This window comes from Trifolium pratense, linkage group LG2 (genome assembly GCF_020283565.1).
Source record: "Trifolium pratense cultivar HEN17-A07 linkage group LG2, ARS_RC_1.1, whole genome shotgun sequence".
Taxonomy (NCBI): domain Eukaryota; kingdom Viridiplantae; phylum Streptophyta; class Magnoliopsida; order Fabales; family Fabaceae; genus Trifolium; species Trifolium pratense.
The window spans coordinates 20,607,485-20,721,381 of record NC_060060.1 but is presented as its reverse complement, the minus strand read 5'-3'; the positions used below and the strand labels follow the sequence as shown (position 1 = coordinate 20,721,381).

The 113,897-nt window shown below is 34.2% G+C and overlaps 10 protein-coding genes, 6 long non-coding RNA genes and 2 pseudogenes across 51 annotated transcripts; 9 read left to right on the top strand and 9 right to left on the bottom strand.

The window, feature by feature from the left end:
* Positions 1-7,150: 7,150 nt before the first annotated feature.
* Positions 7,151-8,629, bottom strand: LOC123904358. Its single transcript, XM_045954034.1, has one exon. The coding sequence runs from the start codon at positions 8,627-8,629 to the stop codon at positions 7,151-7,153; it is 1,479 nt and encodes a 492-aa protein (XP_045809990.1).
* Positions 8,630-16,581: 7,952 nt separating this feature from the next.
* On the top strand, positions 16,582-17,059 carry LOC123906737. Its single transcript, XR_006809009.1, has 3 exons — positions 16,582-16,643; positions 16,704-16,760; positions 16,915-17,059. It is a non-coding gene; the product is annotated as an uncharacterized LOC123906737 (long non-coding RNA).
* Positions 17,060-17,707: 648 nt separating this feature from the next.
* LOC123906726 lies at positions 17,708-22,725 on the bottom strand. 6 transcript variants are annotated; one of them, XR_006808980.1, is made up of 9 exons: positions 22,265-22,725; positions 22,117-22,175; positions 21,915-21,977; positions 21,693-21,764; positions 21,485-21,535; positions 21,334-21,402; positions 21,110-21,160; positions 18,244-20,084; positions 17,708-17,940 (listed from the first exon to the last, which is right to left on the bottom strand). XR_006808980.1 is itself a non-coding variant. In XM_045956702.1 (9 exons), exons 1-8 carry the CDS (start codon positions 22,608-22,610, stop codon positions 20,040-20,042), a joined length of 738 nt encoding a protein of 245 aa, XP_045812658.1. In that variant the 5' UTR covers positions 22,611-22,725; the 3' UTR covers positions 17,708-17,940; positions 20,024-20,039. The 6 variants fall into 6 exon arrangements, 4 of the variants coding, with proteins under 4 accessions (XP_045812658.1, XP_045812655.1, XP_045812659.1 ...); XR_006808981.1 differs by having other exon boundaries at positions 21,334-21,399; positions 22,265-22,723; XM_045956702.1 differs by having other exon boundaries at positions 20,024-20,084; positions 22,135-22,175.
* LOC123906732 lies at positions 18,562-19,491 on the top strand. The gene is made up of 2 exons (XM_045956714.1): positions 18,562-19,169; positions 19,358-19,491. Exon 1 carries the CDS (start codon positions 18,562-18,564, stop codon positions 19,030-19,032), a length of 471 nt encoding a protein of 156 aa, XP_045812670.1. The 3' UTR covers positions 19,033-19,169; positions 19,358-19,491.
* Positions 22,726-24,617: 1,892 nt separating the features above from the next.
* On the bottom strand, positions 24,618-26,081 carry LOC123906740. Of its 3 annotated transcripts, XR_006809014.1 has the most exons (4): positions 25,980-26,081; positions 25,268-25,376; positions 25,082-25,179; positions 24,618-24,981 (listed from the first exon to the last, which is right to left on the bottom strand). It is a non-coding gene; the product is annotated as an uncharacterized LOC123906740 (long non-coding RNA). The 3 variants fall into 3 exon arrangements; XR_006809013.1 differs by having other exon boundaries at positions 25,082-25,376; XR_006809015.1 differs by having other exon boundaries at positions 25,082-25,357.
* A 532-nt stretch (positions 26,082-26,613) lies between these two features.
* Positions 26,614-29,505, top strand: LOC123906721 (protein MAIN-LIKE 1-like). Of its 2 annotated transcripts, XM_045956690.1 has the most exons (4): positions 26,614-26,782; positions 27,165-27,652; positions 27,743-28,462; positions 28,553-29,504. In XM_045956690.1, exons 2-4 carry the CDS (start codon positions 27,167-27,169, stop codon positions 29,303-29,305), a joined length of 1,959 nt encoding a protein of 652 aa, XP_045812646.1. In that variant the 5' UTR covers positions 26,614-26,782; positions 27,165-27,166; the 3' UTR covers positions 29,306-29,504. The 2 variants fall into 2 exon arrangements, with proteins under 2 accessions (XP_045812646.1, XP_045812645.1); XM_045956689.1 differs by lacking the exon at positions 26,614-26,782 and having other exon boundaries at positions 26,860-27,652; positions 28,553-29,505.
* Positions 29,506-30,448: 943 nt separating this feature from the next.
* Positions 30,449-32,936, top strand: LOC123904357 (protein MAIN-LIKE 1-like). Its single transcript, XM_045954033.1, has 3 exons — positions 30,449-30,979; positions 31,058-31,780; positions 31,877-32,936. The coding sequence occupies exons 1-3, from the start codon at positions 30,449-30,451 to the stop codon at positions 32,663-32,665; spliced, it is 2,043 nt and encodes a 680-aa protein (XP_045809989.1). The 3' UTR covers positions 32,666-32,936.
* A 336-nt stretch (positions 32,937-33,272) lies between these two features.
* Positions 33,273-33,665, bottom strand: LOC123904356. The gene has a single exon (XM_045954032.1). It carries the CDS (start codon positions 33,663-33,665, stop codon positions 33,273-33,275), a length of 393 nt encoding a protein of 130 aa, XP_045809988.1.
* Positions 33,666-34,948: 1,283 nt separating this feature from the next.
* Positions 34,949-38,889, bottom strand: LOC123906718 (PKS-NRPS hybrid synthetase cheA-like). Its single transcript, XM_045956688.1, has 3 exons — positions 38,561-38,889; positions 36,413-38,232; positions 34,949-36,310 (listed from the first exon to the last, which is right to left on the bottom strand). The coding sequence occupies exons 1-3, from the start codon at positions 38,592-38,594 to the stop codon at positions 35,276-35,278; spliced, it is 2,889 nt and encodes a 962-aa protein (XP_045812644.1). The 5' UTR covers positions 38,595-38,889; the 3' UTR covers positions 34,949-35,275.
* An 887-nt stretch (positions 38,890-39,776) lies between these two features.
* LOC123906728 lies at positions 39,777-44,870 on the bottom strand. Of its 7 annotated transcripts, XR_006808984.1 has the most exons (9): positions 44,430-44,869; positions 44,285-44,343; positions 44,083-44,148; positions 43,844-43,912; positions 43,634-43,672; positions 43,483-43,548; positions 43,288-43,329; positions 42,205-42,265; positions 39,840-40,108 (listed from the first exon to the last, which is right to left on the bottom strand). XR_006808984.1 is itself a non-coding variant. In XM_045956706.1 (8 exons), the coding sequence occupies exons 1-7, from the start codon at positions 44,773-44,775 to the stop codon at positions 42,221-42,223; spliced, it is 690 nt and encodes a 229-aa protein (XP_045812662.1). In that variant the 5' UTR covers positions 44,776-44,870; the 3' UTR covers positions 39,849-40,108; positions 42,205-42,220. The 7 variants fall into 7 exon arrangements, 5 of the variants coding, with proteins under 5 accessions (XP_045812662.1, XP_045812664.1, XP_045812667.1 ...); XR_006808983.1 differs by having other exon boundaries at positions 39,777-40,108; positions 42,205-43,329; XM_045956706.1 differs by lacking the exon at positions 43,288-43,329 and having other exon boundaries at positions 39,849-40,108; positions 44,430-44,870.
* A 6,798-nt stretch (positions 44,871-51,668) lies between these two features.
* Positions 51,669-55,371, top strand: LOC123906734. Of its 20 annotated transcripts, none has more exons than XR_006808999.1 (9): positions 51,669-52,020; positions 52,102-52,150; positions 52,619-52,710; positions 52,858-52,916; positions 53,143-53,160; positions 53,578-53,724; positions 53,922-54,168; positions 54,257-54,341; positions 55,123-55,371. It is a non-coding gene; the product is annotated as an uncharacterized LOC123906734 (long non-coding RNA). The 20 variants fall into 20 exon arrangements; XR_006808996.1 differs by having other exon boundaries at positions 52,619-52,719; positions 53,578-53,690; XR_006808992.1 differs by having other exon boundaries at positions 52,619-52,719; positions 53,922-54,154.
* A 2,158-nt stretch (positions 55,372-57,529) lies between these two features.
* LOC123906722 (mitochondrial Rho GTPase 1-like) lies at positions 57,530-62,622 on the top strand. The gene is made up of 14 exons (XM_045956691.1): positions 57,530-57,802; positions 57,980-58,112; positions 58,468-58,617; positions 58,751-58,927; positions 59,094-59,342; positions 59,465-59,533; positions 59,657-59,712; positions 59,908-59,989; positions 60,226-60,437; positions 60,528-60,597; positions 60,763-60,875; positions 61,602-61,752; positions 61,897-62,083; positions 62,318-62,622. The coding sequence occupies exons 1-14, from the start codon at positions 57,591-57,593 to the stop codon at positions 62,404-62,406; spliced, it is 1,950 nt and encodes a 649-aa protein (XP_045812647.1). The 5' UTR covers positions 57,530-57,590; the 3' UTR covers positions 62,407-62,622.
* Positions 62,623-64,542: 1,920 nt separating this feature from the next.
* On the bottom strand, positions 64,543-68,130 carry LOC123906725. 2 transcript variants are annotated; one of them, XM_045956697.1, is made up of 9 exons: positions 67,607-68,128; positions 67,451-67,518; positions 67,271-67,333; positions 67,100-67,168; positions 66,885-66,935; positions 66,734-66,799; positions 66,505-66,555; positions 65,420-65,531; positions 64,543-64,766 (listed from the first exon to the last, which is right to left on the bottom strand). In XM_045956697.1, exons 1-8 carry the CDS (start codon positions 67,974-67,976, stop codon positions 65,430-65,432), a joined length of 840 nt encoding a protein of 279 aa, XP_045812653.1. In that variant the 5' UTR covers positions 67,977-68,128; the 3' UTR covers positions 64,543-64,766; positions 65,420-65,429. The 2 variants fall into 2 exon arrangements, with proteins under 2 accessions (XP_045812653.1, XP_045812654.1); XM_045956698.1 differs by lacking the exon at positions 65,420-65,531 and having other exon boundaries at positions 67,607-68,130.
* A 5,698-nt stretch (positions 68,131-73,828) lies between these two features.
* Positions 73,829-81,156, top strand: LOC123906733. The gene is made up of 3 exons (XR_006808987.1): positions 73,829-75,517; positions 75,623-76,023; positions 76,108-81,156. It is a non-coding gene; the product is annotated as an uncharacterized LOC123906733 (long non-coding RNA).
* Positions 81,157-95,430: 14,274 nt separating this feature from the next.
* LOC123906739 lies at positions 95,431-97,499 on the top strand. 2 transcript variants are annotated; one of them, XR_006809012.1, is made up of 3 exons: positions 95,431-95,466; positions 95,888-96,123; positions 96,709-97,499. It is a non-coding gene; the product is annotated as an uncharacterized LOC123906739 (long non-coding RNA). The 2 variants fall into 2 exon arrangements; XR_006809011.1 differs by lacking the exon at positions 95,431-95,466 and adding an exon at positions 95,475-95,659.
* A 691-nt stretch (positions 97,500-98,190) lies between these two features.
* LOC123906738 lies at positions 98,191-100,420 on the bottom strand. Its single transcript, XR_006809010.1, has 4 exons — positions 100,184-100,420; positions 99,998-100,054; positions 99,540-99,600; positions 98,191-98,297 (listed from the first exon to the last, which is right to left on the bottom strand). It is a non-coding gene; the product is annotated as an uncharacterized LOC123906738 (long non-coding RNA).
* Positions 100,421-101,254: 834 nt separating this feature from the next.
* Positions 101,255-106,918, top strand: LOC123904355 (annotated as a pseudogene).
* Positions 106,919-108,194: 1,276 nt separating this feature from the next.
* On the bottom strand, positions 108,195-111,784 carry LOC123906719 (annotated as a pseudogene).
* Between the last annotated feature and the right edge of the window lie 2,113 nt (positions 111,785-113,897).

Here is a 113,897-nt window from a genome sequence, read left to right as displayed (position 1 = left end):
TTGGAACTCAGATTATGATACAAAAGAGTGACTTAAAAAGGACTTTGAGCTAAAGAGATTGAATGGGATTTATATCACTTGAATTGCTTGAAAACTCTTGCTCTTTCCCTTGGACTTGATTGCCTTTTATAGATGCTTGCTTGAGATTGAAGCTTGGCCTTCAAGTATATCAATTAGAGAGTAAAATAGAGCTGTTACTCAGTGCTCTATATGCAGCAGACAACTTCTGCATAATGTGCAGATTCTCTGTTCAGTCTTGGAACAGTCTTGATTTCCTTTTGGCTTTGATCCATAAGATCCAAATAAGTATGAGCTGTTGCCAAGTGTATATGAGTTGTTTCTTACATCCTTCCACTGTCATGTATCAGATATAGCCGTTTGGATGCTCAGAAAAGGACTCATGACAGTTGGAGATGGTTTTGAAAAACTGTGTGCAGGATCAGTCTTGCATTGGTCTTGAAACAGTCTTGACTGCACCAGCAAATAAGATGAACCTTCATCCTTCCTTCCTTGTGGTGTGCAGCTGTTAGATAGCTCAAAGGACTGATCAGTAGTAGCCTTAGCAAGAGAATAAAACCAGCTGGAATAGTACAATAGCATATGAGACAAAATTGTACTTCTATGACAAGCCATGGAAGAATGTTCCATTTGTGTACTTTGCATAAGTACAATACAACTCATAGTTAAAATCTGGTTGTTCCTTTGTGATTGGTCCATGATATTATATCAGATGTATTCATTGGTTGGCCAATACCACAATTGATCAAGCTCATGGTTTTCTTCATGATATGTGACTAGGAAAGCATATACTTAAATTCCATCACATGTTGTTGATCCCAAAAGAGATTATCTCCTGTAGTGATTTGGTCCATAAATCCATTGTAAAGTGCTTATTTGTTTTGTTCTTAGTTGACTTGAAAAACCAGAAAGCACTTATTCCAAAACGTGCTTATTTGTCAAAACTGCAGTCTGTCTGCTGAGAATGTTCTTAGAATGGTCTTGAAACAGCTTTGCAGGATTTTTACTTTGCAAGTGGTTTGTTAGAATCTATTTAATCTTATGCCACTCAAAAGCACTTGTTAGATAACAAAATGATCAGAATCATTTAAAATATAATTAAAGATGTTTGTAATCTTTAAAACATCAAAAGTGGATTTTGCCTCAACAATCTCCCCCTTTTTGATGATGACAAACTTCTTTAATTTAAAAATGATTTCTGATTTAATCAAATGATAAATGTACTAGTATTTTTATCAAAAAACTCCCCCTCAATTTATGCATTCAATTTCAAATTATCAAGATAAAATTGAGCAAGATAAAAGAAGTCTGAATCATAACATATTCTTAATCATTCATACTTCAAGTAAGCATTACAAACCATGTGTTTAACAAGATTAAGATCAAAAGATGATTCAGGACATTTAAAGACAGATGCTTAAGACTTAGATTACATAATGCTAGAAGTTCTATATCAAAAGTTTTAAATTTTAAACACAGTACACAAAGCAAACACAATACATAAGCAGCAGAAATCTTAAAATCCTAGCATTCTTGAAACAAGCTTCTTCTTCTTTTTCTCCCCCTTTTGTCATCACAAAAAGTGGAGGGACTGCAAAGGTTTTTAAGGAGACACAGTAGGGCTGGAAGCATCAGATGATGGATCATTCTCTGGCTGAGGGAATTCAGGAATGTGTGGAGGAGGATGAGCTGGAGGATGAGGGATATTGAGAAGAGGACAAACATGATCACAGAGCCAGGTGCGATAGTTTTGTTGTTCAAGCATGATATGCATAAGCAGATTGTTCTGCTGCATCATAGCTTCCAAAATCTTGGTGGTTTCTCTCTTGGTTTTGGAAACATCCTTTTCCATTTTGGTTCTCTTAGGTCTGGTGCTAGGACCAGCAGCAGCAGGATTATCAGCAGGTGGAGCAGCATCTTCAATGTTTTGACCAGAGGAGCAAAAGGATTTCAATGAACCAAACAGAGGTGGAAAGGAAGGTAAGGAACCATCAGCAGAGTACAATGGAATTGGAAGTTGTGAGGGTTCTGGACTTGGAATTTTGAGCAAACTCTTAAGAAATTCAGAGCTGGATTGAGAATCATAAAATGGTGGAGAAAATAGGGCTTTGTTGGTAAACCTTGGATTCGTGGACAATCCTTCAAGGACATGTGCAGCATTTTGAGAAAGAGTGGGTTGGAGGTTTAATCCAAAGCTGGAATCAAAACCAAGTGAGACATCAAGATTAACAAATGGAACAGAGATTGTTGGAGTAGGTTCCAAGCTAGAATTTTCTGGTGGAGCAATGTTGAGAACGTTCTCAGACTGTTCTGCAGTACCAGTTGCAGATAAAAGTCTGTCAGCTTCAAAAACTTCTCTTTTCCTCTTCTCTCCTACAGTAGGTGCATCAGCAGCTTTCTTCATATGAGATAAGTTTTTCAGATCAAAAACTTTAGAGTTGTTAAAACTCTTTTCCTTTCTCAGCTCTACATTGCATTCTCTAAACACCTTGGTCAGATGCATTCCATAAGGTAGGGTAATTTTCTTAGAACCAGAAGATGCAGCTTCAATCATGTTATGGATGATGACATAGGGTAAATTCAGCTTTTTCCCAGTTCCCAGATGATGCATAACCATTAAATCCCCATCATAAACTTTCTCTCTAGTTCCTATCCTTGGAAAGATGTGGTTTTGAACCATATTGAACAACACTTTGTATTCAGTTTTGAGGTAGGAGGCAGGGGGTTGAGGTAGTTTTGCTCCTTCAGCAACAAACATTTCTTGGATTAAATCCTTCTTGTTAACTTGAGCTGCAGAGTACCAAGTATCTCCATTCAACTTGGCTCCATCCGTGGGTAAATTGAGATAATTTCCTAAAATCTCAGGGGTTAGAATGATCTCAACATTTCTGAGGGTTGACTTAATTTGATCATTCTCAGGATCAACTTTGGCATTGAAATAGAAGGCTTGAACTACTCTAGGGTATACAGTTTCTCTCATTCTAAACAGGTGAGTCCAACCCTGTGATTCAGTAAGCTTCATCACATCAATACCCCCACTAGCTAGGTTTGCAAAGTCATAATACCTACAGCTAGGAACAGGTTTCCCATTCCAGAATAAATCAAAGTCTTCTCTTTCAGAGTAGTGAATGAGAGGAATTACCATGTTCTTGGGCAGCAGTTGAGTCAAAGTTGGTTCTTCAATTTCTGGAGATTTCCCTTTTTCTCCATTATCATCTGAGTTTTTCTCAGCTTCTTCTTCTTCAGAGCTTGAAGTTTTTCCTTTTTCAGCAACATACTTTTCCAAATGATCAAGGAAAGCTTTGCTTGGAGTTCTTGTTTTGACAGGAGCAGATTTGGTGGTTTGAGTTGATTTGGACGGTTCAATAATTTGGGATAAGGGTTTGGTGTGACGAGTGAGAGAGGTGGTTTCCAATTCTTCAGAGTCACTATCATTTACTTCATAAATGGTGTTGTCTATGACAGGTTTCTTAGTTCCACCACTAGATAACAATCTAGCTGATCTTCTTACTTGAGGGATTTTGGTTGATTTGGATTTGGATTTTGTGTAAACAATGAAGGGTTTTGGAACAGTATTAGAGGGTTGAGGGTTTGATTTTGACACATCTTCCTGAGACAGTTTCATGATTGTTTCAGCAATAATCTTCTCAGCATTTCCTAATTCCACTGAGGAATTTGTTGGATTTTGTTGGTTAATTTCCGTATCAGAGTTAGGAGCGGTTGTGAATCGTTCAGAGATGGTTTCAGAGATGGGAGAAGGAGGTGGAACAGGCGGTTGTGATGGTGATTCAGTTTCAGTGGTTGGAGGAGGAATGGGAGCAGGGACACGACCGGTGTTCTTGGTTCTAGCCATTGCGAAATTTTTGAAGGAGATGGATGAGTGAAGAAGTAACGGTTACAAAGTGATTTTAAGGAGAGAAGATAAGAGAAACTGTCTTGAGAATGCTAAGAGTGGAGTAGGTGTACTTGAGTACACTATTTGTCTTGGGACTCTAAGAAAACCTAACTAGTTCTTACACTAATTGTACTTGTCTATTAATTTATACAGTAATTTAAAAAGTGTAGGGAGAACTACCGGTTTTCATAAATTTATTACCTTCACATACTTAAAAAAAAAAATTAATTAAAGGTGAGCAAGTGTTTTTAGACCTAAAACAAAGAACGTTCTAAGACTGTTCTTCAGATAGGACATTTCGTAATTTTTAATTTTTCTTTAATGAAATTGAAACGTTCTTCAACCAATGGTTTAGTAAAAATGTCAGCTAACTGGTTTTCAGTATCAACAAAGGTTAATTCAACTTCCTTTTTATTAACATGATCTCTAATGAAATGGTGTTTAATTTCAATATGTTTTGATCTTGAATGCTGAATAGGGTTTTTTGATAAATTGATAGCACTAGTATTATCACATAAAATTTTAATATTTGTGTACCTTAATGAGAAGTCTTCAAGTTGGTTTTTGATCCAAATCACTTGAGAGCAACAATTTGCAGCAGACACATATTCTGCTTCAGTTGTTGAAAGTGCTATGGTATTTTGTTTTCTGCAACACCAACTTACAAGTGCTTCTCCAAGAAATTGACATGCTCCACTTGTGCTTTTTCTTTCCAATTTATCCCCAGCATAGTCAGCATCACAATATGCTATAAGATCAAAATGTGAACCCTTTTTGTACCATAGACCAGTATCTGGTGTTCCCACCAAGTATCTAAAAATTCTTTTGACAGCAGTGAGATGTGATTCTTTTGGAGATGATTGAAACCTTGCACATAACCCTACTGAGAAGACAATGTCTGGTCTACTTGCAGTTAAATAAAGGAGTGATCCAATCATTCCTCTATATTCCTTTTCAGATACATCCTTTCCTTTTTCATCTTTGTCTAGACTTGTTGATGGATGCATTGGTGTAGGCATAATTTTAGCCTCATTCATCTTAAACTTTTTGAGGAGATCTTTGACATATTTTTCTTGACTTATAAAGATTCCTTCTTCAAGTTGTTTGATTTGAAGACCCAAAAAGAATCTAAGTTCTCCCATCATACTCATCTCAAATTCACTTTGCATGAGGGTTGAGAATTCTTCACACATTGTTTCATTTGTAGCTCCAAAGATGATATCATCAACATAAACTTGAACTACTAAAAGATCATTTTGGTTTTCCTTTCTAAAAAGTGTGGTATCTATTTTTCCTCTAGAAAAACCATTGTTTAAAAGGAAAGTGCTTAATCTTTCATACCATGCTCTTGGAGCTTGCTTAAGCCCATAAAGAGCTTTAGTTAGCTTAAAAACATGATCTGGTCTATGTTGATCAATAAAACCAGGTGGTTGATGAACATAGACTTCTTCATTTAAAAATCCATTTAGAAAAGCACTTTTGACATCCATTTGAAAAAGTTTTAAACATTTATGAGATGCATATGCAAGTAGTATTCTAATTGCCTCTAACCTGGCCACTGGTGCAAATGTTTCATCATAATCAATGCCTTCTTGTTGATTATATCCTTGAGCCACAAGTCTTGCCTTGTTCCTTATAACTTTTCCTTCTTCATCAAGTTTATTCCTAAAGACCCATTTAGTACCAATGATTGAATTTTCTTGAGGTTTAGGTACTAGCTTCCAAACTTCATTTCTTTCAAATTGCAGAAGCTCTTCCTTCATAGCTTCAATCCATGATTCATCTATAATTGCTTCATCTATGGATTTTGGTTCTATTTGAGAAATCATAGCTAGATTGTTTTCTTTATTCTGAGTAGCTCTTCTTGTTCTTACACCATCTGCTGTACTTCCAATGATTTGTTCTTGTGGATGATAATTTACCATTTTCCATGTCCTTGGAGGAGCTTGTGGGGATTCTTCTATTTCATTAGTTTTCCTTTTCTGATTTGTAGTTTCCTCTTCCTCATCAGCAGTTATGGTTGTTTGTTCCTCAAACTCATCAAACTTTACATGCATGCTTTCTTCCATAGCTTGAGTTCTTAGGTTATAAATTCTATATGCTTTTGAAGTTAAAGAATATCCTAAGAATATTCCTTTGTCTGATTTTGAGTCAAACTTACCCAGATTATCTCTAATATTAAGAATGTAGCAGTAGCAGCCAAAAATATGAAAATATGATATGTTAGGTTTTTTATCCTTCCAGATTTCATAAGGTGTTTTCTTTAAAACTTTTCTAATAGTTACTCTGTTCAAGATATAGCAAGCAGTGTTTATGGCTTCAGCCCAAAAATACTTTTCCACATTTGATTCATTTATCATAGTTCTTGCCATTTCTTGTAGAGTTCTATTTTTTCTCTCTACAACTCCATTTTGTTGTGGAGTTCTAGGACAAGAAAAATTATGAGAAATACCATTTTCATTAAAAAAGGTTTCAAACAGAGAGTTTTCAAATTCACCTCCATGATCACTTCTAATGGAGATAATTTTTGTTTCTTTTTCATTTTGAACTTTTAAGCAAAAGTTTTTGAAAGCTTCAAAAGAGTCATCTTTTTGTTTTAAAAACAACACCCAAGTAAATCTGGAATAATCATCTACAATAACAAAACCATAATTCTTACCTCCAAGGCTTGTGGTTCTGACTGGTCCAAACAAGTCTATGTGAAGTAGTTCAAGAGGTCTTTTGGTTGAAATAAATTCCTTTATTTTAAAACTACTTTTTACCTGTTTTCCTCTTGCACATGATTCACATAACTTATCATTATCAAAGCTTATCTTTGGTAATCCTCTTACTAGATCAAGTTTAGAAAGTTTTGAAATGGTTTTCATACTTATATGTCCTGCCCTTTTGTGCCAAATCCACTTGTCTCTTTCAAGAGACACAAAACATGATTCATCAGGGAGTTCATCTAAGTATATGATATAAACATTTTTCTTTCTTGATCCATTGAAAAGAATTTTGTCAGAAGATGAGTGTTTGATTTCACATGTATCAGGTTTAAATATAACCTCAAAACCATTGTCACATAATTGACTAATGCTTATTAAGTTATGTTTAAGACCTTCTACATAATGGACATTTTCAATTTTAGCAGAGTTTATCTTACCAATTGTACCTTTACCTTTGATAGTAGCTGTCTCATTATTACCAAAAGTAACTGATCCTCCTTCTTTCTTTTCAAAGGAAAGAAAGCTTTGTCTATCTCCAGTCATATGTCTGGAGCAGCCACTGTCCAAGTACCATGGCTTTTTCTTGACTGTGAGAAGACATTCCTGCATTTGTTTTTAGCATGCTTTTAGGTACCCATATCTTTCTGGGTCCTTGATGGTTAGTGTTATAATGACTCTTCTTAAGTTGATAAGAAGAGTTTCTAGTCTGTTTTTTAAGAATGTTCTGAGATCGTTCTGAAAAGTATTTCCTATGATAATTTTGTTGTCTAGATTTTTTATAACAAAAAGGTTCAAGATGTCCTTCCTTATGACAGTAAGAGCATTTGTATATGGGTTTATTTGGAACAAAAAGTTTCTTGTATAATTTTTGATTGTTGTAATTTTCAAAACCTAGGCCTGTTTTGCTAGAACTGCATTTTTGGGATCCTAGAATATTTTCAAAGGTTTTAGTAGACTTTACAAATTTGTTTATGTCATTTTCAAGCTTTGAAATATTTTCCTTTAGTTTTCTATTTTCTATTTGTATGTTAGGTTTGATTTGTTCCTTATGATTTTCTCTAAGTTCTTCTAATTTTCTATTATGAGCAATTTCCATGTTTTTGATTATTTCTTTTAATGTCTCATTTTCAGTTTTATATTCATCCTTTTCTTTGGAAATTTTGGTTACTTCTTCCTGAAGCTGATCATATTTTTTATTTAGAGTTAAACTATCATAAAATAAGTTATCAAACAAATGTTCAGTTTTTTGACAAGAAGAACAAGTTTCAGCATTTACCTCGTGTGTTTCTGATCTTGTCATAAGGCATACATTTGCTTCTTGTTCCTCTTCTTCTTCTGGGAGTTCATCTAATTCATCCCAGGTTGCCATCATTGATTTCTTTGCAAAAGGTTTTTTGAGTTTTGGACAATCACTTTTGTAGTGTCCAAATTGATTGCATTCATAGCATTGAATTTTGCTCATGTCAACTTCAGATTTTGCACTACTTCTTTTATTTGGAAATGTTCTTCTCATTTGATTTCTTCTCATCATGAGTCTTTGAATTCTCCTTGAGAGTAGAGCAAATTCTTCTTCATTATCTTCATCAAGCAAGTCTTTGCTGAAAAGAATTTCTTTCTGCTGAAGACACTCTTTTGTTTGAGAGTCCAGAGCAATCATCTTTTTCTTTGGAGATTTATCCTCTTGAAGTATTGCTTCATGAGCTTTAAGAGAACCAATTAAGTCCTCCATTTTAACTTCAGAGAGAGTTTTTGACTCTGTGATGGCTGTTACTATATGCCTCCATTCTTTAGGTAGACATCTTAGTATCTTTCTTACTCTTTCATGTGTGGTGTATGTTTTTCCAAGAGAGTTGAGTTCATTTATGATGATAGTGAATCTTCCATACATCTGATCAATGGATTCATCTTCCTTCATCTCAAATAACTCAAACTTTCTTACACCAATATCAATTCTTGTTTCTTTGACACGACTGGTTCCTTCATGATGAGTTTTGAGAGTATCCCACATTTCTTTAGCATTTTTGCATTGCATGATCCTGTCATATTCTTCCCTGCACAAAGCACTTTTAATAAATAATTGAGCTTTAGTATTTAAAAGTACCCTGTCTGCTTCAGTGGTTGTCCATTCAGCTTGAGGCTTTGGAGTGGTAGAATCTTTTGCCAATGGTGTGTATTCTCCATTTTCAATCACTGACCACATGTAGTTATCTTGTGATCTTAGGAATAGCTCCATTTTATCTTTCCAGTAGTAGTAGTCATTTCCTTCAAATAGTGGTGGCCTAGTTGATGATCCACCTTCTGAAATAAACTTTGCAGGTTTTGACATACTTCCTTCCTGAATCTTTTCCTCTAAGCACTTGTTAGATGCTCAACCTTTAGAGGCAGAGCTCTGATGCCAATTGAAGTAGCAAAGTTTTTCACAAGAAAGGGGGGGTTTGAATTGTGACCCTTTTAAAATTTAAACTCAAGTCACAAAATAAATAGTTAGTGATAAAATTATTTGTGCTCAGTGAGATCGTTCTAAGAATGATCTGTGCTGTGTAAAAATAGTTGCAGAAAATAAAAGTTTAAGGGAAAGAAGATAAACACAAAGAGTTATCCTGGTTCACCCCTAATCTTTGGGTTACGTCCAGTCCCCACCTCCTGTGAGTTTGTCCACTAGAATCACTTAAAAGTTACAGATCCAATACTTACAAATTCACCTTGATCTTGACCTAAGATCAACAACTTACCAAAGCTCCTAGAGCTTTGAACTTTCCTAGTCAACTTGACCAATCAACACTCAATCAATAGTCACGTATTGACTTGAGCAATTACAATATAGATGATTTGTTTCTAAGCTTAATTTCAGACTCACTATAAAAGAGAAGCTTAGATGAAAGCACTCTAAAGAGATTGGAACTCAGATTATGATACAAAAGAGTGACTTAAAAAGGACTTTGAGCTAAAGAGATTGAATGGGATTTATATCACTTGAATTGCTTGAAAACTCTTGCTCTTTCCCTTGGACTTGATTGCCTTTTATAGATGCTTGCTTGAGATTGAAGCTTGGCCTTCAAGTATATCAATTAGAGAGTAAAATAGAGCTGTTACTCAGTGCTCTATATGCAGCAGACAACTTCTGCATAATGTGCAGATTCTCTGTTCAGTCTTGGAACAGTCTTGATTTCCTTTTGGCTTTGATCCATAAGATCCAAATAAGTATGAGCTGTTGCCAAGTGTATATGAGTTGTTTCTTACATCCTTCCACTGTCATGTATCAGATATAGCCGTTTGGATGCTCAGAAAAGGACTCATGACAGTTGGAGATGGTTTTGAAAAACTGTGTGCAGGATCAGTCTTGCATTGGTCTTGAAACAGTCTTGACTGCACCAGCAAATAAGATGAACCTTCATCCTTCCTTCCTTGTGGTGTGCAGCTGTTAGATAGCTCAAAGGACTGATCAGTAGTAGCCTTAGCAAGAGAATAAAACCAGCTGGAATAGTACAATAGCATATGAGACAAAATTGTACTTCTATGACAAGCCATGGAAGAATGTTCCATTTGTGTACTTTGCATAAGTACAATACAACTCATAGTTAAAATCTGGTTGTTCCTTTGTGATTGGTCCATGATATTATATCAGATGTATTCATTGGTTGGCCAATACCACAATTGATCAAGCTCATGGTTTTCTTCATGATATGTGACTAGGAAAGCATATACTTAAATTCCATCACATGTTGTTGATCCCAAAAGAGATTATCTCCTGTAGTGATTTGGTCCATAAATCCATTGTAAAGTGCTTATTTGTTTTGTTCTTAGTTGACTTGAAAAACCAGAAAGCACTTATTCCAAAACGTGCTTATTTGTCAAAACTGCAGTCTGTCTGCTGAGAATGTTCTTAGAATGGTCTTGAAACAGCTTTGCAGGATTTTTACTTTGCAAGTGGTTTGTTAGAATCTATTTAATCTTATGCCACTCAAAAGCACTTGTTAGATAACAAAATGATCAGAATCATTTAAAATATAATTAAAGATGTTTGTAATCTTTAAAACATCAAAAGTGGATTTTGCCTCAACAGTTTCATTTTATCAATCGTTAGTTGGTTAAGTGGTAATTGATGCTGAACTTGGTAGGAAGAGGGGCTGAAACTACTTGATGTTAGAACTGATCCCGAACCAGATTCAACTGATGGTGAAAAACAAAAAAAATCATGTATCATTTTTTATACCTAATAATAAATATAATTTTGACATGACATTTTTGTAACATATGTACTTGAAAATTTGACATAATAAATGGAAGTCAAAATGGACACATTTTGAACATTAAAAAAAAAAATCACATTGACAATAGTTTGGACAAAAGTTTGTTATACCATCTTCAATGGTAGTGCTTATTTTCAATAAGAAATATTCGTTCTAGTCTCATATATAAGCAATTTTTCACTTTTTAGATTCATCTAATAATTGATGTATCTGGACCAAAAAATGACCGGATACATCAATTATTCAATTCATCTAAAAAATAAAAAGTTGCTTATATATGAGACTAGAGGGAGTAGTATCTATTAGGTAATATCATCGGAGCAAAACACATTTTAGTACCTAATATGTACCACTTCTTAAATAAGCATTTTAATTTTGTGGGATTCATTTATAAAGATGTAGAGTTATTTATGAGATGTAGAGTTATTCATATGACACATTTAGATTTTTTTTAAGATGTGCTAGATTATGAGACCCGTACCTAAAATTGAGTTTGACGCATTTCCAATTCATGAGGATCAGACAGTGGAATTAAATGTCATTTTGAAATGGATTTAAGTTCATTCCTTAGACAAGTGTTGATACCATTATAATTTAAACAAGGGTTGATACCATGATGATTTTGTTTATAACTTGTTGATCATTGTTTGTTTAATTATGGTGATTGCTAATCATTTAAAAAGTTAGAACAAATTATATTTGATATTCCTCATATGACATATAATGAAGAACTACATAATGAATAATCTTTGGCACACTTGCTCTATTTCTAAATATAGTCGTTTGTCTATAATGTTGTCTCCACTAACTTATCTGCCAATTTATGTTATTTATGCTAAAATTGTCTCATATGGGAAAGTCTTCTATGAGACAAGACAAGTGCCCTAATCTAAAATGCCATAAGGCAGAAAAAGGTATAGCAAAAGTAGCATTAACATGGCTACTATTACAAGTCAAATTGACAGTTTTATTTGAAAACAAAGAATGTAAACAAGGCATAGCAGGATGAGTTCCATTGACCATCAATCTAAAGAGACCATCTGCTTGATCACCCAAACCAATCGTCTTCTTGGAGGTCACTTCCTGTATAACATAGTTATGAGGGGGAAATTGAACAAAACAAGAAAGGTTAGTGCATAACTTGGAAACAGAAATTAGATTAAGTCTAAAGTCCGAGGAATAGAAGACATTAGTGAGATATAATTGAGATGAGAAATGAACATTGCCAGCATATTTAACAACCGAGTTACCATTTGGCAAATTAACATGTATAGGTTTGATTTATAAAAGGAACTAAACCAATTTAGTGAAGAACATATATGATCATTAGCTCCAGAATCTATGTGCCAAAATCTAGAATTGAATTGAATTGAACAAGAAACAATGCTATGAATATATGACATAGATGTAATGAGGGGATTAAGACCTGTTTCAAGCATAGGTGTGGTGTGAATGTGATTTGAGCTAGGGCCAATGGTAGGGGAAGCTGAGGAATTCAAATTAGTTTGTTGGAGCAAGGATACAAGTTGATCTTACTTCTCTTGAGAATAATTTCACATCTTTTGTACTACAGTTGGTGCTACAATCTAAAGTGTTGGTGATAAATTTGGTTAATAATTGATTTGTAGATTAATGGCTCAATTTTAGGAGGAACATTTGCACTGTAATCATTGATTTGTAGACATGCAAATGTGAATATGCTTCCAAATCATTAACCAGCTGAGGAACACATCTCTAGTTATAGGCTTAAACTTCCCAGTCCTGAGCTGAAAAGGGCCTTAGAAAGAAATTCAGCTTTGAAAAATCTTTTTTCATTGCTGGTTCTATTGGGAACTTCCATGATCATTGGTGATGGCATTCTAACACCAGCAATATCAGGTATTTCAATAACAACATTTTGAGATGAAATCTTGTTGACAAGCACAGGTGAATGTTTCAAAGGCCATGTGTTCAGCATTGAGCAGGTCTGTTTGGACTGACGAACTTGAGTTTATCTAGTGACATAAACATTTATGAGACTGTTTGGAAGAGTTTGTGGAAATAACTTATGATATGTCCAAAAGTTGTTTTCAACTTATTTCCATAGCTCTCTAAGATAGAGCATATATGAAAATATTTTGACTTTATTTTATCTTTTGTTATAGAAATAACTTATATGATAAGATAAGCGTTTAAATAAGTTGTTTATCCAAGCTTATGTTTTGTTTGGATTGACTTATTTGAGCTTATCTACTAGTAGTATAAACATTCTTGAGACACTTTGAGATAGCTTATCAAAACAACTTAAAAACAACTTATTTCCATAAACTCTCTAGGACAGCTTATGAAACAATCTTCAAGCTTATATAAAAACAATTTGACTTTACTTTATCTTTTTTTTTTATAGATATAACTTATAGATAAGAACTTATATGACAAACACATTTGCTATATAAGCTCTTATTTTTATGTGTTTCTGTTGTGGAATTTGAGTGTATATAATCATAATGCTTCTATGTTGCAGTAGTCTCTGCCATAAGTGGACTGCAAGGTGAAGTAAACAGTATTGATCAAAGTGAGTATACTTTTTATAAATTTTCTCAAGAATACTTTTTTATTTTTCTTGTGGAAACCATGAAAATGAACAAGTTGGAATTTTGTAATACATATTTTTAATTTTCTTTCATATTTTGTTGTTTGCAGATACAGTAATTACTGTTTCAATAATAGTCCTAGTGACTTTGTTCAGCATACAAAAGTTTGGTACCAGTAAAATGGGATTCATGTTTTCTCCTATACTTGCTTTATGGTTCATTGCTCTTTTATGTACCATGAACATGAACATGAACATGACATTTGTTTCTTCACTCATCTGATTAGTCTGTTTGTAATACTGTCATATTTCGTCTTCATTTGTTTCTTAGGATTGCTCTTAAGTTTAGAGTTGTGAATTTGTGATGCAGTACATGAGATCATTTGTTAAATGGTTTATTCTTTGTTTTGAGAGTTCCACATTTGATGAGATATAACATGAAAATGAGTTTATAAAGTGGGAGATAATCCAAACCCTAGGTGTTCATATCACATCTATGAGGATAAGTAATTATGTAAAACTTAATTAAATCATTGGATTCTTGTTATATGAAGCATCAAATTCATGTTTGTCCATATAAATATAAATGAGAAATTTGTGATGCATGGAATTAACCTTTAGTACAATAATCAGTACATTACATATCCATGTTCATTTCTTCTGCAGGTTCAGAAGCAATGTTTGCTGATCTTGGTCACTTTTCAGTAAGAGCAATACAGGTTTGTGAAACCTCGGATTCTTTTCTTTTTGAAGAAGGAACCACTAAGTTTCTTTGCCATGCCTTTTCTGTAATTATTTGAATTTGCTTTAAATTTCTTTATGAATTTGTTTATACAGATTGCATTCACTTGCATGGTATTTCCTTGTCTCCTCCTAGCTTATATGGGCCAAGCTGCTTGTTTGCTTAAGAACCCTACTTCTTATTCAAATATATTCTATGATTCCGTTCCAGGTAATATTTTTTAATGTTATGCTTATTAATGTGCATACTAGTCACTGTCCTTAAAACTTTAATTCAATGTTGTCAAAACCAAACCGAAGATCGAAACAATGAGACTTCTAGATCATGGTTCAATTGGATGAACCCAGTTCTATCCAGTTCTATAGAACTGTGAACTGACTGTGGTTGAACCAACTGCCATACTGGCCAGTTCTCAGTTCAATTAGTTGAACTTGAACCATTCGGCCTAGTTCAGTCCGGTTTTCATAACACTAGTCAAATGATGAGATATCTGTGCTTTGTGTGAAACAGGAAGTCTTTTCTGGCCAGTGTTTGTGATTGCCACACTTGCTGCTATGATTGCTAGCCAAGAAATGATATCTGCTACATTTTCATGCATAAAGCAATATATGGCTTTAGGGTGCTTTCCTAGGCTCAAGATAATTCACACGTCAACAAAGTTCACAGGCCAAATTTACATTCCTGTAATAATCTGGTTTCTTATGATCATGTGCATACTTATTGTTTACATCTTCCGAAGCACTACCGATATTGCAAATGCATATGGTAATGTTCCTCTCATCTCCATATTCCATGTAGTACTATTATTTTCTTTACTCTTTTTTAACAGTATTAGGTTCACTATAAGCTGTTTGCATAAGCTATCCTAGAGAGTTTGTGGATATAAGTTGTTTCTGTAAACTATAAGCTGTTTTCATAAACTATAAGCTGTTTTTATATAGACTATATAACTAGTGAACATGTCATAAGTTGTTGTAAGCTATCTCCCAAAATATTTATGCTAGAAGTCAATTCTAACATGAAATGTTTGACTATATGACGATTTGAAACCAATTTTATATTCTGGATTTGTAATATATGTTTCATGATGTTCATGACTCCAATTTGACTATGTGTAGTGAAAATTTATGTAAAAACATCAATCAAACAGTAGAATCACAAACTGTAATAACTTGTTTCTTGCTTGATGGACTGAATCACAAACTGTTGATTTACAACAGAAAACTACTAGCACTGACACTTCGGATTAAAAACTTGTTAGGTGTACGATATATATCGATCACTTTCATTTTCTTGAGCACCGACACGTGAGATTAGAATTGTGTTCAGTATCAGTGTATGTGTTGATGCTTCAAAGACAGCAAGAAAGAGGCCAAATAATATTGGAAGCTTGCCATTATACTGATACAATTTATGATTTTTAATTAATTGTAGTCCCTGGATTGAAAATCCATACAAAGATGCTGTAGAAAGGAATGCATTTGGAGGACACTATCACTTGCTGCATTTTTGTCAGAGGTGCACAAGTCTCTAATCCCCTCTTCCTTCTGTTTTGTTTACTATGGATAGTTTTATCACTGAATTTGAAAAGTATTTTGAGAAACAAGGTTGCATCAGTTTTACATGATGTATGTCTGATCTGTGTATCTTTTCAGTGCATATAGCATTTAATTTGCATCACCATTAATTTTTTATATTATATATTTTATCTTTTCCGGACAGTGGGCACTCATGAGTCATGACACTTATAAACCCAACCTTTAGTGTGGAGAACTCGATATACATGGGTCATCCTGGTGATCCATCATCTGCTATCCGTGTGACTAGGAGGATGCGACACATGCATCACAAAAAACGATGTTCAGAACGACAATGTATCCGAAGATGAGTTCGGTCGAGTACGAGTTATCTCGCCTATCCGAAGACGAGTTCGGTCGTCTCGTGAGGCCAAAATTTCTCACTTCTTACCTATTTTTAAAGGCGTCGTTCAAGCCTTGACATTTGAGATTTTCACCCCTCGTAAACCCAAACCCAATGAGGACGAACGGACATCTCATCCGATGACTTGGGACCGGCTAATTTATTTGAGTTTGTACTTTTTCCCTATCTCATTCTCTTTTTCTTCATCACATTTCTTTCTTTCTTTAGTTGTCTCCGGGGTTGTTAACTTCATATTCTTAGAAAGATTTGTACAAGGTTTCTGCCTGGTATTCAAATTCCAACCCTTTCATTTTTTTATTTTATTTTTTCCTCTTTATCAATCAAGAATATTCATATTCATATTCATAGTCATAATTTGACTATTATTGTTGTTGTTATTATTATTGTCACTCGATTATGCATTATTATTGATTTAGTGATAGTATTTATTTTCTGAACTAGTTTTGTTATTTTCTTTGTTTTGATCTAGTGGGAGCGCACAAGACGTGATGTTGCTGTCACCACCATTGCTCCTCAGGTAACAAACAAACAAATTGGTTGTTGTGTATCATCAGATGTCATTAATAAATATATTCAGCCGGAGCGAAATGGACCCATTTTTCTCTCCAAATATTCAAGATCTGCAGATGTGCAGGTATTGTATTGTTCTATCTCGGATAACATCTGACAATTGCCTATCATCATTCATATGTTAGTATGGAGTTTAAGACGATATTTATATCTACATGCTACTGTAATTTGAAATTTTACAAATATCGTATGCTAATTCACACTGTTTTCAACTTCAGGGTTTTAAAGCCATTAAGTACCATCGAAAAGCCAAAACAGTTTTTTGACATTTCGAGTTGAAGATCAATATAGTTTGTTCTTCTAAATCATTCAACTACGCTTTTTTCTCTTCCAAAATCCAGCACTTTACTTTATGTTAGAGTGTTATTAGTAGTTTTTTTCTTTCTCGTTTTTTTTTTTTTGCTGTCATATAGAAGTGTTATTTGTAGTTTTTCATTACTTGTAAAACTTTCTAGCCATTGAGTATGAAAAATTATTTATTGGGCAAGGTAAACTTTTCAAGTGTATGGTTTTGCAGTCAGAAAAATTGATTTTGGCAGAATTAATTCCGATCAAAATTGAGTTGAAGATAAAGTTATTTATGTTGCCTTAAATACTCAAAAAAAAAATTACATAAACAAATTTAAACTCATTTCATTCAATAAAATAGTTTCAATATACTTTCAAAAAAAAAAAATTCAATATAAAATATAATATAAAATGAGCAACATTACTTATCCTAAAATTTTATAGAAATTGTGGAAAAGGTTTGCAAAATATAAATAGGAGTAATTTTTACATTGAAAAGAGCATTTTTTATACTTATAAAAAGTAGATTACACAATTTCCAATACATTCATACCTTATTTAGCTCATTAACCCCGATGGGAACTAGTTAGCATTTTCCATATAAATAATAGCTCCAAAGTGAGGAATGATTAGTCAGCATGCAAATACTAGTCTCTACGCCATGTCATCAAATAAATTTGTTGAGGGACCAACCAAAATTATTGAAATAAAAAATTTACAGGATTAAAATCAAACCTTATATATAGGGACCTTTTGCACATAGTACCGTATAAGACATTCAAGCTAAGTACCACACAATGTTTTGTTTACAAAATAACCCGATCGTAAAATTCAACTCATGCAATCAACGTTGTGAAAATGACAAACTTTCTGCTTCAAAAAAAAAAAAATACAACCTTCATGAATCTTTCCTTTTGGAACAAACTTCTCTTAAGCTAATCTGATTTTCTCTTTGCCTGCATCATGGGAGGAAAACGCTTATAAAACCTTTGTAATGTAAAGAATAGAAACAGCTAATGACTAAAAATTATTGCAGTGATGAACCACTTTTCATACTAATGTAACACAATTATGAGCAAGGTCAAAGTAGCATACACAAAAATTAGGGAACATTCTATTAGAGTAATGCATAGTATCAGCTAGCTTAGTTTTGTATTAGCCAAACAAGGCCTTAAGCAATAACTAATCTGTAACTAACTGTGCTGAGTCAGCACAAATGAGCAGTGGTATATAAACAAGGCCTTAGTTTTCTATCTTACCTCGTGTTGTTCGCTGTGTTCATGCAAACCAAGTGGGGATGAAATTCACCAGTACTTTCACGCTCAGATCAGTGCGAAATTGAGGCAGTTACGATCGGAACTCAAATCCATCTCTAAAGGTGAGAAATCTGTTACGGAATATCTTGCTAGCATTCAACTCATCACCGACATTCTTGCCTCCATTGGAGATCCGACCAACCATCGCGATCAACTTGAAGCTATTCTTGATGGACTTCCTGATGAGTATAATGCTCTTAGTGTGATTATTTAGTATCGCTCTGATCTGTGTCCTATACTCCTATTGTCGAAGCTGAAGCGATGCTTCTTGCTCGTGAAGCTAAGCTGGAGAAATTGAAGAAAGCGGTACTCTCTGAACCTCTCCCGGTCAATGTAGCTCAGGTTCCACCAATTTCACCTGTTGATTCTACTGGATCTAGTTCTGCTGCACCTCATCTGTTAGGTGGAGACTTCCATGGTGGTCGTGGTGGCCGGAGTGGTGGCCGTAGAGGCCGTGGTGGTGGTAGAAGTGGTGGAAGATCCAATGTTCAGCGTCAGATCTGTGAGAAATTTGGTCATGATGCGCGTATCTGTTACCATCGCAACTCTGCCGTTGTTCAACCACCATGGCAGGTGGCTCCGGCTCGTCCTCCAAGTGGGAATCAGTGGCTCAATCCTTGGCACAGTGCTCAACCACATCCATCTGCTTATCCACCACCTGGTTTTCTCCCTTCCGCTCGTCCTGTTTCTTCAGGAGCTAGGCAAACCTCAAGCCTATCTCACTGGATCTGATGCACAAACCTCACAAGCTTCTCAGCTATGGTACCCTGACTCTGGCGCTACACACCATGTCACCAACAACTCTGAGAATCTTCTGGACAGTATCTCTCTTTCAGGATCAGATCAAGTTCTATTAGGCAACGGCCAAGGTTTGTCTATCACATCTGTAGGCTCAGCTAAATTTCATTCACCTTACAAACCACACACTAGACTTTCACTCAACAACTTACTCTTAGTTCCTGCCATTACCAAAAACCTCATTTCAGTGAGTCGGTTTGCCCGAGATAATGCTGTTTATTTTGAATTTCACCCTGATTTGTGTCTTGTCAAATCTCAGGCCAATTCTGAAGTGCTTTTGCAAGGAAAGCTGGGCAAGGATGGCCTCTATGTCTTGGATTCTAGCATCTCTACTGCACCACAAGTCAACTCTATAGCTATAAGTCCTAATACTTCTTTTAATTCTACTGCAAATAATACTATGTCTAGCCTAGGTCCATCTGTTTACACCATGTGGCATAATAGGCTAGGTCATGCTCATCATGAGGCTCTTAAAGCTACTTTAGCTATCTGCAATGTTTCTTTACCTCATAAATCAAATTTGGATTTTTGTAGTTCCTGTTGTTTAGGCAAAGTGCATCGTTTACCCACTCTCTGTTCACTATTGTAGTTATGATTCATTTCATCAATACAATATAATAGATTTCTCTCTTCTTCTCTATGATACTCTCAGTTTCTGTTACATTCATTAAAAATTGATTCCATACCAAAAATTTATGATTGACATCTATGTGAAAGCTAAAAAATATTCCCAGCTTGAACTTTGAAATCCGAAAATTGTCTCAATCCAGCACTAACTTTAGGTACCCAACAAAGAATAAAACATATAGAGCAATGTTTCTACTAAGTGCAACAATATAACAAAAATTTCATATAATAACAAAAGGCAAAAGAGATAAACCATGCAGATAGAAGCAAATCAATTAAAATCAGGATGTGCATATACCAGTAGATCTACTGCTTCAAACAACAACTCTATATGTGCCTTCCTGATGCTGCTCTACTTTCTGCAGATGGCAGATCCAATGGACAAAACAAAATTCAAAGGGTTACTAACTAAGTACACCATTGAATGACAAAGTGAAGGTTAATTTGTATAATTGGCACAGATCCAATGGACAAAACAAGATCCAATCAATTTTAGCTAAAAGTGTTGCAGTGGAGGAAGCTGTTGATACTGGAGTATTGCTTTCCCTTCTCTCCCTGACCATGCAATTATAAAGATTTTTTTTTTTTGCAGAGACAGTAAATTATTTTTTTCTGTGTTGACATTAACAACAATAACTCTATTCTATATTTTAAAGTTGACCCTTGTCTTCTCTTGTATATCTGTCTTTAAAATTTAAAATAATTCAAGACCTAAAAAAATACAGATATGCGGATGTGAAAATCTTATTGCTTATGCCACAATGAAACGAGAGGTGTCTACGGGAGAAACCTGCGATGGCTCCTGCGAGAATAGGATGACGAAAAAATACGACTACAGGGAAGTTAGAACAGGGTGACAGGGACGAGGGGGAGAACACCACTGCAACGAGAGCCGACACAATGGACTAAACCACGACTACTACAATTACAATGGTGACAACGGTGTTTGAGGACAACGGAAGTTCGACGGCTGATTTGTGACTGTACTTGGTTGATGATGTTTCTTAGGAGATTTGAAAGAAACCCTTATTGAGTAAGTAAATGGGGAAGGAAGTTGCATTTAGATGTTTGTGAGCGTGAGAATGAGGTAAAGTGCTATTTATTTAGTTTCATATATCTTTGATAGCTTGCTCTTATAGCGCTTGATGTCATAAATGTTGTATAAGGTGTTTAGGGATATTAAAAGTGTTGTACAAATACCGTTATTAAAACTTATTTTTGGCATAGTAGACGCATGTAAAGATATTTCAAGGTTTTTCTAAAATCCCGCTATTCAAAACACTTACTCAAAGAACCAAAATTGAGCCAATTCAAACCTCAGCAACAGCTTTGGTTTTGGTCAAGTTTAACATTAGCATTTGATATGATAGAATCTGAAGCTGACCTGTCTAAAAACTGTTTTGGCCTTTCGATGGTACCTAATGCCTTTAAGACCCTGAAGAGTTGGAAACAGTGTCATTTAGCATACAATATTTGTTAAATTTCAAATAACTAGTTAGGAAAGCAGGATACAGTAGCATATAGAGATAAATAATGTCTTAAACTCCATACTAACATATGAATGATGACAGCCAAACTTGTTAGATGTTATCTAGGATAGAACAACACCTGCACAAATGCTCCTCTTGAATATTTAGAGGAAAAAATGGGTCTACTTGAAGGTATCAGTCGCTCCTGCTAAAATATGTTTATTAACGAACATAAGAGGTTTTGCTCAAGTTTATCATTAGAATTTGATATGATAGAATCTGACGCTGACCTGTCTAAAGACTGTTTTGGCTTTTCGAAGGTATAAAATGTCTTTAAAACCCTGAAGAGTTGAAAACAGTGTCATTTAGCATGAATATTTGTTAAATTTGAAATAACTAATTAGGAAAGCAGGATACAGTAGCATATAGCATATAGAGATAAATACTAGCATATGAATAATGACAGCCAGATGTTATCCGGGATAGAACAGTACCTACCTGGACACCTTCTTGTGGTATTGAATATTTAGAGAAAACAATGGGTCTATTTGAAGTTATCAGTCCCCCTGGCTGAAATATATTTATTTATTAATGAACAGGAAAATACACGCCAACAACAGAATGTAGCCGGCCGGCACAGTAAATCTGACAATCCTATCCTATATTTTGGAAAGAAAAACATGGAGACATGTAATCCACAACAACCAGTTTGTTCGTTACCTGAAGAGCAATGGTAGTAACAACGAAATCACCTTTAAAATATTGCAATCTTGTGTTCAACCACTAGGACCAAAACAAAGAAAATAGTAACACAATTAGAAAATCCCTTAATCAATTGTTGTATTAATAAGGAGTACACAAATCTTTACAATACAACAAAATCCCTTAAATATTCAAACAAAATACATTCTAAGGGATTAACCTGGCAGAAATTGCGTACCAATCTTGTTGTGACTACGAAGATAGAAACTGAGGCGACAACTAAAGAAAGAAAGAAAAGAAATGCGATGATGAGTAATAAGATAAAATTGCGATGAAGAAAAAGAGAATGATAAGGAAAAAGTACAAACTCAAAACAACTATCCCGTCCAAAGTAATTTGTTCTTCCTCTTTGGGTTTGGCTTCGACTTTACGGTAAATCTGAGATAAAATGGCTCGATCGACGATAAGTAAGAAGGGGGAAATCTCGGTCGCCAAGAAACGACAGAACTCGTCGTAGGGTAGGCGAGATAACTCGTACACGACGTGGCGAGTTAACTCTTCATCGGAGAGGAGGTATATCTGGGTTTCGGAGAGGGAAGTGAGCTTGCCTGTGAGATGGCGAAGGATATTTTTCTCGCGGTCGGAGATGGGAGCGAACTTGACATTGCGAAAACGAGAGCCGCCGTCAAGTTCGTATTGAGGAGGAGGAGGCATTGTCACCGTCGTGTATGCTGCAGCTTGCTTGCTTGCTTTGCTTGATGTAAATACATAATAATCACATGTAGTAACTGTTTAGGTTTAGGATTTATTTTTCCTTTTAAATTATTTTAGGAGGATAAAGTGTTAATTGATTCTTGGTTTGGAGGAACAAGGTAATTGTGTAATTACTTTTTTAAATTCCCTACTTTAGATTAGATTAGATCAGCATTATCCTTTCATCCTAAATTTTGTTTTATAAAATAAAATGTTAATAGATTATTTAAAATAAAATTAAATAAATTTTCCTTCTTTTAATTTAATAAAAAAGAGTTTTTCTCCCTTTTCACCACTAATATCCGGTCGATTGGACCTCATAATCTCGTTCGGTCGATTAGATGTGAAATTATTTTTCGTCTTTTAAAATATAACAAATTTTAATCCTTAAAAATATAAACAAATCTTTATTTTATTTTTTTTGGATTAATAAGGGTATAAAAACGAATATTTTCTTCTTTCAAAATCATGTTTCATTTTATTAATCGTTAGTTGGTTTAGTGGTGATTGGCGTTGAACTTGGTAGGGAGGGTCGCGGTTCGATCCCCCGCAACTGCGATCGGAAGGGGGCTGGAACTACTTGATGTCAGAACTGACCCCGAACCAGATTCAACTGGTGGTGAAAAAAAAACCCATTTTTCGTTTTTTATACCTAATAAATATAATTTTGACATGACATTTTTTTAACATATGGACTTGAAAAGATTTGACATAATAAATGGAAGTCAAAATGGACACATTTCTACTTCTCTTCGATGGTAGTGCTTATTTTCAATAAGAAATACTCCCTCAGTTTCATATATATAACCAATTTTTCACTTTTTAGATTCATTCAATAATTGATGTATCTGGACCAAAAAATGACCGAATACATCAATTATTCAATTAATCTAAAAAGTAAAAAGATGCTTATATATGAGACTAGAGGGAGTAGTATCTATTATGTAATATCATCGGAGCAAAACATATTTTAGTAGTTAATATGTACCACTTCTTAAATAAGCACCTCTCTCTTCATTAAAATATAATTTTGTGGGATTCATTTATAAAGATGTAGAGTTATTCATATGACACATTTAGTTTTTTTTAAGAGGTGCTAGATTGAAGGAATTTAATGTTTATTAAGTACTATTATTAAAAAATTATAAATAAGTATGTGTACATGTGAGGCCATTTAAGTAGGGATGGTAAAAAAACCCAAACCCGAGAGACCCACCCGAACCCAAACCCAAGTCAACGGGCGAAACCCGATTTGACTGGGTTTGGGTTTGGGTTTGGGTGACACCCGATAAAATGGGTGTGGGTTTGGTATCAGTCAAACCCACACCCGAAACTCATACACTCACCCGAAATATTTTATAATTACCTAATTACCCCATAGTCTCTCTCAATTTCCTTGGAAGACTTTAAATTTTAGTTGTAATTTAATTTCTTGAAAGTCTATGTTGTAATTTCTTGAAAGTCTATGTTTGAATTTCCTTGGAAGACCTTAATTTTAGTTGTAATTTAATTCAAAGTCTATGTTGGAATTTAATTTCTTAAATTTACATATTATTTTCAAATGTGATGCGGGTTTGGGTGGAAAAAACCCGAACCCAATGGGTGTGGGCGTGGGTGTAGTTTTGTCACCCAAACAACCTTTGGGTTTGGGTGATGATTTCGGGTGTGGGTTTGGTAAGTGTCAAACCCACACCAATGGGCGCCCGTTGTCATCCCTACATTTAAGTACCTAAAATTGAGTTTGACGCATTTCCAATTCATGAGGATTAGACAGTGGAATTAAATGTCATTTTGAAATGGAGTTAAGTTTCATTCCTTAGACATGTGTTGATACCATTATAATTTAAACAAGGGTTGATACCATGATGATTTTGTTTATATCTTGTTGATCATTGTTTGTTTAATTATGGTGATTGCTAATCATTTAAAAAGTTAGAACAAATTATATTTGATATTCCTCATATGACATATAATGAAGAACTACATAATGAATAATCTTTGGCACACTTGCTCTATTTCTAAATATAGTCGTTTGTCTATAATGTTGTCTCCACTAACTTATCTGCCAATTTATGTTATTTATGCTAAAATTGTCTCATATGGGAAAGTCTTCTATGAGACAAGACAAGTGCCCTAATCTAAAATGCCATAAGGCATAAAAAGGTATAGCAAAAGTAGCATTAACATGGCTACTATTACAAGTCAAATTGACAGTTTTATTTGAAAACAAAGAATGTAGACAAGGCATAGCAGGATGAGTTCCATTGACCATCAGTCTAAAGAGACCATCTGCTTGATCACCCAAACCAATCGTCTTCTTGGAGGTCACTTCCTGTATAAGACCTTTGTTAAAAACAAGTTGCAGACATATATAGGCTATTACAAAAGAAATGAACATAAGAATAGACATGAAAGGACAATAAGTTGCAGACCTTTGTTTCATATCTCTTTGTTAATATTACCTTAGCTCCTAAGTCTCTTCCATTCACTTGACTACTTAAATAATGGATATTTGCTTCAAATATGTATCCTTGTGAAACAGATTGTGAATAACATTTCAAGGCAATGAAATCAAACCCTAATTTCTAGGAGAAAACTAAAAATTCAAATATACTTACCACAATTCTTGTATTATAGCCTGGATGGTGTGGAATATGTGGATGTCACATTAATGAACACAATGTCTTGACAGTAGCTTGTCCTAAATCCTAGTACACAAATTATCAACTGCAAAGCATCACATATATATCAGGAACACTTAAAATAATAAATAGACTATAAAGACTCAATTCATTGATTCATAAAACAAATTAGGAAAATCTGATTGAACTCGGTAGCAATAGTCGTAGCCATTTTTTTCAAAAGTTTTTAGCAAGTTTATAGCCTGAATGATGAAGAAGACACCATTTTTATAAATACCTGAAAGTTGGTGATATAAAAGCTAACAAATTATCAGTATTCACTAATTCTTTCACTAATTGCATACAAATGATGGTTTAGAAAAACACAGAAAATAAAACCACAAAGCCATCAATTTTTCATAGAGGCGTTTTCTCAAACACTTTGAGTGCTCACTTTCACAATCAAATGAGAGTTTTCAAATGCAATCAAAGCTATGTACCTCACCAACTCTCACTATAGTAAGGAATTCAAAGAATGACAATAATTATTTCTATCTAAATCAAACTAAATGTAAGTATGAAATTATAAGTGATCTACTTATACGGTGACAGAGGCATCACAAAATTGAAGAGAAAAATGAAATATGGAAATGAACATTGAAGAAATTGCAAAAATATAGTAATATAGTAAATAGCCAAGAAAATATACCTTCAAACTCCATTTCTCTTAACAGCAACAACGAAAAAATGCAAAAATCAGAAATAAAAATTGAAATTGAAAATAAATAAATTAAGTAAAAATATAAAATAGTGTGAAAAGAGGTGGAGATTGATTTTTGATTTGAGACCTGTAGACAGAAGCTTCAAAAGAGAGAGTGAGAGATTGAAGGGCAAATAGAAAGAATCAGAATGAAGAGGGAGGGGGGAAAGAGTTTTTGAGAGATTTTTGAAATTTGAATTTGGAAAAGCATTGGTCAAAGCTTGTATATGGGATTGTAAAGTAACAGCTTTTGATTTTTCACCAAAATGGGATGCTGAAGATGGAGAAAGAAAAGAAGGAAAGCAACGTGGGAATGAAAACAGAGTGAAAGCGACGCGACACTGTGTGTTCAACTTCTTATTGTCTGGTTTGGGCTGAGAAAACAAATGGATGGGAAGTTTTCTCTCCCGACCCCCCCCATTTCTTTTATACCCCCCGAATTTCCGTTTTTACCCTTGGGGGTACTGCGGTTTATAAAAACCGAAGTCTTTTGACATCTTGAAACATTTCGGTAAATGCGAACCGAACGTGGTGTTGACATCGTTCGGTATCCACGAACCGAATGTAGGGTTGCTTCGGTGGATATTAACCGAAGTTTTGATTCGGTTGATATTAACCGAAGTTGTCTTACATATGAACAATTTCAGTAAGTTCGTTTTATTTTGAAAAACAAACCACAAAACTCCTCTCTTCCTTTCTTCTACACATTTGCGGCCAACTTCAACATCCAACTTCAAATCACATTTCATCAAGTAAGTTTCTTTCCTTTATTTGTCATTCTATGCATTCCTCATTACCATGACATTTCAAATTCATTTTTTGTTCTTCCGTATAAAAATTCCAAAATTTCAATATCTGATTATTGAGTTAAATTGTTGATTATGTTGTTTGAATCGTTGATTATTGGTTAGTTGTTAGATTGGTTACATACTAGCATGAATGAATGTTGCTAATTGAGTTAAATGTGAATATGAAGCTAATTGAGTTATAGTGTACTCTAAGTGTTTGTCAAAATGTACGAGTGAATATGAATGCATGTTTCCATTTGAATTATGTTTCCATTGTTGCAAGAATCATGTGTTCGATTGAATTATAAGTATTGTATTGACTGTGAATTTATTTATCTATGTATAGATATGGAAGAAAATCTACCTAGGGGTAGGCATGGAAAGGCAATCAATGCACATGCTTCCGCTCGTAGAGAGCTTGCTGCAAATCATCCGTCCAAACGAGGTCGTCGCAAAGGACCAACTCCGGGGCAAGGTACACATGATGCCGAGGCGGGTGGGTCGCATACACGTGGACGGACACGTCTAGGACAATCATTGGTGGTGCAAGATGAATTTGATGCCGACCAATTTTTAAATGCGTGTTTTGATTATGATGATCTTGGATCACCACAAGTCTCACCGCAACACTCACCGCAAGATGAACCGCAAGACCCACCGCAACAACCACCTCGACAACAACGGCGCAAACCAGTACGCCGAAAACCACCAAAGTGTTCACGTAATGATGATGAAGTAGGTTTTGGAGGAGGACCGACGGATTTGTCCTTGTTAACGGAGTACGATAAGCATATGGCTATTCCGATATGGTATGCAGACCCAAATGACAAAGAGGTAAACCAATTTAAAATACGACGATTATTTTATTAAAAATGTTGTGATTACGTTAGCTCGATAATTTTTTGTGTTATTTGAATTTTTCAGATTTTAGCGGTAAATTTACGTTGCATCGCCAGCGGAAAAAAAGTTATTAATATACAAAAACCGTCCCGCCGCACGGACAGATGGTTTTGGGATGTGGTTGAAGCATCGGGTTTGGAGCCGCTTACCCGGACTAATTTTAGCGTGCTTGACTACGGGCTCCTCTGGGCATTTGTTGAAAGATGGCATACGGAGACGAGTTCATTCCACATTCCATTGGGTGAGCTGGCCATCACATTGGACGATGTCCAGTGTCTGTTGCATATTCCGATCGAGGGAAAGTTTCTGAACCATGGCAAAATGTCAAGGGATGAAGCGGCTGACATGGTTAATTCATTTCTAGGAGTTGATCGGAATGTTGTTATGGGTCATTTTGCCAAAATGAACGGGCTCCATCTGAAGCATTCTGACGTGGAGGATATCTATAGTGTTAACCACGGATTAGCTGATAAAGCTGTTGCTGAAGGTAAGTCGGCGCATGAGATTAAGCTGTATAGGGACAGGTCCATACGGGCTTTCTTGCTATTTTTGGTCTGTTGTACCATATTTAGCAACAAAAGCAGTTACTACGTGGACGTAGTATACCTGCAGTATTTTCAGGATTTGTCGGCTGTCCGTGAATGGAATTGGGGTGCTGCTGCTCTGGTTCATTTGCAACATTATCTGGATGATGCGTGTTTGGTGACAGTGAATCAGATGGCTGGGTACATGTCTTTGCTTCAGGTAACATAAACGTGCGCTTACGAAAATTATTCAACATGTATGATATGTAATGTCCGTCAATATAATGAAACTTGTTTGTCATGCTTTCAGGGCTGGATAATTTCTCATTTTCCGGGACTTAGCGTGTGGGCGCAGGATCCTATCTATTCTGAGGGCATGCCTCGAAATGCAAAGTTTGTTCCCGGAGCTGGACATAGGGAACCAAGTAGCTATAGAAACAGTTTGGATAATATTCAGACGTACGACTGCGTATTCAGTCCATATGATGATCACCGACACGTCCGCCCTTTGATAAATTCATGCTGGTTTTCTGGATGGTTGAGATGTGGTAATTTGAAAGCAAAGCATTTGCCTGAACGCGTGCTTAGACAATTTAAACATGTCCAAGGCATTCCTAGAAAACCGGATTTGTCTGCGACTCCGGGGATGAGCCTATGTGAGATTGATCGTGTTTTTATGGAGGAGTTGGATTTGAGGATGATTGCTGAAGAGATGAGGGGTCAGGCTGTGGTTAGCGCATGGGACCATGAACCTGGATACATGACATGGTTTTACAAAGTGTCGCATCCAGTTATGCGACCCGTACAAGCTCCGGCGTCACCACCAAGGCCACCTAACTTAGAGGTGTTGATAGAGGCCGCGGAAGCAAGGAATGACCCTAACATGCTTCAGGTATGCCGTGGTGTTAGGGATGAGGTGGAGAGGTCACTTCGCGAAGGTGAGGCGGTGGAAGGAACTCCTGTTCATGGTACTTTGCGGAGGATTTTGAATTTGCTTAACCCTGTTTTGACGTGTCGGCGACTTAAGCGGGGTAGAGGGAGACGGTACAACACTCGAGAGTAGGCTTAGCTAATATTGTAACTCAGTTGTTGTTTAATGTAATTTTATTATTTGAATTTGTCGAATTTGGATGTAGTCTGATTCAAACAATTTGGTGTATTTGACTACGTTTAATTACCCGTTACCTTTTTTAAATTTCCGTTAACGTGATGTGTCTAATACTCAGCTATGTTATGATAGTTTATGATGTTACATAAACGTGCAAGACCCAAAAAAAAAAAAAAGATAATTTTGCAATTCATTTCGGTATCCAGTTACCGATATCTGGGTATATTTCGGTATATGGTAACCGAATATCATTTCGGTAGATGTATGCCGAAACAACCTAATTCCAGTGAACCGAAGAAAATTTCGGTATCCAGGTACCGATATATGGTAACCTTTCGGTACCTGATAACCGAATATACATTTCGGTAAATGTATGCCGATTAGATCATATTCAAATGAACGAAACAAAATTTCGGTATCCACGTACCGATATCTGGGTACATTTCGGTACCTTGTAACCGAAATAACTTTCGGTTTATTTATGCCGAATACGTCCTGTCCAGTGAACCAATGAAAATTCCGGGGACTAATTACCGAAATCTGGGTGAGATTCGGTACACAACTGCCGAAAACGCTATAGTTCGGTTCGCATGTACCGAAATTAACTAATATATTTACAAAAACTTTAAACGTTCACCATTTGCGCCAAAACGGTTTGCAACAGAGGCTAGGGCGATTTTGGAGGTTTCAATCGCAAATTTAAGGTTTCACCAGTAGAACGACAATTTCTCTCTTCTAAACATTCAATTTCTCCCTGATAATCACCAAGCTCATCTCTACAAGTAAGTTTTCAAACTCAACTCTCTCATTTTCTTGCTTTTTTTTTTATTTTTTTATTTTGATTTGTTAATGCTCGTGATTATTGTTTTGATTCCACTAAATTTGGGGTTGTATTTTAATTTAGGGTATATGATTGGACTTGTATAGGGTAATTTATTTTAGGGCATATGAATTGGATTTGTATTCTTGTTTATGTGCACCAAGTGTTTGACAAAATGCTTGTATGAGTATTGATTTATGTATAAAAATTGTTTGAATGAGTAACCGATGAATATTGATTTCGTAGATACTTATGGTGACTGTTTTCTTGTAGGAATCATGACGGACGACAAAGTTGGCCGAACAAGACGTGGCGGTGCAAGCAAAGCACATAGCTCTGCACGTAGACAGGCTGCGGTCAATGTAGATAAAATTCCAAGTCGAGCTAAAGGGAAAGCAGTTTCAACCACGATGGATGAGCCTCGACCGGAGGATGCAGAATCGCAAGACGAGAATGAAGACGTGGAAGAAAATATTTCTGAAGAAGGGGAAGAGGAAGGGGAGGAAGGGGAGGAAGGAGTGGATGACGAAGCGGAGGAAGCGGATGAGGAAGCGGATGAAGAGGGGGATGATGATGGGGAAGAAGAAGTTGATGAGGAAGCGGAAGAGGAAATGGAGGAGGAAGAGGAGGCTGAACAACCACCACCAGAACCTAAAAAACCACGGAAAAAGGTTACGCGAGTAACACAAGGAAGGAACCCACCACGAGTAAAACCACCACCAGTTACATGTTATGATGGTGGTCCGTCTGACTTGTCTTTGTTGCCGGGATTTGGAAAACATGTTGTTGTACCGTTGTGGAAAGGAGAGGTAAGTTACGATTCATATAACACTATTTATTTTCGATGTCGATTGTTATGAAGTGTAATGAAGTGTAATGTTTTGCAGCTCCAATCCCGGTATTTGAGGGTAATGAACAACGGGAAAAAAATCAACAATTTCAAGATATGTCCGAAAGAGTACTCGTGGTTTTGGAATGTCGTTAATGCGTCCGGACTCGAAACTCTGCGGCGGACAAATTACAATCACACCGATTGGGGTCTGTTGACGGCATTTGCAGAGCGATGGCATCCTGAGACCGGAACTTTCCATCTTCCTATTGGTGAGATGACTATAACCTTGGACGACGTGTCCTCATTGCTTCATATTCCGATTACCGGAAAAATGCTCGACCACAACGGAACGTCATGTACAAAGGAAGATGGTGAAGAGATGTGCGTAGAGTATCTGAACTTCCCTATTAGTAAGTGCAAGAAAGAGTTTCAAAAAATGAAAGGAGCACATATAGGGTTTAAGGCGTTGAAGGATTTGTATCTCGATAATTTGAAGGATGCCTTGAAAGCTGAAAGGTTAAAGAAGCCTGCTGAAGATGTGGAATTCCTCAGGGAATGCACCATTAGATGCTATTTGCTCTACTTGATCGGTGCAACCATTTTCACCAACAAAAGTATGCAGTACGTGGACGTCATTTTTCTTACCTACTTGCGAGACCTCAGTTTAGTTAACACGTGGAATTGGGGTGCTTCTGGGCTGGCATATCTGTACAACTACTTGGATGCTGCAAGCCGCCCGAGATGTGGAAATCATGGTGGTTATAACTGTCTATTTCAGGTATACATACAAACTCAAAATGCGTTTTGCCTTTTAACTGAATGTCGGTTGTTATAATTAAATATTTTGCTTACCCATATCATGTGTTTTCAATAGGCCTGGATTATGGCGCATTTCAAAACTTTTGGTGGACGTTTTGTTGATGAGAGATACACCCACGACAATCCCTATGCGGCAAGATTTTTGCCTTTAAAAGGACCAAAATTTCCAGGGCAGCATAGGTCCGCATTGGATACAATGCGCATGGATGAAGTGGTGTTTTGCCCATATGAGGAGCACCGGCAAACCAGACCCTTTCAAGATATCAGTTGGTACACTGGTTGGATTATGTGTGGAAGTGCTATTATCAATCCACACTTGCCAGAACGTGTCCTCCGACAATTTGGACATGTCCAGTCTATCCCTAGGCACCCTGATGTATCTGCAAAGGCTGGTATGAATCGGTTTACGATTGCTGATGCATTTGCTTCCTACCTGACTGCCAACTATGTGACAGAGGAGATGCGAGGACCAAAAGTTGTGCGTGCATTTGATACCGTACCCGGATACATTCCATGGTTATACCGTGTTTCTCATCCGAAGATATTGCCACCGGTTGAAGCGGATCCACCAACACATGCTAGCCTTGAGGAGGACAACGTGAGTGGTGAATGCGACGTGTCTGAAGTGACTAAGAAGGTTCGAGCGGATTTGAGGAAAGCGCTCGATGGTCAACTCAATTTGGCCGATGCTTTGGTGGTTATTGAAAAAGCCTACACTGATTTGGAGCCTGTAGATGCATATTTGGTGCGACGGAAGAGGAAAAGAGACTCGGGTGAAGGAACAAAGAAGAGGAAGAAGAAGAAGAAGACAACAACGGAAGATGCCGGAACAAGCAGCTTGTAGTTTTTTATTTTTTGTTTTCGCTATGTTTTATTTTTTTTTAAATCCTGCCGTGTACAATGGAACAACTTGTCCGTATAATTTCGTTTTGCTTGGGATGTATGAACATGGATTTATATTGAATGCGGTTTCCATTTAATTTGTTTTTTTATTGGATTTGGATTGGATTGTATGAATTTCATTTGAAATACGATTATATCCGAACAGGTGATTTCGCGTGGATATGATCCCACGGGTGATACATAGTTTAAAGTCATTTGTTGGGAAAAGATATATTTCGGTAAAACTTTGCCGAAACATACTAAAACAGTGAACCAGAGAAAAATTCGGGAGGATATTACCGAAATCTGGGTAATATTCGGGTTTCAGTTACCGAAATTACTAGTTCGGTAAACTTTTGCCGAAATTACCTATTTCCAGTGACCGAGTCAAAATTCCGGTACCTAAATACCGAAATCTGGGAACACTTTGGTATGCTTTTACCGAAATAGTATTAATTATAACTTCAAGAAAATGAAACACACTTAGGCAAACTAAAAATCACAACAAAGATGAAAAGGAAAACACACTTAGGCAAATTAAATAACAAAACGATAACAACACGGTCGCATCACTTAGTTTGCCTATTTGGGTCTTCCGGCCCAACAAGACAAGCAAGGATGGCTTCAACTGATCTTGTCAGTGTCGCATCTAGCTCGATAGGTCCCGTGGAGGAGTACTGCTCGAAGATTGAAAACATAGTTTCAACATCATCGTTGTTTTCAACAGCCATACGAGTGAAAGCAACGCGTCCGTCAGAACCAATTGATGGCTTTCGATACAGGAGATTTGATACCGTTCTATTGTCGTTCGGGTTGTTGACGGTGCGATTCAGTTGGTACAGCTGCTGTTTCAGACCTTCGAACGTTTCACCGTCATTGATTCGAAACAAATGCGGTTTTCCATCGCCGAAGTAAACTGCCGCAAGAGTAGATCTCATTCGTTGTGTGAGTGAGACATCCATTTTCCCGTTATTTTTTTTCTGTCGAGTGTTGAATTCAACAAAACACGTGAATTTAAAGATGGGTTTGGTGCACATTATGGCGGTAGGTGAGCGTTAATGAGGTGGATTGGTAGTTAGCGGAGTTAGGTGGGCTTAAATGCGGTAGGTGGGTGTTGATTCGTTTGGGCGAGCGTTTAGAAAATTTAGATGGAGCATAAAAAACGTGCAACATAAAAGCATTCATTAATTAAAAGGTCAACATCAACATAACTGAAAAATCAGCGATAACGTAAACGAAAATGCAACGACAACATAACTGAGAATTCAACATGAGTAACCAAATTTCAGTTTGTAACTACTAAGGTAGCATACAAACGTGGATACTTCGGATCAACTTCTACCCCATTGAACATGTCGTTCACATCGTCATCATTTTTCAACTCCTTCCACTCGTATTTTCGCGGTTGCTCATCATATCCACCGACATTATCACTGGCCAGGTCGATTGTCGATTCGTAATACGCAATTTTTTCTATTTTGATTTGTCTGCCGTATTTGAAGCGATACATGACTTCGATCTGGCGTTTAAGAGCTTGAATAGTCGTCAAATTGTTCGACAGGTCAACGCAGAACAACTCGTCGTTACCGCGAAACTTAACTGAAAATGCATGAGATGTCGCCCTATTGTTATTAACAGACCGATTTGAAGCACTCATTTTGCGAAATTGTTCAAACGTGTTTTTCACAACTATACACATACGGCGGTTTTATACTACATTCAATCTAATTACGGCCACATAATTTCGTCGGTGTAGTTTTAACCACAACTAAATGTCGGTGTAATCTTGACCACAAAAAAAAAAAAAAATAAAAAAATAAAAATTGTCGATCCAATCTCGACCACAAAAAGTGTCGGTGTAATCTCGACCACATATTTATATGATTTTTAACAAGTTTTCAGGCATATGCTTACATCTTTTCTACCCCCCAGTTTTCTTTTATACCCCCAGTAAACAGTTGTAAATTTAAACACATTTCGGTTCGCATTCCCCGAAGTTTATGAGTTCGGTTAATATTAACCGAAGTCTACTGTCATACCCCCTTATTTCGGTACCAATCTACCGAAAATTTCAGTGGGTCACTGGAATTTGTACGGTTCGGCAGATGTTTACCGAAAGTTTAGTTCGGTAACTATTTGCCGGAATAACAACATACTTCGGTACCAATCTACCGAAAATTTCGTTTGTTCACTGTAAATAGGCGGGTTCGGCAGATATTTACCGAAATCTGGGTATATTCCGGTACCTAGTTACCGAAATATATTTTCATGACAACCAATGATATTGTAACTCACGACCTTCCATGGAATGACATCCACGCGAAATCCACTGTTAATGCTGTTCATCCAGACACATTCATATTGGAAAAATTATTCATACAATTACACAACATCAAAATTACTTCAACCAATATCATTATATTGACACAAACAATTACACAACACCAAATCACTTCAATATATTTCATTACAAAATGGATGTCATTACATCTCGATTCATATCATTACAAAATGGATGTTCTTTACATCAAAATATATAACAACGTAAAATACATTAAAATAGGCCAAATGATCAGTCAATCACCAATGGAGTTTCTCTACTGCCTGCACCAACTATTTGGATGGGGACAACGTTCTCGGTGCTCATCATCTCCTCGAACCTATGTTGCGCAGCTATGAATGAATCTTCCCAACCCAAACTTTGTTTAGCACAATATTGCTTCCACGACTTGTTTGATTTGGGTATCGGACACCCAAGTTTAAGCTTTACCAAAACATAGTGATCCGGTAACGCGCCAAGGCAAATAACCCTTGAAGACGGGTTTGGTGACGGAATGGAACGCAATGGGAAAAAAGTTTCACAAGGGCCGTTTTGAAGTATGGAGAGCTGAACAACTACTCTATCCAATATGGTGGCCACGATATGTCCCATATCCGGCAACGTGAACCATTTATCCATCGGTGCAACACTATTCCTAATACTAGTACGTTGTCTCGTCCTCGGGGGTGGGAGTAGTGCATCACAGATATATTGGTAACGCTCCTCGCAACCAAATATAGCAACATACATATCCTTATTCAATCGCAACTCCCTGCTCATGTTGCACCGTATCAGTTCAAAATCATCTTCGTTGCCTCTCTGAGCCAATGCAACGGCACGGTAACCACAATAGCCGTCGCCGTCCACGTTGATGATATCTTCAATGAAGGGATGCATGAATTTTGGCATGTGGTTAATTCCAAAAATTTGAGATGATGAGGTTAGTGGCAATGGGTTGGACACAGTGAGCGGAGCTTCAGACACCGTAGGCATAGGGTTTGATGCGGTAGGTTGTGATGATGATGGCCTTGAGTGGGATGGAATTGACGGAGACGGCTTTGACGATTGCGACGCTTGTGTCTCCGTGAAATATTCTTCAACATGCTCCCATCGAGACTTATCTCTGCTGGTGGATCTTGTTCCACGGACCACCTTTTTCTTTTTAGCCCCTTTTGATTTTACATTTGTGTTCGGAGGCTCCACATCGGTGGTTGTAGGATACGCAATCTTGCGGAGTTGATCTCGGATCTCATTTTTCATGCTTACATCAGCTGTCCTCAATCGTTCCTAAAACAAACAAAAAAAAATATGCCATTAAAAATTAAAAACCAACGCATAATGATCGTAAAATCGTAAAATAAGTGTATTATGCCTTTAATAAACACGCACCTGAATTGCTTGCCACTCTGCCGTGCACGCATAATCGTCCTCGACGTCACCACCAACTTCTTCATCTTGGAAACAAATTATCTTCCAATGTTTGTAAACCTCATCGAGTCTAATAGGCCTATTGTGGTGCAGTTTCTTGGCAATCAAACACGCACATGGCAGCCCGTAGTTAGTCCTCATCAGACAACCACACTTCATGCTATCCATACCAGTAAACTCGACTCTTTTTGATTCAGTGTGGATGTATCTCATTGCACGTCTAGAGATTTTAAACATCAAAGTCGAGTAAAGTGTTTTCTTCCGGTATGTGTGTCCATACACAGACATGTTCTGGCCAAATTCAGTTTGCACTTGGGTGAATTGATTGCCTAACATTCTGTGGATCGATTCCCAACCCTTCACCAAATCACCGAGACCGTCGGTCAAGTAACTTTTCAAAACACCGTGTGCGCTTTCGGCTCTATTTGTCGTATGGTTGCCCATGTGCATATGCTTGTCCACCCATGCACTCACGAGCTTCTCTTTGTCGGTGTCCAAAATTGTCTCTTCAACGTATCGAACAAATTTTGGCCACCTCTCACATAACTTCCTAAAAGCCATAACATTTTCAGTATACTCGGCCTCAGTAGACGAATCTAACACATCCTCGAACGCCAAACAGACTCTTTCCCTCATGTCCGCCGCCTTGACCTTTTCCCCATCCCTCACCTTGACCAGCTCGACTGCCTTGGTCCTCACATTCTTCTTAACATGGAACCGACAAACCAACGCCGCCGCTTCTGGAAACACAGCCGGAATAGCATTCATCAAAGCTAAATCTCGATCCGTCAAGATAACCTTCGGCAAATTTGTCTCACGCCTTAACAAACAACGTAGTTGTTGCAGAGCCCATATAAAGTTGTCTTCCTTTTCGTTACTGAGCCAGGCAAAAGCAACGTTGAATGTCTTCTCGGTCGAAGTGAATCCGACTATCTCAAACAGCGGCATTTTGTACTTGCTGGTTTTGTATGTGGAGTCCATCATCAGCACAGTATGAAAAGAGTTGAATAAAGTTATGGACCTCGGATGTGCAAAGAATATATCTTGAAGATGTTCTACTCCATTTTCAACAACCGTCCGATACTTGTAGTAGTACTTGTTATCATCAAGCTTCTTGCATAAGTGTTGCATCTCAGTCATGGACGCCCTCATTTTAACTCTGTACCTATGACGAGCGTTGTACACTTGCTTTGCAGAGGTCTTGTTTTCCGGATCTCTCTCCTTTAATGTGGACAATATGTTTTTTGGAGCGACCGCATTCCTTGTCATCTCGTCCATAAATTCCTTCTCTTGCGGTTTCAAACGCCCCGCCACGAGATGCCCTTCAAGCCCTTTGTCCAACTCGTGGTTATGCATACCGTTGACAACAGTCAAACGCCATAGTTTTGTTGCCTTGTTGTAATACCCACGGAGTCGGAAAGGACATTCGCATTTTCTTGTTCCGGAGGTATCGGATTTCAACTTCTTCTTGGCTGGAACATACTTCCCACTACGTTCACACTCTAACACCAATTGAGCCTTTCTCTTCTCGCCCGAATCGGATCGCCTAACTATAATTGCGAACCTTAAACTTTGCGACACGCTTCGAGCCCATTTGATCAACTCATCTCTGTCGTTCTCTTCCCTATCAGTCGCAAAATGAGACGATGTGTCAATTTCTATCGGCTGCGGCACATTAGGAGGACTTCTTGGTTGACCAGCTGGAACAATGCCCGTTGCAAAAAGGCCAAGCACAACAGGTCGCCTAACTTCGACAACTTCGTTAATTTCGCCTTCCGTAACTACAGCATACGCAAATGAAAAAACAATCAATCAACCACACATAATATTTACAATCCTATTACAACACTAATTAAACACATAGGACACTATGAAGTCAATATGAAGCCAAAATAAAGCCAAGTCAATATGAAGTACAGTTTATAAGTCAATATAAAGTCAAGTCAAGCCAAGCCTAAGTCTAACGCAGAGGATCAACATTTCGGTTCGTATAAACCGAAGGTCACATAACCTGACTTCGGTTTATATTCCCCGAAGGATTACTGTCAGAAACCTTGCGAGAACAGAGTCTATGATAGCAAGAAAAAACGAATTTAAATCGGTGGTTACCTGAGTTTTGTGCTTTGGTGCGTGTTGAATCCATTAGATGATGCTTCAATCTCGATTTCAAGCCTCAAATGCGTCAAAAGTTGATCTTCTTTCCGTAAGCTTTTCAAATTCTCGTTTTGTGAATAATAAGAACTGACAGCAGAGTATTTATATATAGAAACACTTCGGTTAACATTAACCGAAGTAATTCAGCGAGTGGTTTATATAAACCGAAGTCCATGGCCTGCGGTTCGTAAAAACCGAAGTCTATGGCCTGCGGTTCGTAAAAACCGAAGTCTCTTGACAAAATTTTTTTATACCGCAAAGGGCAAAATGGGATTTTCGGGGGGTATAAAAGAAATGGGGGGGGTCGGGAGAGAAAACTTCAATGGATGGAAACAACTTCTTATTGGCCCAGCTTATCAAAAAAAAAAAAAAAAAACTTCTTATTGGCCCAAGTTTGCATGTTCAGCCAAAAGAAGAGGGAAAATTCAAAAGTTTGAATTTTCATCCAACTCATGCATCCAACATGGCAACATAACTAAATAGGGAATGGAAATAATATTTTTTTAACGATGATTTGGCAAGAATGTGGTTAGAGGTGGACAAATAAGCAAAATTTCCCTAGCAAAATTTCAACATTGCGGTGAGGCTGAGACGGTTCAACACTTGTTCCTTTCGTGCAGTACTTTTGGTGCCCTTTGGTCTCTTATCAGCTCATGGATTGACTCTTCTTTGGTGACTGCTCAGATTCTTGCAGATCATTTTGTTCAGTTTACAGCTTCAGCAGGTGGTCTTCAAGCACGACGTTCTTTTATGCAGCTCATATGGCTTGCTTGTGTGTGGGTTGTGTGGACCGAAAGAAACCACAGATTATTCAGAGGCTCAACATGTTCGGTGCATCATATGTTGGACAAAATCAAGACTTTTGCTTATAGGTGGTTGAAAGCGACGAGTAGTACGCAAGCTTTGAACTGCCATAGTTGGTGGTCTAGTCCTATGACTTGTTTGGGCCTTGTTTAGTTTCTTTTGATTCTTGTGTTTTGACTCTATTGTAACATTTCTTAGTCTCGTGGCACGTCTTGTGCTGTGTAGACTATTTGCTTTAGTATATATATATATTTCATTTTGGCTTGTTCAAAAAAAAATAAAAAAAAATGAGCAACAGTACTTATCCTAAAATTTTATAGAAATTGTGGAAAAGGTTTGCAAATATAAATAATAGCTCCAAAGTGAGGAATGATTAGTCAGCATGCAAATACTAGTCTCTACGCCACATCATCAAATAAATTTGTTGAGGGACCAACCAAAATTATTGAAATAAAAAATTTACAGGATTAAAATCAAACCTTATATATAGGGACCTTTTGCGAATAGTACCGTATAAGACATTCAAGCTAAGTACCACACAATGTTTTATTTACAAAATAACCCGATCGTAAAATTCAACTCATGCAATCAACGTTGTGAAAATGACAACCTTTCTGCATAAAAAAAAAAAAATACAACCTTCATGAATCTTTCCTTTTGGAACAAACTTCTCTTAAGCTAATCTGATTTTCTTTTTGCCTGCATCATGGGAGGAAAACGCTTATAAAACCTTTGTAATGTAAAGAATAGAAACAGCTAATGACTAAAAATTATTGCAGTGATGAACCACTTTTCATACTAATGTATAACACAATTATGAGCAAGGTCAAAGTAGCATACACAAAAATTAGGGAACATTCTATTAGAGTAATGCATAGTATTAGCTAGCTTAGTTTTGTATTAGCCAAACAAGGCTTTAAGCAATAACTAATCTGTAACTAACTGTGCTGAGTCCGCACAAATGAGCAGTGGTATATAAACAAGGCCTTAGTTTTCTATCTTACCTCGTGTTGTTCGCTGTGTTCATGCAAACCAAGTGGGGATGAAATTCACCAGTACTTTCACGCTCAGATCAGTGCGAAATTGAGGCAGTTACGATCGGAACTCAAATCCATCTCTAAAGGTGAGAAATCTGTTACGGAATATCTTGCTAGCATTCAACTCATCACCGACATTCTTGCCTCCATTGGAGATCCGATCAACCATCGCGATCAACTTGAAGCTATTCTTGATGGACTTCCTGATGAGTCTAATGCTCTTAGTGTGATTATTTAGTATCGCTCTGATCTGTGTCCTATACTCCTATTGTCGAAGCTGAAGCGATGCTTCTTGCTCGTGAAGCTAAGCTGGAGAAATTGAAGAAAGCGGTACTCTCTGAACCTCTCCCGGTCAATGCAGCTCAGGTTCCACCAATTTCACCTGTTGATTCTACTGGATCTAGTTCTGCTGCACCTCATCTGTTAGGTGGAGACTTCCATGGTGGTCGTGGTGGCCGGAGTGGTGGCCGTAGAGGCCGTGGTGGTGGTAGAAGTGGTGGAAGATCCAATGTTCAGCGTCAGATCTGTGAGAAATTTGGTCATGATGCGCGTATCTGTTACCATCGCAACTTTGCCGTTGTTCAACCACCGTGGCAGGTGGCTCCGGCTCGTCCTCCAAGTGGGAATCAGTGGCTCAATCCTTGGCACAGTGCTCAACCACATCCATCTGCTTATCCACCACCAGGTTTTCTCCCTTCCGCTCGTCCTGTTTCTTCAGGAGCTAGGCAAACCTCAAGCCTATCTCACTGGATCTGATGCACAAACCTCACAAGCTTCTCAGCTATGGTACCCTGACTCTGGCGCTACACACCATGTCACCAACACCAACAACTCTGAGAATCTTCTGGACAGTATCTCTCTTTCAGGATCAGATCAAGTTCTATTAGGCAACGGCCAAGGTTTGTCTATCACATCTGTAGGCTCAGCTAAATTTCATTCACCTTACAAACCACACACTAGACTTTCACTCAACAACTTACTCTTAGTTCCTGCCATTACCAAAAACCTCATTTTAGTGAGTCGGTTTGCCCGAGATAATGCTGTTTATTTTGAATTTCACCCTGATTTGTGTCTTGTCAAATCTCAGGCCAATTCTGAAGTGCTTTTGCAAGGAAAGCTGGGCAAGGATGGCCTCTATGTCTTGGATTCTAGCATCTCTACTGCACCACAAGTCAACTCTATAGCTATAAGTCCTAATACTTCTTTTAATTCTACTGCAAATAATCCTATGTCTAGCCTAGGTCCATCTGTTTACACCATGTGGCATAATAGGCTAGGTCATGCTCATCATGAGGCTCTTAAAGCTACTTTAGCTATCTGCAATGTTTCTTTACCTCATAAATCAAATTTGGATTTTTGTAGTTCCTCTTGTTCAGGCAAAGTGCATCGTTTACCCACTCTTTGTTCACTATTGTAGTTATGATTCATTTCATCAATACAATATAATAGATTCCTCTCTTCTTCTCTATGATACTCTCAGTTTCTGTTACATTCATTAAAAATTGATTCCATACCAAAAATTTATGATTGACATCTATGTGAAAGCTAAAAAATATTCCCAGCTTGAACTTTGAAATCAGAAGATTGTCTCAATCCAGCACTAACTTTAGCCCAACAAGAATAAAACATATAGAGCAATGTTTCTACTAAGTGCAACAATATAACAAAATTTTCATATAATAACAAAAGGCAAAAGACATAAACCCTGCAAATCATGCAGATAGAAGCAAATCAATTAAAATCAGGATGTGCATATACCAGTAGATCTACTGCTTCAAACAACAACTCTATATGTGCCTTCCTGATGCTGCTCAACTTTCTGCAGATGGTAGATGCAATGGACAAAACAAAATTCAAAGGGTTACTAAGTACACCATTGAATGACAAAGTGAAGGTTAATTTGTATAATTGGCACAGATCCAATGGACAAAACAAAATCCAATCAATTTTAGCTAAAAGTGTTGCAGTGGAGGAAGCTGTTGATACTGGAGTATTGCTTTCCCTTCTCTCCCTGACCATGCAATTATAAAGATTTTTTTTTTTGCAGAGACAGTAAATTATTTTTTTCTGTGCTGACATTAACAACAATAACTATTCTATATTTTAAAGTTGACCCTTGTCTTCTCTTGTATATCTGTCTTTAAAATTTAAAATAATTCAAGACCTAAAAAAATACAGATATGCGCTTGTGAAAATCTTATTGCTTATGCCACAATGAAACGAGAGGTGTCTAAGGGAGAAACCTGCGATGGCTGCTGCGAGAATAGGATGACGAAAAAATACGACTACAGGGAAGTTAGAACAGGGTGACAGGAACGAGGGGGAGAACACCACTGCAACGAGAGAGAGCCGACACAATGGACTAAACCACGACTACTACAATTACAATGGTGACAACGGTGTTTGAGGACAACGGAAGTTCGACGGCTGATTTGTGACTGTGCTTGGTTGCTGATGTTTCTTAGGAGATTTGAAAGAAACCCTTATTGAGTAAGTAAATGGGGAAGGAAGTTGCATTTAGATGTTTGCGAGCTTGAGAATGAGGTAAAGTGCTATTTATTTAGTTTCATATATGTTTGATAGCTTGCTCTTATAGCGCTTGATGTCATAAATGTTGTATAAGGTGTTTAGGGATATTAAAAGTGTTGTACAAATACCGTTATTAAAACTTATTTTTGGCATAGTAGACACATGTAAAGATATTTCAAGGTTTTTCTAAAATCCCGCTATTCAAAACACTTACTCAAAGAACCAAAATTGAGCCAATTCAAACCTCAGCAACAGCTTTGGTTTTGGTCAAGTTTAACATTAGCATTTGATATGATAGAATCTGAAGCTGACCTGTCAAAAAACTGTTTTGCCTTTTTGAATGACTTTATAACCCTGAAGTTGAAAACAGTGTCATTTAGCATTAAATTACTAATTAGGAAAGCAGGATACAGTAGCATGTAGAGATAAATAATGTCTTAAACTCCATACTAACATATGAATGATGACAGCCAAACTTGTTAGATGTTATCTGGTATAGAACAATACCTGCACATCTGCACTTCTTGAATATTTGGAGGAAACGATGGGTCTATTTGAAGGTATCAGTCGCTCCTGGTGAAAAGTATTTATTAACGAACATAAGAGATTTTGCTCAAGTTTATCATTAGCATTTAATATGATACAATCTGAAAAGGACCTGTCTTGCTTTTCGAAGGTATATAATGTCTTTAAAACCCTGAAGTTGAAAAAAGTGTCATTTAGCATCAATATTTGTTAAAATTTCAAATTACTAATCGGGAAAGCATGATACAGTAGCATATAGATATAAATAATGTCTTAAACTCCATACTAGCATATGAATAATGACAGCCAAACTTGTTAGATGTTATCCGGGATAGAACAATACCTGGAGACCTTCAGGTTCAGGTATTGAATATTTAGAGAAAAAAATGGGACTATTTGAAGGTTTCTCCGGCTGAAATACATTTATTAATGAACATCAGACCATTATCTAAACAGGAAAATACAAGCCAACGACAGAATGTAGCGATCCATCACAGACCGGCACGGTAATTCTGACACTCCTACATTTTGGAAACAAAAACATGGAGACATCTAATCCACAACAACCAGTTTGTTCGTTACCTTAAGAGAAATGGTAGTAGTAACAACGAAATCACCTTTAGAATATTGCAATCTTGTGTTCAACCACTAGGACCAAAACAAAGAAAATAGTAACACAATTAGAAAATCCCTTAATCAATTGTATTAATAAGGAGTACACAAATCCTTACAATACAACAAAATCCCTTAAATATTCAAACAAAATACATTCTAAGGGATTAACCTGGCAGAAATTGCGCACCAATCTTGTTGTGACTACGAAGATAGAAACTGAGGCGACAACTAAAGAAAGAAAGAAAAGAAATGCGATGAGTAATAAGATAAAATTGCCATGAAGAAAAAGAGAATGATAAGGAAAAAGTACAAACTCAAAACAACTATCCCCGTTTGTTCTTCCTCTTTGGGTTTGGCTTCGACTTTACGGTAAATCTGAGATAACAGATATAAATATGCTCGATCGATGATAGGTAAGAAGGGGGAAATCTCGGCCGCCAAGAAACGACAGAACTCGTCGTAGGGTAGGTGAGATAACTCGTACACGACGTGGCGAGTTAACTCTTCATCGGAGAGGAGGTATATCTGGGTTTCGGAGAGGGAAGTGAGCTTGCCTGTGAGATGGCGAAGGATATTTTTCTCGCGGTCGGAGATGGGAGCGAACTTGACATTGCGAAAACGAGAGCCGCCGTCAAGTTCGTATTGAGGAGGAGGAGGCATTGTCACCGTCGTGTATGCTGCAGCTTGCTTGCTTGCTTTGCTTGATGTAAATACATAATAATCACATGTAGTAACTGTTTAGGTTTAGGATTTATTTTTCCTTTTAAATTATTTTAAGAGGATAAAGTGTTAATTGATTCTTGGTTTGGAGGAACAAGGTAATTGTGTAATTACTTTTTTAAACTCCCTACTTTAGATTAGATTAGAGCATCAGCATTATCCTTTCATCCTAAATTTTGTCTTATAAAAATAAATGTTAATAGATTATTTAAAATAAATTTAAATAAATTTTCCTTCTTTTAATTTAATAAAAAAAAAATTTCTCCTTTTTCACCACTAATATCCGGTCCATTGGACCTCATAATCTCGTTCGGTTGATTAGATGTGAAATTATTTTTCGTCTTTTAAAATATAACAAATTTTAATCCTTAAAAATATAAACGGATCTTTATTTTATTTTTTTGGATTAATAAGGGCATAAAAACAGATATTTTCTTCTTTTAAAATCATGTTTCATTTTATCAATCGTTAGTTGGTTAAGTGGTAATTGATGCTGAACTTGGTAGGAAGAGGGGCTGAAACTACTTGATGTTAGAACTGATCCCGAACCAGATTCAACTGATGGTGAAAAACAAAAAAAAATCATGTATCATTTTTTATACCTAATAAATATAATTTTGACATGACATTTTTGTAACATATGTACTTGAAAATTTGACATAATAAATGGAAGTCAAAATGGACACATTTTGAACATTAAAAAAAAAAATCACATTGACAATAGTTTGGACAAAAGTTTGTTATACCATCTTCAATGGTAGTGCTTATTTTCAATAAGAAATATTCGTTCTAGTCTCATATATAAGCAATTTTTCACTTTTTAGATTCATCTAATAATTGATGTATCTGGACCAAAAAATGACCGGATACATCAATTATTCAATTAATCTAAAAAATAAAAAGTTGCTTATATATGAGACTAGAGGGAGTAGTATCTATTAAGTAATATCATCGGAGCAAAACACATTTTAGTACGTAATATGTACCACTTCTTAAATAAGCACCTCTCTTCATTAAAATATAATTTTGTGGGATTCATTTATAAAGATGTAGAGTTATTTATGAGATGTAGAGTTATTGATATGACACATTTAGATTTTTTTTAAGAGGTGCTAGATTATGAGACCCGTACCTAAAATTGAGTTTGAAGCATTTCCATTTCATGAGTATCAGACAGTGGAATTAAATGTCATTTTGAAATGGAGTTAAGTTCATTCCTTAGACAAGTTTTGATACCATTATAATTTAAACAAGGGTTGATACCATGATGATTTTGTTTATATCTTGTTGATCATTGTTTGTTTAATTATGGTGATTGCTAATCATTTAAAAAGTTAGAACAAATTATATTTGATATTCCTCATATGACATATAATGAAGAACTACATAATGAATAATCTTTGGCACACTTGCTCTATTTCTAAATATAGTCGTTTGTCTATAATGTTGTCTCCACTAACTTATCTGCCAATTTATGTTATTTATGCTAAAATTGAAAATGTCTATAATACCATGAGAGGCATCAAAGGAATTGAGTAAGAACTCAGGTCCATTATCACTTCTAATGACTTTAGGGGTTATCTGATGTTGGGTTTGAATGTATGTAATAAAATTTTGAACATGAATAGAAACTTCAGCTTTGGATTTTAACAAGATTATCCAAGTATATCTACTAAAGTCATCGACTATAGTTAAGAAATATCTATATGGTTGTGAACAGATGCAATGGACAATGGACCCCATATATCAAAGTGTAACATATCAAAAATTGTATTGGAATTAGATGTACTAATGGGAAAATAAGGCTTCTTTTGTTTTGCATAGCTAGCTTCTTTTATTATCAACAGTAATGTTAGGATACAATTGTCTCATATGGGAAAGTCTTCTATGAGACAAGTGCCCTAATCTAAAATGCCATAAGGCAGAAAAAGGTATAGCAAAAGTAGCATTAACATGGCTACTATTACAAGTCAAATTGACAGTTTTGTTTGAAAACAAAGAATGTAAACAAGGCATAGCAGGATGAGTTCCATTGACCATCAATCTAAAGAGACCATCTGCTTGATCACCCAAACCAATCGTCTTCTTGGAGGTCGCTTCCTGTATAACATAGTTATGGGGGGAAATTGAACAAAACAAGAAAGGTTAGGGCATAACTTGGAAACAGAAATTAGACTAAGTCTAAAGTCCGTGGAATAGAGGACATTAGTGAGATACAATTGAGATGAAAACTGAACATTGCCACCATATTTAACAACAGAGTTACCATTTGGCAAATTAACATGTATAGGTTTGATTTTATAAAAGGAACTAAACCAATTTAGTGAAGAACATATATGATCATTAGCTCCAGAATCTATGTGCCAAAATCTAGAATTGAATTGAATTGAACAAGAAACAATGCTATGAATATATGACATAGATGTAATGAGGGGATTAAGACCTGTTTCAAGCATAGGTGTGGTGTGAATGTGATTTGAGCTAGGGCCAGTGGTAGGGGAAGCTGAGGAATTCAAATTAGCTTGTTGGAGCAAGGATACAAGTTGATCATACTTCTCTTGAGAATAATTTCACATCTTTTGTACTACAGTTGGTGCTACAATCTAAAGTGTTGGTGATAAAATTGGTTAATAATACTAACTTTTGTACATTAATGGCTCAATTTTAGGAGGAACATTTGCACTGTAATCATTGATTTGTAGACATGCAAATGTGAATATTGCTTCCAAATCATCAACCAGCTGAGGTATCTCTAGTTATAGGCTTAAACTTCCCAGTCCTGAGCTGAAAAGGGCCTTAGAAAGAAATTCAGCTTTGAAAAATCTTTTTTCATTGCTGGTTCTATTGGGAACTTCCATGATCATTGGCGATGGCATTCTAACACCAGCAATATCAGGTGTTTCAATAACAACATTTTGAGATGAAATCTTGTTGACAAGCACAGGTGAATGTTTCAAAGGCATTGAGCAGGCCTGTTTGGACTGACGAACTTGAGTTTATCTAGTGACATAAACATTTATGAGACTGTTTGGAAGAGTTTGTGGAATAATCAGTACATTACATATCCATGTTCATTTCTTCTGCAGGTTCAGAAGCAATATTTGCTGATCTTGGTCATTTTTCAGTAAGAGCAATACAGGTTTGTGAAACCTCGGATTCTTTTCTTTTTGAAGAAGGAACCACTAAGTTTCTTTGCCATGCCTTTTCTGTAATTATTTGAATTTGCTTTAAATTTCTTTATGAATTTGTTTATACAGATTGCATTCACTTGCATGGTATTTCCTTGTCTCCTCCTAGCTTATATGGGCCAAGCTGCTTGTTTGCTTAAGAACCCTACTTCTTATTCAAATATATTCTATGATTCCGTTCCAGGTAATATTTTTTAATGTTATGCTTATTAATGTGCATACTAGTCACTGTCCTTAAAACTTTAATTCAATGTTGTCAAAACCAGACCGAAGATTGAAACAATGAGACTTCTAGATCATGGTTCAATTGGATGGACCCAGTTCTATCCAGTTCTATAGAACTGTGAACCGACTGTGGTTGAACCAACTGCCATACTGGCCAGTTCTCAGTTCAATTAGTTGAACTTGAACCATTCAGCTTAGTTCAGTCCGGTTTTCATAACACTGGTCAAATTATGAGATATCTGTGCTTTGTGTGAAACAGGAAGTGTTTTCTGGCCAGTGTTTGTGATTGCCACACTTGCTGCTATGATTGCAAGCCAAGAAATGATATCTGCTACATTTTCATGCATAAAACAATATATGGCTTTAGGGTGCTTTCCTTGGCTCAAGATAATTCACACGTCAACAAAGTTCACAGGCCAAATTTACATTCCTGTAATAATCTGGTTTCTTATGATCATGTGCATACTTATGGTTTACATCTTCCGAAGCACTACCGATATTGCAAATGCATATGGTAAGGTTCCTCTCATCTCCATATTCCATGTAGTACTATTATTTTCTTTACTCTTTTTTAACAGTATTAGGTTCACTATAAGCTGTTTTCATAAGCTATCCTAGAGAGTTTGTGGATATAAGTTGTTTCTGTTAACTATAAGCTGTTTTTATATAGACTATCTCCCAAAATATTTATGCTAGAAGTCAATTCTAACATGTATAACATGAAATGTTTGACTATATGATGATTTCAAACCAATTTTATATTCTGGATTTGTAAAATATGTTTCATGATGTTCATGACTCCAATTTGACTATGTGTAGTGAAAATTTATGTAAAAACATCAATCAAACAGTAGAATCACAAACTGTAATAACTTGTTTCTTGCTTGATGGACTGAATCACAAACTGTTGATTTACAACAGAAAACTACGAGCACTGACACTTCGGATTAAAAACTTGTTAGGTGTACAATATATATCGATCACTTTCATTTTCTTGAGCACCGACACCTGAGATTAGAATTGTGTTCAGTATCAGTGTTTGTGTTGGTGCTTCAAAGACAGCAAGAAAGAGGCCAAATAATATTGGAAGCTTGCCATTATACTGATACAATTTATGATTTTTAATTAATTGTAGTCCCTGGATTGAAAATCCATACAAAGATGCTGTAGAAAGGAATGCATTTGGAGGACACTATCACTTGCTGCATTTTTGTCAGAGGTGCACAAGTCTCTAATCCCCTCTTCCTTCTGTTTTGTTTACTATGGATAGTTTTATCACTGAATTTGAAAAGTATTTTGAGAAACAAGGTTGCATCAGTTTTACATGATGTATGTCTGATCTGTGTATCTTTTCAGTGCCTATAGCATTTAATTTGCATCACCATTAATTTTTTATATTATATATTTTATGTTTTCCGGACAGTGGGCACTCATGACACTTATAAACCCAACCTTTAGTGTGGAGAACTTGATATACATGGGTCATCCAGGTGATCCATCATCTGCTATCCGTGTGACTAGGAGGATGCGACACATGGATCACAAAAAACGACGTTCAGAACGAAATGTATTGCAGTGCTTCATTTTTGGGCCTATAAAGGCTGGAAAATCTGCATTATTGCATTCTTTCATTGGGAGGTAGTTTAGTTGATACATTGAGGTTCCTGGTAACACAACTTTAATTATTGAGCATTGTCTTATTGTTGTTGAAATTCATAATGCAGGTCACAACTTTAAGATGAAGAAGAATGTCACAAAGATGGATAGTAAATTTGGAGCTTCCTCACTTTTGAACCAAGACAAAGAATTTGTTGCTGTAATAAGAGTTATATTTCTTGGTCATAGCAATGAACATGTCTATCTTTCAATCCATTTTATCTTTTTTGGTCGGATCTGCATCAAAGTCAAAGGCACCCAGATGGTTGAAAGTGGCAAAGTTGATTCATAAGAAGGTAGTCTGCGACGAGACATTTCATTTATTTCACCTTTTCTCGCACCAAAGTCTTGATTTGATGTATTCATTTTGTACATATTGGCATTTATATCTTCATATTCTTGGTTTATCATTTTGTTTGCAGGAGAACAAAAAATATCTTGTGCTGAGAGAAATTTCTGAAGATGGAGTCATAAAGTTGTTGGTCAACAAGAAGTCATTGGCTTCTTGTGACATTGCAGTTTTTTTTCATGACAGGTGACAGCTTGTCTTCAAATGATTTCTTGACATGCCGATGTGTTTTGTAGGTTAGTCGGGACATGGAAGTAGAGGCTCACATGCCAATCAATGTGAAGTTAGGGGATTTTGCGACAATATATTCCGCCGAATTGTAACTGCTGCTGAGCACCCTCATTTTCAGTGGTTCTTGTGTTCTCTCTTTTGGTTTTATAGCTCAATTTGATTTTCCAATGATCTGTCACTTATAACCTTGAGTTGTTATCACATATTGCAGTTGTACTTGGAGTGGTCGTGATGGTTGGGGTTGCAAGGAAGAATGCGTCATGATTCATACTTTGATCAAGATGCAGCCTGCTAAACACGATTGTAGGGAAATTAAGTTGCCAACCTAGTTGGGATTTCTTGATTCTTTTATGATGCCTTTGCATTCTCTCCTTTTATTGGCATTGTCGAAAAAACATAGACAGCACAAGTAGCCAACAGTAGCAGACATAGCTGAAGTAACACTAGTGAGTGATCTTCCTTCTTTTGCCACTTCATCACTTTGAATTCTTATGTAAGCTACTGTTGAAAATGAATGACGAGTCAACTTGCAAATAGCCTAAGTAAGGGATAAGATTCATCAAGATTATCATTTCCAACAATAGCGTGCGCACAGAAGAAATCACATTGAGGAAGTGGCAAAAGAAGGAAGATCACTCGCAAGTGTTACTTAGGATAGAAAATGGTTTGATTGAACTGATTCAACATCACAATATCCACTTGTCTAATCTTTTCATGAATTGGCAAGGCTTTCTTCAAACACATTCTTTACTCTTAGTCATGTTGATGTTTCCCATATTCTCTCAACATACGATGATATATATTCACTACAAATATGTACCAATTTTGAACCTTTTATTATTCATGACAAATATGTATCAACAAGAAGCAAGATACATACAGAAGCTTCATAGCATCAAACTTATTTATTTTCATCTTCAGGCATCATTCTAACTACACACATTCAACACAGCTTTAGGGTAAGTTTTGCCATGTGTCAATCACACAATGCAGCAGAAGAAATCTTAGCTGGACAAAATGACAAAAACTTTGCTTCTTCTGGCCATCATTTTGAATTTCTTTTCCCTCCCTTTCATCTCATTTCTTGCTGGGCCAAAAAACACCGGTCCATCCTATTCGGTCCAGTCCAACAAACCCAAACAAAAGAGAAAAAACAAATCGCTATCTGGCAAAATTTACTTCTTCTCGCATAACCTTTCTCCCTCCACGCGTTGTACACAGCAAAACCTAGCTCCATTTATGCAAATCCCCTGAACAGCACTGCACGTTTCAGAGAGTTCAGACAATGAAAGCAACATCACGTTCCTCTCTCTTTGGTTTCAAATTTCAAATTCTCCTTTAGTTTCATCTTCCACACACTCTGTCACTCTATCTCTCACTATCTATCTATCTATCTATCGAAATTTCCTTCCAATTCCATTTCTAAAAACACCAAAACCTATGGTAGGAGGAAGAAGATGACCGAGATTCAAGAATTTGGAGGAAATAAAGCTACTTATTGAAGAACTGAAGAAGATTTTGGTTATACTCATAAAGGTAACACTGTGATATAAAATATTTTGGTTTTTGTTTGTTCATTTAGATTGACATAAATAGATCTTTTGTGTATGTTTTTAGGTGTTTTTTGAAAAAAATAACCTATGAGTGGCCATGAAGTTGTTCTCGAGTAAGTTTTAAACTTTCTGCAGCTTTATTTATTTATTTATGTTTTTCATTTTTTGTTTGTTTCACTCCTCTGCTTAATGATTGATTGTTCGCTGCTATTGAAATTTGTTTCAATTGATTGTTCTCTATTTTATTGAAACAAGATGATTCATATGTTGACATCTATATCAGTACAATTGAACTGGACTTTGTAAGCATTCACATCCACCACTTAATCTTTGCAAATCTCTTGGTAAATTTATTCTTTATTGTGTTCCTTTATTTTATTTTTTTGTTTAGTGCAACTAAGTTGAACTTTATTAATTGATTTGTTTTTTGTTTGTTTTGGTATATAAGTTTGCATTGTTGGAAAACTTGAGTTCCTAATATTTCTCAAGTTACTCATATTGATAGCAACTGCTTTTAAATTTTGATTTCAAATTAACAACTAATTTAATTTATTCTATCAATTGGTTTTTGGATGAAGTAGGTTTTTGGATTTCTATGTAATAGTTACAACAAGGAAGTTGAGAAAGTCAATATAATTTCCAAGAAGATTAGAGCATGAATTTCATGTCACAAGTAAATGGAGTAATGATTCAATCTCACTTAATTAGGCTAACCTCATATTATTGTGTTACAATATTAATTGATACTGATTCTATTGATTTCAATAGTTACTGGCTTTTTTTAATAAAAATGTTAATATCCGGTTTTGTTTGGCCACAGGTTTTATGCATCAGCCATCAAGTTTACAGAAATCCAAGAAGATTGATGAACTTTCTTGAGTATGTTGCTCATTCTCAATGTTTGAATCTATGATCTTTCTTTACTTTGTTGGATGGTAAATTGATTTTGCTTGATTTTGAATCTATTTTGTTGATTTTGATTGCTGACAACTGTTTGGAAAACCTGCAGTCTTTTCTATATACCTATAATTACATAACATTATTAGTCTTTTATTTATTTTTTAATTGCAATCAGGTTAAAAAAATTCTGATTTTTTTTTTGCAGCCACACAATAATGAAGAGGTTTGGTTTCTTTCCCTTTGCCACATGTGGATAGACATCAGCCATTAATTAGGAATAATGACTGTTAGTTTGATTTAATCTATTAGATATGCCTTATTAGTAGGAAATTTTAGTTAGTGCTTCATTTGCATGAACAAACCTTCCTATTATTTTTTAACCATAAACACATAAGTTGATAATTTCAAAATTAGCCTTTGTTGATATATAACACCTTATTGAAAAGGAACTAATATGCATCAGCTCTATTTTGGAGGTTGTGGTTTAATTTCATGCCTTGAGTGATCATAACATGATTTATTATTGAGAGTACTTTGTCAGTTAAAATGATTTATATATATGGAATGATTTGCACCAGTGTATCTTATAATAAGATTTGAATCATGTCTTTCATAAACTTGATTACGGTTCCTTTTACAGGTTCTACTAACCGAAATTAATTCAAGGTTTTTCATTTTACTTGAGAAGAGACTTTTGGTTTGGAAAAAGGTTTTGCTACACCGCTGCTACAAATATCAGCTACAACTGCAGAAGTGAGATATGATGGAGTTTGAATGGTCACATTTAGTTCAATTGAACTTTTTTTTGGCTTTGTGAGTTTATGTTAACCTCAAACAGTCACAAAGATGAGCATTTGAATTCACATGGTTCAAGAAAACTCATTGATTGAAATGCTATATTGTTTTTTATATGTTGAATTAGAATTTTTTATAATATGATTTTCTTGCTTTTTATAATATATTTGTTCTGTTATGCTCCAATAGGAACAAACTACAAGATGAATTACTTTTGTCACATGTTGTCTCGGAGGGCTACTGTCATGACTTTTACAATGGAGATTAACATTTGAATGGTTTCTGTCATGGAATTTTAATATTGCCATCATAAATAGTTGAAGGGGAGATTAATTGAAGAGGATGAAGGGCGCATAACTCAAACTATGAGTGCATAATGTAATTGGTCCTATCAAGTTTCAATGAAGAATTGGAAGTAGAAGGTTATGATTAAATGGTGACGATCATTGTGAGGTCATTTACTTTCTTTCTTTTATTATTGTCATTGATATTCACTTTATTTTCTCCTGGTTGTTTTTCGACAGAGGATATCCTTCCTCCACATGGGGTAATAATAGCTTTGGAGATGCATGCATAAGCAAAACAATTTAAGAAGTACAAGCTCTAAAGGTTAGTAATCACTTTGGTTCCACATGGGATAATATTTTGCCTCTTATTGATTTGCTTTTATTAATTTAGCATGCTGAAGTAGTAGGGATGAAATAAAGTGAGAAATAGTCAAAGAGATATAATGTTTAACCTTTGGAATTGGTTAATCTTAAGGCCTATAACTTTCACACAAGGCCAAACTTTTGGCTTACATGTAGGTTTCTTTTTGTTACATGAAACTGGTTTGAATTTGATTTACATAAAACTCGAAATTCCGGTTCCTCTTTGCAGAGGAATTTAAGGTGATTTATTATTAATCACTGTTAATTGCTAACTATATTGGTCTTTACTATTGAAGTGTCATCCTTAACTAATTATGATATGGATCAATATGTCATGTCTTTACTGTCAGATTTTTTATCAAGTTTTGAAGGATATACTAGACTAATTATGTATCCCTTCACAAATTGCCCTGTTTAGAATCTTTCATGACTAATTATGTATGCTCTTCATCAGAGTGTGCACAACACCTTTATGAAAATGCACACTGGATTAGAATGGAAACTTGAAAATGGATACACAATGACTTATTGGTTCAAATCTACTAGAGTCCTCCAAATAAAATGTAGTATAAACATGGTGTAGGTTGATTGACCAAAGTTGTTCATTCCAATACCTGTTTTTCTGCTCTTTTTTCCCACATGGGAAGCTAATTGCTTCTGTAGGTTAACTGATTCTAATCTCATTGTCTTCTGTTATAATTTTGTCATCAACTATTGACATGGGTGTGGAATGGTTGCAGGAAAGAGGTAAGATGAAGGGAGGTTAGAAAGGGAGATAACACCAACACAAATTGTTACAGAACAATGAGATCATTTTGAGGACTATATATAGTTTTATAGTGTGTATTATTTGTTTGTTGTATAACATAGGGATTATTAAATTAATGAATCTATTTCAATTAGAAATGTAAGTTAAGAACTATTGTTTGAATTGTAGTGTAAACTCTAAATTGTCTAGAATATGAAGAATAAATCACTTTCTTTTCTGATTTTTGTCCCTAATTTTTTAATGATTCGTTGCTAAGGTATTGGTTATTACACATATACAGTAGTTGTAGTATCTGAATATCTTGATATTGGCTGTATGTTGAAAATACATCCTCTTCTTGGTAGTTTTTATTTCCTTATTGGATTTCTCATTTACTATAACGATATCAATCAAATTGGTTGATGGTTCCAAATTGGTTTTGTCATTTTCCCTGCTGATTTATTTTCTTATTATCATGTCTGATCTGATGATTAACCATTTGTGAACATTTTTAAGATTTAATTTCTTCGTACACGACATCAAAATGGTACCATGATGTAATCTGCTAAGGGAAGTTATAATCTTTTGCATTAGAGGAGCTAGAGAAGAAGATAAAGAAGTTATTATAACTATATGACAAAGAGCATAATAATTGCTTATGACCAAGTTAATTATGTGGTGGCTTATGTGATATTTCAAATAGGATATATCTTCTCTTTAAATTCATATGTCATATTCTATAGTTAATAGTTAAATTTTTTTGTCACTTTTTATTGTTCAATTCTTATAACACGGGAAATTATAGTATAGACTATTGTTGAACTTTTGTCACTCTTTATTGTTTAACTCTTATAACACGGGAGACTATAGTATAGACTATTGATATTATATATAAATAAATCATATAATCAAGTAATTTGTTCTTCTATTCCGTGTCATTTTTATTGTATAGTTAATAGTTAAAAATTTTGTCACTCTTTATTGTTCAATTCTTATAACAGAGGAGGCTATAATATAGTTTGTTCAATTTTTGTCACTATTTAATATTTATTGTTCAATTTTTCTAACACAGTAGACTATAATATATACTATTGATATTATATATAAATAAATCCTATAATTAAGTAATTTATTTCTCGATTCTGTGCCATTTTATATAGTTAATAGTTAAATTTTTTATCATTCTTTATTGTTCAGTTCTTATAACACGGGAGGCTATAGTATATACTATTGATATTATATATAAATAAATAATATAAGTATAATTATGTTTGATGTGTTGTAGTTTATTATGTTTTTCAGTTCGAAATCTATCTACATTTATTATCTGAATGATACTCTTAAGTTATTGTTTGTTTGTTGGTTTAGGTTTTAACTATAACAACAATTATATTATTATACGTCTTTATTATATGGTTGTGTTATGTTAGCAACCAATTGTCTAAGTATTATATTTAATGAGATAATACAATCGCCATCGCACGTGCGTTGCACGGGTTCCTAACTAGTTGTGCTACATTTGAACTACTCATTAAATAAATAAAAAGCTCCAATTTCCTTTTTTTTTTATTTGTGCAAACCCCAATTTCCTATTTTATTCAAAATACTCATTAACCAATTTGGACATTTCAATGCCAATTTATACAAGCATGCATCACTCGGTTGTATTATGACTCTCGATCAGATTAAACTGATGGTGGAAAAAAAAAGAAAATGGACAAATATTTGACACTGATAAAATAGACGATAGACTACTTTTTTATTGGTAAATTTAGCTATCATGATTATGTTTAGTAAATTTAATATAATTTAGTTTTTGGAAAAAAAAAATATTAGTACCACCAATAATTTATGTGTTTTATTTTTTATTTTAAAGTACCAATAATTTATGTTTGGGTCAGCTCCTACATGCGTATACTCTTAGAAACTTTTTACGTAAAATTATATATTTTAAAGATATTAAATACTAGTGCGGAGTATTTAGGGTTACCACTTTTTCTCTTCTTTTTGTCGTCACAACTTTTTCTCTTCTTTTTGATTTACTAGAGAGAGGTGATTTAGGGTCAATTTAGGCCTAAAATCACCCCTCCAAATCGTTTTTCTTTCTATTTTAATCAAAATAAATGTGATTTTCATATATATTTAGTATTTCCTTTGTTTGTTTTTGTGATTTCATCATCTTTGTTTGGATTTTCCCGTCTTAGTGCGGAATATTGTTATCCCATCTTAGTGCGAAGTAGTGTTGTCTCGTCTTGATATGGTGTTCATTTGTTTCATATTGAATGATTAAGGTTGATTCGGTGCACATTATTTATGCATGTATAAAAAAACTTTATTAAACTTATTTTTCTAACCAAAAAAGTAATACTATAATAATAAAATTAGTAATTTGAAATACTAGTACTACTATAATATAATTTAGGTTAGTTCAAGTTGCCGTGTCAGCGTGTCTGTGTATCAATGGCGGGAGTGAACGCTTCATCATCTAAGTCCATCCAACGACGTCGTCCTCACATAGTTCGTACTGTTGTCGCCGGAGACAGTCGAACCGGTAAATCCAGCCTCATTCATGCCGCGGCAGGCTATACAGTTGGAACAAAGGTCTTCGAGAATCCTGTATTGCCACCGTATTTTGATGCTACCCCAATCACACTCATCGACACTTCTTCCCGGTAACATTCCTCCGTTCTTATCTATGCTAACATTGAGTTGTAATTTATTCGAATTCGTTTTTAAGTGTTACTTCCTTCCTTTGTAATTTATGATTCTTATTTCTCTGTGTTTTTATCTATTATTGTTTACCCTAATCTATCTGAATATTCTATTCACATTGTGCTTGTTTGTTGCAGTATTGAGGACACTGGTAAAGTTGATAAACAACTAAAGCAGGCTGACTCAGTTGTCCTCACTTATGCATGTGATCGCCCTTGCACATTTCAAAATCTAACCACGGTTTGGCTCCCTCGTCTTCGCCGATTACAGGTTCAAATCTCTCCTTTTTGTCTAATGGAAGGAACCACTGTTGTATGTATGCTTGACATAGATATTGTAACGGGTAAATAGATTCTAGGGACGAACCGGTAGAATCAAGTCTCAAAGTAGGAATTCCAATGGTTTGAATAGAATTCGGTACAAATTAGAAAGATTATGCAAGCATAATATTAAATGAAAGATTTTGAGGGAAGAAGATAATTTGTTGAATATTGATTTATTTTCAAAATGACACACAATGCCTTTAAACACGGTTATAAAGGATAAAAATGTAAAATGACATAAAATAAACTATTAAGCTATACTGAATTCCTGTCACAGATAGATATTTTAACTTCATTAACAGGTCAAAGTTCCAGTTATAGTGGTTGGGTGTAAGCTTGATCTGCAAGATGAAAATCAGCAAGTGAGCCTAGGACAGATGATATCACAACTAATGCAGCAGTTCTGTGAGATTGAAGCATGCATTCAGTGTTCAGCATATAGTAGTATCCAGGTATCTTTTATTTATACATACATACTATTGCAATCAAATTCCTCTGTTTTTTGAAATCTTATTTTAAAGCTCATTGCTACAATTATATTTGGATCTTGTTTCATACAATTGTAATTAAATTTCCTTGTTGAAGGTCTCTGATGTTTTCTTCTTAGCACAAAAGGCTACTCTTTATCCCACCGCTCCTTTATTTGACAAAGAGACACAAACTCTAAAACTTCAATGTGCGCGGGCTTTGAAGCGGATTTTTATCCTTTGTGACCGAGACAGAGATGGTGCTCTTAGCGATGCTGAACTGAATGATTTACAGGTTTTTAATTTTTCTTCTCATATTAAATGTCAAAATGTTGGCTTGTTTATTACCCAATTATAATAGTCTGACACCTTGTAGCTTGGATATAAGCTTGTTCACATCATGTTATTGTAGGTTAACTTGTGTATAAGATTTGTGAAAATTCTAACAAAACTTTTTACAGGTTAAATGCTTCAATGCTCCTTTGGAACCACAAGATATTTTGGATGTAAAGATGCTCGTGCAAAACAAATCATCTGAAGGTGTTAATGAACGAGGACTTACTTTGACAGGATTTCTATTACTTCACGCCCTTTTCATAGAAGAAGGGCCTATTCAGACAACATGGACAACGCTCAGGAGGTTTGGATATAATGATGATATGAAGCTTGATGATGATTTCATTCCACGTCTGAAACGTGCACCTGATCAGGTGTTTCTTTTGAGATGAATTGTGGCCTCATATATTATGTTCTATATATACCTGTTTGTATTCAATTTGTTGACAATAGGGAACTTATTTTATTCTATTCTCATTGAATTTAATGTCTACAGAGTGTTGAATTGACAAATCAAGCTCTTGATTTCTTGGTGAAAATCTTTGATGAATTTGATGGCGATTCGGTATGTTATTTGTGCAAATGACCCTGAATAATTTCACTTTTTCATAATCATATTTGGGCATTTTCTCAACTGTCGTTATCATTATACAATTTTTAAATTAACCATATATTTTCCTTCCTCCAGGATAAGGTGCTACAACCACGTGAACTTGAAGACTTGTTTTCTACTGCAATGGAAAGGTATATTACTTGTAATCTTTCTTATGTTGTGTAATTATTTAAAATGTACATACATGCTTTAAGGATGCGGTTGTGACATTGTTTTTACGAAAGTCCAGCTCTAACATTTTTTATATGTATGCCTTTCCCGAATCTGAATGTCAATTAGGACTCTTGGCAATATTATTTATAATATTTTATGATTTTTAATTGTAGTCACTGGATTGAAAACCCGTACAAGGATGCTGTAGAAAAGAATGCACATGGAGGACTATCACTTGATGCATTTTTGTCAGAGGTGCACAAGTCTTTTATTTGTATCTCTAGTCCGTTTTCCTTATACTTTGTTCAACAATGTTTGTAGAAAAGTGGTAGGCTTCTATGGATAGTTTTATCACTCAATTTGAAAAGCATTTTGAGAATCAAGGATGCTTCAGTTTTACATGATGTATGTCTGGTCCGTGTATCTTTTCTGTGCATATAGCATTTAATTTGCATCACCATTGATTTTCATATTATATGGTTTCCGGACAGTGGGCACTCATGACACTTCTAAACCCAACCTTCAGTGTGGAGAACTTAAAATACATGGGTTATCCTGGTGATCCATCATCTGCTATCCGTGTGACTAGGAGGCGACACGTGGATCGCAAAAAACAACATTCAGAACGAAATGTATTGCAGTGCTTTATTTTTGGGCCTATGAAGGCTGGAAAATCTGCTTTATTGAATTCTTTTATTGGAAGGTATTTTAGTTGTTACCTTGAGGTTCCTGGTAGGTAACACAACTTTTATTATTGAGCATCATCTTATTGTTGTTGAAATTCATAATGCAGGCCATATTCTGAAGTGTACAATCCAACCAGCGAGGATCGTTATGCAGTAAATGTTGTTGATATCTCTAGGGTAATTGATACTTGATTGACGTTAGACAATAGCTTCTTACTGTGACAGAGAAAGACATTTCATTACTTTCACCTTTTCTTGCACCAATGTCTTCATTTGACGTATTCATTTTCTACATATTGGCATTTATATCTTCCAATTCATGGAATATCTCTTTGTTTGCAGGAAAACAAAAAATATCTTGTGCTGAGAGAGATTTCTGAAGATGGAGTCACAAAGCTGCTGGCCAACAGGGAGTCTTTAGCTTCATGTGACATTGCAGTTTTTGTTCATGACAGGTGAGGTGACCCCTTATATTAAAGTTGATTATTCCAGCACATATGATAGAAATTATGGATTACCTTTTTATCTGTTATTATAAGGACAGGTTTCAATTTCACTATTAAATTCTTACTTGGTGCATTTGGTGTATATAAACTAAAAAATTATAACTAGTTTACGTGTTTTTTTAGCTGATAAGCAACTTTTCAACATCTGAAATCAAAAGTTTTAGAAACTCCATTGTGCATTTGAGTGAACTTCCTAAAACAACTCATAGGATAGAAACCACAAATTAGGTGTTGACTAATTATTATTTTACTTAATGTTATAAAAAGAAGTAATTGTATTATTTCTTACATTGCCCTTCATGGGAACATGTTCCATGAGAACAAAAAGGTTTTTTCAAAATAAAAACTATATTAATTAGGGATGACATTTTTTGTTTGGGGTGAACGTAATTAAATTTACCTATATTTTAGAGCACTAAACGCTTTTATTTGTTTATAATTGAAACCAGAACTCGGGAGGAGTACAAACATAAGCTTCAAACAACTTTAAAATAATATTTATAAGCTATTATTTGTTTTCATGGTATTCAATATGTTCAAATTTACGACTCATTTATGGGCTTCTAAGTTAACTATAATTTCATGTTCATGTGGTCTGGTTTGTGGGCTACTTCTACCAAGTACCTGGAAAAATGTTGGTTGTATAGAGCTCAGCTGACTAAATATTCATTTTAGGTCTGATGAGTCTTCAAGGAGGGCATCATCTGAACTCTTGTTAAAAATCGCTGCTCATGGAGAAAACACTGGCTTTCAGGTGCCCTGTCTCATAGTTGCAGCCAAAGATGATCAGGATTCATTTACAATGGCTATACAAGAGGCAAATATGGTATTTTTCATTATTGTATTCATTTGCATGGTCATATACATAATTGAACATGCATATTGCTGTACATAAAATTGTTGGATGGGTTAGATAAATAGATATTTAATGTGGTGAATATGTTTTCTTGATGCTGAATATGTTTTGTAGGTTAGTCAGGACACGGGAGTAGAGGCTCCTATGCCAATAAGTGTGAAGTTGGGGGATTCCAACAATATATTTCACCGAATTGTACCTGCTACCGAGAACCCTCATTTAAACATTCCAAAAACGGATGATGGAAAACCCCGCAAGCAGTACCAGGGACTCATAGATCGATCTCTTGTGGTTGTTTCGGGTATAACGTTTTTTGGGTTTACTTGTTAGTTGTTCATTAAGCTCCTTTTGACTTTGTATATTAAAGTTGTTTTGTTTCACCTTGTTGTTTTGTTTCACTTTCTTTTGATTTCTTCTCTGGTAGACGGTTCTTTGGAGTTCTGAGAAATATTAATTTAAATCACAAGAAATTATAAGTGTGACTTTTATTTTATTTTATTTTGTTTAATGATTTTATTATCACGTCATATTGCAGTTGGAGTTGCAGCAGTCATGGCGGTTGGGGTCGTGTTGTATGGAAGAATGCGTCCGGTTAAAAACAAAGGTTTTGACAATAGGCCATGATCATTCCTTACCTTTATTAAGCTACATTGCCTGTAATGTTTTACGCCATCTATTGTAGAGTTTGCAATCCTTTTTAGGATTATATATCAAACCTTTATTTCTATTTTTGTCAAGGTTAAATTAGGCCAACACAAATTTTAATCAATGTAGTGGTTGTACATATAGGATTGGTGAGTATGGGATGCCAGTTGAATATATTTTATTCCTTTGTGATGCCTTTGCATTCTCTTTTTATTTTATCCAAAAATAACATTTGATTTAGTGTTCAAACATAAAATGACTCGATTGTAGGAAAAGGGAAGGGTGCCACTAAATAAAGTGTAAGTGATAACCTCCTACTACGTATACATGTTGAAAGACTGTGTTATAGGGCTGGTGTGCGTGTTTGGAGTATCAATGCGGGGTAAATTTCACTCGGATTTTAGAATTTGAAGTATATTTTTAGTTGTTCGAATTCTAGAATCTAAACTGGGAGAATACATAGATTCATCGGCGGGAGAATATGTAGATTTTTAGTTGCCTCGCCCGAGTCTATAAATATTGTCCTTCATTCTTATATCCTTTCTTCTCTCAACAATCCTCCAGTCGGTTTTTTCCATTTTAAATGGTCTTGGGTAAACGACTGCGTAGTAGTCCGTTGTTGATCAATCATAAGATTCTCATCGTTGTCCTTTGTGATGAAGTGAGAATATTATGTTGGTCAACGAGGAATGTTAAATCATGATGATTAAAAATGTTATGCTTGATCAAACAAAAGTTCTTTAGTTGCTTTAAAACCACAACACAAATGAGACTTTTCCTGTGGTCAGGGGGTGATTTCAACACAATTTAAATTACATTTATAATATAACTTGAATTTTTTTCATGAAGGAAAAATTGGAAACTGGCTAGAAATGTAGTTGTCCTTGATAGGGTGTGAACAACTTCATTGACTTATCTTCAAATAAATTTAACATAAGAGTTTCTAAAATATGTAGTATCAGTACGTCTACAATCTTAATAATCGCACCTAAATTAGAGACGTCGTAACCTTTACTTATGAACCTTAGCCACCATGTGCTCATTTTAAAGCAAAAAGGAGACCCGAAGCTTCTCCTATATATCAATTGTAGAGAAAGAAGCATCAATATTTCACTTATATCTATTTATATGAGGCTTTACCCACTGTGCCGAAGTTTGATCATTTACAATAGCAGCTCATTCATGGTGCATCCTTTGACATTGTTTACAAAAAATATTACAAAATAGTTTGCTATAATTTTAACTGAATGGAAAGTGTACTTCTCACCTGAATGTGAACTCTTACAGGTAACATGTAAAAGATTTTGAATCCACAAATGGTTATGCAAGCTACTCGACCTGAATCATCGTGTAATTGCCATCAGAAGAAGGCCGTGATTCAATCATGGAGTTTGATCATCTACGCTGCTCGACATAATAAGTCTTTGACTAACATCAATTGGAATTCAAGCTAATTGTGCAGACATAAAAAGAAGAACAACGAGTTTTTCAATTTGGCATTTGAGTTCTAAACATTCTTTTTAGAATGATGTGCTTCCTTCTTCATATGATATGCTTATTGGTAAAATCAAACCCGATAGGGACCTTTAACCTTTTGCACAATACCTTATAAGACATTCAAACTAAGTAGTGTTGGAATGTACCAAAAAAAAAACTAAGTAGTGTTGGAAATAATATGACATATATAGTATGTTTCTCTTCTATCTGTTTATGCATTACGATTTTTCTTATATAGACGAAGAAGTAGTAGCTCAAGCAACCAGCATTAAAATAATTAAGATTAAGATAGTTCAATGGTAGTGGACCAAATAAAGTGGAACGGCTATATTAACTTCGTAAGAACTTAAAACTGTCCGCACACAATTATAAGAAAATTTGACTTTTTTGGTACATTGAAAAATGGATGTATGTAAGGGTTTGTCTAACGTGCAATATTGCACATGTTAAAGCAACTAAAAATAATAACTTTTTATTGAAAAATAATAATTATTTATTAAAAAATTATTTATTTAATATAAACTACACAAATTTCAATACAAATTTACCATTTTAAACTTTTTAACATGAGCAAATTTGCACATGATGGAAAAATCCATAAAAAGAGTGACACTAGCATTCCTCTAATAATAATACTTTAAAATAAATTATTATAATAAAAATTATAACAAGTAGTACCACACAATGTTTTATTTACAAAATAAAACGATAGTAAAATTCAACTTATCCAATCAACCTTATGAAAATGACAACCTTCCTGCTTCAAAAAAATAAAAATACAACCTTCATGAATCTTTCCTTTTGGAACATACTTCTCTTCAGCTAGTCTGTTTTCTCTTTGCCTGCATCATGGGAGTATATAATTTTATGCTCATACTCATGCAAATCATGACTAAAAAATTTATTGCAGTAATGAACCACTTTTCATACTAGTAGTAGTATACTAATGTAACACAATTATGAGCAAGGTCAAAGTAGCATACACAAAAAATAGGGAACATTCATTAAAAATTGATTCAGTACAAAAAATTCATGATCGACATTTATGTGAAAACTAAAAAATATTCACAGCTTGAAATTTGAAAACTACTACTACCTTCGTCCCCTTTTATAAGACCTAGTTTGACAAAACACGAGTATTAAGAAAGTTGATTTTAGTATTAAATTGATTGACAAATTATATTGATTTTCCATGTTTACCCTTACAATTAATTGAAATGCTTTGCATCAAACAAAAATGAATTTAATGCTATTCAAAAAACTATGTAAAGTAAATAAGGGTAAGTTTGGAAAAAAAATAATTAATTTCATTGACAATTACAAAAGGATCTTATAAAAAGGGACGAGGGAGTATCTTAACCTTGCGGCATGGTCAGCCTCTGGTTTATATTAAGCAGTCACCATATTTCTATTACCTTTCAATTATCGTTGGCTATTTTAGTTCTAAAATCTTAATTCAACAAGCAAATCAATCAAAATGAGGATGTGCATATACCAGTAGGTCTTCAAACAACAGCTCTAGATGTGCCTTCTTTGTTCTTTCTCCCCCAATGTGGGTAGAGTAACTTTCTACTCTTGGTTTTGTTTATAATACAAATTTTCCTTTGCTGCTTAAAAAAAAAATGGGTTACTAAGTACACCATTAAATGACAAAGTGAAGGTTAATTTGTATAATTGGCACAGATCCAATGGACAAAACAAGATCCAAGCAATTTTAGTTAAAAAAGTGTTGCAGTGGAGAAAGCTGTTGATACTGGAGTATTGCTTTCCCTTCTCTCCCTGACCATGCAATTATGAAGTTTTTTTTCTTTTTCAGACACAGTGAATTAATTTTTTCTGTGTTGACATTGGCAACAATAATTCTATTCTATATTTTAAAGTTGAATATTGTCTTCTCTTGTATTTCTGCCTTTAAAATAGTGCAATCTTCTTGCTTAAGCCACAATGAAAACGAGAGGTGTCTAAGGGAGAAACCTGTGATGGCTGCTCCGAGAATAGGATGGCGAATAAATACGACTACAGGGAAGTTAGAACAGGGTAACAGGGACAAGGGGGACAACACCACTGCAACGAGAGAGAGAGAGCTGACACAATGGACTAAACCACGACTACTACAATTACAATGGTGACGACGGTGTTTGAGGACAACGGAAGTTCGACGGCTGATTTGTGACCGTACTTGGTTGATGATGTTTTTTGGTAGATTTGAAAGAAACCATTATTAAGTAAGTAAATGGGGAAGGAAGTTGCATTTAGATGTTTGTGAGCGTGAGAATGAGGTAAAGTGCTTTTTTTATTTAGTTTTCTATATCTTTGATGACTTGCTCTTAATAGCGCTTGATATCATAAAAGGTTGTATAAGGTGTTTAGGGATATTAAAAGTGTTGTACAAATACCATTATTAAAACTTATTTTTGGCATAGTAGATGCATGTAAAGATATTTCAAGGTTTTTCTAAAATCCCGCTATTCAAAACACTTACTCAAAGAACCAAAATTGAGCCAATTCAAACCTCAGCAACAGCTTTGGTTTTGGTCAAGTTTAACATTAGCATTTGATATGATAGAATCTGAAGCTGACCTGTCTAAAAACTGTTTTGGCTTTTCGATGGTACCTAATGCCTTTAAGACCCTGAAGAGTTGAAAACAGTGTCATTTAGCATACAATATTTGTTAAATTTCAAATAACTAATTAGGAAAGCAGGATACAGTAGCATAGCATATAGAGATAAATAATGTCTTAAACTCCATACTAACATATGAATGATGACAGCCAAACTTGTTAGATGTTATCTAGGATAGAATAATACCTGCACATCTGCACTTGTTGAATATTTTGAGGAAAAAATGGGTCTATTTGAAGGTATCAGTTGCTCCTGGTGAAAAATATTTATTAACGAACATAAGAGATTTTGCTCAAGTTTATCATTAGCATTTGATATGATAGAATCTGAAACTGACCTGTCTAAAGACTGTTTTTGCTTTTCGAAGGTACCTAATGCCTTTAAGACCCTGAAGAGTTGAAAACAGTGTCATTTAGCATGAATATTTGTTAAATTTGAAATAACTAATTAGGAAAGCAGGATACAGTAGCATAGCATATAGAGATAAATACTAGCATATGAATAATGACAGCCAAACTTGTTAGATGGTATCCGGGATAGAACAGCACCTACCTGGACACCTTCTGGTATTGAATATTTAGAGAAAAAAATGGGGCTATTTGAAGGTATCAGTCCCCCCGGCTGAAATATATTCATTAATGAACATCATCAGACCATTACAGTAAAAATCAGACAATCCTACCTTTTGAAAAGAAAAAAAAAAACAACCAATTTGTTGGTTACCTGAAGAGCAATGGTAGTAACAGCAACATCACCTTTAAGCGTTTGCATTATTGTGTCCAACCACTAGGACCAAAACAAAGATAATAAAGAAAATAACACAATTATTAGTTCAGACAATGACATATTGTGAAACCCTAACAATAATTATTATAATAAGTAAAAGGAGTGGAATTTGAATACCTGGCAGAAATCGCGTACCAAACTTGGTGTGAGTCTTGTGACTATGAAGGTAGAAAGTGAGGCGAAAACTAAAGAAAGAAAGAAAGGAATGCGATGATGAGCAATAAGATAAAATTGCAATGAAGAAAAAGAGAATGATAGGAAAAAAGTACAAACTGAAAAAATGTATCCTGTCGAAAGTGGTGACCGGACGAGTTGTCTGCTGTTGTTCCTTATGTTGTTTGGCTTTACGGGCAAAATGATATATCAGAGAGAAAAAGGCTTGAAGGACGATAGGTAAGAAGGGGAAAATCTCGGCCTCCATTAAACGATAGAACTCGTCGTCGGTTAGGCGAGATAACTCGTACTCGACAAGGCTAGTTAACTCCTCATAGGAGAGGAAGTATATCTTTATTTTGGAAAGGGAAGTGAGCTTGCCTGCGAGATGGCGAAGGAAAGGGATAGTATTCTCGGGTTCGGAAAGGGGCCGAGGGAACTTGAAAGGGCGATAAATAGAGCGGCCGTCGAGTTCGGATTGAGGAGGCATCGTGCTTGATCTTGATCTTTGCCAATTATCCGATTAACGGATCCAGGTAGGTACCTATTGAGGGAGGAGTAAAGATGAAATTGGATCCTCGCCAGCGTATCTCTCTGCCTCAAACTCTGCTGCAAAATCTAGAGCTGGGTATGTGGGCTCCGCATAAACTCGCATATTAAACGGACAAATAAATCCATCAACGAATATAAACGAATTATAATATTAAGTCCGAGTCTAATCCGCATAAGTCTACAGGTTAAGCGGTTAAACTAAATATCCGCGGACTATTACCAAAAAAAATAAAAAATCACTTTTTCAAAATATAAACTAAATTAGTAAAATATTGATATAATGAAAGCTTAAAAAAATATATTATTAATAATTTTATGTTATAACATATAAATTGTAACCGACAAATAAAAATAAATAAAGTTTGTGATATCGTTGAGTTTATTTATCTTCTCTTTGTAAGTAATGCAACTAAAATCAAATTCAACTGATTTTTATCGTCTATGTCAAAAAAAAAAAAAAAAACTGATTTTTATCGTCATTTTTGTACCGTCCATTTTAGTAAGAAAAACTTTCTACATGTACCCAAAAAAACATAAAAAGATTAACAAATTCAACTTAACTAATTCACGTCAAGGTAACTAAATTATTCAAAACATAATGGCAGAAAATACCCCCAAGAAAAATAACTATTCATTTAAACATGTATCTTTTAAATACTAGCAAACGTATATACAGCTAAGACAAAGTAAAAGATAGTGAAAAAGAACAAAAGATTATAAGTAGAAGAACATGTCTGAATCCTTATGTTTTGTGTTGTTGTCTACTTGATTAAAATTGGAGTGTGTTGTTGCTTTTTATAATTAGGGTTTAGACTAAGTTTTTTTTTTTATGTGGTTAAAAAAGTTGAATTTGGACATGAACCAATTTATTTATATCTGATAAATTTTGTAATTATTTATATTAAAAAAAAAAGAAGGTGGGCCACCAGCCACGGGCTAACCCGCGAACCCGCAGATTTAATCCGTATAACCCGCGGTTTTAACGATCCAACCCACACGGGCAAAAATGTAAACGGGGCAAAAAGATTTGGTATTAAGTCCGTGCGGGCTGCGGGTTAAACTGGTCGGCCCGCGAACCTTGGTCCGTATATCCGGCTCTAGCAAAATCCAAGCCCTTCATAAAACAACGGTCAACAATATACACGTGGCATTTATTATTGAAATTTTAATAAATTATATCCAAAATTACACCCAACTCATTTATCTTATTTATTTATAACACATTGGTCATTTATTTTTTTTGTAACATTTTGATCATATATCTTTATAAATAGTAATAAATTAGTCCTTTATTTAATTTTTTATTAAAAAAATGATGATATGGCAAACCACATGGGATAAATTTATTTATGTTAATATATTTTAATTAAAATACAAAAAATTCGAATTCATCAACACCAAAATCTTTAGAACCAAAAAAAAAAAAACAACTTAAAAGAACTCATCATCAACATCAAAACTCATATCTAGGATCTTTAAAATTCAGAACTATAATCTTTAAAACTTATAACTAGAGAGAGACAGATCGAAATAATGAGACAAATTACTATAGTACCCATCCCCATACCCGCGGATTGAAAAAATACTCGTACCCATACCCGCGTGGGTAACAACTTTTGCCCCCGTCCCCATACCTAGATATCCATACCCGTACTTGTTACCCGCATTTTTACTAAAAATAAATTGATCAATTATAAAATATCATATAATTTTAATAGAATTAAAAAATTTTCAAAGATTTTAATATTGACTAATGAAAATTATAAACAAAATTATTACTAACGTTATGTTAAAGTTCATATTTATATTAAATATTCACGTTATTTTTATATTATGTTATAAATAAACATTTTTATTAAAAATATGTAATGGGTTAGTAGAGTTGTATTGTTTTAAATTGATTTACATATATTATAATATAATAATATAAATAAAAAAAATAAATATATATTATGCAGGGGGCGGGGTGGGTACTAAGGTACCTGTACCCGCACCCATACCCGTTCATTTTTGCGGGTAATTACCCGTATCTGTGCCCGTACCCAAAATGCGGGTTTTTACCCTACCCGTTGTGGGTAATTTTTGCGGGTACCCTCTGGGTATAGGTCAAATTGTCATCCCTAGAGACAATCAGAGAGAACCAAAAGCGAAAACCATGGTTACAATATCGAATTGTAGTGTCTATGTTAACTTTTTCTGGATTTCATATGATGACTTTGGTGGGTGTTGATCAATTCTTGGTTTTGGATTGTTAATTTTGGGTTGGTAAATGTTTTTTAAATTAATTTTGTTTTTTTAAAAAATAATCAGTTTTTTTATTTGAAGATGGTGATGAACATCATTGATGATAGTCAATTATATGATGTTTTTAGTATTAGATTAATATAGTTTTTATAGTAATTGAAGCCTAAAAGCAATCAAATATCGGGAAAAGTGAAGTTACAAGGACTAGAAGCAAAAAAAATAGAAAAAGCAGCAAAAAAGTGCAAAAATATAATAAAGCAGCGCACCATCGTACCCACGATAAGGTTCAACGTGGCGCGATGAGGAGACGATTAAAATTGAAGAAAATCTGCTAAATTTTTTTCCATCGTGGCACGATGACGACTTGAAAAATACGCAGAAAATCCTGATCAAATCTTCCATCGCACCACAATAGGATCCATCGTGGCCACGATGACGCAAAAATACACGCCATCATGGCCACGATGGATGCGCAGAAAAAGCTCAAATACAACTGTAAAACTATAAATAGAGCTCTCCTCCTTCACAATTATTCATTCCAAAATATTCACAGACATTGAATATTCACTCTAGAGTTAGGGGAACTCTAAGGAGGGGGCAAGAAGGCCAAGGAACTCCAAGGCCAACACGGTTTTTTTCTTTCTGCTTCTGTAATTTATTTTTTCATAGGTTGGGTGAAGTCGAGAAACTCCCTTACGAATGCTTGGTTGTATTATTTATAATATTTATAAATTCCAGTTATTTCTATTTCAAACTCTTTTATTGTCTGATTTTAGTTATTTTAATATTTATCACATTAGAATAAAATCTAAGGACCTAGTGGATATCGCATAGGAAACGAAGATAGTAATCCCGAACGAAGGACGGCATGCTAGGGCCAACATGAGACCATTAAATTTAGTACCCGAGGTCTCAATATAGGATTGAAAAGTACGATAATTTCTACCTTGCAGAGTATGTCTGTGGGTAGATGACTAGTTTTAGGCACACGTGATAACTTATAATTTATGGGTCACCAGGGTGATGAGACCAAAGTTTAAACGAAAAAATGGAGCTCTGGATAATGGTGTCTAAATAATGTCAGGGTAACCTTTAACTAGGCTTTGTAAAGCTTGTAATACAAATAGGCACAAATAATAAATACATCGCACCTATTTTCCATAGTCTAAATCCTAATCGAGGGAAATAATTGAGCAACCAAGTTTGAGTAAGGGGGGATCCGACCACACTTAACCACTCCGTGTGGTCACACACACCGTTTATTTTCTGTTATTTAATTTCAGCAAATTATTTCTGCATTTTACTAAAGTACCCGCAAATATACTTTCTTAAACAAACAAAGCGAAGACAACTACCTATTCTTAAGCGAAACTAGTAACCTTGACACAATCCCTGTGGAGAACGATAAACTTACTACTTTATTATTTGATAGTGATTCTGTGCACTTGCAGAACCACCGTCAATCATGAAGAACATGATAAAGATGATGAATGCTCATCATGATTTCTGAAAAATTTTGTATTTCAATTAAAAAATATTAAAATAAATTTGCCACATCAACATTTTTTAATAAAAATAAAAAAAAAGATTAATTTGTTCCTGTTTATGAAGATAAAAGATCAAAATGTTACAAATAAAAAATAAATGATCAATGTGTTACAAATAAATAAGATATAGAACCTTCAATATAATTTTGCCTAAATTATATTAAAAACATTTTTATTATTTATAAAATAATAAAAATCTAATATTAATATCTCATAAGTGTAGCTCAAACATTTTTATTATTTCTACCAGGGACATTATTGGAGTGACTGACTTTCGAACCTCGAATTATACATTTCTCCATATTTAAATGTGGAAGAGTCAAGCCACTAGGCTACTTGACAAAAAATATCTAATATTAATTTTTCAATACCTAATTCATTCATATTTTCCAACACCTCTCTCTACTCATAAACTGTTTATAACAAGAACAACCAAAGATATTGTAGACAAGGTTTTAAATAAACGTCCGTTATCACGAAAAAGACCGCAACAAAAAGATTTAGGCGCCTATTGTTATCATTTTTCACCGTTTTTATATGTGAAAAAAGTAGATATAGTTAATACCTTGCCTAATTCTATTGTAGCACACATCATGGAATTATTGGTAACCAAAGAAGTTGTACATACCTGCATTTTGTCCAAGAGATGGAAGCACTTAGGAAATCGCTCGCTATTTTGGTACTCCTGTGTTACATGATATAAGAATTTATTCACCATTGCACGTATACTAATACATATTTTGATTACAAATATCTTTAATTGTCTATTAGTAAAATTTATAAAAATTTGATATTTTGAAAATATTCATCGAAACAAATCAAACGAGATCTTATATGATAATACGATCAAAACAAGACATATGAATAGTACATTCAGTCAAAATAAGTCTTATAAAATGGGACGGATGAAGTAATAACGGTGATCACTTTGAAAAGGCTGAATTTTTCAAGACATTTGTGCTCAAGGTTTTGCAACACCGTGACTACTCTAGTGCCTTGCGTGAAATTGTAGTCAAGCATAACAGGCATATTCACTTTCATATTTTGGCCAAAATAATCATTTTTTAAAGAAATTATTTTTCTATTATTTAAAATATTATAATAAATAAATACTATTTATCAAAATTGTAAAAAAAATAAAATTTTATAAGTATTTTTTTTTTGAATTTTTATCACTCATAATAGTTAATATTTAATTTATTTTATGAAAAAATGTAAAAAATTAGTATAATGCTTATAAAACATTGAAATTGTGTTTTTCTTATGAAATTATTATTATGAAATACAATAATAAAAAATAATTATTTTTTTACTTTATAAAATAATCATTAATTTATTAATTAATCTATCGTGTATCAATACATAGAAATTTTTTATAGGTATAGTAGAAGCTCCCGTTTATTATTCATTGAATTGTAAAATTAAGTTTATACTACTACCAATAACTTTAAAATAAAATTTTTTCTATTTTTATTGATAGATAAAATGACAAAGTCATTGAAAATTGACACACACAAAGTGAAGTGACCGAAATTCGAATCCCGATTCTGATGTCCGAAACTAGCTATTTCGATATTTCTGTCAATTGAGCTAAAATTTGTGGACAAAATAAAATAAAATTTTTACTACTAATATAATATGGGTCATGTTAACTTGTGCCCTAAGGGCACATGTTAAGCTACCTAAAAATAGAAATATAGCATTTAATGATACAAAGAATTTAATGTTTAGATAATTGAATACACCACAAGTTCAATAAATTTTTTCCACATTTATCTTCTTAACATGTGCCCTTAAGGGCACAAGTTAACATTCTCCATATAATATAAAGAAATAAATAAACAGTAATTGGTTCTCATAAAATAAATAAATAGAAATTGGTGATCAACCGACGTGGACTTATGGATTATAGGAAATCTAGCGTGGTGATCCAACGGACGTGAGGGAGAAGTACGCTGACATTGAGTTCTGTTATCTCGTGATTGTGTTGAGTCAGAGAAAAGGTGAACCCTAAAAAAAGTAAAGTTCGAGTTCTGTTCTCTCTCTCGTGTGCGTACTATTGTGTTTTTTATTTTCCTCTTTCATGTTAGATCTGTAAATTCTTCTTCTTCTTCTTCTCGTTTTTATTAAAACACAAATTAGATGAACAACTAAAGGTTATGTCCTCTCTCTCTCTCTCTCTCTGATCTGAGAAAATAAAAAGCTTATATTTTAAAGCTTGAGATTTTTGTTATTCATTTTGTTCTTATTATTATACAACAGAATGGTCAGATTGAAAAACATTTTTTTTTCTTCTCGTTTTTATAGAACACAAATTTAGATGAACTACTAAAGGTTGTGTCTGTTTTTTTTTCCTCTCTCACTTTTAGATCTGAGAAAATAAACGCTTAGATATTTTAGATTTTTATTATTCGTTTTGTTCTTATTATTATTATACAACAGAATGGTTAGATTGAAAGCTAAGGTTGTTTTCAGTCAGAGAGAAGAGGCCCTAAGGGTTTACTTTCAATCTCTACAAACAAAAGATAACATAGGGATGCCATCAACCTTTTTTTTGTAATTTCTCCATCAACCTAAACCTAAGATGCCTCCGGATTTGTTTTTATCTAACTTTTGATGTGGATCTGTTTTCATATTAATGTTCAATTTATGTTGTTATTTTGTATGATGTACATGTTTGATTCTCATTCTCTTGTTCAACAACTAGGTTTTATGATTATATGATGAGCTGTTATAGCCATTTTTTTATAATTAATTTTGGTGAACTATTTGGTTTATTTTCTTTCAAATATTGATTTCATTTGTGTACCATAGAAAAGATATGTTACAATTTTTTATAAAGGAATGATAGACAGCTTTTGTGTAAATTGCATTTATCTTTGATATATGAGAAGGGCCTCTCACCAAATTCATTCGTAGTATCTATGTTATCAATGGCGGCGGCTGCTATAGCTCCGCGTCAAATTTGAGCCAGCCACTACAGGGCATGGTGGAGCGGTGAATTTTGGTGCTGCACGCTATTCCAGGTTTCGGGCGCAATTTTGGTCGCGGGTCGACGGCGCTTTTAATGATGGAGGGTAATTTTGGAGTTTTTCTAAACCCTAATCTCCATATTTGGTTTCACGCCCTCTCTTTCTCTCTATTCCAACCACTCTCTCTCTCTTGTTTTTTCCCACTTATTTTTTTTACTCTGTATCTCTGTTTATGTTGCTCTGTTTCTTCTAGCTCTGTTTCTTTATTGACTTTCTTCTAGCTGTTGTTCATATAGGCAAGAATATAGAAACATTTTTGCTCCTTTCTCATCATCTCACTTTCTTTTTTATTATTTTATTTATTTTTCACTAGCTCTGATCTCTGTTTCTTTATTCTATTTGCTAAATCAACATAGTTTTTTTTATTCTGTTTATATTTATTCTATTGCTAAATATTATTTTTAAAATTATTATGTGTTGATATAATCTGTTGCTAAATAACGTCGTTCTTAAAGATTATTTTGTTGCTATTAAAATATTTATTTATTTTTTATCGTCCACGTCCCTAAAGTAGCGCCCGCGACGCTCCCCACTACCGCACCGCGTCAATTTTGGGGTTGTCCGCGCAGTGCCGCTTTTCCGCATTAACAACATAGCGCAGTAATGAATGTAATGATTTGAAAGTTACCCTATCTATGGTTAGCTTGGAAATTAGTGTAAGCATATTAATCCATGGAGCCTTTAGTATGTATTGTGTTAACAATATAAGCTTAATTTTCTTAGAAGATTATACAATTTATGACGTGTGATTTCTTATATAGGTTTGCGATCTTTCTCACGGTGATGGGTAGATTAACAATAACAAGCAGTTCAAAACCAGGAAGCAAATGCTTAGAATTTAGGCATGAAAAAGGCAAATTGAACATTTCAAAAGTTTCATTTAAATTTTAGGCGATTGTTTACTTGTCATTTCCCTTTTCTGAATCCTTTCTAAACGAACTCTAATATCTGCTTATTAGGCAATTAGGCAATAACACGGTGAGTTGGATCAATTTGAAAGGCTTGTGAATAAATATATGGTAACATTTGTTCAACAAGTGGACTGGCTCAATCACCTCACTACTTTGAAAATCGAGGAATGTGAAAGGTTGTAAAACAGAAGTTCTCTTCTTTTTTTACCTGGTCGTGGCCTTCTGTAGGTTAGCATCAAGTTCTTTTTCAGGTAATCATGTGCTAATTTGTAATTTTTTTAAAAAATAGTATATAATTTTTTGAATTGTAATTTTTTAGAATTTTGTATGAACAGGATTGTCATCTTCCTTTTGGTGAGGGATTGCATGCATGGATTTTTCACTTTAACTGGGTAGCAGAAGCTTATGCTCTGGGCATCAAAAGAATGACGGGAAATTCCCTAATTCTACATCTAAAAGGTTAGTAGGAATTTTGTATTTGTTTGCGTTATTGTTTTCGAGATATATTCAGATTAGCATACTTATGGTATTCTGAATTATCCTTGTTTGTTAGTTGCTCCTGAATCATCCAGATTAGCATACTTTCAGTATTCTGAAAGCCAACCCAACCCGATTTGAAAATCCCAATTCATTTTAATAACAAATCGGCCCAACATGTTTTTGGAAATGACCCTGCAACAGGAACTTGTTCCTGACCACAGTGATGCACAAAGAATGACCCCTTGACAGAGTCTAAGCACGGGTGGCTGGCCGGAGCACGTAAAGTCGTGCGACCCTACGACCCAACACTCGACCCTGACTGTAACCTATAAATTATAACAATATAATTCTGTTTTTATAACTTCATCAAATCATGTACATCTTTTAAAAAAGATTATAATATAATTTTTGAAGTGTGATCCCAAACCTTAATTCTATTTAATCCTGCCGCCAGTTTTTTCAAATCATGTACGCCAGTAGTTTAGCTATTCAGGGTAAATTCATTTTTTTTTTTGAGATCCATTGAATGAGGTATTGAATATGCTAGCATGCTACATCTATGCAAAACTATACAAATATACTAAACAGCAAATATTGTTTAATATCAATATTGGAATTTGCTAGAATGCAACATCTATTTAAACCTATACAGATATCATAAACAGAAAATATTGTTCTTTATAGGTCAATTACCCATTCTAGTTTGCCTCGATTCTCCTTGCAGCAGTATAAGCCTTTTACTTTGCAATCCTTGTTTAGCACCTTTCCTTCCCTTTGTGTTAAAACCTCCATTTGTGTGCTTATGCCAATTCCATTTCCATCTTTATTATAAATTCCAAATTGTGCCACACTGTTATCAATGTTGCAAAATTGTCCCATTTTAAAGCGGAAACCAATTTTGTTGTCATTGACCCATCCTCCATTCACCAACATTTCCCTACGATTACTATAACAAGAAAATTAATAATGGATTATAATTTTAATATGTCATCTTTATTATTTTATATTTTTTTTTACTTACACTTGAATAGAAAAGTTAAGCCATCCTAAATCAATCACGAGAGCTCCACCAATAGTTATTGGATTTCCAATACATAGATCTGCTGTGAGTTTCATCAATTTCCCAGCCCTTAACCCTCCAGAAACAGTCAATGTATTTCCTTTACCATGCTCATACTTGGCTTTTAGTAAGCCGTCCATGGGTATTTGGAAGGGTATCTTTGGAATGTTTATTTGATTTGGAACGTCCATCGGTATTTGGAAGCTCATCTTTGGAGTGTTTATTTGAATTGGAATGTCTTTCCAAGCATATTCCATTCCAATTGACTGAAATTTACATATTCAGATTGATAAAATAATTCAGAACACATGTTTTTAATAGGTTTTCATGAATCTAACTAAAAAATTGTATGGTTAAAATAGTTATGACAATTTGTGAGGCTTTTGTGTGTTCTAATTAAGTAATGAGGGAATTAATATCATTAAGTATTGTGTGTAAAATTCTGATCAGAATGATATTAATGATATTAATGTTTGTATGTCTCTAACTTCGGAGAAGAAGAGAGGAAGGTATTCAAGGAAATGCATGTATTTAATAGGTTTGTATGTATCTAACTCTCAACTTGTGATGGCTAAAATTAGGACTGTTCTAAAATAACCATATACTGAACTGAACCGCGAACCGAACTGAACCAAATGAAGAGTTCGCAAACTGAACCTATATTTAAAAGCACAGTTCACTAACCATAGCTGAACCGCAAATAACTGAACCAAACCATTATGAACTGAACTGCATGTGCTAGTAACTTATTTCAATTTTTTATTTTTTTTTTCAAAATTAAATCACGTTTCAGTTCTTCAGTTCATCTAAATACTGTGATTCACAAACTGAAGAACTGAAAAAGCCCCAAAACAATTACGATCAATTTTGAGTATAACAAACTAATTTGCAGTTCAGTTTGTAAAGTAGTTGTGTATTTGTAAATCACAGTGAATTGTTTGTAAGTCACAAATAAATTTTTTGAGCACACAACACAGCACTCTCCTGCTTCTGTTCATAAGTTTTGAAATGTTCAGAATAACAAACACTATAGTGTTTACACCATGCCTGTTTCCAAAACATGCAATTATGCTTGTGGTGGAGGGAGGGGGTAATTTCGTCTGGCAGTTAAAATTGGGAAAGAATGAAGAAAATATGGAGAATGTTTTGTCCGTCTCTGAAATAAATCGCTGCATAAAAGTTTTCCAAATAACAGAGGATTAAACTTTTCCAAACAGAGTTTTAAAATTTTCCAATTTTGGTTCGGTTCAGTTCAAAAATAGTTAACCAGTCCACTGAACTGTTATAACAGTACAGTTTTTCGAACTATCATAACAGTTCAGTTTTCTCTCCGAACAGAACAATGAACAGTCACAAGTGAATTAATATTATATATACTGTGTGAATAATTGTGATCATTTTACAAACGTATTTATTGACGAAAATGAGAGTGCAATATAAATAAGTTAGTTAGGTAATACTTACAAGTGATTTTTTTCTAATGATGTTCGTTCCAAACTCAATGTTCAAATTGGGATTGAATTTGTTCACTTTTAAATTCAATCCAACCATGTGTTTTTCTTTTGAACCATGAAAAAATTCCTGCATTTGATGCGGATGTCAGCTTTTTTTTCATACGAATGTCAACTTAGTAATATCAACTAAATGTGTACAAGATTTCATGTTGTATTTTAACTTTACTTACCACATCATGGTAGCCATTTATCTTTAGCATAAAATCCTTTTTTGTAGTTTCCTTCTTAAGCAATCCAGCTAACCAATCTATAAAAAAAAAATGCATTTAAGCATGTTACAGATTCAAGCTTGTGTAAACATGAATAGTAAACATGAACAGTTTCACCAGTCCAGCTATATTATCCTTACATCTTGTACAGTTTACTTCCATATGAGTGTGATAGTTTTTTAATGCTTTCAACATATTTTACAGTGTGATAATGTATGTACACAATGGTGTAATATGTGTATACTTTTATGGCAATTATCACAATTTATGCAGTAAAATTGAATCTAAAAAGAAAAACAATACCTTCAATCGGTTGAGCATTTCTCTGGATCATTTTTTGACCACCTGGTGAATTTATGAATTCGATTCCTTTACTCAATATGATTGATATCCCCTTGTTCTTTATGGCATTCTTCAAAAACGGGAATGAGTTCAATAGAGAAGAACTCCGATCACCCAAATCTTTATTAAAAAAGCTGAATGTATCCATCATTAGTGAATATTCACCATTCATGGCTGCCTTTTGTTTTTCTTTCTGTTTCTTGGAGTTGTGATTTGTCTGTCAAATGAAATTAACCAATTAAGCATACATTAATTATGAAAATGCACTATCAATCTCACTAAAACCTATTATGCTTAACTTTAACTATGATCAGTATGCATCATACAACTAGTGCAACAACAAAATCACTTAGTTTATTATAACTGTTATCACCAATTAGGCATTTTATCAAATAGAAAACTTACATCATACAATTAAATGCAACAACAACAAAATCACTTAGCTTATTATAACTGTTATCACCAATTAGGCATTTTAGCAAATAGAAGACGTGCATTATAATCAAGACATAAATTAAATGTAGAATAGAAATATTCAAGATTGCAAACACTTCATTATTAATACTTCAGTAGCTAGAAATGAAAACTAAAATGGAACTAAAACAAATCAAAATTTCATAAATTATCACAATGAGGAATGAAATCCAATGTGGGAGAATGATGAAGAAACAGGAAACTTACATCATACAATTAAATGCAACAACAACAAAATCACTTAGCTTATTATAACTGTTATCACCAATTAGGCATTTTAGCAAATAGAAGACGTGCATTATAATCAAGACATAAATTAAATGTAGAATAGAAATATTCAAGATTGCAAACACTTCATTATTAATACTTCAGTTGCTAGAAATGAAAACTAAAATGGAACTAAAACAAATCAAAATTTCATTAATTATCACAATGAGGAATGAAATCCAATGTGGGAAAATTACCCTTAAGCTTTGGAAAGCAAGAGATGAAGAAACAGAATGTTGGACAGTGATGAACGATTTGAACTATCACTGCGGTTCTTGGATAGTATTTCTAAGTCACAATTTCCATTTGATACTGGAAAGCAAGCTGTTAAATTTTCTGCGTGGCTGAAGGAAAGGGACAAAGACCTTACTAAAATGGGGACTGATCTTGTTGAAGATCTTCAATTTGGGGACCCCCACTATGCTCACAAGGCCCATTGGACCTCAAGCCCAATTGGTTTGGCCCAATAACACGTTAACTCACTCTACTCGTTTAATAACTAAAGTACTCGACAAATGACTAAAGTTATTAACTTAATTAAAATGTCACGTTAATAAAATATTTTAACACACAAAAATTAATAATTTGAAAATTGGGTCGTTACAGATCCGGCAGGTCGGACCTATTGATGGGTTAAAACACACATATAGTAAAAGAAAAGGGAATAGATGTAATTTTATTGATAATGTTTTATCTTGCCGTCATTCAACCTAAAGCTACAAAGGACTATAAAAGGGTTTCTAAAATTACAGCAATGCCCTCATGGGAAAGGATATTACAACCAATACTAAATAAATGACACCTAATAAAATTACTATTGTTTCTAGAACGGGAAATAAATTAAAAGAAACAATCTAATTAAAGGTGCTAGAATTAAGATAAACATAAATAGATGATTTTGCTAATAGGCAACATAAGTCGTAGCTCAATTGACAAAAAAATATCGAAATTGTTAGGCCGGACGTCGTGACTAGGGTTTGAACATGGGTTCGAAATTTTATCGATACGTTCAATTTTTTATAAAAAATAAAATAAAAATAATTTTAAAGTAAAATGTTAGTGCATAAAAATTCATTTATTATTTATATATAAAAGATATATTAAATTAATATTTTACCAAATATTTCAATTAATTTATCAGCTATCAGTAACCAGTTCCGTAAAAAAAGAAACTATTAGTCATCAGCCATAAACAAACTTATTAGCTATCTACTACTTTTTGCCAAACAGAGCCTAAGACCCTGTTTGGAAGGCAAATAAGCTAGCTTATAGCTTATTTTTCAAATGCTATTTCAAGTAGCTTATAACTTATTATTATTTTTCTTCCAATTTTATCCCTATCATCTTACTTGAAAAAAAATTAATATTAATTAAACATATATTTTTATATCATTTCATATTTATAAGTTTGTTCAACTACTAATTTGATCGATCACTACAAATTTAATCAGCTAACTTGTTCCCTATAAGTTAAAAACTAACTTATAAATTACTCATTGACATCACTTTGCATATCTTACAATTCAAAGCGTATGTAACTGAAACTATTAAATTATATTATATAATAAGTGAGTTTAGGTTCCCTCCAAGTAGGGTCCATTTTATGGATTGCTATATAGATTCATATCAATATCATGCACCACTGATAAAATTAAAGTACGTAAATAATTAGGGTCATTAAGTTGACCACTCCCTTTAAATATACTCACAAATAGAGCTGTAAAAAGGGCCTTAAGGGGCCGGCCCTTTAAGGGGCGGACCCACTTATTCCTGATTATTAATTTTATTTAAATTTTAAACAATTTTTCTAGTGTCGTGAACTTATTCTCATTTTCTTCAATCAGCACTGTCCACGATCGGCACCCTAAAAAAACTGTGTTTAAAATTTAAATAAAATTAATAATCAGGAATAAGTGGGTCCGCCCCTTAAAGGGCCGGCCCCTTAAGGCCCTTTTTACCGCTCTACTCACAAAGCATATTGCGCAAGAGTTGATTCTCATTCTCATTCATAGTATTGTTCTTCCTCTTAGCCGTCATAATAATTTGATTCTCCTTCTTTTAGATCTACGCCCCACTTTTGTTCTCCTTTTCTTTTTACCCCCCCTTTTCATATAAACCCTATGTTACGATCTACAGAATATAATATAATAATACAAGATAAAACATATTAATATTGGATAATTCGAATAAAATAGTCAGAAGTCACAAAATACAACAAATCTTTAACATAACCCACTTGGATTAGTTTGGTGGTATTAACTTGAGACATTAGAAGTGTGTTTCTCCTTAAGATTTCAAGTTTGATTCTATCTATTGTTATTTTGGGTGGACTAATTTAATTTCTTCAAAAAAACAACAAATCTTCAACATAACTTATAACTGTGAATATATGTCTCGATAAGAATATTGTTATGATGATGATTAATGAAAGAAGTCTGAGAATGACAAATGCAAAAAAATGGGAAAGAAGATCAACTCTTAAAAGACTTGAATTATAACATTTTTCTTAAGATTTCTCCTTAAGATTTCTTAACATTTCTTCTTAAGGTGAAGTGTGTTTCTCCAAGTGTGTTTCTCCTTAAGATTTCAAGTTTGATTCTATCTAGTGTCATTTTGGATGGACTAATTTAACTTCTTCAAAAAAATAACAAATCTTCAACATAGCTTATAACTGTGAATATACGTCTTGATAAGAATATTGTTGTTATGATGATTAATGAAAGAAGTCTGAGAATGACAAATGCAAAAAATGGGAAAGAAGATCAACTCTTAAAAGACTTGAATTATAACATTTTTCTTTTAGGCGTAAACTGGGTATCCTCTACGCGTGACAATATAAACTAATCCTCGAGCTTGTGGAACCCAATTTTACAGTGCTTAAATTTGTTATATCAATGCATTTGGTGTAATTCTTGTAACTATTTTGTATTATTTGTATTGCCTATGATCTCAGTTTTTAAGAGAGGTGATATATCCTAATCTAGAGGATAACTTTTCAACAAGGGATCGATAAGATATCCCTTGTTTATGTTGAGAGTTCTCTGTTATAAATGTTATTAGCTTCTCTGTTGTAAACCCTTAATTTTTTTAAATTTTTTATTGGTTTTTTAAAGTATACAATTCATCCCCTTTTTGTATATTTGGAGTCACTCGTTTAAAAATAACCAAGTACATTTGTCAGTCGGCTTATTTGTATCACAAAACATTAAAAAGTGAAGTTACATCTTGATCCCTTTAGGAGCTAACCATAATAAGATTTTAAGACTCGTAAATCATTCTTAAGACCCCATCTAATGGCATGCCATAGTTTATTTATTTGTTCATTTATTTATTTATGATATAAAAAGATTAATGTACGTAACGTCTCACTCTTACTTGCATTTATTGTATTTGTACCCAAGTATCATGTGTGTATTAATTAAAAGAACGTTAAAACCATTAATAGATTAAAATGAAATAAAGAGTTATGATTTTGAGTAATTCAATCGAATTACTTTTGGAGTCGATGGATATTTTTCCTCTCTTACGTTTTATATATTTGTTCCACCGGAGATAATCTCATTTACAATATTGTTGAGTATTAAACTTATTTCTAATTTTTGTCAAAAAAAAAAAAAAACTTATTTCTAATTAAGATTCAAACTTTGTTTGTCACATTGTAATTGCCTATTCATTCTTAACCAACTTCGTTGGTGAGTTAATTTGTTCCACTCAAACTAATTAAATATTTGGGTGCTATAACGTCACTTGATTATGAGTCGCAACCTAACAATAAATATGGTACATATTGCCAACTAGATAGGAGTTTAATTAGTTAAGTACTCCCTCCGATCCTATATAATGTATTTGATCCATAATATGATCTAGATACGTTAAATTCTTAATGAATCTAATTTAATTGACGTATCAGATTAAAATCTGCACACTAACTTAAAATCTTACGTGTTTTTATTTGTGCATATTATCACTTTAATTTTATCACATTATTTGTATGAATTAATTAATGGTACATATTATGTTTGAAGTAGCTCTCGAATTTAATAATTTAATAAGAACGTTCAACAATTTCTTGAGAATAATGTTCAGTTGGCGAAATTAGAATGTTTCCTAAAAAAAGGACAAAAAAAATAGTAGTCCGTGTTTATTTATTTATTTATTTTTTATTTTCACCACAAGTATGACAATATCCAGTCTATGGGATAATCTAACCTGGTTTGGGAGTCAGTTTAGAGTTTGGACATCAAGTGATTCCAACCTCCTCTTGATTGCAGTTACGAAAGATCAAATTATAGTCATCCTTAATAAATCGTATGTCAATTACAACTGAAACAGCTAACTATATTAATATACTAGAGGGAGTGTTTAAGAAAAGAGATATGTAGACTTTCTCAAACATGAAATGATCCACTGGCTAAGCACTTATGCGAAATGTGAGCGTCTGCTTATACTAATTAATGAGAATAAAGTTCAAATTGCCATTTATAGCCTATCAAATTCTAAGACACCATAATCATCATGAACACCAATAAATTATTCAATGTCAGCGACTTATTTATTGTATTTTACTTGCGAATATTTTTAGAGCATTATATTTAAAAATTCTATTTAGAAAAATTATTTATTTGAAAATTTAAAAATTTTAATATATTTTCAATATATTAAATCTATCTATTTTTATAAAAATGTATTATTTAAGATTTTAAAAGCTGCTCCACGTATTTTCAATATATTGAATTCCACTGTGTTCATATGGCATAGTGTCATTCCTAGGAATTCTTTAAAGGCCCATAATCATAATAGATTAGACTTTTCGTTTTCATGATCAATATATTGGTGTAGTCGATCTAGTGCTCACGTTTATTTTAATTAATAAAGGCAATTTTTAAAAATAGTGTTTGGAGGGTACGCATCAACGTTTTTATTATTTTTTATTTTTTATTTTTTTTTTATAGAAAACTTGAGGGTGAAAGAATGACGTTGGGCGATTTTAAGGCCCAACAAGTCTGGACAGTTGTTCGAGTTCTGATCAAATTTTTTGGTATTTTTGTGGGTTAGTTTAGGATAAAACTGTGATTTTTAGGGGTTACCTTATGACAAAATTGAGATTTTTTGTTGAACTATTTATATATTATGTCACATGTGAAATTTTATTCAAACTCTATAATAATTTTGGCTTCGCCACTAGTCACAGTTAGAGCTGTAAAAAGGGCCTTAAGAGGCCGGCCCTTTAAGGGGCGGACCCACTTATTCCTGATTATTAATTTTATTTAAATTTTAAACACAGTTTTTTTAGGGTGCCGATCGTGGACAGTGCTGATTGAAGAAAACGAGAATAAGTTCACGACACTAGAAAAATTGTTTAAAATTTAAATAAAATTAATAATCAGGACTAAGTGGGTCCGTCCCTTAAAGGGCCGACCCCTTAAGGCCCTTTTTACAGCTCTAGTCACAGTCTAAAGCAGGAAAAAACTTAAGGCTTAAAGTACACTTATAAACATAGGCAAAATTACACTGCAGGTCATTTATCTTATTTTTTTGTAACACTTTAGTCTTTATCTTTTTTTTTGTAACACTTTGGTCCTTTATCTTTTTTTTGTAACACTATGGTCCTTTATTATTTTTTATTGTAACACTATGGTCCTTTATTATTTTTTATTTGTAACATTTAGGTCCTTTATTTTTTATAAATAAATAAGATAAAGACCAAAACGTTACAAAAAAAAGGACTAAAGTGTTACAAATAAAAAAGATAAAAGACCAAAGTGTTACAAATAAAAGATAAAGGACTAAAATGTTACAAAAAAAAGATAAAGGACCAAAGTGTTACTAAAAAATAAGATAAAGGATCTGCAGTGTAATTTTGCCATAAATATATTTCCTTTTCCAAATACACTAGTGGGTCACCAGCTCAAGACCTATCAAATTCAATACATATCTTTTTCCCACTAGATCAAATCTTTAAAATTTTTTTTAGATTATTTCATACAAAATAAGAAAAAAAATTTAAAATATAAACCAAAGAAGAGAAAAATACCTTATTTAGTAAAATAAACTAATTATATTACTTGAAATGATTACACCGCATATTAATATTTTTTTGATAATGGTGTATTAATATTAAGAGGCTGTTTGTTATAACTTATTTAAGAAAAAAAATTATAAAAATAATTACTTTTAATTGTTTTGCATCTACGTGTTACAAATTTTAAAAATAATTAGAAAACAATTAAAACTGTGAAGCTACTAAGAGTAACTTATAAAATAATAGATTTTTTTTAGAGGAGAGAGAAAAGAAATGTTAAAAGAAGAAAGTTATTTGTAATTAAAAAAATCACTTTAATAAGTTGTATCCAAAGTCCAAACAAACTAAAGATTATTTTATTTAAAAAAAATGATTTTTATTATAATAAACAAATACAAATTAAATTCAACTTTTCTAAAAATCTCTAAAAACTAATCTCTAAATTATTTTACATCAAAATCACTATTTTTTTAATCTGTAACAAACGGACATTAAAAATGATAAGCTACTAAGAGTAGCTTATAAAATAATAGATTTTTTTAGAGGAGGGAGAAAAAAAATGTTAAAGGAAGAAAGTTATTTGTAATTAAAAAAATATCACTTTTATAAGTTGTATCCAAACAAACTAAAAATTATTTTATTTAAAAAAAGTGATTTTTATTATAATAAACAAACATAAAGTAAATTCAACTTTTCTAAAAATCTTTAAAACCTAATCTCTAAATTATTTAACATCAAAATCACTATTTTTTTAATCTGTAACAAACAAACTCTAATTAGAGGAGAAAATTAGAAGGAAAAAAAGAGGTTATACCTCTTTTTGTGAAAAAAATAGTTATACTAAACTTTAGTGAAAAATTTCATAAAGAAAAAAAAAAAAACTTTAGTGAAAAACATAAAAAATATCAAGAAGAGAAATCTTTTATATTATAAGCTTGTATACACAAGCAAACTCTAAACCCTAATTTGTTTTCTCTGTTTTCCCTCCATTTTATCTTGCAATTTTTATTAAAAAATAATACAATTTTGTCTTGACTAGGATTCGAACCCGCAACCCTTCAGTGCAAGGCAATATTTCCAACCACTATGGCAAGTATACCAATTGTGATTAAAATTATGTGCAATAATTGATAAGCACCATCAATTTTAAAAGTATATCATATCAAAATTATTGTTGACTATATTATTCATCACGAAATATTTTTATGTCTTTCCTGATCAATGATTTTTTTTCTACCGGATCATAAATTTAGAGAATAATTATCATGTGAGATTTGAAAAATTATTATCACGTGTGATTTGGAAAGTTATTATCAAATTCAATTATGCTAAATCAAATTTTTTTGCAATACAACCAAACACAACCATAGTCATGTCACTAATCACATTCATTATTTTGATTTTAACATTGTAAATTTAGTATTAACCGATGATCAATTGATACAATATGCACTAGCAGATATTGAGATGATTATGGGAAGAGTTTAAAAGATTATTCTCCAATGCCTTGAGCAGACACATCATTAGTTCCTGATATACAAAATAGTTTAATACACGACGAATTGAATTATAACAGACAATCATTAGCTGAGGAACATGTTAGATTGATGTCAACTATGACTTCAGAGCAACGTAAAGTATATGACACAATTATGACAAGAGTTAACGAAAACAAACCTGGTGTGTTTTTTATTTATGGTTATGGCGGTATAGGGAAGACATTTATCTGGAGGGTCGTGTCAGCCGCATTACGCTCAAAATGTGAGATAGTTTTAACAGTTGCCTCAAGTGGGATCACTGCATTGCTTATACCTAGCGGTAGAACATCACATTCAAGGTTTTGTATTCCTCTAAATGTTGACGAGTTTTCAACATGTAACATAGTTCCTAAAAGCCCTTTGATGCTATTAATACAAAAAGCAAAGCTCATTATATGGGTGGGATGAAGCACCAATGATGAACAAACACTGTTTCGAAGCTGTTGATCGAACTTTAAAAGATATTCTCAAGTCTGTTGATGAAAAAAATAAACACATTCTCTTCGGTGGAAAAGTTGTTGTTTTTGGTGGAGATTTTAGACAAATTCTACCAATAATACCCAAAGGTACAAGGTCAGAAGTTGTTCATGCTACTATTAATTCTTCGGTTCTTTGGAATTTTTGTGAAGTTTTAACATTTAGTAAAAACATGAGGCTTCTCGGTGGTGCTTCGAGTGCAGACGTTGAACAAAGAAGATTGTTTTCTGAAAGGGTTTTGGGTGTTGGCGATGGAGAAATTGGAGATGACAACGACGATGATTTAGAACTTGACATTCCATCAGATTTATTGTTCCAAATTCAGGTGATCCTCTTGCTTCTATCGTTGAAAACACATATCCCCAACTTTTACAAAACATGAGATATAACACATTTCCAAAGTAGAGCTATACTAGCTCCTAAAAATTCAATAGTCGACACAATAAATGATTGTATGTTGGATTTAATTTCTGGTGAAGAAAAAACATATTTGAGTTATGATACTCCACTCACACAAAATGTAGACGGTCAAACAGTGGATGATGTTCATACTCCCGAATTTTTGAACACGATTTCTACGTCGGAACTTTCAAATCTCAAGTTGAGACTTAAAGTTGGAGTTCCAGTTATGCTATTAAGGAATTTGAATAAAAAATTAGGATTATGCAATGAAACAAGACTTATTATTACGAGATTGGGAAAATGTGCTATTGAAGGAAAAATTATTTCAGGAAGTAATATTGGTGATCAGGTTTTCATACCTAGATTTTCTCTAACATCATCTGACGTGAGAATTCCTTTTAAATTTTAACGGAGACAGTTTCCTATAATGATTTCTTTTGCGATGATTATTAATAAGAGTCAGAGACAATCTTTAAAGCATGTTGGGATATATCTTCCGTCGCCAGTGTTTTCACATGGTTAGTTGTATGTTGCAATTTCAAGAGTTACTTCTTGAAAAGGATTAAAAATATTGATCATCGATGATAACGGTGAAGATACGACTAAGAATTCGAATGTGGTCTATAAGAAAATCTTCCGTAATATAACATAATTTTCTTTGTATGAATATTTATCCAAAGTTATTGGTGAACTATCGTTTAATGTTACTCAACGTTTTTCATATACCTTACATTATCGGAATTATCATATCTTATTTAATCATTATATAACTTACAACTAATCAGATCCGTGCACCGCACGGGTCGATGTTCTAGTTTGTATAGTATCTTCTTTTTAGCTTCAAAGAAAGGCCGGAGCTAAAAAAGAAAGTATAACGTCTAATGCAACAAGCCAACAAGGAGTATCGAGTCCAATAACAATAACAGTTGTCAACAAATAGGAGGAACCATATTCAAAACATGATTCCCAATGCCAAACAATCTTTTTGCACAGATATATGAGTTTAATTGAACTTCTCATTCTTTTTGCACACTATTTGTCAAGCTAGCTCAACTCCACCATTCAACATGTCTAGTTTGGCCATTATATATACTAGTCTATATAGTCCACCAAACACCAAATATGCCCGGACTTGAGCTAGCTTAATTAATTTGGATGATTTCACTCCCCATCCCCGCATTTTTTTTCTACTCTCTGAATTTTCATTTTTATCCTTGGGGGTATTACAGTTTATACGAACTGAATTTTTTTGTCATGCTAAAAAATTTCGGTTTATATAAACCGAAATATTGTATTCCAATTTTTTTCCAGATTTCCTGCATAAATTCTGCATGAGACCCCCAACTTCCACAATTTATTTGAAATACTAAACGATGTCATATTTGAGTAAACGACCACTCGTTGGAAAACTTAGGGTGTCAAGAATACAAATATAATTTTTGTTTTGAGGGTTAACTATCCAATTGGTTCAGTTTGACCAAATAATGGGTACTGGTACGGAGACATAGCAGAAATTTTTGTCAAACTTGCAGGTAGATTTTCTCATACTATACTTAATGAAATTTAACAATTCCGGTGTTAATCTTGTAGTAAATTTTGTCTTCTTTACACTAGATTAAAAATCATTAACATACAAATTATATTCAGAGAGATATGCTAAATTTACCACAGAAAGCTCTACACGAATTTTAGCATAAATATTTCTTCTTTTTGGGGTATATGTTATTTCGGTTTATATAAACCAATTTTTTTTCCATGTTTAAAAACTCCGGTTCGTAAAAACCGAAGTTTGTTGGCAAATTTTTTTCAAACCGCAAGAGGCAAAATGAGATTTTTGGGGTATAAAAAAAAGGCAAGGGTCGGGAGAGAAATGATGATTAATTTGTATGGTCTAATTGAGATAGGCTTGACTTGAATCGTGGGGGTGGGGCTAACTTGGTATTGGATATGAGATGGATGGTCAATGCAGAATGATGTTTTCTCTCCCAACCCCCCTCAATTCTTTTCTACTCCCTGAATTTCTATTTTTGCCCTTGTGGGGTACTGCGGACATTTCGGTTCGCAGGTACCGAAACAATTATTTCGGTAAACTTCTACCGAAAATGGCCTAATTCCAGCGACCAACGTACTGAAATCTAGAACATTTCGGTTCGCAGATACCGAACAAGCTGACGTTCGTTTTTTGTGTACCGAAAACGCTAATGTTCGGTTTGCAGTTACCGAAATGGTCTAATATTTGGCTTCGGTGAATACGAACCGAAGTTTTTTGGCAAAATTTTTTGAAACCGCAAGGGACAAAATTGGATTTTTGGGGGGTAGAAAAGAAATGAGGGGGGTCGGGAGAGAAAACATCATGCAGAATAGTATGAGCCAATTGATATGGTTATCCATATCAGTCTATATAGAGTCCAAATAATCAATCTCAAGAAAACACATTTGTTGGTCAAAACCTCCAACTGGTCGGTACAAATGCAATATAGATGCATCATTCTCCAAACAGCAGAACAAAGTTGGAATAGGTATGTGCATCCGAGATGATCAAGGAAGGTTTGTTTTGGCCAAAACAGAATGGCTATCGCCCATTACTGATGTCGATATAGGAGAAGCTCTTGGCTTACTCAGTGCTCTCAATTGGGTCCATGACCTGCAGCTGGGAAATGTTGATTTTGAACTTGATTCAAGAAATGTTGTCACTAGTTTCCATAGTAAGCATCCTAACATGTCTGAGCTCGGAGATATTATTAAGGATTGCGTATGTGTCTATAACACTTATTTTAGAAACTCTCGTATCGAGTTTATTAGGAGACAAGCCAATGAGGTTGCTCATGCCTTAGCAAGGGTGGCCACATCTCTAGCTAGTTTCCACCTCTTTATTGATGTACCCATATGTATTGGTAACATAGTTAATAATGAAATGCTATAAGTCTTTTTCCTTCAAAAAAAAAAAGAGTTTATTGAAAACGTCAGTGTAATTTAATTTTACACAGGAAACTAATTAAAATGATTCAATCTTCCATATCATATCAAGAAGATGAGGTTAAGTGAGATAACGTGACTGAAAACATGGTTTTGATGTTAACAGTGTAAATTAATTTTACAATACCAACCGTGTATTCCGCCAAATCATCCCACTATAATTGTATGACATGGAGAAATGTTTGATTCCTATTGGATGTCGGTGTAAAATTAATTTACATGACAAAACATATCCATTAAACTCAAATTTTATTGTATAATAATTTTCTTCACTATTACGACATTCTATTCTCTTTTATGTTAAATAAATATACATTAAACTTTTTTTTACTAAATTAAACATGTTTTTTTGTTTTAAATAAAGGAAAATGCTAACCGGTGCCCCCGGGGCATTGGTTAAGGTAACTAAAGATAGTATTATTATCTTGAAACTTGTGAAGTCAACATCTTAAAAGTTTAAATTTTTGTTTTTTCAATACAAATTTTTTATTTTCTTTCCCTTTTTAGTTCCTTAACTAGTGCCCCGGGGCACTAGTTAGCATGACCCTTAAATAAAATAGAAAACTAATCATTAATTAAATTTAAAGTGATAGTAACATAATTAATTCGGTGTAAAAAAGAGAAAAATAACATTTTAGTTACTCCTATGTTGGTACAATAAATGCCTCCACATTGACTTTTTTTTAACAAGTCAAAATGAGATGATTTAGTAGTGAAGATCAAAGTTCGACCACTCCGCAACTACAATGAAAGGGGACTGAAATCACTTGATACTAAAATTGATCCCCAAATCAGATAAATTGATGGTGAAAAAAAAAACATAACACTTTCTATTATATTTTATAAATGTTTTTTTTTTTACTTAATATATTTTAGAAATGCTATGAAGTGTTTTACATATACCTTTTTTGACCCAATAATCACATATTATGCGAGACCTTTTTAAAACATTCTCATCATCATCATCATCATCATCTTTGCTTTCAATGCTTTAAAGTGTTTCTTGGCGAAAATCGCAGCCACAATCCACAATTTTTTTGCATTCCCATCTTATTATATCAAATCTATCATGCACTTTATTGTAGAGAATTAGTGCATCATCTCTAACTAATTCTTTGCTAAGATAACTTCTTGTACAAGCAACTTATATGAAGAAGTAATAGATGAATTACTTTAACTAGCGAACTTTAGTTGTGGATAAATTAAAGATCTGCAATCTCGTTTCGTGCTCACAAAGTGATCAAAATCAAATCTAGGCCGACACAGAGTATTTTAAAAACATGTGTTAAAATTTTAAGGGTTCTCACTTTTGCAATTGGTCTTGAAGAAGAAGAAGGCTTGATATCAGCCATTAGATGTTCTTTTTACACATAACACACATTCATGCAATCAATGGGCTAGATGAAACCTACCTCAAATGGAGGGAACCTGAACCTCAAATGAGAGTTATACTAATGCAACAAGTTGAACACAACCCATAATTTTATTGTCGTTAAATTTCATATTAGTCTATGCCTGAACTGAATGAGAAAAGGATTGTTATTGCAATAATGAAAAATATAACTGAATTAATAAACAACCACACAATTTAGAAATTTCAAACCTCATCCTATTAGAAAATGTACTCCCTCCGTCCCAATTTGATTGACACAGTTGACTGTTTCACGCATGCCGATACATAACTTTCACGATTAATATTTTTAATTGTATAATAGTAAAAATTATAAAAAATTGATATTTTGAAAATACTCATCGAGACGAATCAAACAACATCTTATATGCTAATATTTATTTTTGTTTATTAGTAGAAAAATAAAGTAAAAACAACATATGTGAATAATGCACAACAGTCAACTGTGTCAATCAAATTGGGACGGAGGGAGTAATGTTTTTGGCTTTGGACCCTAAGAAGTCATGTTTGACTTAGACATCAAATCATTTCTTGACTAATAAAAAATACAAAAAAAAATAATTAATTTGTAAATAACATAAGAACCCATAAACAATAATTATACATAACATCAAAAAGAGACATTCTAATAAAAAATTAAATTTGATACAAAGATTAAAATGACATGGTAGTTGAGTTTGTGAATGAGTTCAACATGTAATAATTTCAACTCTTATGTTTTTCAAAAAAAAATTATCAGTTTTTCTACCAAAAACTAAAATAAAATAATCAGTTTTAATTTAAAATATATAACTAAAATTATGCCGAAAAAAATGTTAATGTAGGGATTTGTTGAACAATGACCTTGCACAAAAAAAATAAATAAAAATCCATGGTCTACCATTAATTTATTGATAGACATCTAATATTTTATGAACATTGATAATATATAACTATTATTATAGGGTCTCGTAATTAATCTATTAATACACATATGATATTTTATAAAAGGTCTTAAAATTTTGACCGGAGGCCTCAAAAAATTTGAGGCCCTATGTCGTCGCACACTCTGCACTTGTGTGAAGGCAACGTCTGATGCTCTTCATCTAACGGTTGAGAATACATAAAAAGTGACATGAATGAAAAGAAACAGTCTTGAAGGTAGAGAAAAATAAAGATGGACAGCTGAGATAATGACAAGGCAAACAAGAATTGGAGATGATCTGGATCTTTAAAGCCTCTTGAACTGATAGTGTACCTATATAAAATGTGTTTTTCTTATTTCTCTAGACATTATAACTTTTTGGATGTGTAGATCGTGAGTATACAAAAATCATGTTGGGATCGATATAAGAGGGGCAATGCTCTTCTACTTTTAGGTTTTATTTGCGAATTAGTTTTTGAAGGATTTGTGTTCATATTTTGATTAAAAAATAGAATTTAATTTATATGTATCGTCGGTGTAAAGTTATTTTGCACATTAGTCCAATAATATACCGACACATCATGTATGGTAATTAAAAAGAGTTTAATTGTTGTGCACCATCGGTGTAAAAACTTTTTACACATACATTCAATGACGCGTTGCCACATCATTTAATGAATGTGACACATCATGTGTTTTTAATTACCATACATAATGTGTCGGAATATTATTGTACGTATGTGCAAAATAACTTTAGACTGACGGTGCATATAAATTAAATTTCAAAAAGTAAACACTGAAAAATATTTTCTCCAGATGTATATCTGCTAAAAGATATTCTTCGATAATATAATTTACCTGTGTGACCAACATGAAGGAATAAGAGCAATTACCTATATGTTTTGGGAGTTCCTTTTGTCATTTTAATTGGTTACTCGCACGCCGTATTTTTTACACATCCGCTCTTTAAGTAGTGAACAATGTTTGAGTAATCAGTAGGACGACAAAAGTAACTCAATTTTTTTTTGGGGGTGGATGAGAGCCTTAAAGCCCAAACCATATTTTTTGAAAAAGAGGACTTATTTTTCTTTTTTAGATTAAGAACACTAAAATTTATTTATTAAAATGATTTAAATGTAGTTGAAGTATTATGTGACTATTTATCATATTTTTCTTTTAATAATTTTAAAATATTAACTACATACCGTATCAACATGTGCCGACAGTGATACATGTATCGACGTCTGTGTGCCTGATATTCGTGTTATATATATGTTCATGAGTTTGTATCACATCTATGAGGATAAGCAATTATGTAAAACTTATTTAAATCATCGGATTCTTGTTATATGCTGTTATACGAAGCACCAAATTTATGCTAGAAAATATGTAAAAACTTACATGATATAAATTTTAATTTAATCTTTTAGAAAATAAGTCACTCATGTTTGTCCATATAAATGAGAAATTTGTGATGCATGGAAGTAACCTTTAGTACAAGAATCAGTACGTTGCATGTCGATTTCTTCTGCAGGTTCAGAAGCAATGTTTGCTGATCTTGGTCATTTTTCAGCAAGAGTAAGTGAAACCTCAGATTCTTTTCATTTTGAACAAGGAAGTAAGGAACCACTAAGTTTCTTTGCCATGTCTTTTCTGTAATTATTTGAATTTGCTTTAAATTTCTTTATGAATTTGTTTATTTGCATTCACTTGCATAATATTTCCTTGTCTCCTTGCTTATATGGGCCAAGCTGCTTATTTGCTGAAGAACCCTACTTCTTATTCAAATATATTCTATGATTCCGTTCCAGGTAATATTTTTTAATAAAACCGAAGATCAACCGGTTGAACTAGGCACAGTTGAACTCAGTTCTGTTCAGTTCTATAAACTATGAAGTATGAACCGACTGTGGTTGAACTAACCGCTATACTGGCCAGTTCTCGGTTCAACCAGTTGAACTTGAACCGTTCGGTCTAGTCTGGTTTTGTTTTCATAACACTAGTCAAATTATGAGATATCTGTGCTTTGTGTGAAACAGGAAGTCTTTTCTGGCCAGTGTTTGTGATTGCAACACTTGCTGCTATGATTGCTAGCCAAGCAATGATATCTGCTGCATTTTCATGCATAAAACAATCTATGGCTTTAGGGTGCTTTCCTAGGCTCAAGATAAATCACACCTCAACAAAGTTCCTGTAATAAACTGGTTTTTTATGATCATGTGGATACTTATTGTTTCCATCTTCCGAAGCACTACCGATATTGCAAATTCATATGGTAAAGTTCCTCAAATCTCCATATTCCATGTAGTACTATTATTTTCTTTACTCTTTTTTTAACAGTATTAGGTTCACTATAAGCTGTTTTCATAAACCATAAGCTGTTTTTATATAGACTATAACTAGTGAACATGTCATAAGTTGTTTCTGTAAGCTCTCTCACAAATGTTTATGCCAGAAGTCAATTCTAACATGTATACCATGAAATGTTTGACTATATGATGATTTCAACCCAATTTTATATTCTGGATTTGTAATATATGTTTCATGATGTTCATGACTCCAACTTGACTATGTGTAGTGAAAATTTATATAAAAGCATTAATCAAACAGTAGAATATTGATCAAATTGTAATAACTTGTTTCTTACTTGATGGACTGAATCAGAAACTGTTGATTTACAACAGAAAACTACGAGCACTGACACTTCGGATTAAAAACTTGTTACTTGTTAGGTGTCTGATAATTGAGATTAGAGTTGTGTTCAGTATCTGTGTTTGTGTCAGTGATTCAAAGACAGAAAGAGGTCAAATGATATTGGAAGCTTGCCATTATATTTATAGAATTTATATTGTTATTGCAGGCATAGCTGAAGTTGGAGTCACGATGATTAGTACAACCTTAGTGACACTTGTAATGCTTTTAATTTGGCAAAAGAACTTATTTATGGTAATTTCATGCTCACTTATATTTGGATCAGTTGAACTTATTTACATGTCATCTGTTCTATCAAAACTCTTTCAAGGTGGTTGGCTTCCACTTGCTTTTGCTACCTTTTTCCTCTCAATTATGTACACATGGAACTATGGAAGTGTCCACTTGCTTCTACTATAGTTTTTGTTTGCATTAAATATGTTCCTATCCCTATGCTTCCACAAGAGGAAAGATTCATATTTCAAAGAGTTTGCGCGAAAGAGTATCGTATGTTTCGATGTGTCGCGTGGTATGGTTATAAAGTAGGAAGGAAAGAAGATCATCATGAATTCGAACAACTTATTCAAAATCTAGAGGACTTCTTGATAATGGAAGCTCAAGAAAGGGATGAACTAATGATTCTTCCACTGATGCGCGGCGAAAATTATGAAGAAATTAATGGAGATTCTGTATATGAGGAACATAGTCTTGAACTTGAGATTTCAGCACTTAGAGAAGGAAAAGCATTTGGATGCACTTATTTGCTTGGACATGGTGATGTGAGAGCAAAGAAAAATTGGTGATAAATTATTTCTATGCATTTCTTAGAAGGAATTGTAGAGCAGGTACTGTTAGCATGAGAGTTCCTCAAACCAAAATCATTCAACTTCGTAGAACCTATATGGTTTAAAACTATATAGCCACAACACTTTCAGTTTTGCAATTTTAAAACATTTTTAATTTGGTCCCTCAACAATATATATATATATTTTTTTTGTGAAGTGGACATAATCTGATAATGTGGCTTATACCTACGAATAGGCTATTTAGCATAATACGCATTGAAAAAAGAAAATAAAATTACAAAATAGTCAACTTAAAAACAACAGAATATCACCAAAGGATTAACCCCACCTCCATGAAAGATCTTAGACTTGTACAGTGTACTTTACAAAATCATCTCTAAAGTGTTGGCAAACAGACTCAAGCCACTACTTAGCAGATATATTTATATAAAACAATTTGTTTTTGTTGTTGATAGGTCTATACTTGATAACATTATGGTGACTACGGAAATAATTCACCACATGAAATGTAAAACTAAAGAAAAAGTTGGTGAAGTAGCTCTAAAAATTGATATTAGTAAAACTTAAGATAGAGTTGATTGGGGTTACCTTATGGATTTTATGAGGAAAGTGGATTCAAATGTGTCTTGATTCTGTTTAGTACTCCTCTTTTTCATGGATGATGCTAGAGAAGCTCAATGTATGAAGAAGATTCTAAATGGTTCATGGAAAGAATGTGAAGACCAAATGGAATCATCTATCTCACTCTCAAGTAAATGGCAATAGTAGTAATTATAAAGCTAATGGGAAAGAAGATGAAATATAAGTAAATAAGCAACAATGGCTCAAAATAAAAAACTAAATAAGCAACACTAGCTTGTTAATGAGGAAGTTGTAGACATAACTTACATGGACTATTTGTCATCAAGGAGAAAGACTCCAACTCATCATGACAGACTCTTGGGATCATCAACTACAATAAACATTCTCAATTTTAGCATAAATAAAAAATATATTGGCAGGGAAGTTATCGGAGACAACATTATAGATAAACAACTGCATTTAGAAATAGAGCAAGTGTGCCAAAGATGATTCCTAATGTAGCTCTTCATTGTATGTTATATCAGGAATATCAAAGATAGTTTGTTCTAACTTTTCTAAATGATTAGGAAGACCTAACGACCCTACCCTTAACCTTATGACAGGGTCACTCTAGCTTATATTAAGCAGTCACTGTATTTCTATTACCTTCCAATTATTGTTGGCTACTTTAGTTCTCAAATCTTAATTCAACAAGCAATGATCAACAAGATATAAACATAACTACTTAGGATGAATTGATTCAACAACACAACATGCTCACGTTTGTGTGGATATGAGGAAAATCAAATTAGGTAAATGCTACTATATCTTCAATTATATAGGGAAAATATAAAGAGGAAATAAACTCTACACTCTTCAGAAAATTGACAAAGTATTAGATTTGATTCCAGAGTTTAAGCATATACCTAAGAGACTAAAGTACATATGATGAGTTCTTGTGTACTAATCATCGTGGTATCAACATTTGTTTACGTTAATATAATAAGCTAAGGAATGTGGCAATTCAATTTCAAAATGACATTTATTCCACTGTCTAATCTACATTCAACACCTCTTGAACTGTAAAAGGCGTAACCATATTCCCTCTTCTTAGTCTTGTTGCTGTTTCCCATTTTCTCTCAACATATGATATTTTCACTTCACCTCCCAATATAAATACTTGAAAGTTTTGAACCTTTTTTTTCATTCATTCATTTCTATTATTATACACTCACACTCTCCTTCACACAACACAACAGAGATAAATAATTACGATATAGTATCACAAGAAGCAGGATACAAAAAAGATTCATAGCATCAAACTTATTATTTTTCATCAACATTAATACCAGCAACAACATAGACAACAACATTATCATCAGTTTAGTTTTTCGGTTCAAGATTGATAATCGACTCTAGTTAGACAGATCATTAAAATCACACATAACAATGGATCTTAAATTTATAAACAGCAAAAGGGTACGTTTTTATATTGCCATTTTCTATCATTTATGGAGTCGAAAAACAAGTAACTGAAACACTTCCTTTTAGCAAACTTTCTTCCTTAAAGGGATCCAAATCTGTACCTCAACTCCACAAAGAAAAATCAAGTAAAAACAGAATGAGCACATACCATTAGATCTACTGCTTCGAACAACAACTCCTGATGTGCCTTCCTGTCGTTGCTCTACTAACTGCAATTGGCAGATCCATCAGACACAACAAAATTCAAAAGGTTACTTGGTACATCAGACTGTTGAATGACATAAAGTGAAGGTTAATTTCTATAATTGGCGGATTCAGTGGACAGAACAAGATACAATATTCTACTATAGTTTGTGCCTTAGATTAGATAAGGATACTATTGATTTTTATATAGTTAAAACCAATTCATCTCATCGAGGTTATAATTTCCTGTACATTACATGGCATGGGCTGCATGGCACTCAACCACACTTTAGGTGCTATAAGCCCGCTATTCAAAACACTTACTCAAAGGACCAAAATCGAGCCAATTCAAACCTCAACAATAGCCTTTGCTTTTGCTCAGGTTTATCCATACCATTTGATATGATAGAATCTGAAACTGACCTGTCTAAAGCCCGTGCTTTTTTCTTGAATGTAGGTTTCCGCAATGCCTTTAAGACCCTGTAGGTGAAAACAGTATCATTTAGCATACAATATTGTATTAAACTCCATAGTAACATATGGTGACAGCCAAACTTGTTACCGTTAGAAAAATAAAAATAGAAAACAAAGTACGAGATAGAACAACACCTTCAAATCTGTTGTTTCTGGATATTTTGACAATAAAATAGGCTTCTTTGAAGGCTTGGGTCGCTTCTGCTGAATATTTATTAATTAATTAATATCAGACCAATATCTAAAAAGGAAAATACAACAGATAACATCAACAATAACGCCACCAGAAGAATGAGGAAAGGTAGTTGGGCATTGTAATTGAAAAGTCAGATCTAAATATAAGGGTCTGTTTGGTTTCCGCTTCTATTTTTTGTTTTCGTATCTTGTTTTTAGTCTTATAATTACAAATACTTATACCACCTTATTATCACTTAGTTTTCTGAAAAAATGTTGTTTGTTTCCACAGTTTACTACAAATTGTTTTTCGAAATTTGTTGCATACAAGGGGATGCAGTCGAAGGGTCAGGCACAACGACGAGAAAGAAACTCATGTCTAAACTAGGTTTTTTAGCATTATATTAAATTATTTTACAATAATTTAGGTTTACAAATTTGCACAACCTAACACGAGCTAGCACATAAACAATTGGATGGTCGGAGCCATCACAGATCGGTATAGTAATCTTGACAATCCTACATTTTGGAAACAAAAAACATCGAGACATCACAACCAGTTTGTTAACTGAGCCGCATTGGAGGTGACAACGACATCGTGTTCAGAAGATGTCAATCTTTTGTACCACCACAACTAGGACCAAAACAAATATAATAAACGGTTATGAGATTTTGGTGGTTTAAGGGCGAATCTACAATATGGGGCCTAACTAATAAGTAGTATTAAAAATTCATTGGGTGATTATATCATTTCCTCGTGATTATAATTCTCGTCTAAAGCTACAACGCTTTGTTGGAAGTGCCGACTCTATATTCATATCAAATGCAATAATTTCGGCAATATTCATGTTAGATTCAAAGCCTTCATTTCTACCATATTAAGTATCATTGTACCAAAATTCCTATTTGATACTTGATATAATGATACGTATGGAGAAAGAATAAGAACTATTTGATACAAAAATAAGAATCTTGTGAGACAATGAGTGCAAAATTGTGACAGGGGCAAAGAAATTTAAAGTCACTGAAGCAATGGATCTGATACTTGCTGCAACAGTCAACAGAGATCTCCCTGTGATTGTTAATGGAGGATATATCTCATATACCTTTGTTGAAGTCTTTTCCAACTTCACCACTCAGCTTCAAATTGATGTTTGTGCTGCATCTTCCACTAATTACATGAAAGTTGGGGCCAACATTGTTGAATTGCAGGATCATGGTCGTGTGTTTATTATCGTTAGTGTTGTTGACGAGAGTCATTCTTACTTCATTTCAAGTGTTAAGAAACACTTCTCGAAGGTGGTACGTTTCGTACCGCGGAAGAGATCCAAGATATTGGTATTGCTATTTTTCCACTGTTTGCTAGTGAAGAAAGTGATATAGTGATGTTTTTGTGCACCAAGTTTGTGTCATTAACAAAGTCTGATCCTACCTTAAACACATTACTTCAATCATTACCAAGAGGTAATCATTGTGTTAATCGCAACACTAGTGTGACTGCTGTTGCACGCGAGTTCTTCAAATTAACTCAACATCAAGCCTAACTTGCTGCAATAGGGGACTCATTGTTTAACGGTCAAAAGTTGACAATGCCCATTGGTGGTGTGGAGCATATTTTAATCATTATTTGCCTTAGTCTCTTGTACTCAACTAGAAACCGAACTTTCTAATCCAAAGACTAGCAAAAAGATGAATCCTTATTCTCTTCTTTTAGTCCCATATGCTACCATCAACAGTCAGAAGAATGCCACACAGATGTGGTTGGGTGCAGTGAGATGCATGTATAAAGGAAACTTTTGGAAAGTTGAACAACTCTTGTTTTCTGGTAAGATATTGATTATCTTGCAACATCAGTTTCTTGTTCGGATATGGATCCAATTTTTGTCAAAGTGTTGCACTGCTGCTTACATACACATATATTCTTAAGTCAATAAATTCTTATGAATGTCATTGGAATATTAGACTGCATCTTACCATGATGTTTTCTTGTGTATCCATTCATGTTTCTGTCATCATACAAAGAAATGTGCACTATCATGTGAAACTCAGTACTATAAATGGGTCCCATTTGGAATACAAGCAAAACCACAATACACATCATGCTCTTGCCACTGAAGGTGACTTTGACACAAATTATCATGGCATAATTGATGAAACTCACAAATATATCCACAATTGATGGTAGAAGTTAATCTCTTTATGGAATTCAAGACTTAAATCTAGATGTGCTTATTCATGAGAAACATCAGACTATTACATTGGAGAAACATCAAAGCCATGCAAAAATTTGTATTGGTAGAAATGATAAAAAGGTATTGCAAGGCATCACCCATATTGTAGCTCACCTCTCCATAGTAGCCATGAGCACACCATCTTTGCTGGATATACCAAGTGAAACAATATATGACTATTTTGGCATTGCTTTGTCTACAATTTCAATTACAAATGGATCCTTGCATTTTAAACAATGGGATCCTGGGGGATGTTCACTTAAGAAATGGATTGTCTCACAGCTAGTTTCTACTTTCATGGGAGGATTCTCTTTCTCGTATAGGGGCATGGTGTTCTCTGGATGAGCCTTCATAGAACAATTAGGAGCCCAGATTAAGCGGGTTGTATCCACTTACATACTGTTTTTTTCCTTCTTCATTCACCTTGAGGACAGGTGATTTTTGAGGCGTGGGGAATGATACACCCCCTTTAAGTGAAAGCACAATTCAAGTCATGGATGAGCTTAATAGTGATGAGGAGTCAGAAAGCCCAACACTTGGGAAGAGCACAAACTACTGCTTTTTATCTTTTATTTATTTTTCATTCCCGCAAATTGTGCAAGTTTGTTATGCTACACTTGCACAATATAATCTGTACTTGAAACCTTTTTTTCTTTTTGTGTTATGATGAATGATAAGAAGATTCTATTTCCTCTCAATTTCTCTTTTTCTTCTCTCTAATTTCTCAAGGAGTAAACACTTACTCGAAGAGTGCTTCTTTTCGATACATCCAGATTAAGCCGGTTGTATAATTCACATTTATGTTTCTTATTTGCTTAATTAGAAATGAAATGCGAGTCGTCGCTTAGCTTAGTTAGTGGGGACATCACATTATTGCATTATATATGCAAGAGTTTGGGTTTGAATCCCGGACACATCACTTATTCCCCGTCCCAGATACTTAACTTATTCACAAGTGTGAAATTCTAGTGGCTACCCTGATCGGAATATTCTTCTTGTGATTTTGTTGTTGCAGTATTGAGGACAGTGATAAAGTTGATCAAGAACTAAAGCAGGCTGACTCAGTTGTCCTTACTTATGCATGTGATCCTCAGACACTTCAAAATATAACCACTTTTTGGCTCCCTCGTCTGCACCAATTACAGATTCGGATCTTTCCTTTTCTTGTAATGGAAGGAACCACTGTTGTATGTATGCTTGACATAGATAGATATTTTAACTTCATCAACAGGTCAAAGTTCCGGTTATAGTGGTTGGGTGTAAGCTTGATCAGCAAGATGAAAATCAGCAGGTGAGCCTAGAATAAGCGATGTCGCCACTAATGCAGCAGTTCTGCGATATTGAAGCATACATTGAGTGTTCAGCATATAGTAGTATCCACGTATATTTTTATTTATACCAAATTCCTCTGTTTTTTTTTTTTAAATCTTATTTTAAAGGCCATTGCTACAATCATATCTGGATTTTGTTTCACACAATTGTAATTAAATTTCCTTGTTGAAGGTCTTTGACGTTTTATTCTTAGCACAAAAGGCTGCCTTTTATCCCATGGCTGCTTTATTTGATAAAGAGTCACAAACTCTAAAACTTTGATGTGCGCGGGCTTTGAAGCGGATTCTTATCCTCTGTGACCAAGACAGAGATGGTGCTCTTAGCGACGTTGAACTGAATGATTTTCAGGTTTTAATTTTTCTTCTCATATTAAATGTCACAATGATGGCTTGTTTATTACCCAATTATAATAGTCTGACACCTTTTAGCTTGAATACAAGCTTGTTCGCATCATGTTATTGTATGTTAACTTGTGTATAAGATAACGGGATCCAGATCAAAATAACAGAGAAATTAAGTATGGAAAAGGGAAATGTAATTGTATTAATGAAATAGGGGACCAATTCCTTAAGCAAAAAGGCTTCCACAATTCCTTAAGCTACCAATTCCATAACCACCTATATATATATTACTTTGACAGGATTTCTGTTTCTTCATGCCGTTTTCATAGAGTGCACCTGATCAGGTGTTTCTTTTGAGATGAATTGTGGCCTCATATATTATGTTCTATATATACCTGTTTGTATTCAATTTGTTGACAATAGGGAACTTATTTTATTCTATTCTCATTGAATTTAATGTCTACAGAGTGTTGAATTGACAAATCAAGCAATTGATTTCTTGGTGACAATCTTTAATGAATTTGATGGTGATTCGGTATGTTCTTAAATAGAAACGCACAACCGCGACGAGTTTCTCTGTAACACTATTATCAATACCCATTTCTCCATTCCTCAATTCAATGAGGGTTTTATTCTTTATAAGGAGCTTTGTAGAGAGAATTTTGTACCTAGTTCTTATACTTTTACTTCGGTTTTCAAGGGATGTGGAGGTTGTAATGGCGTGAGAGAAGGTTTTGAGGTTCATGGAGTTGTTTTGAAAAATGGGTTTTGTTTTGATTTGTATGTTGGGACTAGTTTGATTGATATGTATGTGAAATTTGGTTTTGTGGGTTTTGCTAGGAAGGTGTTTGACGAAATGTGTGTGAGGAGTTTGGTTTCATGGACTGCGGTTATTGTTGGGTATGCGAGGTGTGAGGATAGTGAGGCGAGGAAGCTTTTTGGATGTTATGATTGATGGGTATGTTAAGATGGGGTGTATGGATTTGGCAAGGGATTTGTTTGATAAGATGAGAGATAAGAATGTTATTTCTTGGACTAGTATGGTTCATGGTTATTGTGAGGATGGTGATGTTGATAAGGCTAGGTTTTTGTTTGATTGTATGCCTGAGAAGAATGTGCTTAGTTGGAATGCGATGATTAGGGGGTATTGTCAGAATAGAAGGCCGCATGATGCGTCGAAGTTGTTTTGTGAAATGAGGGGGAATGTGGATGTGGAAATGAATGAAGTGACTGTTGTGAGTGTTCTTCCTGCTGTTGCTGATTTGAGTGCTTTGGATTTGGGTGGTTGGATTCATGAGTTTGTAGAAAGGAACCAGTTTGATGGATCTGTTCATGTGTGTAATGCATTGGTTGATATGTATGCAAAATGTAGGGAAATTGGAAAAGCGAAATTGGTTTTTGAGGAGATGATGGAAAAAGATACGGGTTCATGGAATGCTAAGATAGATGGTTATGGAGTCAATGGTTGTGCGAAGGAAGTGCTGGAGGTGTTTGTGGTGATGTTACGGGAAGGGTTTGGACCAAATGAGATAACTATGACTAGTGTGTTGTCTGCTTGCAACCATTGTGGTATGGTAGAGGAAGGAAGAAGATGCTTCAAAGCAATGGAGAGATTTGGAATTGTGCCTCAGATTGAGCATTATGGTTGTATGATTGATCTTCTTGGAAGGGCTGAAAGCTTGGATGAAGCTGAAAATTTGATTCGGGCCATGCCTTACGATGCAAACGACCCTGAATAATTTCACTTTTTTCAGGATAAGGGCATTTTCTCAACTGTCTTTATCATTATACAATTTGCAAATTAACCATATCTTTTCCTTCCTCAAGGATAAGGTTCTGCAACAACGTGGACTTGAATAATAGTTTTCTACTGCACTGGAAAGGTAAATTACTTGTAATGTTTCATAGGTAGTGCAATCTTTTAAAATGTACATACATGCTTTAAGGATGTGGTTCTGACTTTGCTTCTTCATTGTTTTTACGAAGTCCAGCTATGACATTTTATATATGTATGCCTTTCCCGAATCTGAACGTCAATTTAGACTTTTGTCAATGTTATTGATATTTTATGATTTTTAATTGCAGTCCCTGGATTGAAAATCCATACAAGGATGCTGTCGAAAGTAATGTATTTGGAGGACTATCACTTGATGCATTTTTGTCAGAGGTGCACAAGTCTTTTATCTTTGTCTCTAGTCCGTCTTCCTTATACTTTGTTGAACAATGTTTGTAGAAAAATGGTAGGCTTCTATGGATAGTATTTTGAGAATCAAGGTTGCTTCAGTTTTACATGATGTATGACTGTATGTCTGGTCCGTGTATCTTTTCAGTGCATATAGCATTTAATTTGCATCACCATTGATTTTTATATTATATATTAGGCTTAAATGCACTTTTAGCCCCCCAAGTTTCTCAATTGTGCGATTTTGACCCCTCTAGTTTCAATTGTGCAATTTTAGCCCCTCGCTTTTGCACTTTGTAGTCCCTCATTCTAATTTTGACCAAAAAATGTTGATGTGGCAATAGTTTTACATATGGATGTTTGTTATTGGCCAAAATAAAATGTATTGCAGTGCTTCATTTTTGGGCCTATGATGGCTGGAAAATCTGCATCATTGGATTCTTTCATTAGAAGGTATTTTAGTTGTTACCTCGAGGTTGCTGGTAACACAGCTTTAATTATCGTGCATCATCTTATTGGTGTTGAAATTCATAATGCAGGCCAAATTCTGAAGTTTACAATCCAACCAATGAGGATCGTTATGCAGTAAATACGGTTGATATCTCTAGGGTAATTGATACTTGATTGACATTTGACAATAGCTTCTTACTGTGACAGAGAAAGACATTTCATTTCTTTCACCTTTTCTTGCACCAAAGTCTTCATTTGATGTATTCATTTTGTACATATTGGCATTTATATCTTCCAATTCATGGAATATCATTTTGCTTGCAGGAAAACAAAAAATATCTTGTGCTGAGAGAGATTTATGGAGGTGGAGTCATAAAGCTACTGGCCAACAAGGAGTCTTTAGCCTCATGTGACATTGCAGTTTTTGTTCATGACAGGTGACCACTTATAAACTCAAAAATTATACCTAGTTTAGGTGGATTTTTAGCTCATAAGCAACTTTTCAACATCTGAATCTGAAATCAAAAGCATTTGGGTGAACTTCCTAAATAAGGTACAAGATGGAGACTCTTAGAATTGAGAGTTGGGCCTAACTCAACCTTACAAAACTGGCTTGTAAGGTGAGGATTGTTTCTTCTTTATAAACATATATTCAGGCCATCTCGCAACCGATGTGGGACTTCTCAACAGAGACCACAAATTCTGGGTTGATTTTTCAAACTAACAATTGAAATTTTACACTAATTAAGAATATTAGTAAACTCTAATTATTTTTCTTCATGTTATCAACAAAAGTAATTGTATTTCCTACACTGTCCTTCCTGGGAACATTTTCCATGAGAACAAAAGGGTTGTTGCAAAATATAAACTATATTAATTAGGGATGACATCTTTTGACTGGGGTGAAAGTAATTAAATTTACCTATATTTTTTAGCACTAAACGCTTTTTTTTTTGTTTATAATTGAAATTGGAACTCGGGAGGAGTACAAACAGAAGCTTCAAACAAATTAAAAATAAGATTTACAAGTCATTATGTGTTTGCATGGTATTCATAATGTCAAATTTACAACTCATCTATGGGTTTCTAAGTTAACTATAATTTCATTATACTAAGTACCTAGAAAAATGTCGGTTGCATGGAGCTCAGCTGACTAAATATTCATTTTAGGTCTGATGAGTCGTCACGGTGGGCATCATCTGAACTCTTGTTAAAAATCGCTGGTCATGGAAAAGACACTGGCTTTCAGGTGCCCTGTCTCATAGTTGCAGCTAAAGATGATCAGGATTCATTTACAATGGCTATAGAAGAGGCAAAAGTGGTATTTTTCATTATTTTATTAATTTGCATGGTCATATACAGAATTGCACATGCATATTGCTGTACATAATTGGTGGATGGGTTAGATAAATAGATATTTAATGTGGTGAATGACATGTCTTGGAATTATGATTGCATCCAAACTTTCTGATTAGCAATAAGCCAATACATGTTTGGGTATATTTTTTTTAACTTCAAAATTTTAAAGCAACACTTAATAGTGACAAGAATACTACATGTCAATGTAGAAAAATTGTGATAATGATACAATTATACAACACAGTTTGAAAATGAGGGGGGAAACAAAGGCAAACAAAACTCGCGCTCTTTACATATATATCAAAACTCATTTTTCACACTAATGAACTAGAAAGAAATAAGCTTCAGAAGACAAATTACAGTGAAATTGTCATCATAATCCAGCAACCAGCAAGTACCAATGGTCACAGTTTCATTATTATCCCTTCCTCAATTGAGACCCTTTGGTCACTGCTTTCATATTTTGAGAATCTTTAAAACAGATGATGTGCACAAGAGTGCTCCCATTAGGGTAGACAGCAAAAACACTAGTCACTATTTTCTTTTGGCACAGAGAACACATGATATTGCCAGTTACCTTTACAACTGCTTTCCTCTGACTATACAGTTAATCTTTCACCTGAAGGTTCTCACACTGTCTCAAGCTCTTGATCACTGAACAGTTACGGTACATTTCACTAGATTTTCTCAAAAGGGGTCCAAGAAATGATAGCAAATCCTGTAACTTAGTCTCTCTTGGTAAAAGTTTAAGGGCCTGAGCTCTATCTGTTCTATCCCACCTGCGACTCAACAGGTCAAGGACCTCATCAAGCATGATAGTAGAGCCACCCTCATTAAATTCATCAGTATCACCATCACTCCTACTACTGTCAGTGCTGCTCAAAGTCAAACTAACTTTTGTGTCCTCTGCACCCTCAATCTCAGCAATTTTCTTGGTTCCTCGGCCTCCTTTTCTTTTTACAGATGTTGAACTAACTCTAGAAATGGCTGAACTTGGTGGGGATAATATTAATAATAGGTGTGGAAATTATCTTTTAAAAGCTTTCCGTGGTCCTTCGAGGATTCAAATAGATTTGCAGAAGCAATAGGTATATGTTGCTTGAATTCTTTACAGATGGCTGATACATAAACTCATACACCCGATCACAATAGGATAATGCCAATTCTGGAACATGAAGCTTATGTACATACAGAGACAATGCCAGTTCATGTTGGTTCATTTTTCCCAACAATAATGCACGCTCTTCGTATAAAGCATCTTGAGGAAGACGTTTCAGCAGAACCTCTGGATTGTACCCGGATATACCTTCTAAAGCCGACAATAAATTTTTCCTAGTTGGGATGTAAGTTTTCTCGTCGCAATTTTGTTGAGCATTTAAGTCAGCATGCCAAGTACTTCAGATAGGTAGATGTTTACCATTTCATTTTGCAGATTTCCAGATATGGCATTCTCATTCATCGCAAGCATGAGCTCCAAGTACCGAGCTTGCATGTTTGGAGAGTGCTGCTTCAAATATGAATTCACCATATCCGCTGGTATATTTCCGGAAAGAAAGAGCTCAATAGTTTTGGATGGACAGCTTTCAAGAACAAGCATTGAGAATTCCAGAACTATGGGGTCTGTCCCACTTAGTAGCTTGAGATATTCAACGATGTCCTCAGGCTTGAACCTTTGTGTGGTTTCAGACTGACTGGATATTGACTCTTCCACCAACTTGTGAAGAAGTTCAATAGTTTGCTGGTGCAATGACTTGCGCTTGTAAAGTTCTAATAAAGCAACGTTAAGGTTGCCTTTTCGAAGTATTTCTTCACATATTTTCATATCACAGTAATTAACACCTCTAAGCAATTCTAAAGCCGCTGAAGATTGTCCAGTAAGAATGGAGTAGAGCAGTATCTAATATTGCAGCCAACTCCCGAGCTCCAGAACCAACCGACATATTACCACGCCCCTTGTTTGCTTTCTTAAACCTATTGTAGGATGCAAAGCTATCCCCAACTGCATCTAAAACAACCTCTTCAGTCCCCTCTGCAGTAGCCTTCTCAATAAAATTACCTCGCTTCTTCTGTAAATATTTTATTAGAGCCATAAGCATATTATGGTTTGTTTTTTTGGATTCAAGTGCTGCACTTTCGTCAGAGGGTGAGGGTTCCATATCATCTGAAAGACGTGACAAAACTCTGGAGATTGGAAGTATCGCTTTTCAATGTCCAACTTCTCTAGCTCATGAACAATAGTTGTCTTTGGAAGGATAATGGATGGATAAAGAGAAAGCACATAGGTTATATCCACTTGAGATGCCAGAAAATGGTCCATAGCCTCCTCATAGCTTCCATTCTCAAAAAGATAATGGGCTTATCTTATATAAATTGATCCCTCCTTTGCAGCATGTAGACTTGACTGTGGACGGAGCTTGCACAATGACAATGCCTTCAAAGTTGCCAGAAGCAGTTAGTTGGACAATCTGGGCTCCAAGAGGAACGGGGAAGAGACCTTGAATAGAATTATCCAAAGCAAGTATCATAGAATTACTGCTTTGGCAAAGATGACGAACATTGCGTAGAGCAATAGTTTGTATCAATGGATAAGGTTGTCAAAGAGAGCGAATCTCCACGAATCTGGACAGAAAAGCAATAGCATACGGCTTCTGAATCACAACTTCCAAGGGCGCCTCTGACCAACAAATCCTGCCTTCAGGAATAAGTTTCCCATTTTGATCCACAAAGACCCCAATGTTCTCCTTTCCAAGAAGCAACTCCCCGAATGGAAGATGCACTACTAAAGGTGGCGCTAGTCTCCCAGAAGTAAAAACCTCAGAGAATGCACTGTTTGAAGCATTCAAAATCATATATTCTCGTCTAATCCCCAAACATATATTCTCCCCACACCAACTCATAAACTTCACCACATCCGGTACACCAAACTCTTTCACATCCACAAATCCCCTACCACCATCATTTCTGAAAATGCAAACACGCTTTTGCCTTGCGAAACAAAGAATCCCCCTCCGATCTTTCCAGCAAAAAACGTTAGCACCTTTAGCTTTGGTGTTAATTGCTATAGTTTCCAAACTAGATAATCTATGAAAAGCGATGGATTGGTAAAAGGAGCTCTATGGATTCAACAACTTCCATTGAAACAATAGGCTTCTTCGCGAAACCAGTAAGTTTCTTCTCAAGCAAGGTTTTGAACGATCGGAGGAGCATGATTCAGTTTTCGGCGAGTAAATTCGGAGAGATCCATCGGAGCAACCGAGTAGAAGCTTTGAACCATACGATTGGCTTTCTTTGAACTTGCCGTTGAAATTGGAGACGAGCTCTAAACAATCGTATGCACATTTATCGTATGTCATCTTTGAATAGAAGTTTCAAGCCATTAACTAAGATTTTGGAATCACTATACCTCATTTATAAAAAATAAGACATCATGCCTCATTTACGTAAATATTGATATACCTGTTTCAAAGCAGAAGTTTGAATCGGTTCTACTAATTATCTTTAATTTGTTTCTACTGATTGGCAAATGAAGGCAGAAAGTGAAGAGAATAATGTTATCTTTTTCATTTATGGGTATAGCTGAGTGTTAGAACACCTTGCCAGTAAAAAATATTGTATATTGATGTCTTCCACGGCATATATAATCATGGCATATATGTTCTTTCTTGATGCCGAGAAATTTTCAAACAAATGTTTTACTGAACCAACTGTTGACATGTCAATGTGTTTTGTAGGTTAGTCAGGGCATGAGAGTAAAAATAACAACCACATAATTCAATTCAATTCAATTCAATTTGTGATACAGTGGTCAAGATTCGATTCAATTTGTTAACAGCAATTGCTAATTTGCTACACATGAGTATATGAAGGGTAAAAATGGAACAACAGAAAAATTAAGCTAGTTCGCTGCAGTGGCGGAGCCAGGAATTTTGTATAACGGGGGCACCAAATATATAAGTTTGTAGTATTAAATGTATACTCTCAAAAATCTATTTTTATAGATGGACCGCACAAATTTTATACTTTCATATTGATCAAGTGTTTTAAGGATTAAAAATTGATGAGAGTTGTGAACATGATTTTTTTTTGAAAAATATTTTTATTGCTTAGTGTTAGAATTTTTTTACCAAATTAAAACTATGATCATATAACACATATTATATATAGAACACATCATATGCAATACTTTCAATTATCAAACTCTAAATGAAGTTTTCACAATTAACACAAATATATGTTCAACAAGGTAATAATATATATGTTAATTCTCATTACAATAATAAACAAATTCGTTGGTGACTTTGTAGGATGCTTTTAAGTAGGTCTATGAGATTATTAATAATTTAAAAAGGTTTCTCACTCTTTCAAACTTTACTTTATTCATATTACTCTTTTGAAGAATATCTTATAGACTACATTGATAGTAAGTGGTTAAATAAATAGACCGTATTGATAGTAAGTTGTTAAAATATAGATATCTTAACTTAGTTGGTAGGAACGTCGAATTTTATATGCAGGACCGGGGTTCGAACCTCGGACACCCCACTTATCCATACTAAGGGTGAAATTTCTAACCATTAGATTATCTGACCAAAAAAATATATAGATATCTAAGTGATACTAAGTAGTTAAATATAAGAACAATTTGTCAATTTAATAGAGCCGAAGACCTATTTTAAATATTAATAATCTCCAAGACATATTTAAAAGTATCCTATAAAATTAGGGACTAATTTGATGGTTTATAGGAATATGGATCATATTTTTACCAAGAATTGAAAAACTAAATTTTTAATTGTCTTTTATATGTATTGTGTGTGATGGGTTGAAATGAGTTTACTTTCAATTGGTGATGGATGAGACTACTCAAAATATCAACACTCAATATACTAATACTAGTATATAAAAAAAAAATCTAAAAAAGTTGTGCAGGCAAGTGCCCACACAACACACTACCTCCCTCCGTCCCTGGTTCGCTGTCAATGTCACGAAGAGAAACCAAAAAGTAGTGGGTCACACGATTTTGTAATATCTTCTCTATTTCTCTGCATTCCAAACAAGAGAAAATCATCTTCTCTTCCCTATTTGTTTTCTTCTCTATTTCTCTTCAAACAAACGGACCATATAGTAAAAATATTAAAATATGTAGAGTTTTTCTACCCACACCTCAAAAAAATCTGGTTACACCCCGGATCAACTAAAATATCTTTACGATAAATTAAATTTTCAATACAATTCAAAATCTTAACGTGTTCTTGCCTTCATCTCCTTTCTCGTTAATTCACACCAAAAACCCTCAAGCCGTCGTCACCGTCGCATGAAAAATAAATAGAAAATGTCGTAGAATTGAATGTGTATAAACTCACTAATCTCTTAATAAAATACCCCCTCAGTCCCAAAATATAATAAAAAATGAGTCAAACAAACTTGATGTATTTAGTTCAAATTTTGGACTAAATATATTTACTTTTGTCGACAAACTTTTACTTATATTTTGGGACGGAGGGAGTACACTTTCAAATTCAATCTTTAATTAATTAAAATTAAAGACACATTAATAATGGGGTTTACGAGAGAGCGCGCACATTAATAGGGTTTTTGAGAGAGAACAGGGAAGCACAAAAGCATTAAAAGATGAAAAACTATTTTTAAAAATTTAGACATGCGGCAGGTGCGTTCTGTGTATGTTTGTATCTATTATACACTTTATGTAAAAACAAAACATGTTTTATGAAATTTGGGTATAAACTCACTAATCAATATTTTTTTTTTTTACTGAAGAT

What these genes read in the sequence shown, in the direction of transcription:
- LOC123906726 (XM_045956699.1), bottom strand. Translation starts at nt 22,610, where the DNA reads ATGCCTCCTCCTCCTCAATACGAACTTGACGGCGGCTCTCGTTTTCGC. An exon ending in GGACGGGATAGTTGTTTTGA is followed by an intron (nt 22,176 to 22,264) that starts GTTTGTACTTTT and finishes TTCTTTCTTTAG; the next exon opens with TTGTCGCCTCAGTTTCTATC. An exon ending in CCAAAACAGTTTTTAGACAG is followed by an intron (nt 20,085 to 21,109) that starts GTCAGCTTCAGA and finishes TGCCATCTGCAG; the next exon opens with AAAGTAGAGCAGCATCAGGA.
- LOC123906722 (XM_045956691.1), top strand. Translation starts at nt 57,591, where the DNA reads ATGGCGGGAGTGAACGCTTCATCATCTAAGTCCATCCAACGACGTCGT. An exon ending in CTGAACTGAATGATTTACAG is followed by an intron (nt 58,928 to 59,093) that starts GTTTTTAATTTT and finishes AACTTTTTACAG; the next exon opens with GTTAAATGCTTCAATGCTCC. An exon ending in TGAAACGTGCACCTGATCAG is followed by an intron (nt 59,343 to 59,464) that starts GTGTTTCTTTTG and finishes TAATGTCTACAG; the next exon opens with AGTGTTGAATTGACAAATCA.
- LOC123906728 (XM_045956706.1), bottom strand. Translation starts at nt 44,775, where the DNA reads ATGCCTCCTCCTCCTCAATACGAACTTGACGGCGGCTCTCGTTTTCGC. An exon ending in TGGTGCGCAATTTCTGCCAG is followed by an intron (nt 44,149 to 44,284) that starts GTTAATCCCTTA and finishes TTTTGGTCCTAG; the next exon opens with TGGTTGAACACAAGATTGCA. An exon ending in CAAGAAGTGCAGATGTGCAG is followed by an intron (nt 42,266 to 43,482) that starts GTATTGTTCTAT and finishes TACCATCTGCAG; the next exon opens with AAAGTTGAGCAGCATCAGGA.
- LOC123904356 (XM_045954032.1), bottom strand. Translation starts at nt 33,665, where the DNA reads ATGGATGTCTCACTCACACAACGAATGAGATCTACTCTTGCGGCAGTT.
- LOC123904358 (XM_045954034.1), bottom strand. Translation starts at nt 8,629, where the DNA reads ATGTGGGATACTCTCAAAACTCATCATGAAGGAACCAGTCGTGTCAAA.
- LOC123906732 (XM_045956714.1), top strand. Translation starts at nt 18,562, where the DNA reads ATGCTTCTTGCTCGTGAAGCTAAGCTGGAGAAATTGAAGAAAGCGGTA.
- LOC123904357 (XM_045954033.1), top strand. Translation starts at nt 30,449, where the DNA reads ATGACGGACGACAAAGTTGGCCGAACAAGACGTGGCGGTGCAAGCAAA. An exon ending in TACCGTTGTGGAAAGGAGAG is followed by an intron (nt 30,980 to 31,057) that starts GTAAGTTACGAT and finishes AATGTTTTGCAG; the next exon opens with CTCCAATCCCGGTATTTGAG. An exon ending in GTTATAACTGTCTATTTCAG is followed by an intron (nt 31,781 to 31,876) that starts GTATACATACAA and finishes TGTTTTCAATAG; the next exon opens with GCCTGGATTATGGCGCATTT.
- LOC123906718 (XM_045956688.1), bottom strand. Translation starts at nt 38,594, where the DNA reads ATGGATTCAACACGCACCAAAGCACAAAACTCAG. An exon ending in CACCAAAGCACAAAACTCAG is followed by an intron (nt 38,233 to 38,560) that starts GTAACCACCGAT and finishes CGTATGCTGTAG; the next exon opens with TTACGGAAGGCGAAATTAAC. An exon ending in CAGAGTGGCAAGCAATTCAG is followed by an intron (nt 36,311 to 36,412) that starts GTGCGTGTTTAT and finishes TGTTTGTTTTAG; the next exon opens with GAACGATTGAGGACAGCTGA.
- LOC123906725 (XM_045956697.1), bottom strand. Translation starts at nt 67,976, where the DNA reads ATGCCTCCTCAATCCGAACTCGACGGCCGCTCTATTTATCGCCCTTTC. An exon ending in CGACAGGATACATTTTTTCA is followed by an intron (nt 67,519 to 67,606) that starts GTTTGTACTTTT and finishes TTCTTTCTTTAG; the next exon opens with TTTTCGCCTCACTTTCTACC. An exon ending in TTACTACCATTGCTCTTCAG is followed by an intron (nt 67,169 to 67,270) that starts GTAACCAACAAA and finishes AATATATTTCAG; the next exon opens with CCGGGGGGACTGATACCTTC.
- LOC123906721 (XM_045956689.1), top strand. Translation starts at nt 27,083, where the DNA reads ATGTTTCCATTGTTGCAAGAATCATGTGTTCGATTGAATTATAAGTAT. An exon ending in CAGACCCAAATGACAAAGAG is followed by an intron (nt 27,653 to 27,742) that starts GTAAACCAATTT and finishes TGAATTTTTCAG; the next exon opens with ATTTTAGCGGTAAATTTACG. An exon ending in GGTACATGTCTTTGCTTCAG is followed by an intron (nt 28,463 to 28,552) that starts GTAACATAAACG and finishes TCATGCTTTCAG; the next exon opens with GGCTGGATAATTTCTCATTT.